This window comes from Gorilla gorilla, chromosome 18 (genome assembly GCF_029281585.2).
Source record: "Gorilla gorilla gorilla isolate KB3781 chromosome 18, NHGRI_mGorGor1-v2.1_pri, whole genome shotgun sequence".
In the NCBI taxonomy this organism is placed as follows: Eukaryota; Metazoa; Chordata; class Mammalia; order Primates; family Hominidae; genus Gorilla; species Gorilla gorilla.
This window is the reverse complement of record NC_073242.2, coordinates 37,374,020-37,518,198: the sequence shown is the minus strand read 5'-3', so window position 1 is coordinate 37,518,198 and position 144,179 is coordinate 37,374,020. Positions and strand designations below refer to the sequence as shown.

The window sequence follows — 144,179 nt, the reverse complement described above, 5'->3', positions numbered from 1 at the left end:
TCTTTTAACACTGTAGGAATTAATCAATTTGGTGGCATATTTAATTAATTCTATCACTAGAGGATTGTAAAATTACATATATGAATACCTCACTTTAGAGGCCACTTAATTTTTTTCCAAGGGGATATTTGACTATATTTCACTTGTGTCTTAATGATTTTATAATTTAAACCCTAAATTATAAATCTAGAATTTAGAAAGTATATTTCCTCACTGGATTACATTTTTGGAAATATTATTTTATATGTGCACAAATATTACAAATTCACTGTAGACACCTGAAAACTATATTATCTTTTAAAGGCAATATTCTACATTAAACTGCTATAACAAAATTGTTTGGTGCATTTTTTCTAGTACATTTTGTATATATTACACGTTTAACCTTTTTTAATCCAGCAAATAATTTTTGAGTATCCACTAAGTGCTACGTTCTGCATTACTAACTGATTTTAAAGAGTGAAATAACAGACATGGTCTCAGACAATAAAAATTAACATTAGGTCACCTATTTATATATTTTTAAATGGTAATTATGAAAACTTTTTGAGATTTTTAACTAGATAACATTATAATAACACACTTGATGTTGTTAATATTTGCCAGTGAGCAAAAAAGAAAATAAAAAGATGGTTTTATTCAATATACACTTTAAAATTGCAGGAAACAGTCAAGTTTCTCTGCTTTGCAGTTGAATGTCTACGTGTTTTTCTCTGCAACTTGGCTTTTGTGGAGTGAGAGAAACAATTATTCTTCCAGCCCAATGAAGGCAGAAGAGTAACAATGAATCTAATATTTTAAATGCTTATCAAAAGATAGTAAATATATTATTTCAGAATACTGAGATCAATAAGTTGACCTAGAAAAAAAGCCAAACTGACAGTATTACTGAATAAGGAAAGGCCCAAAGAGACAAAATACTTATTATTTTGTAACCTCGGTATGACACAACTTACCCTAAGTATAAAGGCCCTAAATTACCAAGATGGGTGCTTATAATATGGAGAGTAAAAAAAGTCATTTCACTTTTAGCTTTTTTATTTCTCTCAGAATAAAAAGTGTATAAGGAGTTGATAAAGAAGTTGATACTATAAGTTAGTACTACAATGACAGCACTTTTCAAGAAAAGACTTTTTTCTCTCTTACAAATATCATGTTAGCAGTATTTGTTTTCTCCAGAAATAATGAGGAAATAAAAACATAAGTATGTGGGTAATTAGTGTAGTTTCTTAAAGAAATGAGTTAGGCAACAGGCTAATAATGTATACTTCGCTGGCTTTTGAATGCCAACAATCATATTCTTTATAAGGCACAGAGAAGATTTTTCTAAAGAACAAGTATGTGAACCTGAAAAGTAATCACCAGTTGGTAGTGACAATCTGGATAGGGTGAAGGGCGTCACCAAGAAGCAATGAAAAGATACATTTGCAGTTAAATTTGAAAACCATGATGTTTAATACATATAGTAATAAAGAATACTTTCTCCTGTTTCAAAATTATTTTACAATTTAAGATAGAAGCTAAAATACCTAGGGATAATGATATGACTATTGAAAATTAAAAATTAAAGGACATTTCGAGTATTAGAAGTTAAGAATGAGAACTTATTACCCAATGAACAGGGGATAATTCATTATGCTCCATATCCATTGAATTAAAAGACAGGCCCATTACCTGGATAATTTGAAAGTTTAATTTTATTTAAAAGTCTTGTTTCATTCATCAAGCTAAAGGATTAGCTCCCAGAAATATTCTAGGATTGCATATCCCCAACTCTGTAGGAAGTATAGAAAGAATGTTATAAGGGCCACCATCTAAACATTATTATGTAAATAATTTAGTACCATTCCATTTGCCTTTGTAGATTTAAAAATGTAAATGGCTTTCTCATATTAGGAAACATCATTTTTCAAAACCCAGATAAACATAGTATATTGCAAGAGAATAATTATTTTCTTTATTCAAAAAGAAATACTGGATGCTAAGTCCAAAAGACATAAATTATTTTATACTAATAACTACCAACATTTTATTCATTAAAATATAAAGGTCAAAGATTTTAAAATGATCTTTAAATGATTAATAACATGTTGATCTTTTTCTTCTTTCTGTAAACCTTTTTGAGTCTTAAAAATACTAAACTATACAAGCAATATTAAATAGTATATAAACTTGGATTAAAATATTCAAATTTACTAGAATGTGGACATTGGAAAGAATGAAAATAAACAGAAGCATAAAGCAGCAGATATAAAATTAAGAAAGCAACTAAGAGTGTTTAAAGTACATATTCATCTGTAGTCTAATGTCTACCACAAACAATGACTCTTCTCAGTAAAACACAAATCATTCATGAAGGGAAAAAGCACGTTGTATTAGAGAATATTCAACATAACTTTTTTAGTACTAACTTGTGCCTGGAGTATTATTGGCTTTTCTATTATGAACTTATGAACTTGATAATTTTTTTCATAAAGATTGTATGTACAACTCCATTCAAAAGCAGTTTTTGGTGGGTTTTTTTTTTTTGAGACAGAGTTTTGCTCTTTTCACCCAGGCTGGAGTGCAATGGTGCGAACTTGGCTCACAGCAACCTAGCAACCTTTGCCTCCCAGGTTCAGGTGATTCTCTTGCCTCAGTCACCTGAGTGGTTAGGACTACAAGCATGTACCACCATGCCTGGCTAATTTTGTGTTTTCAGTAGAGACACGGTTTTGCCATGTTGACCAGGCTGGTCTTGAACTCCTGACCTGAGGTAATCCGCCCACCTTGGCCTCCCAAAGTGCTGGGTATGGGCAAGAGCCACCATACCCGGCCTCAAAAGCAGTTTTTAAAAGCAAACACAATATAACACTAAAGTTGAAAAATCCATGCTCACCCAAGGATGCCAGGTTTAATAAATTATTTATAGAACACTGCATCAAAAATAAGACAATAACCCAAAATATACCATTAAAGATGTATCCACTCCTACAACTAGAGATAATTAATCTATCTGGTAGCAAATGATACTTCAATCAGTTTCAGCATGTCTGAAATCTTTAAGGACAAAAGTGATAAAACATGACTTCATTCTTCATTAGACTCTTAGAACACTTGAAGGAAAATAATTTCTGAAGCACAAAGAGGTAAAGAGGTGTGATCTTTCAAAAAGATATTCAGTGTTCAAAATCCAAGAGTGCAATATCAGGCTGGGTGCGGTGGCTTATGCCTGTAATCCCAGCAATTTGGGAGACCATGGTGGGTGGATCACCTGAGGTCAGGAGTTCGAGACCAGCCTGGACAACAGGGTGAAACTCTGACTGTACTAAAAATACAAAAATTAGCCAGGCATGGTGGTGTGCACCTGTAGTCCTAGCTACTTGGGGGGCTGAGACAGGAGAATCGCTTGAACCTGGGAGGTGGAGGTTGCAGTGAATCGAGATCATGCCACCTCACTCCAGCATCAGTAACAGAATGAGATTCCATCTCAAAAAAAAAAAAAAAAAAAAAGAGCGTAATATCATATCGGTATACACAGATAATATACTGAATGAAACAAATAGAATAATTTGAAGAGGTATCTTGATGAACAAGGAGTCATTAGAAAGGTTGTATTCATGTCTTTGAAGGAACTTTGCAATGTGAGAAATTAATACTTTGACTACTATACTAAAAGTTTATTGCTAACATGTATTGAGTTATTAGCGTGTGTTAGGCAGAGTACCATATAATTTGCAAGTGTTATCTCATTTATTGTAGGTAAAATGTAATTTCGAACTCTGGGAGTATAAACGAATTAGATAGAATACAATTCTATTTAAATTGCTATCAGTAAATCGGTATCTAGGAACAGGGTGATACAGTGCCCACGTTTTCTATTCTTACTAAATGTTGTGTTTCATTTTCAATGTTTTCTTGGATATTGCTCTTTTTTGGCGACTTTGATTTTTTTTATTTTAGAAAACTAATAAATTGACTCTTCTTGGTACTGACTCTTGGGTTTTATAGAAGAAAAAGTAATTAAATTCTGTACATTTACCTTTACCTCATTTTTTCTCTTTTAAATTTACTTTGACATATAATAAATGTACATGTTATGGGGTACAGAGTGATATTTTGATATATTTATGCAATGCATAAAGATCAAGTCACAGTCATTATCATATCCATTACCTAAATCATGTATTATTTCTTTGCAGTGAGAATATTCAAAATCTTTTATTTTAGTTATTTGAAAACACACAATAAATTCCCGTTAACTACAGTCACCCAACAGTGCTGTAGAGAACTAGAACTTCTTCCTTCTCTCCAGCTGTAATTTTGTGTGTATTAACCACATTTTTCTTATACTCTTCTTTCTCCTACTCTTTCCAGGATATGGTAACCAAAACTCTACTATCTACTTCTACGAGATTAAAAATTTTAGCTTCCATACATAAGTGAGAACACGTAGTTATGTGGTGTTTATGTTTCTATGCCAGGCTTATTTCACCTAACATAATGCCCTCCACTTGCATTCTTGTTGCCACAAATAACAGGATTTTGTTCTTTATTATGACTAAATAATATTCCATTATATATGTATGTCACATTTCTTTATCCATTCATCTGTTGATGGACACTTTTGTTGATTCCATATCTTGGCTATTGTGAATAGTGTTGTAATAAACACGCAGGTGCAGGTAACTCTTTGATATACTGATTTTCTTTCCTTTGGATATATATTGAAAACCATATGATCAAATTAATAAACACAATAAAGGCATTTGGCAAAATTAAACATTCTTACATGACAAAAAACCTCTTAACAATTTAGTATAGAAAATATATGCCTTAACACAGAAGGACAAAAAGAACAAATCTACAGCTAAGATCATACTGTGTGTGTGGAAAAGGTGAAAGATTTTACCGTGAACAAGAAAAAGATTTTACTGTAACAAGAAAAGGATGCCTATTTTCACCAATCATATTTCACATAGTGAAAGTCTTAGCCAGGACAATTAGGTGAGAGAAAGAAATAAAGGATATCTGAATTGGAAAGGAGACAGTCAAATTGTCCTTGTTTAAAGACAATGTGATCTTATACATGGAAAAAAAGAAGATGCTACCAAAAGCTTCTTAGGGTGATACATGAAATTAATAAAGTTGCAGGATATAAATCAACATACAAACATCAGTAGCATTTCTATATATTGATAGTAAACCAGCTGAAACAAGAAATTAAGAAAGCAATTCCTTTCACAATAGCTACAAAAATGTACTTAGAAATAAATTTAACCAAGGAAGTAAAAGATTTCTACAACAAAAATGACAAATATTCATGAAAGAAATTAAAGAAAACACAAAAAAGGAAAGACATCCACGTTTATAGATTGAAATAACTAATATTCTTAAAATGACCCACTATCCTATGTGATTTACAAATTTAGTACAATCACTAGCTTGTATTTTTAAAAGCACCTTTGCTGCATATTCTTAAGATATTCAATGACAATGCCTGGATTTAAGTTTGAGGTATTATTATATCTATTTTATACTGGGCACAATATAATGTTATCAGAGGTAACGGTTTTGATTGGTCCTAGGTCATACAGTAATATATACATTGTGATTTATAGATGTTATCTTTTAATACTCAGGCATTTAGAAAATTCATTTAGACAAAGTTATAAAAACTTGCCTTCCTTTCTGCCTATATCACCTAAAAATCCTAATTTGAGAGGTAATAACATTTTTTATTTGATATACAATTTATCAACACAATAAAAATCTAACAATTATCATGTGCAGAGTGTGAAAATCTCAGATTAAGGAACGCAAAGACATCTTTTTCATATTTCGAATGTAAAACTCCTTTGGAAACTTATTTTTAGAAACAGTTAAAAACATTTTTTCATTAGTTTTTCATGTAAAATTGTGACAACCAGCATGAAATAACTGTCATCACAGAAGCATGGTATATTTGATTCCAAAACATATTCTTTGTAAGTTTTAATATATTTATGTATTATTTATACTTAGATTGTAACCCATAATGTAGATATTATTTTTCCTTCAACTCTTAAGAATATTCTTAAATAATAAAATTAAAATGAATTATAATTTTTGTTGGTTGGGAAAAAGAATAGACACACACGTGACAGTGCTTCACCTCACCTCATTTCATCTCATCATTTCATCATTTCATCTCATCATTTCATCTCATTTTATCTCATCTCATCATATCATATCATTTCATCAAATCTCATCTCATTTCCATTTCATTTTCATTATTTCATTTCACCATTTCATTTAATTTCATCTAATTTCATTTATTTCATTATGTCACTTCATATCATCTCATTTCATCTCATTTCATCTCAATTCATTTCATCTCATCATTTCATCTCCTCATCTCATCATTTCCTCCTTTCATTTCAACATTTCTTCTCATCTCATTTCAATTTCATTTCATTATTTCATTTCATCTCATTTCATTATTTCACCTAATTTCATTATTTCATCTCATCTCATCTCAATTCATCTCATCTCATTTCATCTCATCATTTCATCTCATCATTTTCATCTCATCATTTTTCATCTCATTTAATCTCATTTCATTTCATTTTGTCTCATCATTTCAGCTCATCATTTCATCTCACCACATCTCTTCATTTCATCATTTCATTTCAACATTTCATCGTTTCATCTCATCTCATCTTTCAATTTCATTTCAATATCATTTCATTTCATCATTTCATCTCATTTCATTATTTCATTTCATCTCATTTCAATTCATCTCATCATTTCATCTCATTTTTATCTCATCATTTTTCATCTCATCATTTCATCTCATCATCTCATCTCATCATTTCATCATTTCATCTCATTTCTTCTCATCAATTCATCTCATCAGTTTAACTCATTTCGTCTCATCTCAATTTCATTATTTCATTTCATTTCACTTTATTTCATTTCATCTCATCTCATTATTTCATCTCATCTTACCTCATTTCATCTCATCATTTCTTCCAATCTCATATCATCATTTCATCTCATTTCATCTCATTTCATCTCATCTCACCTCATCTCATTTCATCTCATCTCACCATTTCATCTCATCCTTTCATTTCATCTCATCATTTCATCTCCTTTCATCTCATCTCACCTCAGCATGTCATCATTTCATCTCATCATTTCTTATTTCATCTCATTTCATTACGTCTCATTACATCTCAACTCATCTCATCATTTCATCATTTCATCTCATCATTGCATCTCATCATTCATTTCATTTCATCTCATCTCATCATTTCCATTTCATTTCCATTTCATTATTTCATTTCATCATTTAATTTCATCATCTCATTTAATTTCACCTCATTTCATTATTTCATTTCATTTTTTCATTTCATTATGTCATTTCATTTCATCTCATTACATTTCATCTCATTTCATCTAATCTCATCTCATCATTTCATTTCATCTCATCATTTCATCTCATCATTTCTTCTCATCTTTTCATCTCATCATTTCATCTCATCATCTCATCAACTCATTTCATCTTATCATTTCATCATTTCATCTCATCATTTCATCTCATCTCGTATCTTCTCATCACATTTCAATTTCATTATTTCATTTCATTATTTTATGTCATGTCATCTCATCATTTCATCTCATCACATCTCATCATTTCATCATTTTATTTCATCATTTCATCTTATCATTTCATCTCATCTCATTTCAATTTTATTTCAATTTCATTTTATTTCATTATTTCATATCATTTCATCTCATTATTTCATTATTTCATTTCATTTCATCAGTTCATCTCATTTCATCTCATTATTTCATCTCATCATCTCCTCTTATCTCATTTCATCTCATCATTCATCTCATTTCATATCATCATTTCATATCATTTTAGCTCACCATTTCATTTCATCTCGTCTCATCATTTCATCATTACATCTTATTTCATCTCATTTTATGTCATTTCATGTCATTTTATCACATCTCATCTCATCTCATCTTTTCAACTCATCATTTCATCTCATTTCATCTCATCATTTCAACTCATTGCATCTCATCATTTCCATTTCATTATTCCATTTCATCATTTCATTTCATTATTTCACTTCATTATGTCATTTCATCTCATCACATTTCATCTCATCTCATTTCATCTCATCTCATCATTTCATCTCATCATTTCATCTCATTATTTCATCTGATATCATGTCATTATATCATGTCATCATTTCATCTCATTTCATCACATCTCATCTCATCATTTAATCTCATCATTTAATCTGATTTCATCTCATCATTTCATCCCATCATTTAATCTCATTTCATCTCATCATTTCATCTCATCTCATCATTTCATCATTTCATCTCATCATTTCTTATTTCATCTCATTTTATCTCATCATTTCATCTCATCTCAATTCAATTTCCTTTCATTATTTCATTTCATCTCATTCATTTCATCTCATTTCATTACATCTCATCATTACATCTCATCTCATCATTTCATTTCATCTCATCATTGCATCTCATCATTTCATCTCATCTCATCACTTCCATTTCATTTCCATTTCATTATTTCATTTCATCATTTAATTTCATCATCTCATTTAATTTCACCTCATTTCATTATTTCATTTCATTTTTTCATTTCATTATGTCATTTCATTTCATCTCATTACATTTCATCTAATTTCATTTCATCTAATTTCATCTCATCATTTCATCTCATCTTTTCATCTCATCATTTCATCTCATCATCTCATTTCATCTTATCATTTCATTTCATCTCATCATTTCATCTCATCTCGTATCTTCTCATCTCATTTCAATTTCATTTCATTATTTCATTTCATTATTTCATGTCATGTCATCTCATCATTTCATCTCATCACATCTCATCATTTCATCATTTTATTTCATCATTTCATCTTATCATTTCATCTCACCTCATTTCAATTTTATTTCAATTTCATTTTATTTCATTATTTCATATTATTTCATCTCATTATTTCATTATTTCATTTCATTTCATCTCATCAGTTCATGTCATCATTTCATCTCATCATTTCATCTCATCATTCATCTCATTTCATATCATCATTTCATATCATTTTATCTCACCATTTCATTTCATCTCATCTCATTTCATCTCATTTCATCATTACATCTTATTTCATCTCATTTTATGTCATTTCATGTCATCATTTCATCACATCTCGTCTCATCTCATCTTTTCATCTCATTTCATCTCATCATTTCAACTCATTGCATCTCATCTCATCATTTCCATTTCATTATTCCATTTCATCATTTCATTTCATTATTTCATTTCATTATGTCATTTCATCTCATCACATTTCATCTCATCTCATTTCATCTCATCTCATCATTTCATCTGATTTCATGTCATCATATCATGTCATCATTTCACCTTTCATCACATCTCATCATTTAATCTCATCATTTAATCTCATTTCATATCATTTCATCTCATCTCATCATTTCATCATTTCATCTCATCATTTCTTATTTCATCTCATTTTATCTCATCTCATCTCAATTCAATTTCCTTTCATTATTTCATTTCATCTCATTCATTTCATCTCATTTCATTACATCTCATCATTACATCTCATCTCATCATTTCATCATTTCATCTCATCATTGCATCTCATCATCTCATCATTTCATCTCATCTCATCATTTCCATTTCATTTCCATTTCATTATTTCATTTCATCATTTAATTTCATCATCTCATTTAATTTTACCTCATTTCATTATTTCATTTCATCTTTTCATTTCATTATGTCATTTCATTTCATCTCATTACATTTCATCTCATTTCATTTCATCTAATTTCATCTCATCATTTCATTTCATCTCATCATTTCATCTCATCTTTTCATCTCATCATTTCATCTCATCATCTCATCAACTCATTTCATCTTATCATTTCATCGTTTCATCTCATCTCGTATCTTCTCATCTCAATTTCATTTCATTATTTCATTTCATTATTTCATGTCATGTCATCTCATCATTTCATCTCATCACATCTCATCATTTCATTTTATTTCATCATTTCATCTTATCATTTCATCTCATCTCATTTCAAATTCATTTCAATTTCATTTTATTTCATTATTTCATATCATTTCATCTCATTATTTCATTATTTCATTTCATTTCATTTCATCTCATCAGTTCATCTCATCATTTCATCTCATTTCATCTCATCATCTCCTCTTATCTCATCATTTCATCTCATCATTCATCTCATCATTTCATATCACTTTATCTCACCATTTCATCTCATCTCATCATTTCATCTCATTTCATTCATTACATCTTATTTCATCTCATCATTTCATCTCATTTCATTCATTACATCTTATTTCATCTCATTTCATGTCATTTCATGTCATCATTTCATCACATCTCGTCTCATCTCATCTTTTCATCTCATCATTTCATGTCATTTCATCTCATCATTTCAACTCATTGCATCTCATCTCATCATTTCCATTTCATTATTCCATTTCATCATTTCATTTCATTATTTCATTTCATTATGTCATTTCATCTCATCACATTTCATCTCATCTCATTTCATCTCATCTCATCATTTCATCTCATCATTTCATCTCATTTCATCTCATTTCATTTGATTTCATGTCATCATATCATGTCATCATTTCATCTCATTTCATCACATCTCATCTCATCATTTAATTTCATCATTTAATCTCATTTCATCTCATCATTGCATCTCATCTCATCATTTCCTCATTTCATCTCATCATTTCTTCTCACCTCATCATTGCCATTTCATTATTTCATCATTACATTTCATAATTTCCTTTCATTATTTCATTTCATTTCATCTCATTTCATTATTTCATCTCATTTTTCATCTCATCATTTTTCATCTCATTTCATCTCATCATTTCATCTCATCATTTCATCTCATCATCTCATCTTATTTCATCATTTCATCTTATTGTTCATCTCATTTCATCTCATCATTTTATCTCATTATATCATCTCATCTCAATTTCATTATTTCATATCATTTCTTTATTTCATTTCATTTCATCTCATCATTTCTTCTCATCATTTCATCTCGTTTCATCTCATCATTTCATCCATCATCTCATTTCATCTCATCTCATCTTTCAATTTCTTTTCAATTTTGTCATTTTATCTCATCATTTCATCTCATCATTTCTACTCACCATTTCATCTCAAAATTTCATCTCATCATTTCATCATCTCATCATTTCATCTCATCTCAAGTAATCTTATCATTTCATCTAAGTGAAATGATGTAATGGAATCATGAAATGAAATGGATAGGATGCCCTCAGTGATGTTAAATTGAAAAATTGTTTTCATGTATTCATTTTTATATTTATATGTATTTATATTTATATTTACTTATATTTCTTTTTACTTATTTTTATTTATATTTTTACTTATTTATTGGTAGACAAGGTCCTGTTCTGTGGCCTAGGCTGGAATGCAGTGGTGCATTCACAGTTCACTGCAGCCTCGAGCAAACCTCCCACCTTAGCCTCCCAGGTAGCTGGGACCCCAGGTGCGCACCACCACACCTGGTTAATATTTTATTATTTGTAGAGATGGAGTCTTGCTATGCTGCCCAGGCTGGTCTCAAACTCCTGGGCTCAAGCAATCCTCCTGCCTTCGCAACCCAAAATGCTGGGATTACAGATATGAGCCACAGTGCCCATCCTATTTATTTACTTATTTATTTATTTAATAAAGAAAAGGTCTCAATATGTTGCCCAGGCTGGTCAACTCCTGGACTCAAATGATTCTCCAAACTTGGCCTCTCAAAATGTTGGGATTACAGGTATGAGCCACCATGCCTGGCCTAAAAATAGTATTATATTTTTGCATTATATAATTTTCAATTAAGTAATATGAATATTCTGTACAGGAAATATGCCCTTAATTACATAGGAATAAACATTTGTTACACTGAGAAAAATCTAATAGAGCTAGAAATAAAAATTAATTTGGAGAGGTCATTAGATACTCATACATTCTTATGTTTATATATTCTTTCATATATTCATATATTCTTTTAACAGTATCAATGGTTTGGAGTTATGTGTACAAAACCATGACCTACATGTAATACAACTAATAACAAGCACTTACAATTCAAGGCATATTATATACAAAGCTTTCACTTCTCATCTTCAGATTTTGTTTTTTTTCTTTCTGTTTTGGCAGATACTAGGAACACAACATTCAACTCACAGACACTATGGAGCCCTTACTAAGCATAAAGTACTGTGAAAGGCCAGGGCTAGGACAGAACTGAGACAGGGCCAGGGATAGGACAGAACCGGGGCAGGGTCATGGCCAGAGAAAAACCAGGGGCAGGGTCACAGCCAGGGACATAAGAGGACCAAGGCCAGGGCCAGAAGTAGGGCAGAACCAGGGCCATGGCAGGGACATGGCAGGGCCAGGGCCATGGCAGGATCAGGGCCAGCAGAAGGCCAGGGCAGGGCTAGCGTAGCACAGGGCCAAGGCAGGGCAGGGTCAGTGTAGAGCAAGGAATGGGCCAGGGTATGGCAGGGCAGGGACAGGGAGGTCCAGGGCCAGAGTCAGGTCCAGGACATGGACAGGGCAGGGCCAGAAACATGGCAGGACCAGAAAGGGGAAAGGGCAAGGGCAAGGCCAGAGAAGGACCACAGTAAAAACATGGCCAGGGAGGGTCCAGGGCAAGGGCAAGGCCAGGGCAGAACCAGAGCCAGGGCAGGCCAAAGGCAGGGCCAGGTCAGGGCAAGGCCAGGGTAGGGCAGGGTCAGTGTAGGGTGAGGGTAGGGCCAGGGCAAGTTCAGGGCCAGGGCAGGACTAAGATAGCACAGGGCCAAGGCCAAGGCCCTGTACTAAGATAGCACAGGGCCAGGGCAGGGCCAAAGGAGGGGCCAGGGCCAAGCCTGGCCAGTGTGGAGCCTGGGGATTGTCAGGGCCAGGGCCAGGGTCAAGGCTGAGCCAGGAACAGGGCCACAGCAAGGGCAGGGCCAGGGAGAAGGCAGAACCAGAGAGGATCCAGAGAAAGGGCAGGGCCAGGGCAGAACCAGGACCAGGATAAGGCAAAGCCAAGGCCAGGGCAGGGCAAGGCCAGGGCAGGGCAAGACCAGGGAAGGGCAAGGCCAGGGTAGAAATGGCCAGTGTACGGCCAGGCCAGGGTAGGAAAAGGCCACGGTAGGGCCAAGGCCAAGGCGGGGCAGGGCTAGGGTAGCACAGGTCATGGCCAAAAACAGGGCAGGGCCATAGCAGTGGCAGGACTAGCAACAGGGCCAGGGTAAGCGCTGGACCAGAGCATGGTGGGGACAATACAGGGCCAGGACAGATGATGGCAAGGCAGGTCCAGGGTCATTTCATGGACTCGGTAGGCCTGGGGTCAGGCCAGGGCAGGGAAAGGGCAAGGCCAGGGAGAAGGCAGGGCCAGGGCCAAGGCACTGCCAGGGCAGGGCAGGACCAGTGCAGGGTGAGGGAAAGGCCAGGGCATGGAAGGGCAGGGCAGGACAAAGGAAGGGCCAGGAGAGTGCCACGGCAGGGTCAAGGCCAGAACAAGGGTACGGCTGGGGTCAGAAATATGGTAGGGCAAGGGCTGGGCCCAGGCTGGGACATGCAGGGCAGAGCATGGCCTGTGCAAGGCAGGGCCAGAGCCAGGCCATAGAGATGGGAGGGCAACACCAAGGCAGAGTCAGGGTAGATCCAGGGCTGAGCAGAGTCAGGGCAGGTCCAGAGTCGAGGCAGAGCTAGGGCCCAAGCAGGGCCATGGCAGCACCAGGGCAGAAGAGGGCAGGGCAATGCAGGACTGGGCCATGGCAGTGCCAGAAGCCCAACTCTGGGGCAGGGCCAGAAGCAGGACAGGGCCAGGGCCAATGCTCAGACCAGGGACAGGGCATGACAGGAAGTGCCAGAGCAGGGCTGGGCCAACGTTGGGACAGGGAAAATCAGACCAGGACACCTCCAAGTCCAGCTCTGGCCCTGCCTTGGCCCTGGCCCCTTCCTGACCTGACCTTGTCCCTGGCCCTGCCCTATCCATGCCCTGTGTGTTTGACCAGTGTTTTATAACCAGAATCCTACAAGAAACTTCAATCAGCTCTTTTTGTGCATTTTTAGTAGAGATGGGGTTTCACAATGTTGCCCAGGCTGGTTCCAAACTCCTGAGCTCAAGCCATTTGCCTGCCTTGGCCTCCCAAAGTGCTGGGATTACAGGAGTAATCTGGCCAAGTATTTAACTTCTTTATGCCTGTTTCCTACATTTGGAAAATGAGGATGTTTTAAGTACCTAGCACATAGAATTATTGTGAGAATCAATGCCTCACATATTTACATATTGATAAAATTGTACTCATAGAACACTACTGGAAGCAAAGATAGTATTAGTTAAAATTTAGTGATTATTTACTGCAAATATTATTACTATTACAAACAACATAGTATAGACATTATTACCACTACTATAGTTATCTTAAAAATCTAAAATAAAAATTTTATGTAATAGCCTAATGTAATCTCTCCTGCTCTGCCCCGGCTCAGCCCTAGTGCCGGCTCTGCCCCTAGTCCTACCACATCACTGGCCCTGACCCTTCCCTGGTCCTGCCGCTGCCCCAGCCCTTCCCATCTTCAGGCCTTACCATGGCCCTACCCTGGTCCTGACCCTGGCCCTACCCCAGAGAAGGGGTATGGCAGAGCCAGGGAAGGGCCGGGGCAAATAAGGGACAGGACACATCCAAATCCAGGAAAGGGCCAGGGCCATGACAGAGCCAGGGCGAGTCCTTGGCAGGGCCAAGTTCCAGGCCAGGGCCAGGAAAGGGTCATGGCTGGGTCACTGTACGGCCAAGGTCCAGGCCAAAGCCAACGCAGGGGCAGGGTCAGGCCTGCATAAGGGCAGGACCAGAGCCAGTGATACGGCAGGGCCAGGGCTGTGCCAGGACAGAACAAGAGCAGAGCAGGGCAGGACCAGAGCCAGGCCATAGAGAGAGTAGGGCAAATGCCAAGCCAAGGCCAGGGTAGTGCCAGGGCTGAGGCAAGGTCAGGGAAGGTCCAGGGCTGAGTCAAGGCTGGAACCAAGACAGGGGCAAAGGCCAGGGCAGATCTAGGGCACAAGCAGGGCAGGCTAGGGCAGGGCAATGGCAAGACCAGGCCATGGCAGGGCCAGCCCAGGATAGAACAGGGCACAGGCAGGGCGGGGCCAGGGCCACGGCTGGGGCAGGACAAGGACCAGTACCAGGGTCCAGGCCAGGGCAAAGGTATGGCCAGGGCAGAGGTAGGGCCAGAACCAGGGTCTGGGTAGGACCAAGGAGGGTCCATTGCAGGGCCAGGGTTCAGACCAGGGCCAGAACAGGGCTGGGACAGGGCCAGGGCTAGGACCAGGAAAGGGCAATGTCAGGATAAGAGCCATGGCAGGACCAGCAATGGGGCTAGGGCCAGGACAGGGACAGGGACAGGGACAGGGTCAGGGCTAGGGCCAGAATAGCATGCCAGGGTAGAGCCAGGCCAAATTAGGGCCAGGACAGGGTCAGGACCAGGGCTGGGACAGGGTATGGCCTTAAGTAGCAAAGGGCCAGGTCCAGGGTCCATGCCAGTGACAGCGCTGGTCCAGGGCAGAGGCAGGGCCATGGCCAGGTAAAGGACAAGGCTGCGGCAGGGCCAAGGTCTGGGTCAGGGTCAGCACAAGATCAGGACAGAGCCAGGAGAGGGACAGGGCCATGGTAGGGCCAGGTTAAATCAGGGACAAGACACCTGCAAATCCAATTCAGGGCCAGGGTCAGGGCAGGGCCAGTTCAGGGCCAGGGCCAAGACAGGGCCAGGGCCAGGGCTGTCAGGGTCATTGGCAGGGCCAGGGCCATGGCAGGACCAGGGTCAGGAGCAGGGGTCAATGCCAGGCCAACGCCACAGATAGGACCAGGTATGTGCTAGGGCCAGTGTGAGGGCCAAGGCGGGGTCAGGGCAGGGCCAAAGGGAGGGCAGGGCCAGGGCAGGGTGCAGTAGGTCCAGGGTAGCACAGGGTTAAGGTAGGGCACGACCAACCAGGGCAGGTCTATGGCTGGGGCCGGGGCAGGGCCAGGGCCGGGGCAGGGCCAGAGCCAGGGCAGGGCCAAGACAGTGGCAGCTCCAGGGCAGGGCCAGGGTTAGGACCACGGACATGTCCAAGGCCAGTGCCAGGGCAAGGACAAGGGCAGGGGCAGGGCCAGGGTCATCTAAGAACCAGGGACAAAGCCAGGCCCAGAGCAGGGCCAGGACAGGTACCTGGCAGGGCTAGGGTCTGGGGCAGGGCCATGGCAGGGCCAGGGCCACAGCCAGGTCTGTGCTATGGCCAGGTACAACACAGTGCCCAGGTAAGGCTAGGATGAAGGCCAAGGTAGGGCCAGGGCAGGGTCAAAGCCAGGCTAGGGCCAAGGCAGGACCAGGGCCGTCAAGGCAGGGCCAGGAAAGCATAGGGCCAAGGTAGGGCAGGGCCAGGCCAGTGCCAAGACCTGGGCAGGGCCAGGGAACAGCCAGGGGAGGGCCAGGGCCAGGGCCTGGGCAGGACCAGGTTTGGGGCAGGAGCAAAACAAGGGCAAGGACAGTGCAGGATCTTGGCACAGCCAGGGTCCAGGACAGTGTCAGGGCAGGGCCAAGGCAGGGTCTGGGCCATGGTAAGACCAGCAACAGGGCTGGGGCTAGGCCAGTGACAGGACCAGAGTCAGGGCAAGGGCCAGAGCAGTGCAAGGCCACGGTAGGGCCAGGCATTTCAGGGTCAGGGCCAGAGGAGAACCAGGGCAAGGTCTCAAGCAGGGAAGGGCCAGGGCCAGGACAGGTCCAGGGCAGGGCCATGACAGGGCCAGGGGCTGTGTTAGGGCAAGGGCAGGGCCAGAGCAAGGTAAGGGTCAGGGCCAAGGCCAGGGTAGGGACAGGGCAAGAAATATGGCAGGACCAGGGGCAATGCCAAGGCCAAGGCTGGGCCAGGGCTGAGCCAGGGCTGAGTCAGTGCAGGGCAGGGCAGGGCATGGTATGGCCAGTAGAGGACAGGACAAGAGCCAGTCCACAGAGAGAGCAGGACTGATGCTAAGAAAGAGCCAGGCTAGTGCCAAGGCTGAGGCAGTGTCAGAACATGTCCAGGGCAGCGCCGGGGCCAGGGCCAGAACTGAGCCAGGGCACAGCCAAGGCAGGGTAGGGCAGGGAAATAGCATGGCCGGGTCAGTACTGGGACAGGGCAGAGCAGGGCAAGGCAATGGTAGGGGCAGGGCAGGGACAGGCCAATGCAGAGCCATGTTACGCCGGGGCCAGGACACCTCCAAGTCCACTTCAGGGCCAGGGCTATGGCAGGACAAAGACCAGGGCCAGGGTCAGGGCCAGGTCTGTGCTAGCGCCAGCTCCAGAGCAGGGCCTAGCGAAGACTAGGGTGAGGGCCAAGGTAAGGCCAGGGCAGGGTCAAAGGCAGAGTAGGGCCAGGGCAGGGTGATGACACATCCAGAGCACAGTAGGGCAGGGTGATGGCCAGACCAGGGGCAGACCACTGCCAGCTCAGGGCCAGGGAAAGGCCAGTGCAGAGCCAGGAAAGGGTCAGGGCCAGGAACAAGGCAGAGCAGGGCCAGGGCCATGGCAGAGTCAGGGCTGGTCCTTGACAGGACCAGGTTCCAGGCCAGGGCCAGGGCAGCAGCAGGGGCAGGGCCTGGATAAGGGCAGGGCCAGGGATATGGCAGGACCAGGGCTAGGGCCAGGGCCAGGCCGCAGTGAGGGCAGGGCAAAAGTCGAGGCAGGGTCTGGGCAGGTCCAGGGAGTGGCCAGCACCAAGCGGGGCCGAGGCACAACCAGTGCACGGTAAGGCAGGGCAATGGCACCACTGGGCCATGACAGGGCAAGGTCAGTGCCAGGAGAGGGCAGAAAAGGCAGGCCCATGGTAGGGCCAGGGCAGGGATGGGCCAAAGCAAGACCAGGACATGTCCAAGGCCAGGTCAGGGCCAGAACAGGAGTAGGACCATGACCACTGGCAGGGCCAGTGCCATGACATGACCAGGGTCAGGACAAGGGGTAGGGCCAGAGCCAAGGTCAGGCCAGTGCAGGTTCAGGGCAGGGCCAGTGCCGGTTCAGGGCAGGGCCAGTGCCAGGGCAAGACCAGGGCAGGGACAGGGTAGCACAGGGCCAAGACAGGGTCAGGATGGGACCAGAGCAGGACAGGGCCGAGACAGTCCATGTAACAGTAGGGCAGGTACAGGGCAATGCAGGGCAAAGCCAGGCCCATTGCCAATGCACCAGCCTGCCCTACAAGGCTCCTACCACCTGGCCACTGCTGCAGCCCGTCCATCGCTGTAAGCCTGACCCCCAACCCTGGCTGCAGCCGCCTGCCCTCCTAGCGCGGCCGCTCTCCTACCGCTCTGGCGCACTGCAGTCTCTGTCGCTGCCACCCACCCGCAGTGAGGCAAGTCGTGGTGTCGCAGGCTCTAGGTGTCTCCTCCTCCTCCTGGCACGGAGCAGCTGGGTGGGCAAAGCCAGAAAAGCCTAGAGGAAGATGTGAGGGGTGGAAGGGTTAGAGCCTCAACTTGTCATGCTGGCCACTGCGTGGCAGGGGCCAGTTTCAGCAAAGGCACTCACACCCACCCTCCAAAGTCCAGCCTCTCCTTTTGGCCCAAGCTGGCCGGGAACTGGGGTCTGGGGTGGGTGCTGGAGACACCACAGCACCCAGCTCCCCACTCCACAGGAACCATTGGGCCCACCGGGGCTGCACTCCTCGGAGAGCAGGAGAAGCAGAAAAATTCAGACCCAGCCAGCCCTCCGCACCCAGGTGCCAATTCCTGTTCCAGACGCCTCCACACACAGGGCCCTGTCCCCCGTGGTGTCCCCAGGGGTGCCTGGCAGCCTCTGAGGCACAGACCCAGAGTGCACAGGCCCAGGAACCACGGTGGGTGTGGGGGCTCTGCCGTGCTCAGGATTCCCACGCAAATGCTGCGTGCCTGCCGCATTCCAGTATGACCAAGAGTGGGTCGCCCTCTGGAGTGTGGAGTCAGGGAGAGGAGAACCACTCCTTCCTTGGATGCCAACTCTGCTGACCACTGCCAGCAGTGCAGCCCCTGATAGCACCGAACTCGCCCCCGCTCCACGGCTAGTCCTGCCCTCAATAGCGCCCCCCCACCTCCATCCCCCAATGCCGCCAGTAGCGTATACCTGATAGTGCCCTAACCTGTCCTCCTCCATGGGCATTGCAGCCCCAGAAAGTGCCCATAACCCACCCTCCCTGCCATGGGAAGTGCAGCCCTGTACAGTGCTACCAACCAGTACCCCTAATGCAGGCAATGACACCCTGGATAGCACCCCCAACCCACCCCACACTGTGAAAGGTGCAGCCCTGGATAGCCCCTGTCCTACCACTCTGGTCATGCTGCAGTCTCTGTCACCGCCACCACCAACCACAGTGAGGCAAGCCAGTGGGCCACAGGCTCTAGCACCCAGCAGCCAGACATGGAGCAGCTCTCGCCGATGGCCAGCTCCTACCACTCTGACCACACTGCTGTCTCCGTGGCCATCTTCTTTGACTACAAAGGAATAAAACTAGATATAAATAAGGAGAGTAATTTTGGAAACAATACAATCATATGGAAGTTAAACACTACCCTCCTGAATAAATGACTAGCGGGTCAATGAAGATACTAAGAAAGAAATTCAAAAATTTCATGAAACAAAGGGTAACGAAAACACAGGATACCAAAACTTGTTATGCAGAAAGCAGTACAAAGGCAGAGATTTACAGCTATAAGTGCCTACCATCCAAACAAAAGAAAAACTTCAAATAAACAATACATCTTAAATAACTAGTAAAGTAAGAACAAACTAAACCAAAAATAAGAAAAATAAATAAGATCATAGCAGAAATAAAATTGAAAGGAAAAACACACAAGATGAAATGAAAAGTTGGTTTTCTGGAAAGCAAAACAAAATTGACAAACTTTTAACAAGGCTAACTAAGAAAAAAGAGACAAGATTCAAATAAATAAAATCAACAGATTAAAAAAGGGAGACATTACAACTAATACTTCAGAAATTCAAAGGATCATAACTGGCTATTATATGCCAATAAATTGGAAAGCCTAGTAGAAATTGGCAAATTCCTAGATGCATACAACCTACTTAGGTTGAACAATGAAAACATCCAAGACCAGAACAGATTGGTAACAAGTAATGAGATTGAAGCCATCAGAAAAAGTCTCCCAGTAAAGAAAAGCCCAGGAACTGATGTCTTCACTGCTGATGGCTTCACACCAAACAATTTAATGACCTAGTACAAATCCTACTCAAACGATTTTGAAAAACAGGAGGGAATACTTCCAAACTTATTCTATGAGACCATTATTACTGTGATACCAAAATCAGACAAAGGCATCAAAGAAGGAAACTACAGGCCAGTATCTCTAATATTGATGCAAAAATCCTCAGTGAAATACCAGTGAATCAAATTCAGTAAAACATTAAAAAGATAATTCATCATGATCAAGTGGGATGTATCCCTGGGATGCAAGGGTCACTCAACATACAACGTGATACATCACATCAACCACATAAACGACAAAAACAGTATGATCATGTCAACTGAAACTGAAAAAGCATTTGATGAAATTCAACATCCCTTCATGCTATTAATCCTCAAATAAACGGGTACAGAAGAAACATACCACAACATAATAAAAACTACAGGAAAGACACCCACAGCTAGAATCATATGGAGAGAGGTCCAGGCTGCAGTCAGCTGTGATCCCACCACTGCACTCCAGCCTGGGCAACAGAGTGAAAGCCTGTCTCAAAAAAAAAATACATAAAAAGAGGTACGAGCCTCTTTTATAGGTGCAGTGACTCACATCTGTAATGCTAACACTTTCTGGGAGGCTGAGGTGAGAGGATCTCTTGAGGCCAGGAGTTCAAGATCAGCCTGGGCAAAATAGCGAGACTCTTTATCTACAAAAAATGTTTAAATATTTGCCAGGTGTGGTGGCACGTGCCTGTAGTCTTAAACAATTATCATATGACCCAGATAGTGTATTCCTTAGGGATATACCCAAGGGAAATGAAAATATACATCCACACTAAAATTTGTACACAAATGTTCACAGCAGCATTGTGCATAATAGCCAAAAATTGGAAAAAAACTCAAGTGCCTATCAACAGAGGAACTGATAAAATACGGTATATTCATTCAAAAGATTACTCAGCATTAAAAAAGAATGAAGTGTTGATATACGCTACAGCATGGATAAACCTTGAAAACACTGTGCCAAGTGAAATAAGTCAATCACAAAAGACCATATGTAGTAAGATTTCATTCTGTGAAACCTCCAGAACAGCTAAACTCAGAGACAGAAAGTAAGCTAGTTATTGCCAGGGACTAGGGGAAAAGGGAATAAGGATGACTGCTAATGGGTATGGGATTTCTTGTGGACTGATGAAAATGGTCTGAAAGTATCTAGATACCTGTCTTGTTTGTGCGATTCTGTGAACATATTATAAACCACAAAATTCTGCACTCAAGGGGTTGATTTCATGGTAGGTGAATTTATCTCATTTATCTTTATCTCAATAAAGCTTTTTAAAGACACTTTAAAAAGACATATCTGTATAAGCTACAAAAATAACACACTGAGAGACTAAAATGCTTAATTTTTCCATTTTTCTTCTTCAGCGCAATCTCAGGTCCAAAAGTCTTTCCTTCCTATATATGCATATTTTGTCCAGTGAAACAAGAAACTCTATTAACTTTTTTATTAGAAATAAAAAAAAGCCATGTGTGCTGGCTCACAGCTGTGCTTCCAGCTATTCAGAAGGCTGAGGAAGAAGGATCACTTGAGGCCAAGACTGGGAGTTCAAGACCAGCTGAGGCAACATAGCTAGATCCTGTCTTTAAAAATATTTTTTAGGCCAGGCACGGGGGCTCACGCCTGTAATCCCAGCACTTTGGGAGGCCAAGGAGGGCAGATCATTTGAGATCAGGAGTTCAAAACCAGCCTGGACAACATGGTGAAACCCCATCTCTACTAAAAATATAAAAATTAGCCAGGTGTAGTGGTGGGCACCTGTAGTTCCAGCTACTTGGGAGGCTGAGGCAGGAGAATTGCTTGAGCCGGGAGGGTGGAGGCTGCAGTGAGGCCAAGATCATTCCACTGCACTCCAGCCTGGGTGACAGAGCAAGACTCCATCTCAGGAAAAAAAAAAAAATATATATATATATATATATATATATATATATATACACACACATACATATATATGTGTATATGTATATATATATATATACATATTTATGTGTATATGTATATACATATTTTTTAGGTTAAAACCCTACTGAAATGAAACTAATAAAATAAAATTCAACTTAATTAAAAAATAGTTCCTGAAATATTAATTTTCAAACAATTCTATTTTAGCTTTGACTCTGAACAAAATATAAACATCAATTTCAAAATATCACAAAGATTGGCTGGGGGCAGTGGCTCATGCCTGTAATTCCAGCACTTTGGGAGGACGAGGCAGGTGGATCACTAGAGGCCAGGAGTTCCAGAGCAGCCTGGCCAACATAGGGAAACCCAGTCTCTACTAAAAAAATACAACAAAAATTAGCCGGGTCTAGTAACCCCAGCTACTCAGGAGGCTGAGACATTAGAATCGCTGGAATCTGGGAGGTGGAGGTTGCAGTGAGTGGAGATCATGCCACAGCACTCCAACCTGGGCGACAGACTGAGAGTCTGTCTCAAAAAAATAAAAATAAGGCCAGGTGCTGTGGCTCACACCTGTAATCCCAGCACTTTGGGAGGCCAAGGTGGGCAGATCACTTGAGGTCAAGGAGTTTGGGACCAGCCTGGGCAACACAGTGAAACCTCCTCTCTACTAAAAATACATAAATTAGCTGGGCGTGGTGGCACACACTTGTAATGCCAGCTACACCAGAGGCTGAGGCAGGGGAATCGTTTGAATTCGGGAGGTGGAGGTTGTAGTGACCTGAGATTGTGCTACTGCACTCCAGCCTGGATGACAGAGTGAGACTCCATCTCAAAAAAAAAGAAAAAAAAAGAAAATTTAAATTTAAAATTTAAAAAAGTCACAAAGACTACAAATACTCAGGTTTAAGCAAATTCCCACCTTTCTTGAATTAACAGTAATTCATATTTGCTTTGTCAAAAATGTAGATATTTACCTGCCTCAACGGAATGAAATCCTAAAAGCCTAGTGTTCTCAAACGATGAAGACAAAGAAACATGCATATTTGAATTTAGAATTTTGATTCAGAATTAATTTTAACCTAGCTGGAGTATACATAATCATTTATGTATTTATTTACTTATTTAAGAGACTGGGTTTCACTGTGCTATCCAGGATGGAATGCAGTGGCACAACCTTGGCTCACTGCAACTTGTACTTCCTGAGCTCAAGCGATCCTCCCACCTCAGCCTCCAGAGTAGCTGGGACTGCAAGTGCACGTTACCACACCCAGCTAATTTTTGCGGAGAGGAGCCTCGCTATGTTTCCCACACTGGTCTCTAACTCCTTGGCTCACTACAGCCTCAAGCCCCTGGGCTCAAGCAATCTGCCTCCCAAAGTTCTGAGATTACAGGAGTGAGCCACCACAACCGGCCTAGTCGATAGTGTATACTAAGCAACATATACCCTGCTTTTGCCTAGAACATACTGAAAACATGGCATTAAAAACAATCACAAAAGTTGGGAGCTGAGAAAAATATACTGTAAAACAAATGACAGATATTAATCTCAAGAAGCTCCCGAAAATGTCTCAAGAACTCCTATGCTGCACTCTCCCTAATAATTTAGACTTTCTACAGATATTTTCTGATCTACCGTGTGCCAGGCACCATGCCAGGTACCAAGATGCCATGGTGAGGTATACACAAAACCGGCTCCTGCTTGCGGGAAGCCTACTCTCCAAAACAGTGCTTGCCAAGCTCGACTGATCACAACTTGGGAGCTTGTTTAAGTTCCAAATCGGCTTCCCTGCTTAGGTGAGCCACAATCCGTGGCATTTTTATCAGGTGCTCCCAATGATTCCTACGCTCTAACGGGTTTGGGAGGAAAGGGTGGGGGTAAGCTCGAGAGCCCAGACCCATCCCGTCCAGCGGGAGCCCCACCTCTAAAGTCCATGTCGCTCAGCATCCTTCCCCCTGACTAGTGGCCCAAACACAGCACGAAGCTGAGGTGGGTGGAACGCTTTCCAAAACAGCGCTCTGTGATGAGCCACCGACAGACTTGCTCGCCTCCGGGAACGAAGAGCTCACTCCTCACAAACCCCACCAGGGAAAGGTAGCACCTGAGCCTCCCGGGCTGCACGGACACCTGTCTCCCCGCGGGTGCCGCCTACTGCTCCGGTGGACTCCAGTCCCCAAGTTCCGCCCCACGGGGACTGGGGGGAGGGGGGAGTCGCCGCGCGCATTAGGCGCTGACAGTATACCGACCCCCCCTCCGGTGTGCGCAGGCCAACACCCATACACACCCTCACACACCCGCACACACTCCCGTGGAAACTGAGGCAGGCAGGCGGCGGACCAGGTCCCGCCGCCTGACGGCTAGCGGCTGGGATGGAACCCGGACTGCGAGATGCCTTCCGCCTCACAGGCACTCCTCAGCCGCTGAGGCCCGGCCCGGCTCCCACCGCCGGAGTTTCACAAAGAAAGTCTCCCGGCCCGAGCCCCTCACGCACTCACCGGCGCCGACGCCCGCGGCGACTGGGGCTCCCACCTCCTTCAGCTCCTTGCGGGGGTCGGCCCTTGGGTCGGCTTGGGCGCCCGCAGCGGCGACTGCTCCATATCCACCGGGTCCGGGCCGCGTCCGCCTCGAGCCACGGGACCCGCCAGCTAGGCGCGCGCGCCAGTTCCGCGCGCTATGTTCCCGCCGTGCTGCTCGCCGCCGAGGCGACCCTCACTGCCCCCCAGCCGCGCGCGCCCCCGCGGGCCCACACACGAACTGCGCACGCGCGCGTTCGCCGCGCCCCCCTCCCTCCCCGCGCGCCCCGCCTCGCGCCCTCTGGAGCTGGCCGCTGTTCCCAGTGTCTCGCCCACCCCGCCGGGCCCGTCCGACTCCGCAGGTGAGCGCGTGGTTCCCGGCTCCGCACCGCCGCCTGCCTCTCTGCAGACCACCCCGGACCCGACCCCTCGGCCACTTCCCCACACTGCCCCTTTCGCTTCCCCCACCACGCGGGGCCTAGGACGAGGGTCTGGGCCAAGAGGAACTTCCCTGCAAGAAGTGCCGAGCTAAGGACGCTACTAAGGGGGCGGGATCGCCACCGTGGAGGTGTGCGAGCAGGTGCCTGCGTCCCGGAGACAGCCAGACTCAACGGAGAAGCTGAGTTGAAGTCCCACATCTCCACTAACCCTTGCATGTTAGGGTCAGGGCTTCGGGACTTGTTTCTCCTAAATCTTTTTTTTTTTTTTTTTTTTTTTTTGAGACAGTCTCGCTCTGTCACCGAGGCTGGAGTGCTGTGGCGCGACGTCGGCTCACTGCAAGCTCCACCTCCCGGGTTCACGCCATTCTCCTGCCTCAGCCTCCCGAGCAGCTGAGACTACAGGCGCCCGCCACCACCTGCTGATTTTTGTATTTTTAGTAGAGGTGGGGTTTCACCGTGTTAGCCAGGATGGTCTCCATCTCCTGACCTCGTGATCCTCCCGCCTTGGCCTCCCAAAGTGCTGAGATTACAGGCGTGAGCCAGCGCGCTCGGCCTGTTTATCCGAAATCTAAAGACTCAATATCATAATCAAGAGAACGCCTCAGCACCGCGCCTAGCACTTAGTAGGTAGTGATCAAGAGAGAAAACCTCTTAAGTGGTTTTAATGGTTAAGGACCACAGGTTCTCAAGAAAGGGAAATCTCAATTCAAGTCCCACCTCCATCTCTTGGAAACTGAGAAACCTTGAACAAGTCACTCAGAGGAGCCAAAGATCCTTGATTTCTACATGTGCAAAAGGGGAGTGTGGCAGTAGCACTGCACAGGGTTGACTGAGCTTTCAGGGAGATGATGACTGTACGATCATGCCTCTCTTAATCACGGGATGGTTCTGAGAAATGCCTCCTTAGGTGATTGCAGCATTGTGCAAACAGCAAAGTGCATTTACACAAACCTTGTATAGCCTTGTATAGCCTACTAAACACCTAGGCTGTATGGCCTATTGCTCCTAGGCTACACACCTGTACTGCCTGATACTTTACTGAATGTACCATAAGCAGTTGTAACACAATGTAAGTACTTGTGTACCTGAATATAGAGAAGGTACAGTAAGAATAGAGTATAAGAGAATTTAAAATGGTACTCCTGTATAGGGCACTTACCACGAAAGGAGCTTGCAGGACTGGAAGATGCTGTGGATGAGTCAATGAGTGTGAAGGCATAGGACCTTACTGTATACTACTGTAGGCTTTATAAACACCATATGCTTAGGCTACACCAAAATTTTTTAAAGCTTTTCTTCAATAAATTAACCTTAGCTTACTGAAATGTATCTTAAAAATTTTGCCAGTCGTGGTGTCTCACGCCTGTAATCCCAGCACTTTGGGAGGCCGAGGCAGGCAGATCATTTGAGGTCAGGAGTTCAAGACCATCCTGGCCAACGTGGTGAAACCCTCATCTCTACTAAAAATACAAAACTTAGCCAGGCATGGTGGTGTGCACCTGTAATCCCAGCTACTCAGGAGACTGACGCAGGAGAATCACTTGAACCTAGGAGGCGGAGGTTGCAGTGAGCCAAGATCGTGCTACTGCACTCTCGCCTGGGCAATTACATGCATGGAGATGTCATCTCCTGTGATAACAATGCCTTCTTCTTCCAGAATACTTCCTGAAGGACCTGCCTGAGGCCGTTTTATAGTTAACTATTTTTTAATGTAAGTAGAAGACATACATTCTAAAATTATGAAAAACACTAAATACACCAGGGCTGGGCACAGTGTCTCATGTGGGTAATCCCAGCACTTCAGGTGGCTGAGGTGGGCAGACCATTTGAGATCAGGAGTTTGAGACCAGCCTGGGCAGTGTGGTGAAACCCCATCTCTGCTAAAAATACAAAGATTAGCTGGCCGTGGTGGTGGGTGCCTGTATTCCCTGCTACTCAGGAGGCTGAGGCAGAAGAATCGCTTCAACCTGTGAGGCAGAAGTTGCAGTGAGCCAAGATCGCGCCACTGCACTCCAGCCTGTGCGACAGAGCAAGACTCTGTCTCAAAAAAATAAAATAAACCAGTAACATAGTTGTTCATTATCAAGTATTATACATTGTATGTAATTGTACATGCTATGCTTTTATAGAACTGGCAGCACAGATTTGTTTACACCAGCATCACCAGAAACACAGAAATGCATTACCCTAACATTACAATGGCTATGTCACTAAGCAATAGGAATTTTTCAGCTCCATAATCGTCTTATGGTACCACTGACTTACATGTGGTTTGTCATTGACTAAAATGTCATTATACAACACATGACTACATATCCCAGGGCCCAATGCCTGGCACACACAAAGCTGAGTTTCACTGGTGTAATTCTCACCCTATCCATCCAAGAATCCTAAAAGTTTAATGAAAGGGGCTCTGCTCCCAAAACCCTGTGGTATAAGTAGCTGGGAGGAGTTCGCCCAACTTGGGGTTGCAAGGACTCTTCCCACCTCTTTGCTTTCCTTTCTCTCCCCCAAACTTCTCTGAAAACCTTAAAGTTGGCAGAAAAATGGAGAATGTTTTCCCTACTAACAAAAAGAATCTTCAAGAGTCTCTTGGGATTTGTAAATGGTTGCATTTACTAGTCTGGTTTTTTTTTGTTTTGTTTTTTTGTTTTTGTTTTTGTTTTTTTTTTTTTGAGATGGAGTCTTGCTCTGTCACCTAGGCTGGAGTGCAGTGGCACGATCTCGGCTCACTGCAACCTCCGCCTCCCAGATGCAAGCAATTCTCTTGCCTCAGCCTCCTGAGTAGCTGGGATTAAAGGCACGCACCACCACGCCTGGCTAATTTTTTTGTATTTTTAGTAGAGACAGGATTTCACCATGTTGGTCAGGCTGATCTCAAACTCCTGACCTCGTGATCCAGCTGCCTTGGCCTCCCAAAGTACTGGGATTACAGGCGTGAGCCACTGCACCCAGCCTTCTAGTTTGGTATTTTTCTTATTCAAGTAACAAGGAAAAAAAAATAACTCCACCAAGAGTAAAACAGAAAAAAGGAACAAAACTGATAGCATGACTGAAAAGGCCTGGGGTGGTACCTCACCTCAGGCATAGCTGGATACAGGCACTTATACAAGATAAGTCTCTCTAATCTCTCAGTGCTTGCTTCCCTTTGATTACTTCATTCTCATGCAATTCTTTCCACATAGTGGCCTGAGCAGCTCCTAACTCACCTCTGCCCAAGAAAGCAGAGGCTGTTCCCCAATAGTTCCAGCCAAAGTCCCAGGACTGACTTTCACTGGACCCGTTTGGGCCACATGCCCCTGCCTGAGCCAACCACCACATCCAGCCTGGCCAGACCTGGCTTTCATGAAGCCCCTTCAGGAAGCGCTTGGGGTCATCCCCTCCAGAAGGACATGGGGAAAACCAGAAAGTGGGAGGAGGGATGCTTCCTTCTGAAAAATAGGGATGCAATTACCACAGGAGGTATCAGATACAGGGCTGGCACAAACAAGAGCTATCCACGGCACCATCATGTAGGCATGCAGCAGGTCCACCATGAAGCAAACTGGCTGCTCCGCAAAATGGAATCACAGTTAATTCAGTCAATGAGAAATATCCCTCTACTTGGGTTCCCACCATTCACCCCAGGCCTGGCACGTCCCAAATTTCCTTGGTCAAAGGCAAGCAAATTACCCGCCTTTTATGCTGCACAAAAAGCTGAAAAGATTATCTTACTTCTCTGGCTCAAGAACTTTCTATGACTCCCTCTGGCTACTTATGTGGCTCCCCCACCCTTAATGATAGAAGCCAACATTCATGAATCCCCTACCACATGCCAGGTACCTAATGGACCTGCCTCCTCCAAAGAGCATAGAAGAGGTTGGTACTCTTACCGCACCCATTTTATAAATATGGAAACAAAGGCTCAGCAATTTGAGGTAATTTACCAAGAGCCAAAGTTAGGAAGTGCAGAGTTCAGATTAGCACAATATTTTTCCCGCCATTGACATCCCAGCTCCATTTGTTCATGTTTCAAAGTCCTACACCCACCTCTAGCTAGGGGCCAGTGGGAACAGCTCCATGGCAGAAGAAGCCTCTAGGAACCCCTTCAGCTTCTGCAGTGGTGGGGCTGGGGAGTAGGTGCAAAAGATACTTAGCTTTACCATCCTCTCCCATAACATTATTTTTTTTGAGATGGAGTCTCACTCTGTCACACAAGCTGGAGTGCAGTGGTGCGATCTCAGCTCACTGCAACCTCTGCCTCCTAGGTTCAAGCAATTCTCATGCCACAGCCTCTGGAGTAGCTGGGATTACAGGTGCCCACCACCACACCTGGCTAATTTTTGTATTTTTAGTAAAGATGGGGTTTCACTATGTTGTCCAGGCTAGTCTCAAACTCCAGACCTCAAGTGATCCACCCGCCTCAGCCTCCCAAAGTGCTGGGATTGCTAAGCCACCATGCCTGGCCCCATCTCCCATAACTTAATGGGGTAGGGAAAAGAATTCCTCCAAGATAAAATTAAGGTGACTTTAGGAAAGGAAGTAGATGTTTGGTAACCTTCAATCAGCAGCTGATTTCTCCCATTGGTGAGTCAATTAGTTTTCTATGGCTGCTGTAACAAATTACCACGAACTGATTGGCTTACAACAACACAGACTTAATATCTTATTGTTCTATAGTTCAGAAGCCTCAAATCAGTTTCACTTGGCTAAAGTCAAGTTGTAAAGGACTGATTCCTTCAGGAGGTTCTGAAGGGAAAACCCGTTTTCTTGCCTTTTTCTGCTTTTAGTGGTTACCTATATACCCTGGATTGTGGCCCTTTCCTCCATTTTTAAAGCATATCACTCCAATCTCTGCACAGTGCTATGGTTTGAATGTGTCCCCCAAAGTTCATGTGTTGGAAATTTAATCCCCAATGCAACAGTGTTGAGAGGTGGGACCTTTAAGAGGAGATTAGGTCATGAAAGATCTGCCCTCATTAATAGAGTAATGATGTTATCTCAGCAGAGGGTTAATTATCATGGGGATGGGTTCCTAATAAAAGGATTGAGTTCAGCCCCCTTTCTCTCTTGATGTGATACCTTCCATCATGGGATGACACAGCAAGAAGACCCTCACCAGAAGCAGGCCCCTTGATCTTGACCTTCCCAGCCTCCAGAACTCTAAGAAATAAACCTGTTCTTTATAAATTACCCAGCCTCAGATATTGCATAGCAATATAAAAAAGACTAAGACACTCAGTCATCATCATCGCATTGCCATCTCCCCTGACTGCTGAGTCCCTCTTAAAAGAGCACTGTAGGCTGGATGTGGTGGCTCATGCCTGTAATCCCAGCACTTTGGGAGGCCAAGGTGGGCAGATCACGAGGTCAGGAGTTCGAGACTAGCCTGGCCAACATGGTGAAACCCCATCTCTACTGGAAAAACAAAAATTAGCTGGACATGTTGGCGAGCACCTGTAATCCAGCTGCTCGGAAGGCTGAGGCAAGAGAATCGCTTGAACCTTGGGAGGTGGAGTTGCAGTGATCCGAGATTGCATCATTGCACTCCAGCCTGGGCACCAAGAGCAAAAAACTCTGTCTCAAAAAAAAAAAAAAAAAGAAAGCACTGTGATGGGACACTGGGCCCACAGGCAACATAGGATAAGTTCCCATCTCAAGATGCTTAATCACATCTGCAAAGTCCCTTTTGTCATGGAAAGGAACATAGTCACAGATTCCGGGGATTAAGTTGAGGACACTTTGGAGGGGCCATTATTCAGCCTGCCATGGAAGATATCATGAGGGGGAGTTAATACAAAATGCTCTGGAAACAGAGAAGGGCGGCCGGGCATGGTAGCTCATGCCTCTAATCCCAGTACTTTGGGAGGGAGGCGGGCGGATTGCCTGAGGTCAGGGGTTCAAGACCAGCCTGACCAACATGGTGAAACCCCATCTCTACTACAAATACAAAAATTAGCTGGGCATGGTGGCAGGTGGCTGTAATCCCAGCTACCCAGGAGGCTGAGTCAGGAGAATCGCTTGAACCCAGGAGGCGTAGGTTGCAGTGAGCTGAGATCGCACCATTGCACTCCAGCCTGGGTGACTAGCGTAAGACTTCATCTCGATTAAAAAAAAAAAAAAAAGAAAAAAGAAACAAAGAAAAGCTGGCTAACTCTCCACAGTGGGAAAAATGTCCCAGGAAACCACAGCCTCCACATTAAATATTCAAATGAGCTAAAACCCATCTAATTGGCAATCTCAGTCTTATTCCTTTAAACATGCAAACCACCTAAATTCCCAACAAACCCCCTACACCCGGCCAGCCAAGTCTCAGAATGCTTATATACCCTTTAATAGAAATTTTCAACCACCATCCCCATTTCCTAAGGAAATGGCTGTGTGCCCTTGAGCCTGCCTTGACTGAATCACCAGTGGCCTTTGAACCACGGCACTCAATTCATGGCATGGCTAGTGAGCTACAAAGTGTCCTAGCATCGACCAAGCAAAGTTATAAGAGCAGATTCAGTGGACAATAAGGAACATTAGTTTTAGAGTCAAAAAGACCTGGGTTGGGTCCCAGCTCTGCCATTTACCAGCTGCGCGACATCAGAAAAGTTACCTTCATCCTCCAACTTTGGTTTCCTCACCTGTGACATGACAGTGGCTAGAAGACCTCATAGAATCACTGTGAGGACAACAGCAGCCAAGGGTAAGTCTTTGCACAGGGCCTCCCCGGTCATTATTGGGTCATCAAGACATAACCGTGCCTTATTTCCACTTCCAAAACCCAAACAGCTCTCAAAAATGAGTCATTGTAGCTCATTTGGAAGAAAAGACTGATATGAATCAATATGCAACTACCTATAATCTTTCTCTATCCCTCTTACTGTGAATATTTGCTGTGGAAATATTAACGTTTGGTCTCCACTGGGGTAGGACTCCACATGTGTAGGACTCCACTGGGGTGCTACACATACACATAGTAGATATGCCTTACCACCTTCCTAAAATTGGGTAATTAAATTTCACAACTTATCTAGCCCAAAGGTTTCAGAGACTGTAGACCTGTATCTTTATGAGGGCAAGGATGAGAATATAACCTGGCCTGTTATTATGCACCAAGGTACCTGCTGTTCTCATGAAGATGTCAGCAGCCAGCCTCTACAAACTCCTCCCCCAACCTCACTATGCTCCTTTCCCTGGAACTTTCAAAGGGGCCCTTAGAATTTGCATTCAGCTCTCACAGGCTGAGACCAGGGTGACATTCTGGCAAACCTGCCTAGTGATAGCCAAGGTGTAGCTCCAGATGAAAGGCACACAACAACTTTAAATATAAAAAAGCCATTCAGGCTAGGCATAGTGGCTCACGTGTGTAATCCCAGCACTTTAAGAGACCGAGGCAGGCGGATCACCTGAGGTCAGAAGTTCAAGACCAGGCTGGCCAACATGGCAAAACCCTGTCTCTACAAAAAAATATAAAAATTAGCTTGGCATGGTGGCGCATACCTGTAATCCCAGCTACTCAGGAGGCTGAGGCACGAGAATCGCTTGAACCTGGGAAGCAGAGGTTGCAGTGAGCCAAGCTTGCACCACTACACTTCAGGCTGGGCAACAGAGTGAGACTCCATCTCAAATAAATAAATAATAAAGCCATTTAACTAAAGAACCGATTATCAAGCAGAAGCACAAAGCCCAGGTTCCATCAGGTTTTTAATTGTACATCAGTGACTGTGAAAAAGCAATTATTTCCATAATTAATATACAAACTATAAAAAAACAGACTCAAAGAAAAGAAAGATGACAGAGTGAAAGAAGGTACATTTCTTTCATGTTCAAACCACGGAGTTCACAACACAGCAGCACACACAGCCGGGCGCTTTGTGGTCTCGGCACCCTCGGCTTCCCCTTCAGGAGGCCGCTTTCGACTAGTAGAAGGCTGAAAATAAAGGAAAATGGAGAAATGTTCAAAAGAAAATCACTGGCTTCTTTAAGATTATCAAAGTTCCTCAATGTACTTCCAGTAAAGTGGGGGCATTTGATGTGAAATTCTAGTACCAAAAATTACTGGTTTTCATCATTGACAACTGAGTCCTCACCACAGCCCACAACTCAGACATGCTTATCTAATAGATATTTCTCTCCCTTATGGCTTCTGACCTCTGAATGATGTATACTGAAAGCAAGTAGCATAACCAACTTCCTCTTGATCATCCTTTTCTAAATATCAAGTTTAAAAGGACTACAATACCTCTCAGTTGAAGCCCCAAGTCTTGGTCTTTTGCGGGAAGACAACCTTTGTGCCTTAGTTGTTTTCCCATATACAAAATTGGGAGGAAGGCTGGGTGTGGTGACTCACACCTGTAATCCAAGCACTTTGGGAAGCCGAAGTGGGTAGGTCACTTCAGGTCAAAAGTTTGAGACAAGCCTGACCAACATGGCAAAACCCCATCTCACCTAAAAATACAAAAATTAACTGGGCACAGTGGCGGACACCTGTAGTCCCAGATACTCAGGAGACTGAGGCAGGAGAACTGCCTGAACCCAGGAGGCAGAGGTTGCAGTGAGCTGAGATTGCACCACTGCACTCTGGCCTGAGTGACAGACTAAGAGTCTGTCTCAAGAAAATAAAAATTGGGGGGGAGAAAACAGTGCGAAAAAGGACAGCTACCATTCAACAACAACAACAACAAAAAAGCAGGACTGGAATTAACTTATACTCACAAAGAACTTTAAAGAATAAAATTTTAATCAAGGAATCAACTACTGACCCAAATTTTAATTTTCCAACAAATTTATATTTGAGCCTCTAATAGAGTCTTTTGAAATTGCCTTGCAGGTGACCTTTTGGATGACAATCCCTAGCTGTGCTTATCTGTCTATTATGTGTTAGATATTAAACATATCCTGCATTTTTAAATCTAAGGGTGCTAGAGTGAATCAAGTTCAAACAGAGTTTCTACTACATTATAACTGAAACAACGTTAAGCAATTATTACTCAGGAAAATCTTGAATTTCATCTCTTTGCTTATCAGCTCCTTAAGCCTAGACTACATTTAGTGATCATCAGGAATACGAGTACCTGGGCTAGAACCTGGGATAGACCTGTGGATTCATTTTCCTCAGACAGAAGATCTTGAAACTTTCTCTTCATGTCTTCATCCTGTGAGGGAATTAAAAACATAAGTAGCTGTGTCTGAAGGATAATAAACTAGAATGACAGGGCTAGCATGCCCCTGTGGAAAGAGGGAGGAAAAGATGTCCGTCCAAGAATCATCCCCTTGATGAAGCTCCCACAGCGAAAGGCATTATGTGTTGCCCCCTTCTACCTTCCCAGAGGAGTCCAGTTAGTAGTCAATGCTCCATCAATCCTGGCTGACTCACATCCACATGCCTAAAAGCTCTCAGTGGGTCAATCACAGCCTCCGGCAGTCAAGAGTTTCTGAATTAGCATCCCAGATCCTGAGAAAGGTGACAATCAGGGGGCCAGGGGCTGGGCCTGACTCCGTGCAGCTCCTCAAATCCTTCCGGGACCACTCTCCACCTGCTGCCCCTGCCATGAATGAGGCCAGTCACCCAGGCTGTCCTAACAACCAGCCCAGCACCCTAGAAAATTCACCCAGCAGATGCCATACAAATTTTCAGAAGTACTTAAGGCCACAATATCCCAGAGCTCAGGTCTAACGAGAAAGGGAGACAATAAACATAACAAAGCATTACAGCTGTTTCATGCTGCAGGAGTGGGAGATGAGGAGGGCACAGACAGTGTGTATACGAGTAGCTCCCACCTCTCTGGATGCTCACTTCTGCAGGGTTCAAGGATTTGCATTAGGAAACCCTGAGAGGTGGTCTGATGCAGCTCTCCCCACCTTCAGCAAGGTGAAAGGAACATCTCTAACTAGGAATGTGGCCTTTGAGTTCTGGCCAGAAGCCCAGCTCAGCCACTCACAGGTGGCATATGCAGAATACAGACCCAGAGTTATCTGACTCCAATGCCTCATGTACTTTCCCACCCAACTCCAGCCCCTCCTCCCACTGAGCCAAGCATACCACAGTGGGGAAAGAGAGAGGATACAGCAAAGTCCTCCACCATTTGGCAATTTGATGGATATGGAAATTTTACAACACTAGGTTGGGCATGGTGGCTCATGCCTATAATCCCAGCACTTTGGGAGGCCAAGGTGGGAGAATTGCTTGAGGCCAGGAATTTGAGACCAGCCTGGGCAACATACTGGGACTTTGTCACTACAAAAAAATTTAAAAATTAGGCCAGGCACAGAGGCTCACGTCTGTAATCCCAGCACTTTGGGAGGCCAAGGCGGGCGAATCACCTGAGGTCGGAAGTTTGAGATCAGCCTGGCTAACATGGTGAAACCCCGTCTCTACTAAAAATACAAAATTAGCCAGGCGTGGTAGTGCATGCCTGTAATCCCAGCTACTCAGGAGGCTGAGGCAGAAGAATCGCTTGAACTCGAGAGGTGGAGGTTGCAGTAAGACAGGATCACACCACTGCACTCCAGCCTGGGCAAAAGACTACGACTCTGTCTCAAAAAAAAAAAAAAAAAAAATTTAAATTAGCCAGACATGGTGGCATGCACCTGTAGTCTCAGCTACTTGGGAGGCTGGGGCAGGAGGATCACTTGAGCCTGAAAGTCATGGTGCAATGATCATGCCACTGCACTCCAGCCTAGGTGAGACAGCAAGACCCTGAGGAAGGAAGAAAGGAAAGAAGCAAGGAAGGAAAAAGGGGGGGGGGATGAAAGAGGGGAGGGGAAAGGAATGGAGGAGAGGGGAGGGGGAAGGAAGGAGGAAGAAAGAAAGAAGGAAAGAAGGACCAGGCACAGTGGCTCACGCCTGTAATCCCAGCACTTTGGGAGGCCAAGGCAGGGCAGATCACTTGAGGTCACTCTGTTTTGAGTTTCTCAGTGTAGCTCTCCATTGCCATTTGACAGCAGCAAGCTCATCTGGATTCCTCTCCGCACCCTCTCACAGCCTTACTTAGGATCTCAATTATCTTGCAGTGTCACTCTCAAAAGTCCGTCTCTTGGCAGCCCTTCAGTGAAGCCAAACAGAGTGGTCACAAGCCTAATCAGGCTTATATTTAAAACAAGTAATCAGGTCAGGCACAGTGGCTCATGCCTGGAATCCCAGCACTTTGGGAGGCCAAGGTGGGTGGATCACCTGAGGTCAAGAGTTCGAGACTAGTCTGACCAACATGGTGAAACCCCATCTCTACTAAAAATACAAAAATGAGCTGGGCATGTGGCAGGCACCTGTAATCCCAGCCACTTGGGAGTCTGATGCAGGAGAATCACTTGAACTCAGAGGTGGAGGTCGCAGTGAGCTGAGATCACACCATTGCACTCCAGCCTGGTAGACAAAAGTGAGACTCCATCTCAAAAAAGGCAATAAATAAATAAACATTGATTTTCTTCATGATGTCTACAATTATTCCAAAATATTAAATTAGCCAGGAACAGTGGCTCGTGCCTATTATCCAAGCACTTTGTGAGGCTGAGGTGGGAGGATCCCTTAAGTCCAGGAGGTCGAGGCTGCAGTGAGCTGTAATTGCACCAGTGCACTCCAGTTTAGGCAACAGAAGAAGTCCTTGTCTCCAACAATAAATAAAATAAAAATTAAATTATAATATCCCTTGAAAGCAAACAGAAGAAATCCTCTATTTCAGGCAGTAAATACGAGGCAGACAGTAGATGTAAGGGATGCTCCCAAAACTGGGCACTCTGTTAATGACAAAACAGAGACCAGAATCCACATTCCCAACACTCAGTCCAGCGCCAGAACAACAAAACCATTTGGTTTTTGTGAAAACACTGAATTTTCCCAAAATAAAACCCAAACTATCACTAACAGATGTTTTAGATGGTCAGTCTTCATCTTTGTCTTCATTCAACGCTCATTCCTCCTTTTACTGCAAAAACAAAAGGTGGCTAGAAGAGTATTCCAGGGAGATTCTGCAACGGAGTTGAACTTCACCTTCTCCTTGGTTGTTAATAAGTTTTCTTTGAGACAAAGAAGTACAAGAAAAATAGGCTATGCTTGCTCATAAATTTCAGGCAGATGCAAACCCTGTTCCCAGGCTCAACTGGCCAGCTCTGTTTTTTTGCTAGAGATGAACACAGCTCCTGTACCTCTACATTTAGACCCAAGAGTTTCCCTATTAGGACACATGAAAAGAGCCAAAAGACATGTTTCTCTTTTTCATCAAAATTAAAATCCCCACATGCAAAGGCACCCTTTGTTTCCAAACCCCTTTCCTCTAGGGTCCTGCTGTTTCAAATCTGTTGGTCTATTAAATGCTAAATCATCTGACAGATTTCTTCTGGGGAGACTATAGTTTCCAGGGCAACATCCAAAACACATATATCTGTCTTTTTTTTTTCAGTTTTTGTTGTTCTCAACCTGAGCTGGCCTGAGCAAAACTGTTAGGTGTAGAGGATTACAACAGAGAATGGGGACAGTCTTCCCAGAGTCCCAGAAGTACGGGGCTGAGGCTGGATTGCCCAAGGAGTTCCTGGACCAGTAATCCCCAGAGAAACAGCATTTAGCTCAAGTAACAGCCTCTAGCTCAAGCTACCAGTTCTGTCCCCCATCTCCACAGAAAATGGATTGATACAGTTTGGCTTTGTGTCCCTATGCAAATCTCATCTCAAATTGTAATCCCCAGGTGTTGAGAAAGGGACCTGTTGAGAGGTGATTGGCTCATGGGGGCAGTTCCCCCCAGGCTATTCTCGTGATAGTGAGTGAGTTCTCACGAGATCTGACAGTTTCATAAGAGGCTCTTCATCCTTCACTTCCTTCACAAGCTCTCTCACCTGCTGCCATTAAGACATGCCGTCTTCCCCTTCCACCATGATTGTAAGTTTCCTGAGGCCTCCCCAGCCATGTGGAGCTGTGAGTCAGTTAAAGCTCTTTTCTTTATAAATTACCCAGTCTTGGGCAGTTCTTTATAGCAGTGTGAGAACAGACTAATACACAGACCAAAAGAAAATTAATAGAAAGGGGCATGGCTGTGCTGAATGGAACTGCTCGTTACAGAAGACCAGACATCTATCAGAAAAACCTGATCAATGCCGTAGCTAATTCCAAAACTAAAGATTAACCCAGCAAAGCCACAATGTACTTTCAACTCTTGGCAGTTCCAAATGAGGTCAGCATTTAATAATGGCAGCCCCAACCCCTAGCAGGAGCACAGCAGTAACACAGATGAAAGGTGCAGGTGACAGCCTTCACTAAGGACACATTTACTCATCTGAATGAACAAGCAGTGGGACCCTTTATACCCAGTCACTTGGGCTGGAGAAATAGCTGGATTCTCCCCAGGGAGGCTGCCCTCCTCCCCCACTTCCCTGATTTAAGGTTGAAGATGGCTGGAATGCACCCCACCTATGAAGAACAGTGGACATGGCTGGGGGTAGAGCCAGAACAAGCCCTCAAAAGAACACAGGCCAAACTGGAGACTCGGAGCAGCCAGGTGGAACCAGAACAGGACATAAAGTTAGCTTGTACATCCAACAGCCATGAGTAACATCAAAAAGGTTGTAGCCTGGCCAACACGGCGAAACCCCATCTCTACAAAAAATACAAAAAGTAGCTGGGCGTGGTAGCATGCACCTTTAATCCCAGCTACTTGGGAGGCTGAGGCAGGAGAATCACTTGAACCCGGGGGGCAGAGGTTGCAGTGAGCTGAGATTGTGCCACTGCACTCCAGCCAGGGAGACAGAATGAGAAGTTGTCTCAAAAAAGAAAAAAAAAAAACAGGTTGTAACCCATCCGCCAAGATACTCCCCCAATACATTAAAACAATTAAACAGATTCAACAAAGTAAATATGTTTCTGTCCTCTGTCTCATGTCTCTCAGGCAGCAGGGCTTCCCATGTATTTTATGCTAGCAGGCACTGTCCCACACCCACCTGAAACCATGGTGTCTTAAGGCTTCTTCTGTCGTAAAACATGCCTTTGGATGCACTACCAACAACTTCTTGACAAGGTCCAGAGCTAAAGCAACAATTGGGCAAATCACAGTGAAAAGTATAAATATATTATCAGTAACAGTATGCCAGAATTAACAGGCCACCATCCAGAAAGAGCAGAGAGGGTCTGAGATCATCAGGGAGTCAGCAGACAGGGCCCCCTAATCTTCCTCATTCTCTGTATTCAGAGTACTGTGAGAAGACCAGGAATGACAATGACACTCCCTGTCTCCTGCTGCTGGGACATCAGTCACTACCTCTTCGTTGCCTGTTCCCTCTCTTGTTGCTAGACTCAAGGTCAAACTAATTAAAGCTAAACTTCTACCCAATTCTAAGATAACTGGGATGCACAGCAAACTCTCCCTGACATCTACAGATGGATGGGTGACAGTTACTCAGCCAGGGAGAGGCTCCCTGAAACTGCAGACTTGTCAGAAATAAAACTTGACTACTCCAGCAAGCAACAAATGCACGCTGGCCTGTATATTACAACATTATTATTCCTTAAATATTCTGACATTTAACACAATCACCTATGTTATGTTATGTGACATTTAATTTTCTACTTTCTCTTCAGGGAACTAAAGTTGCCAGGATAAATTATAAAATACAAGGTAACTAAAGACATCTAGTTTTTACACGCTTGCTTACTCAAAGGAAACCTTGTAACTAAAAAGTTACAAGTGCATTTATTTTGCTCATTAAAATAGGTACCAGGCACTTGTGTACATTATCCCTAACCCTCAAAAAACCTTTTAAGGTAGGGATTATTGAGGGTCCCTTTACACAGAAAGAAATTGGAGACAGAGGTTAAATAACTTGCCTAAGGCCACACAGCTAAGTAGTAGCAGACCCAGGACCTGAGTGCATGCTCTTAATAATTTCCAGTGCCTCTCAAATGGTGTGAAACTAACGATAGAAAATAAGAACAGAATTGACAGGAGAAAACACCATGGAATTTGGAGAGAAACTCCCACCACAGGACACACACATTTTAGAATACCACAAATTCTTAACCCTTTCATATTCATACCTTTCTCTGAGACTTCTGCCCAGACTTTAGGAATGAAGTTGTGTTTTCCACTGGTGATCTGATCCTTCAGTGACACTTGAGTCCTATGCTCAGAGAAAGGTGGATACCCACTAAGGCTTAATACTGGTAGAGAGAGAAAGGAAAAGAAATCAAGTGGCATTCTCAGTGGCATTCAGATATAAAGATTTCTTTTTCAGCATAATGAAAAGTCTGATTTTTCTTTAAATCAATGGTCAAAAAGTGAGCTAGGCTGGCCACAATGGCTCATGCTTGTAATCCCAGTACTTTGGGAGGCCGAGGCAAGAGGATCACTTGAGCCCAGGAGTTCAAGACCAGCCTTGGCAACATGGCAAAACCCCATCACTACAAAAAATAGAAAAATTAGCTGGGCATGGTGGTGTGCGCATGTAGTCCCAGCTACTCGGGAGGCTGAGGTGGGAGGATCACTTGACCCAGGAGGCAGAGGCTACAGTTAGCCAAGATCAAGCCACTGCATGCCAGCCTGGACAACAGAGCAAGACACATTTGTGACTTCATCTAATCACCTCCTACCAGTCTGTGAAGCAATGAAAATATTTCTTACCAGATAAAAAGAATAAATCCTAAAACCCAGCAGTCCAACAGAAACAAGAACTTCAGGAGCCAAGCAGGTGGGGGTTCCACATAAGGTTCTCACGAGAGAGGTCTCTCCCAAAATCTTGGAGTGCCCAAAATCAGTAATCTAAAATTCAGTACAAAAGGGAATAATGTTGAACTTGTCATAAAATAAAATGATTAACATAGTCTGCCAGTCCAAGAAGACACGTAGGCTAGATCAGTTTCTATTGTACAATTCACACCTGCCATTAATCTGGAATCTACAGATTCATGTCTTTGCAAGTTAAGACATTTAACTTTGCTTAAATTAAAATTCCTGAGCCTAGGAATCTCACTCAACACTTAGGCTTTCCAACTTAACCTATGTCCTCTGTAATCTTACAAAAAGCTTATTACCTTTATCACAGACACTTCAGGATTCTAATTAGTTCTACATGGTTCTTAGACCCCACTGTCTCAAACATGGCTGCGCTATGGAATACCTGGGGAGCTTGGAAAAACATGCTTATACCTGAGTGCCACTCTCAGCTTCTGAGGTAAAGCCTGGGTATCATAAATCCTAACAAGAGATTCTAAAGTGATGCCAGGCTTGATAAACAGGGAAAGGCAGGGCATGTGATTACACTCATTCATTCATTCACCTATTCTGCTCAAAGGGAGGCAGTGTCCCCAAGGTCTGTGCTGAGGAGAAAGCTGCTCTGCCTTCGAGGTGTACCCCGGGTCTGTGCTGAGCAGAACGCAGCTCCGCCCTCGCGGTGCCCCCGGCCCGCCCGGGTCTGTGCTGAGGAAAACACTGCTCCGCCTTCGCTGTATCTCCAAAGTCTGTGCAGATGAGAACTCAGCTCGCCCTCACGACGCAATCTGGGTCCGTGCTGAGGAGAACGCAGCTCCGCCCTCGCAAAGGCGCACAGCGCGGGCGCAGGCGCAGGGAGGCGCACAGCGCGGGCGCAGGCGCAGGGAGGCGCACAGCGCGGGCGCAGGCGCAGGGAGGCGCACAGCGCGGGCGCAGGCGCAGGGAGGCGCACAGCGCGGGCGCAGGCGCAGGGAGGCGCACAGCGCGGGCGCAGGCGCAGGGAGGCGCACAGCGCGGGCGCAGGCGCAGGGAGGCGCACAGCGCGGGCGCAGGCGCAGGGAGGCGCAGAGAGGCGCAGAGAGGCGCACAGGGCGGGCGCAGGCGCAGGCGCTGGCGCAGAGAGGCGCACATTTTATGAATAGCAAATCAATTTCTCCCTGTTCCTCTTACATCGAGGCTGGACACACGTTTACAGGGGATCAGTGTGAAGGGAAGCTGGTGAGGCTGCCTGGGAAGCCCCCTGCCTGCGTCTCCCAGTGGACTCCTTGGGAGCGCCCCCTCCCCCGCTCTGCCCAACAGCGCCTGAACTGTGGCCGCTTGCACTCCTGTTGCCTCCCCAGTGGCTTGAACTCCAGAACTTGCCACCCTTCAGTGGAATTCCTGGAGGAGTGAGGAGCTCTGTGCTATGCTTGGCCACCGAACATGGGCCATCTCTCCTTTATGGTTTGAAATGTACCGTAGTGTCTTGTTTGGTAATTGTATAATAATATGGGGAGACTGTGCGGGTGTCTGCTGGCTTGTCTGCTGGTTCTTACTCATGGTGCCTTCTTCCCTTTCAGACTTGGATATCTTTGTGTGCTTCTTGGGGCCCTTGGAAGGGTGTCTGTGGGGTTTCCGTGAGGCCAAAGACAGAGGTTCCTTCTCACGAGGATGGTGTTTGCTTTCACATGGACAGCCCAGACCACCTGGAACCAAGTGCACAGAAGCCCCACCATCCCCGGGCCTCCCAGGTGTGATGGGTGAGCGGTCCAAGTCCGCAGGAGGCCAGAGGCTCTTTGTGGTTGAATCTGTGAGTTTCCTTTCCTTTTTTCCTCCCACTCCTTTTAATGCTAATGAATTCCTTGTTTTGGGGCAGGGGCCAGGGTTATCTCTTCTTCTGTCTTCACCCAAGGTGAGGCCTTTCAGGCTCCCAGCTTGATATGGGGGTGAATCCCCTATCAGCCTCCTCATACCTTGACCTCTGTCTACCCCCCTACTCCCTCCAAGGTCGAAGCCCAACTTGCCAGGTTGGCAAATGCTCACAGGCAACAATGGCCCCAGCGCTCCTCCCTAGGTTCTTGATTTTCCCCTGAAACTTGGCCTGGAGGTTTCCCACTAGCTTAGCAGCCTTTTGATGCTTTTAACGTAATTTTGTTATTGTTTTATCCAAAATTCTTGCTTGTTTTCAGAGGGAAAGCAGGTCGGCCATTACTGCACAGAAAATCTGGGACAGTTATTATAACCATATAAATTTATTATCCATGTGCTGTCCCATCTTCTTGATGAGACAGATGTTTAACAGCTGGAGAACTGGACCCCGTATTTGTCCCCATCTTGCCTAGCAACAGAAGGTAGTCACTAATCAGGGATTTTCGAGCCCATTGCTTAAGGCCTTCGTTGACCCAAAGGATAGTGGGTCCCTGCTCCTCTTCCTGCGGAGAGGCCCAGGTGCCCAGAGGGCCCTCCTGGCTTGGCTGCCTACAGAGTGGCTGATGAAGTGTCCGCTGTGCGCACAGGACACCCAGCCCCACTCCTCCCCAGGCAGCCCCTCAAACAGCTGTTCCTCTGCCTGCTTGGGCTGTGGACCTGAGGCTGAGAGGCTGAGCCATCGCCCTGAGCCGCATGCAGGGGAGTGGCAGGCCTGGACCCGGTGCCCAGACCTGGCTCACGTGACCTTACTTTTTCCACTGTGCCTGCTTCTCCCTCCCAGGCTCTGTGACCTTGGGCAGCCATGGCCATCCTGTGCCCATTCCCAGCTGTAAAATGAGAGGCTGGGCTGGCTGATCTCCAATGTCCCCTGCCAGCCTGAGATTCTGTGTTGTGTCCTGGGGTGTGACTGTGACATGCCTCCGAAGGCAGCTGCCAGTGCTCATGAGGGAGGCCTTTTTCCTGAGTTAAGGCAGGTGGGGGGACTGGGGTTGAGTTGAGGGACTGGGAGGTGGGGGAAGCACACAGACAGTCCTCCCCAGCTGAGCGCTCGTGGTGAATTACCTTCAGTCCCAGGCTCAGTGCTTTGGAAATGCTCTCAGGCCCAGCACCCAGGCCTGGAACCAGCCTCCAGGCCCCTGGCCCTCCCTTTCTCTACTGGAATCTTCCAGACCAAGGCAGGTCAGCTGAAAGTCACCGACTCTGCCTTCCACAAACTCATAGCTGACAGACCATTCCATGTCCCCTCCCAGCCCCGTCCCAGGAGCGGAACTCACTTTGCCTTCCCACCCTCCAGGCCGACTCACTGTCCGTCACTCTCTGGGTCCCACCCACTGTCCCACCAACTTCATTGGTCTAAAAATATGCTCTGGCATCTTGTTGGAAAGCAGCAGGAATGATGGGCCCTGCTGATAAGGTGAAGAAAGTGACCCGAGGGGGCAAACTTACGGACGGGACATACTTTGGCAAAATAACAAAACAGCGGGACCTGAAGGCTGGCTTCCCAAGCATCCTCAAGGCCTTGTGCCAGGAAGAGGACCCTCGGGCTTAGGAAAGTGAAAACCAGGCTCAGGTCCCTCACCCAGACCCTTCTGCCCGCTTTGGGAGGGAGCCCAAGAAGTCAGCTAGGGAGGGACCTCCCGGTGGGACCTGAGTCCTGATTGGAACTTTCTGGGGGCTTTCTTGGCATTTTACGTGTGTTGTCACAACTCCTTGACGGGAGAATTAAGCATGGTCTGTGGGATTCCACTGGGAGAGGACCCCTAAAAGCCTGGGCCGGGCCTCCTCCCAATTTCACCCCATATGCCTTTCCCTTTGCTCATTATGCTTTGTGTCTTTTGCTGTAGTAAACCGTAGCCATGACTTTTGCAAGTCCTCCTAGATTAACACTGAACTTGGGGGTGGTTTTAGGGACCCTGACGTACCTATGGATGTCAACTTGCTTTAGCACTATTTGTTGAAACAATAATCTTTTCCACATTGAATTGATTTGGCACTTTTGTTCAAAATCAGTTGTAAAGATTTGCTACATGAATGTAAACATTTATTCCTGGACTCTTTTGTTTTTTTTTTCATGAGACGGAGTCTCGCTCTGTCACCCAGGCTGGAGTGCAGTGGTGCGATCTCAGCTCACTGCAAGCTCCGCCTCCTGGATTCACACCATTCTCCTGCCTCAGCCTCCTGAGTAGCTGGGACTACAGGTGCCCACCACCACACCCGCCACCACGCTCTACTAAAAATACAATTTTTTTTTTGTATTTTTAGTAGAGACGGGGTTTCACCATGTCAGCCAGGATGGTCTCGATCTCCTGACCTCGTGATCCATCCGTCTTGGCCTCCCAAAGTCCTGGGATTACAGGCATGAGCTACCACACCTGGCCTATTCCTGGACTCTTATTCTGTTTAATTGCCTATCTTTATGTCAGTACCATGCTATCTTGATGACTATGGCTTCTTAGTAAGTTTATTTTTTATTTTTTATTCTTTTTGGGGATGGAGTTTCTCTCTTGTTGCCCAGGCTGGAGTGCACTGGTGTGATCTTGGCTCACTGCAACCTCTGCCTTCCAGGTTCAAGTGATTCTCCTGCATCAGGCTCGCGAGTAGCTGGGATTATAGGCGTCTGCCACCACACCTGGCTAATTTTTTGTATTTTTAGTAGAGATGGGGTTTCACTGTGTTGACTAGGCTGGTCTCGAACTCCTGACCTCAGGTGATCTACCCGCCTCAGCCTCCCAAAGTGCTAGGATTACAGACGTGAGCCACCATGCCCAGCCCAGCTTCTTAGTAAATTTTAAAATCAATATGTTTTCCAACTCTGTTCTTATTTTTCAAAATTATTTTGCCTGTTGTAGGTTTTTTTTTTTTTTTTTGCATTTCCATTCAGCTTGCCGAGTTTTATTAAAAAGGTTACTGGGATTTTGATTGAGGTTGCATTGAATGAATGTACCAACTAAGGAGGCTTGACATCTTGACAATAATGAGCCTTCCCATCCGTAAACATGGAATAGCTCTTCTTTTAATATATCTCAGCATTGTTTTGTAGTTTTCAGTTTACATGTCTTGTGATTCTTTTGTTTATTCCTGAGTATTTTATTCTTTTTGATGCTATTGTGAATGGAATGGTTTTCTCAGTTTCAAGATTGTTCATTGCTATTATATAGAAATTGAATTGGCCAGGCACAGTGGCTCATGCCTGTAATCTCAGCACTTTGGGAGGCTGAGGCAGGAAGATTGCTTGAGCCCAGGATTTCTGGGCCAGCCTGAGCAACATAGTGAGACTCCATCTCTACAAAAAAAATACAAAAATCAGCCAGCGTGGTGGTGTGCACCTGTAGTTCCAGCTCCTTGGGAGGCTGAGGCTGGAGGATGGCTTCAGCCTGGGAAGTTGAGGCTGTAGTAAGCCATAATGGTGACATTGCACTCCAGCCTAGATGACAGAGTGATACCCTGTCTAGAGAAAAAAAAAAGAATTGATTTTTGTATATTGATTATACCCTGTGACCTTGCTAAATTTATTAGTACTAATATTTATTTTATGGATGCCTTAGGATTTTCTATATATAAGATAATGCCATCTGTAAATAAAGACAGTTTTATTTTTTCATTTCTAATCTGGATGCCTTTAATTTCTTTATTTGCCTCATTGATTAGAAATAGCAAAAGTGGGCATCTTTGCCTTGTTTGTGGTGAGAAGAGGAAAGCAGTCATTCACCACAAAGTGTGATGCTAACTGTGGGTTTTTATAGGTGTCTTTTATCAGATTTCATAAATTCTCTTTTATTCCTACTTTGTTGAGAATTTTTATTATGAATCCGTGATGGATTTTGTCATATAGTTTTTCCAATATCTGTTGAAGTCACCATGTGTTTTTTGTCCTTTATTCTGTTAATATAATATATTATATTGATTTTCAGATGTTAAACCAACCTTGCATTCCTGGGATAAATCCCACTTAGTTATGGTGTATAATCCTATTTATATGTTGCTAGGCTTGGGTTGCTAATACTAGTTTACAGAATGAATTGGGAAGCATTACCTCTTCCTTCATTTTCTCATTCATTTGTTTTATTTTACTATCATATATATATATAATTTCATATTATCTTATTTTAGTTTTTAGAGACAGTGTCTTGCCCTGTCACCCAGGCTGGATTGCGGTGGTGTGATCATAGCTCACTGCAGTATCAACCTCCTGGACTCAAGCGATCCTCCTGCCTGAGACTATAGGCATGCACCACCATGCCCAGCTAATCATCCATTTCTTTCTTTTTTTAAAACAAATTTTATGTTTATTTATTTATTTATTTATTTATTTGGATTTCTCCTACCAAAAGGAATCATTCTTTTTTTTTTTTTTTTTTTTTTTTTTGAGAGGGAGCCTTGCTCTGTTGCCCAGGCTGGAGTGCAGTGGCACAATCTCAGCTCACTGCAACCCCTGTCTCCCAGGTTCAAGCCTCAGCCTTCTGCATAGCTGGAACTACAAGCGTGCGCCACCACACCCAGCTAGTTTTTGTGTTTTTTATTAGAGACAGAGTTTCACTATATGTTGGCTAGGCTGGTCTCGAACTCCTGACCTCAGCTGATCCACCTGCTTCGGCCTCCCAAAGTGCTGGGATTACAGATGTGAACCACCACGCCTGACCGGAATCATTCATTTCTTTTCAAGTGGATATCTTATGGTATTTTAGGGCATGGCTAGGAGCAGTTTTGTTTTCTCAAGACAGAGTTTTTGTAGGATGTCATAGAGTTCATGTCTGCAGCTCACAGTGTCATTGCCTGTGTCCCCAGCTCCACGTACTGGCAGGTGTGCTGCAAGCTGGGCAGGTGCTCTGTGTCCGTGGGATACCTTACCCGACACTCCCGGCCCTCCTCTGCAAGCCGTGCCCTGATCCTCCCTGCAGGGACTGGGGATTGGGTCTGCTCACCCAGAAGCTGGGATACCTGTCTGAGGGCACTTCTCTCCCTCTTCTCTTTGAACAGAGTGGCCGCAAACCCAAAGGTGCGGGAGCAAGTGCGGCTGGAGCTGAGCTTCGTCAACTCAGACCTGCAGATGCTCAAGGAAGAGCTGGAGGGGCTGAACATCTCGGTGGGCGTCTATCAGAACACAGAGTAAGTGGGAGCAGCACACCTTCCAGAAGCCTCTGAGCCAGAGATCCTTCATACATCCAAGGTATGAAGAGGTACATAGGTACGAACCCTATCTGCACAGAGGCTAGATAGGGTTCTAGACTGGGGTGTGGCAGCCTCAACTTTGGGAAGTGAGAGAACCATCAGGTTTGGGGTTGAGTGAGGTGCTAGACTGGAAGGGATGAGCACATTTGTTGGGAAATATCTGCAGTGTTGAACAAAAAGGCATTTGTGAGGCCAGGCACAGTGGCTCACTCCCATAATCCCAACACTTTGGGAGGCTGAGGCATGTGGATCACCTGAGGTCAGGAGTTCGAGACCAGTCTGGCCAACATGGTGAAACCCCGTCTCTACTAAAAATAAAAAAAATAGCCAGACATGGTGGTGCACACTTGTAATCCTGGCTTCTCAGAGGCTGAGGCAGAATTGCTTGAACCCGGGAGCTGGACGTTTCAGTGAGCCGAGATCACACTACTGTACTCCAGCCCAGCTGACAGAGCAAGACTCTGTCTCAAAACAAACAAACAGACAAAAAAAAAAAAAAAATGAAGACAGTATAAAATCTAGTGTAAATATACGTGATGAACCAAGATAAGTTTAAAAGTTAGATGCCTTGGATTTTATAGTTAATTTTCAGTAATTCCGCATAGTCACATTTCATAGACATGCAAACATTAGCAAGATATGTTATTAAATTCAACTGAACAGACATTGAGCAAGGATATTTTAGTGAGTCACCATAATTTTCCTAAGAAACATTAAAGGGACATTGTTAGGACAATACCTTTCCAATGTTGACTAATTATTTTCTCATTTATTTGCCAAGGGACAAAAAGCATACGCAAATACTTCGGGATTAAGGCCAAAGGCCAAAATTGACCCTGTAAGGGGAGGCCACTATGCACACACAGAGATTCTGTGCACTGTACTTACGTTGGACTGCAGTCTGTTTCCTAGCTGGAGGTGACAAACTGAAACAGAAAAATCCAAATTAAAACAAAGTAACACACCAGTCTCCTTTTAAGGTTGTATTTCTTTTTTTTTTTTTTTGACACAGAGTCTCCCTCTCTCACCCAGGTTGGAGTGCAGTGGCGAGATCTCAGCTCACTGCAATCTCCACCTCCTGGGTTCAAGCGATTCTTGTGCCTCAGCCACCTGAGTAGCTGGGATTGCAGGTGTGCACCATCACACTTGACTAATTATTATTATTATTATTATTTTTGTAGAGACAGGGTTTCATCATGTTGGCCAGGCTGGTCTTGAACTCCTGGTCTCAAGTAATCTGCCTGCCTTGGCCTCCCAAAGTGCTGGGATTACAGATGCGAGCCACTGTGCCTGGCTCCTAGGTCAATTTTGAAGGCACTCTATCATATCATTCTCCATAACTCAATTTTGGAATCGATTTCTGCAAGGTGAAAGCCAACAACACCATCCCTCAGAATTGCAATACATCTCCAAAAATGGAGATCTAACTATGAAAGAAATGCCCCTCTTGCCTCATGCCTGTAATCCCAGCTCCTCAGGAGGCTGAGGTGGGGGATCGCTTGAGCCCAGGAGTTCAAGGCCAGCCCGGGCAACTTAGTGAAACCCCATCTCTACAAAAAATAGGAAAATTAGCCGGGCATGGTGGTGCACACCTGTAGTCCCAGCTACTCAGAAGGCTGAGGTGGGAAGATCACTTGAGCCAGGGAGGTCGAGACTGCAGTAATGGCAACAGAAAGAAGTCCTGTCTCAAAAAACACAAAAACAAAACCAAACCCTAAGTGAAATGCTTCTTTTAAGGAGAAATAACTTTGAGACAGTTCAAAGAAGGGTTTACGTGCTTTTTCAGTGTGGGCATGAGACTTCTCAAAAAGTAGGTGGGCCCCAGGGGAAACTCAGTCAGAAAATAGCTCCCTGGATTTGGAAACCTTGAGTCACCTATGGAATGTGTGTTTCCTGGTGCTGGTCCTCCACAGGGCACCGGGGTGGTTTCAGAGCTGGAGGGGAAGCGTCAGAAGTGTCTGTCGTGGATATGCTTTGAAATTTAAAACTTACATCCTCTTTTATTAATAGTGTATTTTTTTCTTAAATCATGTATCCAGTTTAGGTTATGTCTTTGGAAGAATAGCTAAAGTTTTTTCTCTAACATTTTATTATGAAAATTTCCAAACTTTTCAAAAAATTTTAAGAATTTTCTAGCAAACCCCTGTGTACTCACTTCTTCCAAGAACATACTGTCAGCATTGCTTCCTGACATATTTGTCCATCTGTGTATTCTTGTGTCTGTTAGGTTGGTTTGAAGGTAATTGCAGTTTTTGCCATTGAAAGTAATGGCTAAAGGCTGGGCACAGTGGCTCATGCCTGTAATCCCAGCACTTTGGGAGGCTGAAGCAGGTGGATCACTTGAGCTCGGGAGTTGAAGACCAGGTTGGCTAAAATGGTAAAACCCCTGTCTCTACCAAACATACAGAAATTAGCTGGACGTGGTGGTGCACACCTGTAATCCCGGTTACTGGAGAGGCTGAGGCAGGTGAATCGTTCGAACCCGGGAGGTAGAGGTGGAGGTTGCAGGGAGCCAAGATCATGCCACTGCCCTCCAGCCTGTGCGACAGAGCGAGATCCCATCTCAAAAAAAAAAAAATTAGCTGGGCATAGTGGCATTTGCCTGTAATCCCCATTACTCGAGAGGCTGAGGCATGAGAGAGGCGCTTGAACCCAGGAGGCAGAGGATGCAGTGAGCTGAGATTGTGCCACTGCACTCCAGCCTGGGCAACAGTGAAACTGTCTCAAAAAAAAAAAAAAAGAGAATGAAATTAATGGCTAATATCAGTCTGTCTTATTTGTGATGCAATTTCAAAGGAAATCAAAGATGTCAATTCACTCCCATTAAATATTTGAATAACCAGAGTCTTTGCTTGTGTGTCCCCCTGCCACATTCCTGGGTATCTGGACTCCTCTCCCATTTGGCAGATCCTCATAAGCCCACCTGTGCCTGGCACTGTGCTGGGTGCCAGAGGTGCCACAAGCCCTGCCTGCGGGGCCCTTGGGTCAGTGGGGGATTCAAGTGGGAAGTGGAAGGGGTGCTTCAATGGAGAACACAGGAGAGACCATGCCCCGAGGCTGGGGCCAGGAGACCGTCCTGTGCCTGGAAAACCCTCCTCTTCCTTCCCTCTTCAACTCCATCAATTTGAGTTTTTAACCAGTCGCCTCCAAATTCCATCAAGGAAGGGAAAGGGGATGAGGTGCAGGGTGGCCCAAGTTTGCATCATGCAGCCCAGGCATTGGTTATAGGAATTAATCCTAGCATCACGAAAATTGCTTCGAAGAAATATTTTATGTTCTTTTTTTTTCTTTTTCTTTATTATTTTGAGACAGAGTCTCACTGTTTCACCCAGGCTGGCATGCAGTGGCATGATCTTGGCTCACTGCAACCCCTGCCTCCTGGGCTCAGTTGATCCTCCCACTTCAGCCTCCTGAGTAGCTGGTAATACAGGCGTGTGCCACCATGCCTGGCTAATTGTTGCATTTTTCTTTCTTTTTTATTGAGATGGAGTTTAGCTCTTGTTGCCCAGGCTGGAGTGCAATGGCATGATCTCGGCTCACCGCAACCTCCACCTCCTGGGTTCAAGCGATTCTCCTGCCTCAGCCTTCCGAGTAGCTGGGATTACAGGCCTGTGCCACCATGCCTGGCTAATTATGTATTTTTAATAGAGACGGGGTTTCTCCATGTTGGTCAGGTGGGTCTCGAACTCCTGACCTCAGGTGATCCACCTGCCTTAGCCTTCCAAAGTGCTGGGATTATAGGCGTGAGCCATCAAGCCCGGCCAATTTTTGTATTTTTTGTAGAGAGAGAGTTTCCCACTGTTGTGCCCAGGCTGGTCTCAAACTCCTGGGTTCAAGCAGTCCTCCTGCCTCAGCCTCCCAAAGTGCTGGGATTATAGGCATGAGCCACTGTGCCTGGCTTATTTTACTTTCCATGATAATCCTCTTAGTTGGCTCATCTTGGACTACTTTTAGTTTAGAAAAGAAAACATCTTATGACATTTTGACTATTACTTTTTTTTTTCTTTCTTTCTTTCTTTTTTTTTTTTTTTTGAGCTGGAGTTTCACTCTTGTTGCCCAGGCTGGAGGGCAGTGACGGCCATCTCAGCTCACTGCAACCTCCACCTCCCAGGTTCAAGTGATTCTCCTGCCTCAGCCTCCTGAGTAGGTGGGATTACAGGCACCCGCCATCATGCCTGGCTAATTTGTGTTTTTAGTAGAGATGGGGTTTCACTATGTTGGCCAGGCTGGTCTCGTACTCTATCCACCCGCCTCGGCCTCCCAAAGTGCTGGGATTACAGGTGTGAGCCACTGCTCCTGGCCAACTACTACTTTTAAAAGCAATTGGTTAATACTTTGGAAGCACTTGACCTTCATTCTCAGAGACGGTGAGTTGTTTGACATAAATAGAGGCCTTTTTGACTGCTGCCTTGTTTAAATCCTGTGAGTTTGGGGTTTATTTTCGGACTGGAGAAGGGAAGTTGGTATTCTGAGTGTTTCAGGACTCAAGTTTACCGGAAAGTTTATGTTCTGGGTAGAAAGCAATGAAAACAATCCAGGAATTGCAGCTTTATGCCACACTGCCACAGCCTGCCTGAACTTTTACGTGAGACTTATGCCCAGATGCAATGGCTCATGCCTATAATCTTAGCGCTTTGGGAGGCTGAGGCAAGAGGACAGCTTGAGGCCAGGAGCTGGAGACCAGCCTGGGCAACAGAATGAGGCCTTCTCTCTCTCTCTCTCTCTTTTTTTTTTTTTTTTTTGAGACACAGTCTCACTGTGTTGCCCAGGCTGGAGTGCAATGGTGCGATCTCAGCTCACTGTAACCTCCACCTTCTGGGTTCAAGCAATTCTCCTTCCTCAGCCTCCTGAGCAGCTGGGACTACAGGCATGCACCACCATGGCCAACTAATTTTTGTGTGTATATATGTATATTTTTTGAGATGAAGCCTCGCTCTGTCGCCCAGGCTGGAGTACAGTGGCGTGATCTTGGCTCACTGCAAACTCCACCTCCCAGGTTCAAGCAATTCTCTGCCTCAGCCTCCTGAGTAGCTGGGGTTTTTCAGGAACCCACCACCATGCTGGCTAATTTTTGTATTTTTAGTAGAGACAGAGTTTCACCATCCTGGCCAGGCTGGTCTTGAACTCCTGACCTCATGATCCACCTGCCTCGGCCTCTCAGAGTGCTGGGATTAGAGGTGTGAGCCACTGCGCCAGGCTAATTTTTGTATTTTTAGTAGAGACAGGGTTTCACCATCCTGGCCAGGCTGATCTTGAACTCCTGACCTCAGGTGATCTGCCCACCTTGGCCTTCCAGAGTACTGGGATTACAGGCGTCAGCCATCATGCACAGTCATCTCTTTCTCTCTCTCTCTTTTTTTTTTCTTTTTTAAGAGATGGGGTCTCCTCACTATGATGCCCAGGCTGGTCTTCAGCTCCTGGCCACAAGCGATCTTCCTGCTTCCACCTCCAGCAAAAGTGCTGAGATTATAGATGTGAGCCACCACACCCAGCCCCATCTCTATTTTTATTTAAAATATATGTGTGTATATATAAATGCAAAAATAGATGTGACTTGCCACTGGTCTGTGGGACTCAAAACAATCCACCTGTTTGGAAATGTCTGTTGCTGCTATTGTAGAAGTTTCTTTACGATTTAATTTGTCTGTTGCTTGGTGCTGGGCTACAAGAATGTAAGCATTTTTTTTTGAGATGGAGTTTCACTCTTGTTGCCCAGGCTGGAGTCCAATGGCATGATCTCAGCTCACTGCAACCTCTGCCTCCTGGGTTCAAGCGATTCTCCTGCTTCAGTTTCACAAGTAGCTGGGATTACAGGCATGTGCCACCACACCCAGCTAATTTTTATTAGCAAAGACAGGGTTTCACCATGTTGGCCAGGCTGGTCTTGAACTCCTGACCTCAGATGATCCGCCTGCCTCAACCTCCCAAAGTGCTGGGATTACAGACGTGAGCCACTGCATCCGGCCAAGAATGCAAGCATTTCAAAGGAAGAGTCTCTTGGAGAAACTTAGGAATTTTATAGGCATTTTTAAGGATTCAACTGGGTCATGTTCTGAATTCCACATTAAAGCAAATGAAAATATTCACATGTTGTGGACATGGCCAACTGCCATTCGGCACAGGCTTCCAACCATGTCATTTTAGCCTAAAAGAGACTCTACAAATGTCAGTCATATGAAAATGAGAACGTTTGAGGGACTTTCTGTTGTATTTTTTCCCTTCCATATTTGAGAGAAACACAGGTACTGCAGAAGTGGTTCAGCAGACTGAATTAGGGCAATTCCATTTCAAATGTGACTTTTGTGTCCGTGTGATTTTTTTAATAATCAGTGAAGCTTCACAGTGTGATTTTGTTTTATTTTATGTATTTATTTATTTAGAGAGGGAGTCTCGCTCTGAAGCCCAGGCCGGAGTGCAGTGGCACAGTCTTGGCTCACTGCAACCTCTGTCTCCCGGGTTCAAGCGATTCTCCTGCTTCAGCCTCCTGAGTACCTGGGATTACGGGCATCCACCACCACACCCAGCTAATTTTTATATTTTTAGTAGAGACAGGGTTTCACCACGTTGGCCAGGCTGTTCTCAAACTCCTGACCTCAAGTGATCCACCCGCCTCAGCTTCCCAAAGTGTTGGGATTACAGGCGTGAGCCACTGCAGCTGGCTGATTTTGTTTTATTTTGAGGAAATAGGGCCAGGGACAGTGGCTCACACCTTTAGTCCCAGCTACTTAGGAGGCTGAGGTGGCTTGCTTGAGCCCAAGAGGTCGAGGCTGCAGTCAGCTGTGATTGAGCCCCTGCAGTCCATCCTGGAAAACAGAATGATACCTTGTCTCATAAAAAAAAAAAAAAAAAAAAATTCGAATCAATGAAAGAAAATGAAATCACATCTGTTCTTCAGTAAAGTTTAATAGTTTTCTGCTTAATCATATTAATTTTATCCCTAGAAATGTATTTTTGTTGCTATTGTGAAAGGTATTGTTTCTCTGTTAGGTTTTGTTTGTTTGTTTGTTTGTTTGTTTGTTTTTGAGACAGAGTCTCACTGTGTCGCCCAGGCTGGAGTACAGTGGTGCAGTCTTGGCTCACTGCAACCTCTGCCCCCCAGGTCCAAGTGATTCTCCTGCCTCAGCCTCCTGGGTAGCTGGGATTAGAGGCACCTGCCACCATGCCCACCTAATTTTTTGTATTTTTAGTAGAGACAGGGTTTCGCCTTGCTGGCCAGGCTGGTCGCAAACTCCTGACTTCAAATGATCCGCCTACCTCAGCCTTGAAAACTGCTGGGATTACAGATGTGAGCCACCACACCTGGCTGTCTGTTAAGTTTTTCTAATTGGTTATTGCTTGTATAAGATAGGAAAAATATTGACTTTTCTTTTTTACTATTGACTTTCATGTGTTAACTTCTTTGCCACTTTATTGAATTCTTATTAATTTAGTAATGTTTCAGTTGATGCTATTGGGTTTTATAAACATGCTGTTGTGTTGCAAAAAATTATTTTGTTTCTTTCCAAGATTTTATGTCTCTTATTTTTCTTAATGTGTGGGCTAGAGAATGTTTGGAATTAGGCTAAGTAATAACAGTGATGGTAGAAATTCTCGTTTTGTCCCTAATGTTTACAGTGGGTTTCAGTTAGGATTTTTTTTTTTTTTTTAGATGAAGTCTCGCTCTGTCATCCAAGCTGGAGTGCAATGGCTCAATCTCAGCTCACTGCAACCTCCACATCCTGGGCTCAAGCTATTCTCCTGCCTCAGCCTCCTGAGGAGCTGGGATTACAGGCACCTGCCAGCATGCCTGGCTAATTTTTGGATTTTTAGTAGAGATGGGGTTTCACCAAGTTGGCCAGGCTGGTCTCGAACTCCTGGCCTCAAGTGATCCACCTGCCTCGGCCTCCCAAAGTGCTGAGATTACAGAGGTGAGCCACCGTGCCTGGCCAGTTAGATAATTTTTTTTATCCCACTAAGTACATTAATCTACCCTAGTTTACTAAGTTTCAAATTCAGGATCACATATATAATTTAATCAAAATCCTCTTTGACTTTTATGAGGTGAACATAAGATTGGAGTGCAGTGACGTGATCATGGCTCACTGCAGCCGCAACCTCCTGGGCTCAAGTGATCCTCCTCCTGCCTCAGCACGCCTGGCTAATTTTTTTATTATTTGTAGAGATGGGGTTTCACTATGTTGTCCATGCTGGTCTCAAACTCCTGGTCTCAAGTGATTCTCCCACCTTGGCCTCCCAAAGTGCTGGGATCACAGGCATGAGTCACTACACCTGACCCCTTTTAACCACCATGCCCAGCTATTTTATTTTTTTAATTTTTAATGGAGACAGGGTTTCACCATGTTGGCCAGGCTGGTCTGGAACACCTGACCTCAAGTGATCTACCTACCTCAGCCTCCCAAAGCGCTGGGATTACAGGTGTGAGCCACCATACCCAGCCCATGGCCAAGTTTAAAGAAAAGAGGCATAGTCAGCCGAGCACAGTGGCTCATACCTGTAATTCCAACACTTTGGGAAGCTGAGGTGGGAGGATCACCTGAGGCCAGGAGTCCAAGACCAGCCTAGGCAACATAGGAAGACTCTGTCTTTACGAAAAATAACAATATTAGCTGAGTGTGATGGTGCACACCTATAGTCCCCTCTACTGGAGAAGCTGAAGTGGGAGGATGACTTGAGCCCAGGAGTTCAAGGCTGCAGTGAGCTATGATTGCACCATTGCACTCCACCCTGGACGACAGAGCGAGACCCTCATCTCTTAAAAAAAGAAAAAGAAGGCACAGCAAAGTTGTATATTTAGTACAAATCCATTTTTGTAAGACAAGTGTTTGTCTGTGTGTCTGTACGTTGAACACACAAAAACAGGAGGAGCTTTAATGTAGAAGTTGTGTAAAGAGGTTACACAGTCACTTGGGAAGACATAATTGAGCGATCTATGTGATCACCTTTCTTGCAGCTTGGGGGAGCCAGCACTTGTAGGGGCAGCGGTGGGGTGATGGGGCAAAACCCCATCTCTATTAAAAAATACAAAAATGAAATTAGCTTGTGGCATGTGCCTGTGGTCCCAGCTACTTGGGAGGCTGAAGTAGGAGGATTACTTGAGCCCAGAGAAGTCGAGGCTGCGGTGAGCCACGATTGCACCACTGCACTCCAGCCTAGGCAACCACGTGAGACCCTGCCTCAAAGATAAAATAAAATAAAATGCCTTTATAACATGGTTAAGGGTCTTCTTGGCAAAGGAAACCTGTATCTGGGGACTGTTATGACAGTCCTACCCTCAGGGTCTGTGCTGGGAAACTTGTCCGGGTCCTGAGGGAGGCCCAGAATTGCAAGTCTGAGCCCCTGAATATCTGCAGTGTTTGCAGTATGGTTGAATGTATAGTCCATAGACTAGTCTCAAACTCCTGGGCTCAAGTGATTTACCTGCCCTGTCTTCACAAAGTGCTGGAATTACAGATGTGAGCCATGATGCGTAGACACAAAGACATTTTTAAGCAAAAAATTAACTTCAACTCTCACTTTTACTGAAGCAACACAGCATTTAAAAACATAGGCATGGGGTGCAGTGCTCACACCTGTAATCCCAGCACTTTGGGAGGCTGAGGCAGATGGATTGCTTGAGCCCAGGAGTTTGAGACCAGCCTGGGCAATGTGGTGAAACTCCATCTCCACTAAAAATACAAAAATTAGCTGGGCATGGTAGCACATGCCTGTAATCCCAGCTACTTGGGAGGCTGAGGCACAAGACTCACTTGAGCCTGGGAGGTGGAGGTTGCAGTGACCCGAGACTGCAACATTGCATTCTAGCCTGGGCAACAGGAGTGAAACCCTGTTTAAAAAAAAAAAAAAAAATCTATGGCCGGACACGGTGGCTGACATCTGTAATCCCAGCACTTTGGGAGGGTGAGGTGGGTGGATCACCTGAGGTCAGAAGTACAACAATTAGCCAGACGTTGTGGTGGGTGCCTGTAACCCCAGCTGCTTGAGAGGCTGAGGAAGGAGAATTGCGTGAACCTGGGAGGCAGAGGTTGCAGTGAGCCGAGATTGTGCCACTGCACTCCAGCCTGGGCTACAGAGCAAGACTCCATATAAAAAAAACTACATAAATTGAGAAAATAAATTCCCCCACTTTGAAAATCACTGTAAGTTTTTCTTTATTCTGCCTTTTTAGAAACAGGTTCACAATTGACATATTACTGTTATGCACATACATGGTTTTCAATCACATTTTATAGTATCTAACCTCATTTTTCTTTAAGGATTTTATCCTGGAACATTACAGTGAAGATGGCTATTTATATGAAGATGAAATCACAGATCTTATGGATCTGAGACAAGTAAGTTTTTGTGTGCAGCAGAGAGGGGAGGGTAGCTTTTCCAAGTTTTCAGGGAACCCCATTATTGCATGCTTGTGGTCTTAACAGAATCATGGGCAGATTGAGGTGATGGCTGGGGGGTGCTGGAATCATCCATTCCATTTGCTGCCTAAGAAAACTGTAGAAGGAGGCCGGGTGCGGTGGTTCATGCCTATGTAATCCCAGCACTTTGGGAGGCGGAGGCGGGAGAATCACCTGAGATCAGGAGTTCCAGACCATCCTGGCCAACATGGTGAAACCCCGTCTCTACTAAAAATTCAAAAATTAGCTGGGCGTGGTGGTGCATGCTGGTAATTCCAGCACTTTGGGAGGCTGAAGCAGGTGGATCACCTGAGGTCAGAAGTTTGAGACCAGACTGGCTAACACCGCAAAACCCCGTTTCTACTAAAAATACAAAAACAAGCTGGGCATGGTGCTACACGCCTGTAATCCCAGCTACTAGGGAGGCTGAGGCAGGAGAATCACTTGAACCTGGTAGGTGGAAGTTACAGTGAGCCAAGATCGCACCACTGCACTCCAGCTTGGGTGACAGAGCGAGACTCTGTCTCAAAAAAAAAAGGAAAACCATAGAAGGGGAGAGACCTGCCTCCTGGCAGGGCTGGGACTGGATTCCAGGATTTCTGACTTCCTCCCAGATTCTTTCCACCCCTCCTAGAGTTGATGATGCCAGCAGTGAGGTCGTCATACTGCAGAAATAGTTACAGGCATCTGCTGGTATGTGCAGGGCACCTTCCGGGAAGGGCTGTCAGCTGTGTCCTCCTCTGCTCATGCCCTCTGGGGTTCTTTTCCTCGCAGGCTTGTCGGACGCCCAGCCGGGATGAGGCCAGGGTGGAACTGCTGATGACATACTTCATCCAGCTGGGCTTTGTTGAGAATCGATTCTTCCCACCCACACGGCAGATGGGATTCCTGTTCACCTGGTAGGTGCTGGAGGTCTGCGCTGGCGCTTCATGTGTTATGGCAGCCACAGTTTCGGAGCCTCAGCATCACAGACGCCCCTCTGCGGGCACCTCAGCCCCTTTTCCTATCTTGCATTTATCCGGGGTGCACCCCTGTGCACCTCAGCCCCCTTTCCTATCTTGCATTTATCCAGGGAAGTCTAGAAAGGTGTCAATACATTGGTATTTATTTATGAAGGTGATCCGAGGGAGATGGCCCCAACAGACTGTGGCCTCTTGCTTCTTAGAACAAGTGAGCCAAGGAGAGGAGACATTTTTCTTGCTTGTTGTATCACTGGGGAAGCACAGGGCTCTGAAGTGGAATTAGCCAGAAGCAAGATTCTTGTCGCAGATTGGACTGGGGCATGCGTGTGTATGTGTGAGTGAGTGAGAGAGAGAGAGAGAGAGAAAATCAGGTCTTGTCCAGTGAGACAAAAGCACCAAACAGAAATAGATCAGGTTTCTTTTGAAACGGGGTCTCACTGTGTTGCCCAGGCTAGTCTTGAATTCCTGGGCTCAGGTGATATTTCTGCCTCAGCCTCCTGAGTAGCTGGGACTATAGGCATGAGCTACACACTCAGCTTAGATCAGATTTAAAAAATGGAAGCAGAGGATTTGATTCTTCTCCACAATTGGTATTTTCAGACAAGATCAGGCATGTCAGGGTGGTATGGCCATAGACCCAATTGGTGTTTTCAAGGATTAGTATACTTTAAATACTTGGGAGGCTGGGTACAGTGGTTTTCATGCCTATATTGCCAACACTTTGGGAGGCTGAGGCAAGCAGATCACTTGAGCCCAGGAGTTTGAGACCAGCCTGGGCAACGTGGCAAAACCCCATATCTACAAACAATACAAAAATTTGCTGGGTACGATGGTATGCACCTGTAGCCCCAGGTACTCGTGAGGCTGAGGCAGGAGAATCACTTGAGCCCGGGAGGCAGAGGTTGCAGTGAGCCGAGATCACACCACCGCACTGCAGCCTGGGTGATAGGAGTGAAACCCTGTTTCAAAAAAGAGAAAAAAAGGCTGAGTGCGGTGGTTCACACCTGTAATCCCAGCACTTTGGGAGGCCGAGGCAGGTGGATCATGAGGTCAGGAGTTCGAGACCAGCCTGTCCAATATGGTGAAGCCCTGCTTCTACTAAAAAATACAAAAATTAGCTGGACATGGTTGTGCATGCCTGTAGTCCCAGCTACTTGGGAAGCTGAGGCAGGAGAATTTCTTGAACCTGGGAGGCAGAGGTGGCAGTGAGCCAAGATTGCACCACTGAACTCCAGCCTGGGCGACAGAGTGAGAGTCTGTATCAAAAAAAAAAAAAAAAAACAAAAAAACAAAAAACACCAAAAACCTAAAAAAAAAAGTACTTTGGAGATGCTGCACCCCTTCTCTGAGTGTCGTTAGGAGTGTCAGTGAGGAGAATACATCCTAGAAGGTGGGGGCGTATCAGAATTGAATGTTTCTATAGCCGATGGTTGGCTACTGATGCCTTCCTCATGGAAAGCAAAGGAAAGGGGGATGACTTTTCCTAACAACGCACCAGGCTGTCTGCATGGTGAAAGGTGGTTTCTCCTTAGTCATGAATTAGGGAGAAGCTGTCTGCACACCCCTTGGTTCATGAGTAAACTTTAAAACAAGTCCTAGGGCCAGGTGCGGTGGCTCACACCTGTAATCCTAGCACTTTGGGAGGCCGAGGTGGGTGGATCACCTGAGGTTGGGAGTTCGAGACCAGCCTGACCAACATGTCTCTACTAAAAATACAAAAATTAGCCGGGTCTGGTGGCGGGCACCTGTAATCCCAGCTACTCAGGAGGCTGAGGCAGGACCATTGCTTGAACCCGCGAAGCGGAAGCTGCAGTGAGCCGAGATGGCGCCACTGCACTCCAGCCTGGGTGAAAGAGCAAAACTTTGTCTCAAAAAATAAAAATAAAAAATAAATAAATAAATAAAACAAGTCCTAGGCTGGGTGTGGTGGTTCACATCTGGAATCCCAGCATGTTGGGAGGCCAAGGTGGGTGGATCACTTGAGCCCAGGAGTTTGAGACCAGTCTAGGCAACACAGTGAGACCCCATCTCTACAAAACAATTAGAGAAAACATGCCAGGCATGGGTGGCACATGCCTGTAGTCCCATCTACTTGGGAGGCTCAGATGAGAGGATCACTTAAGCCCAGGAGGTTGAGGCTGCAGTGAGTCATGATCATGCCACTGCACTCCAGCCTAGGCAACAGAGTGAGACTTGGTCTGAAAAAATAAAAAAGTAAAACAAATCCTGAGGTTTTAGATTTCAGAAAGAATTATGAGGGGTTAGTAATTGCCATATTTCATTTAGGAGAAGCCATATATATATATATATATATATATATATATATATGCACACACACACACTTTTTTTCTTTTTTGAGACGGAGTCTCACTCTGTCACCCAGGCTGGAGTGTGGTGGTGTGATCTCAGCTCACTTCAACCTCTGCCTCCCAGTATCAAACCCATCTTCCCACCTTAGCCTCCCAAGTAGCTGGGCTTAAAGGCACATGCCACCACCATGTATTTTTGATAGAGAGGGGTTTCACTATGTTGCCCAGGCTGGTCTCAAACTCCTGAGCTCAAGCCAGCCACCTGCCTTGGCCTCTAAAATGCTGGGATTACAGGTGTAAGCCACTGCACCCGGCCTTTTTTTTTTTTTTTTTTTTTTTTTTTTTTTTTTTTTGAGACAGATTCTCGCTCTGTTGCCCAGGCTGGAGGGCAGTGGCGTGATCTCGGCTCACTGCAACCTCCGCCTCCTGGGTTCAAGTGATTCTTCTGCCTCAGCTTCCTGAGTAGCTGGGATTACAGGTGTGCCCCACCACGCCTGGCTAATTTTTGTATTTTTAGTAGAGATGGGGTTTCACCACGTTGGCCAGGCTGGTCTCAGTCCCTGGCCTTGTGATCTGCCTGCCTCGGGCTCCCAAAGTGCTGGGATTACAGGTGTGAGCCATCGCACCCGGCGCATTTTTTTTTTTTAATAATTGAGGAACTTACCTGACACATCATTATCACCCAGAGTCCATAGTTCCCATTAGGGTTCATTCTTGCACTTGTGTATTCTGCGGCTTTTGACCAACGTAGAGTGACAGTGATCCATCTTTGCAGTGTCGTACAGAAGAGTTTCCCTGCTGGAAAAATCCTCCGTGTGCTCTGCCTGTTCCTCCCTCCCTCCCCCTAAGTCCTGGCAACCCCTGATCTTTCTTCTGTCTCCAGGGTTTTTGGCTTTTCAGAATGTTGGACTCACACAGCGTGCTATACAGTAAGTAGCAATGTTCAGGTTGGCTCTTAGTAATGTTTCCTCTGCATCTTTTCAAGGCTTGCTTGAAAAGGCTCCATTTTTAGTACTGAGTAATAGTCCATTGTCTGGATGTCCCATGCTGTGTTTATAAAGTTACCCCATCAGATATTTTTGTGTGTGGCTGTGGTGGTCAGTGTGATTAGTCCTGTCATCTTGCTTGGAAACAAAAGCCTCAGTGCATGTGCATTCTTGAATTTTGTTGAAGAAATGAGTTTGTTGTTGTTGTTATTGTTGCCCAGGCTGGAGCACAGTGGCACAATCTCGGCTCACTGTAATCTCCGCCTTGGGTTCAAGCGATTCTCCCGCCTCAGCCTCCTGAGTAGCTGGGATTACAGGTGCCCGCTACCATGCCTGGCTAATTTTTGTATTTTTAGTGGAGACTGGGTTTCACCATGTTGGCCAGGCTGGTCTCGAACTCCTGACCTCAGGTGATCCACCCGCCTTGGCCTCCCAAAGTGCTGGGATTACAGGTGTGAGCCACTGCACCCAGCCAACCCAGGAGTTTAACAGCAGTTTGGGTAACATAGTGAGACCCCATCTCTACAAAAATTAAAAAAAAAAAAAAACTAGGCAGGTATGGTGGCATGCACCTGTAATCCCAGCTATTCTCATGAGGCTGAGGTGGGAGGATCAATTGAGCCCTAAAGTTGGAGGCTGCAGTAAGCTATGATCACACCACTGCACTCCAGCCTGGGCAACAGAGTGAGATCCTGACTCTTAAAAAAATAATAATAGAGCCAGGCACAGTGGCTCATGCCTGTAATCCCAGCACTTTGGGAGGCTGAGGTGGGCGGATCATGAGGTCAGGAGATCGAGACCATCCTGGCTAAAACGGTGAAACCCTGTCTCTACTAAAAATACAAAAAAATTAGCTGGGCGCGGTGGCAGGTGCCTGTAGTCCCAGCTACTTGGGAAGCTGAGGCAGGAGAATGGCATGAACCTGGGAGGCGGAGCTTGCAGTGAGCTGAGATCGCTCCACTGGACTCCAGCCTGGGCGACAGAGCGAGACTGTATCTCAAAAATAAATAAATAAAATAATAATAATAATAATAATTTTTCCACTTGCATCCAAAAGTAGCATTAACTAGCCAAGTAATCTGTATTCCCTGAATGCATTTGTTTCACATAGGTATGACTCCCTCACTGGGGTTCTGGTCAGCCAGCAGAACCTGCTGCTGGAGAAGGCCAGTGTCCTGTTCAACACTGGGGCCCTCTACACCCAGATTGGGACCCGGCGCTATCGGCAGACGCAGGCTGGGCTGCAGAGTGCCATAGATGCCTTTCAGAGAGCTGCAGGTATGTCTCCTCCAGGGCTGACTGGACAGAGCCTTGGCCCCGCCCGGTGGCACCAGGTGACCCCCCACTGAAGAGGGTCTACAGGTCGTCCCCTGCAAGGGCCAGACCAGTCTGCAGCTCTGGTGTAACTTCCCATTAAGAAACTTGCTCCAGCCGGGCGCAGTGGCTCATGCCTGTAATCCCAGCACTTTGGGAGGCTGAGGCAGGTGGATCACGAAGGTCAGGAGATCGAGACCATCCTGGCTAACATGGTGAAACCCCATCTCTACTAAAAATACATAAAATTAGCTGGGCCTGGTGGCGGGCACCTGTATTCCCAGCTACTTGGGAGGCTGAGGCAGGAGAATGGCATGAACCCGGGAGGCGGAGCTTGCAGCGAGCCGAGATCGCGCCACTGCACTCCAGCCTGGATGACAGAGTCAGACTCCGTCTCAAAAAAAAAAAAAGAAACTTGCTCGGTGGTTCAGACCTCAGTCTGGGATGGCTTGATGTACATGGTGAATCCTGTGGCTGATGATTGATCTTTTCCAGACAAGTGGCCCTGGGATGGCAGTGCATAACTGTTTCTTTCAACACTGTCATGAAGAGCAGAATAACTTTTCCCAAATAGTGAAACCGTAGGCTTCTTTTTCTTGTATTAGGTGTACCCTATCTGTGCGTATTACTCTCCGTGCCTTTATTTATTTATTTATTTATATATGAGATGGAGTTTCGCCCTTGTCGCCCAGGCTGGAGTGCAGTGGCGCAATGTTGGCTCACTGCTTGAAACCTCCCGGTTTCAGGCGATTCTCCTGCCTCAGCCTCCTGAGTAGCTGGGATTACAGGCACCCGCCGCCACGCCCGGCTAATTTTTGTATTTTTAGTAGAGATGGGGTCTCACCATCCTGGCCAGGCTGGTCTCGAATTCCTGACCTCAGGTGTTCCGCCTGCCTCAGCCTCCCAAAATGCTGGGATTACAGGGTGAGCCACCGCGCCCTGCCCCTCCATGCCTTTATGTCACCTGCATTCTGCCAACTTCTCCAGCATGAGGTGGGTGTTCTCAACCCTTTGTCAAGTGATGCATTCAAAGGATGTCTCATAGCTCAGTTCCCTTCTTCTGGGAACTGTCTTTTGTTATTTTATTTTATTTATTTGTTTATTTTGAGATAGAGTCTTGCTCTTGTCACCCAGCCTGGAGTGCAGTGGCACAATCTCTGCTCACTACGACCTCTGCCTGCTGGGTTCAAGCAACTCTTCTGCCTCAGCCTCCCAAGTAGCTGGGATTACAGGCGCCTGCCACCATGCCCGGCTAATTTTTGTATTTTTAGTAGAGATGAGGTTTTGCCCTGTTGGCCAGGCTGGTCTCAAACTCCTGACCTCAGGTGATCTTAGTATGAGAACGAGGTGCGGGGTCGAGGAGAAAAGCAGCCTAGTGCTTACACCTGTAGAGGACCGGGGTCACCAGACCCAGTGCTGTGGGTGAGCCTGGCATGGCTCACCCTTGCCTGCGGGTTCTGCCTTGCTCCCCCATAGCAGGGCCTGTGTCTGGGTCAGACTCCGCGTGGGGATGGATGCAAGAGCAGGGCACAGTGTAGACCACAGTGTGCTCTCCACACTAGCTCTATAGCGTGTTGCCTTCTAGGTTGATCATCGACATTCTGCTTTGGGGTGTGATCGCCTTCCACCCGTGTGGATCATTGTTTGATATCACTTTGCCCTGCAAGCTTGTGAAGAACCAGAGCTTTGCCACTTCAACTCATTGTGAAATTTCTGATGTTACAATGATTGGTCCTAACAGCCTGGGCCACACAGGAAGACCCTGTCTCTACAGAATATTTAAAATTAGCCAAGCGTGGTGGTGTACGCCCATAGTTCCAGCTACTCCAGAGGCTAAGACGGGAGGATCACTTAAGCCCAGGAGTTTGAGGCTGCAGTGAGCTAGGATTGTCAAAAAGAATTTTTTTTTTTTCAATTAAAGAAATAGGCCAGGCATGGTGGCTCATGCCTGTAATCCCAGCACTTTAGGAGGCTGAGGTGGGTGGATTGCTGGAGCTTAGGAATTTGAGATCAGCCTGGGCAACAAGGCAAAATTCCATCTCTACAAAAAGTACCAAAATTAGCTGGGCCTGGTGGTGCATGCCTGTAGTCTCAGCTACTTGGGAGGCTGAGATGGAAGGATCAGCCAAGGTTGTGGTAAGCCAAGATCGTGCCATTGCACTCCAGCCTGGGCGACAGAGCAAGAACCTGTCTCAAAAAATAATTAATTAATTAAAAAAATGAAAGATTGGTCTCTTAGGATGAAGTGATATGCTAAGATTCCAAGTATGAGTTGATTTCTTTTGTTGTAAATCTTTTTTCTGGACTCATCTTTCTGGGGAATCTTAGGCAGGCACTCTGTGTCCTGTCTCTGAGATTATAGCAATGGAGACAAATTATAGATGAAATGAAGCAAGTGGGAGAACAGTGGGGAGTGTGAGGGAACCCCCACGGAGCTCACAGCTCAAAACAGCAGGTGCCATCCCTCCGCAGGGCGGGGATTTTTTTTTTTTTTTTTTTTTGCTCAGCAACAAAACCAGAGGACCCAGTTGGCTGGGATTCATATGAGAGACTCTATTTCAGTTCCAGATTGATTGTCAGTTAGCACTTTGGGCAGTTAATTTTCTAAACTATAAAGAAGTCAGTGGAAGGCTGCAGCATGAAAATTTCCATTGGAGCAGACGGATTGAGGTTTTTTTTTTTTTGAGACGGAATCTCACTCTATCACCCAGGTTGGAGTGCAGTGGTGAGATCTCGGCTCATTGCAGCCGCCACTTCCCGGGTTCAAGTGATTCTCCTACCTCAGCCTCCTGAGTAGCTGGGATTATAGGTGTGTACCATCATGCCTGGCTAATTTTTATAATTTTAGTAGAGGCAAGGTTTTGCCATGTTGGCCAGGCTGGTCTCGAACCTGACCTCAGGTGAACCACCCGCCTCGGCCTCCCAAAGTGCTGGGATTAGAGGCATGAGCCACCGCGCCTGGCCAGAATAGATCTTTCTTGAGGTCCAGGGGAAAAGCGCTGGACTGCTGAATGACTCAGATCTTATGTGTGAGCCTGGCCCCCTGTGAGCCCCTCAGTCCTTCTGCCTGCTCTCTGCTTGCATCTCCATACCTGTCGTGATGGAATTTTGTCCCAGGTGACACAGGAGTTGTGGGGAGCAGGCTGGTTTCTTTACTCAATAGAGATGTAAGTGTTTTGGAAGATAATCCAATTTTTAAAAATTGGGTTAAAAGGCTGGGTGGGGTGGCTCACACCTGTTATCCCAGCACTTTGGGTGGCCGAGGCAGGCAGATCACCTGAGGTCAGGAGTTCAAGACCAGTCTGGCCAACATGGTGAAACCCCGTCTGTAGTAAAAATACAAAAATTAGCTGGGTGTGGTGGTGAGCACCTGTAATCCCTGCTACTTGGGGGGCTGAGGCAGGGGGATCGCTTGAACCTGGGAGGCAGAGGTTTCAGTGAGCTGAAATCATGCCACTGCACTCCAGCCTGGGCATTTATTTATAAATAAATAAATAAATAGTGTTAAAATATACATATATAATCTAAAATGTACTATTTTAACCAGTTTTTTTATTATAGTAAAATAACACAGAACATAAAATTACCATTTTAATGATTATCTTAAATTTTTAAAATTTTAAAATTATCCTGCCAACCAGAAGCACATTTTAACCATTTTGAAGTGTGTAGTTCAATGGCATTAAGTGCATTTGTACATTCATAGTGTTGTGCAGCCATTACCACTAAACATCTCCAGAAGTTAAAAATTTTTTTTGTTGGTTAGGCAAGGTGGCTCACACCTGTAATCTCAGCACTTTGGGAGGCTGAGTCAGGAGGATCACTTGAATCCAAGAGTTGGAGACCAGTCTGGGCAACATAGGCACACCCCATCTGTACAAAAAATTTTAAAATTAGCTGGGTGTGGGGTAGTGCATGTCTGTAGTCCCAGCTCTTCAGGAGACTGAGGTGGGAGGACTGCTTGAGCCCAGGAGTTTAAGGCTGCAGTGAGTCATGATCATGCCACTGCACTCCAGTCTGGGCAACAGAGTGTGATCTTGTCTCAAAAATAAATAAAATAAATACATTTTTTAAAAGTATATATTTTTTAAGAGACAGGGGTCTCAGTATGTTGCCCAGGCTGGTCTTGAACTCTTAATATCAAGCAACCCTCCCACCTCAGCCTCCCTTGTAGCTGGGATTACAGGCAGCAGCCTCTGTGCCCAGCTATCTCCGGAACTTTTTCATCTGGATGATGGATAAGCAAAGCTCTGTACTCAGTTAAGCAATAACTTCCCATTGCCCCCTTTCCCAGCCCCAGCTAACCTCTATTCTCCTTTCTGTTTCTGTGAATTTGACTATTCTGGGTACCTTATCTAAATGGAATCCTACAATATTGGTCCTTTTGTGACTGGCTTGTTTCACTTAGCATAATGCCCTTATTTACACTGTACCATGTGTCAGAATTTCATTCCTTTTTAAGGCTGAAAAATATTCCATTGTATGGATAGGCCACATTGTGTTTAATCCTTCATCTGCTCATGGATGTCTGGGTGGTTTCCACTTTTCAGCTCTTGTAAATAATGTTGCTATTAACACGGGTGTTCAAGTATCATTTAAGCCCCCACTTTCAATTGTTTGGGGATATATATCATAGGAGTGGAATTGCTGGACCATATAATTGAGAATCAAACTTTTTAATGTGTTGTAGGACACCGGTTCTTTTTTTTTTCCTATCTTTCCTTTTTTTTTTTTTTTTTTTTTTTTTTTTTGAGACGGAGTCTTGCTCTGTCACCCAGGCTGGAGTGCAGTGGTGAGATCTCAGCTCACTGCAACCTCTGCCTCCTGGGCTCAAGCAATCCTCCTGCCTCAGCCTCCAGAGGAGCTGAGACTATAAGTGCATGCCATCACACCCAGCTAATTTTTGTATTTTTTGTAGAGACAGGGTTTCACCATGTTGCCCACACTGGTCTTAAATTCCTGACGCAAGTGATCTGCTCGCTTTGACCTCCCAATGTGTTGGGATTATGGGCATGAGCCACCACACCTGGCCTCCTATCTTTCTCTACAGCAATGTGATGAAGTAAATATAAACCCGAACTAATGGACAAAACATTTTCCACTTTTAGGGGTTTTAAACTACCTGAAAGAGACATTTACCCATACTCCAAGTTACGATATGATCCCTGCCATGCTCAGCGTGCTTGTCAAAATGATGCTTGCACAAACCCAAGAAAGCGTGTTTGAGAAAATCAGCCTTCCTGGGATCTGGAATGAATTCTTCATGCTGGTGAAGGTGGCTCAGGAGGCTGCCAAGGTAAGACTCCCTGGTTCCTGTGACTTTGGGGAGTGGGCAGGAAATGCTGGCACAGGAGCACTGGAAGTAGTGGGGCCTTCCCACGGGAGCTTGCCTGTGACCTGGGCATTGTGCCCGCTCCGGCCAGTACTGCTGGCTTGAGTTTTCTTGGCAAGTGTTGGTGTTTCAGATACAGATCACTGATTCCATCTGCAGCTTAACCTAAAAGCCAGCATAATGACAGCAGCCTGATCCCCCTGTTAACTGTGACAATGACAGAACGAGGGGTTGCTTGGAGTTGCTCCCAGATTCTGGAGCAGTCCCTGGCAGGGGCTGTTGCATGAGAAGAAGAAAGGGCTCTTTCTCTGCAAATGGGTTCATGAGGGCCCTTGTGCCGGGCTGCCCCTTCCCAATGCCCCTTCTATTTCAGGTGGGAGAGGTCTGCCAACAGCTGCACGCAGCCATGAGCCAGGCGCCGGTGAAAGAGAACATCCTCTACTCCTGGGCCAGCTTGGCCTGCGTAAAGGCCCACCACTACGCGGCCCTGGCCCACTACTTCACTGCCATCCTCCTCATCGACCACCAGGGTAAGGCCTGTGGGGTTCGGGGGTTTGGCCAGGGCTGTGGTCCAGCTGCCCCAGGGGCGATTCTGAGCTGAGTGAGAGCTAACTGCCTTCCCTGGAGATGCTCACAGGCTGAAGGCAGAGGATGAGAATGACCCATGACTGAGGCAGCTGCTGCACAGGCCATGGTGGGGTTAGGGGTTATAAGCTTCTTTAGAGGGAGGAAGAGGAGGCACCTTTAATTCTGCCTGTGTGCAAGAGGATGAATTTTCACCTGGAATCTAGAATCTAAGGGAATGCCAAAAATGCTGGCATCAAGATAAGTAGCATTTTAAGGTAATATTTTAAAAGAATCAAAATTAATGCAGGCCGGGTACAGTGGCTCAAGCCTGTAATCCCAGCACTTTGGAAGGCCAAAGCAGGCAGATCATTTGAGGTCAGGAGTTTGAGACCAGCCTGGCGTACATGGTGAAACCCTGTCTCTCCTGAAAATACAAAAATTAGCGGGGCATGGCGCGTGCCTCTAATCCCAGCTACTCCGGTGACTGAGGCAGGAGAATGGCTTGGGCCGGGGAGGTGGAGGTTGCAGTGAGCCGAGATTGTGCCACCACACTCCAGCCTGGGCAGCAGAGCAAGACTCCATCTCAAAAAAACTAATAATAATAAAATAAAAATTAATGCAAAAAAAATCTGTGATGATCGGAATTTAATTTAATTTTATTTTATTTTATTTTATTTATTTTTAGAGATGGGGCTGGAGTGCAGTGGTATGATCATGGCTCACTGCCTTCTTGAACTCCTGGGCTCAAGCAATCCTCCCACTTCAGCCTCCTGAATACCTGGGACTACAGGCACATGCCACTACACCAGTTAATTGAAAAAAATTTTTTTCGTAGAGATGGAGTCTCACTATGTTGCCTAGGTTGGTTTCAAATTGCTGGCGTCAAGCAATTGTCCTGCCTTGGCCTCCCCAAAGTGTTGGGATTACAGGCATGAGCCATGGTGCCTGGCCAGGGATTTTTGATCTAATAAGTACTAATCCAGGCAGCCTCCCGAGGAATTAAAAAGACAGCCTCTGGAGCCAGACTTCCTGGGTTCATATCTCAGCTCTGCCATGAATGAGCTGTATTACCTTGGGCAAGTTACTTAGCTGTCCTCTGCCTTGATTTTCTCATCTGTAAAATGGGTACATGGAGAGAATCTACCTCACAGGCTGTCATGAAAATGAAGGGCCTGTATGCAAAGCTCAATAATGCTTTATATGCTGTAGGTTCTCTGAAAGTGTGAGCCACCACTCCTAGTACTATATAGTCTATTAGGCGAGACAAGATGTTGAAACAAATAGAAATACCATATAGTGCCTTGGTGATTGCTGCAGAGACACAAATGCAGCAGCAGGTGGACTCCATGGTGCAGTCATTGATGGCTTCTCAGAGGCAGTGACATTTGAGTTCAACTTTTCCATCTGCACAGGAGGGAAGGGTCAGCCTAGAGGGAGTAAAGTGTCTTAGCACAGGAACAGAGGCCGAGGGTGCTGGGGAAGTGGAGAGTGGTTGTGTGAGGTTTGAGAGCAGGATACGCACCAGGGAGGGTGTGGTTGAAGCAGGAAGGGGCTCTGCTGTAGGTGTGCAGGCCTGCAGGGGGGTGCAGGCCAGGCATGACAGGGTCTGGGCTGTGCTAGGAGGTTCTGTGTGGTGGGTGAGTCAGAGGAGGTAGCGTGTGGGGGCTCAGGGTCAAATTATGAACCTCACCGGGTGTGGTGGTTCACGCCTACAATCCCAGCACTTTGGGAGGCCGAGATGGGTGGATCATGAGGTCAGGAGTTCGAGACCAGCCTGGCTAAGATGCTGAAACCCCGTCTCTACTAAAAATAGAAAAATTAGCTGGGCATGGTGGCACATGCCTGTAATCCCAGCTACTCGGGAGGCTGAGGCAGGAGAATCACTTAAACCCGGGAGGTGGAGGTTGCAGTGAGCCAAGATCACACCACTGCACCCGAGCGTGGGCGACAGAGCGAAACTCCATCTCAAAAAAAAAAAAAAAAAATTCTGAACCTCTGAACCTCTGGAGCATGACTGGTTCCAGTGAGCAAGAGCTTCGGGGTAGCCAGGCATGGTGGCTCACACATTTGATCCCAGCACTTTGGGAGGCTAAGGCAGGAGGATCGTTTGAACCCAGGGGTTTGAGACCAGCCTGGGCAATGTAGCAAGACCTTATCTTTAGAAAAAAATTTAAAAATTAGCCTGGCATGTGGTGGTGCATGTCTGTAGTCCTAACTACTCAGGAGGCTGAGGTGGGAGGATCACTTGAGCCCAGGAGTTCAAGGCTGCAGTGAAATATGATTGTGCCATTGCACTCCAGCCTGGTGACAGAGTGAGACCACACTCTAACCTGAGTGACAGAGTGAGACCGTCTCAAAGAAAAAAAAAGCTTGAGGGTCAGACTGCCTGGGGTGTGTCCAGGGGCAGAAAGGAGAGCCATGATCCCAAATGCCTTGTGAAACTGCAGAAGAAAGGAAACTAGAGACATGGTAGAAAGAGAAATCTCTATGTGGGTCTGTGGCCAGGTCCATGAGAGGGGATTTAACCTGTGGTTCTCTTTGCAGTGAAGCCAGGCACGGATCTGGACCACCAGGAGAAGTGCCTGTCCCAGCTCTACGACCACATGCCAGAGGGGCTGACACCCTTGGCCACACTGAAGAATGATCAGCAGCGCCGACAGCTGGGTGCATGTCCCTCTGCACCCAGATGTGGGTCCCACTTGGTGCCCAGCTGGTCCTGCTCACAGACAGCCACAGAGAGGTCCCTGAAGAGGGCCCGGGAGAGGGGGGTGTTCCAAGTCATCGTGGCCACTTTGGGTTCGGAAGTCATGAGGCACAGTCCTGAGCCTCAGAGGGCTTCCCAGGCTGTGTTCTCATGGGTTCCATAGCACCCAGGCCTCCCCCTGTGGAGCCAGGACTTTAACCATCTCCCTTGGGGTCCACAGGGTGGCCTGTATCATGCTAACAGGGAAGGAGACGTTTGTTGATTTCCTTATGCATGGCTGAATTCCCAAGAACACCTAATGACTGGTAATGAAGTGTCCTGGTTTGGTCTCTGCCATGTCTCAGTGTGAATATCTCTTCCCATGTGCAGACCTCACCTCCACCACCCTAATCTGCCCCCACGCACACATACGCAGCTTCCCCGTCTCAGTGATGGCAACTCCCACCCCTCTAGGTGCTCAGGCCAGAAACCTTGGACTCACTCTCCACTCTTCTTTTCTTTCCTCCTCTTTCCCCTCCCCTCCCCTCTGCTCCCCTCTCCTCTCTTCCCCTCTGCTCCCCTCCCCTCCTCTCCCGTTCTCTCCCCTCCTCTTCCCTCCCCTCTGTTACCCTCCCCTCCGTTACCCTCCCCTCCTCTCCCTTTCTCTCCCCTCCTCTCTTCTCCCCTCCCCTCCTCTCTCTGCCTTCCTCCCTCTCCTCTCTCCTCTGTCCTCCCTCCCCTCCCCTCCTCCCTCTCCTCCCTTCCCCTCCTCCCTCTCCTCCCCTCCCTTCCCTTTCTCCCCTCCCCTCCCTTCCCATCCTTCCCCTCCTCTCCTCTCCTCCCCTCTCCCACCTCCCCTTCACTCCCCTTTCTCCTCCTCTCCCCTCCCCTCTCCTCTCATCCTTCCTCCTCTCCCCTCACCCTTCCCCTCTCCCCTCTCCCCTCCCCTCTCCTCTCCTTTTCTTTTTCCTTGTTGCTTTCCTTTTCTTTCCCTTTCCTTTCCTCTCTCTCTTTTATTCTTTCTTTCTTTCCTTTCTGTCTTTCTCTCCTCCCCATCTACCCTTCCTCCCTCCTTTCCTCTTTCCTTTTCTTTCATTTGCTTTCTTTGACAGTGTCTTGCTGTCCCCCAGGCTGCAGTGCAGTAGTGCAATCACAGCTCAGTGCAGCCTCAAACTCCTGGCTTCAAGTGATCCTCCTGCCTCAGCCTGCTGAGTAGCTGGGACTATAGGCATGCACCACCATGCCCGGCTAATATTATAAAAAGGTTTTTTTAGAGATGCGGTCTCACTATGTTGCCCGGGCTGGTTTTGAACTACTGGCCTCCAGCGATCCTCCTTCCTCTGTCTCCCAAAGTGCTGGGATTACAGGCACAAGCCACCACACCTAACCTCTTGTCTTACTTTCTCACCCTACATTTGATTAGCAAATCCCCTTGGCTGTACCTAGAAGACACACTCAAATCTGGCCACTTTAACCCTGCTGCCCTGGTGGAAGCCACATGTGTACAGTGCTTATGTAAGAAACATTTACTCACTTAAACCCCACACAACACTATGAGGTGGGTCTCATGGCATCCCCATTTTACAGCTGAGGAAACTGAGACCCAGAGCGGTCACGTGGCTTGCCCTGCTCATAGCTGGTTTTCTTGCTGCCCCTTCAGAGTCTGCTCATGCAGGCCAGATCACATCAGTCCCCTGCTCACACCCCAGTGGGCTCCCATCTCACACAGAACAGGAGTGAGAGCCCTCATCTCGCACGCATGAGATCCGCCATGATCTAGCCTTGTTCCTTCCCTGCACTCATTCTCTCCCGCCTTCAGGCACACCTTAGCTCCTCCTTGCCCTGGAACACCTGTGCGTGCCGCTGCTCCAGGGCCCTCGCACCTGCTGCTCTTTCACATCCATCAGGGCTCTGCTCAAAAAGGACCATATCACAAAGCCTTCCTTGGCTGGGTGTGGTGGCTCATGCCTGCAATCCCAGCACTTTGGGAGGCTGAGGTGGGAGGATGGCTTGAAGTCAGGAGTTTGAGACCAGTCTGGGCAACATGGAGAAACCCCGTCTCTACCAAAAATACAAAAACTTAGCCAGATGTGGTGGTGTGTGCCTGTAGTCCCAGCTACTTGGGAGGCTGAGGTGGGAGAATTGCTTGAACCTGGGAGGCAGAGGTTGCAGTGAGCCGAGATCATGCCACTGCATTCCAGCCTGGGTGACAGAGTGAGACTCCGTCTCAAGAAAAAAAAAAAAAAGCCTTTCTTGGTCACTCATGATAGGACAACCCCATTCTCAGTCTTCTCTTACCATCTCTGCTTACCATGCTTTATTTTTCTCTATAACCTCATCACCACCCCATCCATTACATGTTTCTAGTCTTGTTAGTTATCTGTCTTCAACCACTACATGTAAACTCCATGAATGTGGGGGCAGTTTGTTTACTCGTTGCTTTATCTCTAGTGCCCAGCACATTTGGTAAATATTTGTTGAGTGAACATCTTAGGGACACAAGTGAGCTTATTACATATGCATTTAAGGGAGGCTTGGGCTGGGCGCGGTGACTCACGCCTGTCATCCCAGCACTCTGGGAGGCTAAGGCAGGCAGATTGCTTGAGGCCAGGAGTTTGAGACCAGCCTGGGCAACATAGCAATGATAATGAAATGATAATGATAATGAAAACATTATCCAAGTGTGGTGGTGCATGCCTGTGGTCCCAGCTACTCAAGAGTCAGAAGCGGGAATTTCAGTTGAGCCCAGGAGTTTGAGGCTACGGTAAGCCATGATTGCACCACTGTACTCCAGCATGCGAAACAAAGTGAGACCCTGTCTCTAAATATAAAATATAAAATGAAATAAAATAATATTTTAATAAAAGGCTTGTTGTAACCAAGTGAATTGTAGAGAAACACCACACTTTGAGACTAATTCAGGAGTCGTTTATTAGCCGGTGACCGAGAGACGGATAATGCTCGAAATTGTCTCGGGCCTGAAGAAGGGGCTAGATTTTCTTTTATACTGTGGTCTAAATAGGGGAGGGGGGTTTAACTGAAGCAATTTTACAGAAGCAGAATAGGCAAAAAGTTAAAAAAAGTAATTGGTTATAGAAGCAGTTACAAAAAATAAACAGTTCCAGGTGCAGGTGCTTAAACTATCACTAAGAGATAAATGCAGGGGCTTTAGGTACCTGCCACTGAGCACATCCCTAGGAGCTGCTGGTACAGCCTGCCTCAGTATCTTATCAGCAGTTTGCATTCCTGGGTGTGCTTGGAGTCAGCTTACACTAATTATTCCCTTAAGGGGGATAAAGGGGGCTGCAAGTGAAGAAACTAAAATGTAGTCTGTCCGTCTCTCTCTGCTAGGAGAGAGTCACTCAGGTTAAAACAAGGTAGGGTATCACGGGCTCTAGCTATCCAGGCAGATCCTTTAGAAAAGAGAACGCCCAACCTCTTGGGCTGCCCTTTGGGCCCTTATGCTCTGTTTGGTGGATCTCCAAGTCACGTGGGTGCTGGCTTCCGTCTGCAGGGAAGTCCCACCTGCGCAGAGCCATGGCTCATCACGAGGAGTCAGTGCAGGAGGCCAGCCTCTGCAAGAAGCTGCGGAGCATTGAGGTGCTACAGAAGGTGCTGTGTGCAGCACAGGAACGCTCCCGGCTCACGTACGCCCAGCACCAGGAGGATGATGACCTGCTGAACCTGATCGACGCCCCCAGTGTTGTTGGTGAGTAACCTAGACTGTGTTCCCTCTGTGGGGGTGCCTGTGCTGCGGAAAGAGTACGCCTGGCCTGTGGGGGTTGAGCAAGCCCTTGCTGTGTGCTTGGCACAAGGAGGGCTGCACAGGGCAGGGACCGAGGTGCTTATTTTGCCCTGGAGTTCTCTTTTCTTTTTGAGATGGAGTCTCGCTCTGTTGCCCAGGCTGGAGTGCAGTGGCATAATCTCGGCTCACTGCAACCTCTGCTTCCCGGGTTCAAGTGATTCTTCTGCCTCATCCTCCCGAGGAGCTGGGATTACAAGCACCCACCACCACACCCAGCTAATTTTTGGATTTTTAGTAGAGATGGGGTTTCACCATGTTGGCCAGGCTGGTCTCGAACTCCTGACCTCAAGTGATCCACCTGCCTTGGCCTCCCAAAGTGCTGGGATTACCAGAGTAAGCCACCACACCTGGCCTAGATACACTTTTTATGCTGTTTGTAGAATCAGCCTGCCCTGGGATCCTTTGTTAGAAATTGACCAGCCTTATGTTAAGGGTAGTCCGAGCCTGCTGTGAAGATGCTGGTAGGGGTATGTAGCTGTCAATGGTTATGACTTGCCAAACCTCCTTTTCACTGGGAAATCCTCATACCACATTAATAATGAAAAGGTCAAGCACGGTGGCCCAAAACTCTAATCTCAGCACTTTGGGAGGCCGAGGCAGGAGGATTACTTGAGCTCAGGAGTTTGAGACCAGCCTGGGCAACATAGTGAGACCCCATCTCTACAAAAAATTTAAAAAAAATTCATCAGGTATGGTGGTGCATACCTATAGTTCCAGCTACTCGGGAGGCTGAGGCAGGAGAATCATTTGAGTCCAGGAGGTCAAGCTGCAAGAGAGCTGTGATCGCACCACTGCACTCCAGCTTGGGCGACAGAGCGACACCCTGTCTCAAAATAATAATAATGTTGAAAACAGAAAGCTCAGTATCCCAGGACTGTGTCCAGTGAGGCATGGAACTTCCATAACAATAACACTTGAAACATAGATGACTTCTCAATAGGTTTTTTGTTTGTTTGTTTTTGAGAGGTCGTTTCACTCTTGTCACCCAGGCTGGAGTGCAGTGGTGTGATCTCAGCTCACTGCAAACTCTGCCTCCCTGGTTCAAGCCTCAGCCTCCCAAGTAGCTGGGACTACAGGCGCATGCCACCACGCCTGGCTAATTTTTTGTATTTTTAGTAGAGATGGGGTTTCATCATGTTGGCCAGGCTGGTCTTGAACTCTTGACCTCAGATGATCCTCCTACCGCGGCCTCCCAAAGTGCTGGGATTACAAGCATTAGCCACCATGCCCAGCCTCCTCATTAGGGTTTTATGAGTGCCAGAGAAGCCCACTAAGCCCCTTAAATATCAGGAAACCCCATGGGAATGTGTCTGGTTATCACTCCTTAGTCCCAGCTCAGGAATGAGTTATACCTCCTATGGCTCACATGAGGTACCCAAATGGAAGGTAGAGTTCAACCTAGGTCAGGGTTTGAGCTGTGCTCCATCTTCTTGTACTACTTGTCTAAACCGAGGGGAAGGATGTGTGACTAAGAGAAAGTTCTGTACTGTCTCATTCCCAAGGATCACTTTCTTTTTTTTCCCCCCCCTGGAGTCTTACTCTGTCACCAGGCTGGAGTGCAGTGGCAAGACTTCAACTCACTGCAACCTCTGCCTCCTGGGTTCAAGTGATTCTCCTGCCTCAGCCTCCCAAGTAACTCAGATTACAGTCGCCTACCACCATACCTGGCTAATTTTTGTATTTTTAATAGAGACGGGGTTTCACCATGCTGGCCAGACTGGTCTTGAACTTCTGGCCTCATTGATCCACCTGCCTCGGCCTCCCAAAGTGCTGGGATTACAGGCGAGAGCCACAACACCGGGCTATAAGGATCACTTTCAATTACAGAAACATTTATCCTCCCATTTCTCATCCTCTATTCTAGCTAAAACTGAGCAAGAGGTTGACATTATATTACCCCAGTTCTCCAAGCTGACAGTCACGGACGACTTCTAGAAGCTGGTATGTTGAAAGCTCTCTACATAAATGACCGAAGGGGACAGCTCTTCACTTTGGCGAGTATGGTGTCCTAGTCCATGTGGGCTGCTATAACAAAATGCCTCAAACTGGGTGGCTTATGAACAGCAGAAATATATTTCTCAGTTTTGGAGGCTGGGAAGTCCAAGACCAAGGTATGGGCAGATTTGGTATCTGCTGAAGGCCCATGTTCTGGTTTATAGGTAGGGCCTTCTACCTGTGTCCTCATGGCAGAAAAGGTGATGCGCTCCCTTGGGCCTGTTTTAAAAGCATGTATCCCATTCTTGAGGGCTCAACCCCAAGACTGAATCACCTCTCAAGAGGCCCCACTTCCTAATAATTACATTGATGATTTTAATATACATTTTAAATTTTAATAATAAAATTTTAATATTTTAATATACAAACTTTGGGAGGGTACAAACATTCAGACCATAGCATATTTTATTTTATGCACTTATTTTTATTTATTTGTTTTTTGAGACAGAGTCTCACTCTGTTGCCCAGGCTGGAGTGCAGTGGTGCGATCTCAACTCAGTGCAGCCTCCACCTCCCAGGTTCAAGTGATTCTCCAGCTTCAGCCTCCCGAGTAGTCGAGATTACAGGCCTTTGCCACTATGCTCAGCTAATTTTGTATTTTTAGTAGAGACAGGGTTTCACCATGTTGGCCAGGCTGATCTTGAACTCCTGGGCTCCAGTGATTCCCTCACCTCAGCCTCCCAAAGTGCTGGGATTATAGGCCTGAGCCACTGTGCCCGGCCCCATAGCATATTTTAAAAGTAGTTTTTAGGTATTGTCTATTTAAAACTTTTTAAAATATTTTTTAATTTTTTTTAAGAGATGTGGTCTCACTGCGTCACCTAGGCTGGATTACAGTGGCATGATCATAGGTCACTGCAGCCTGAACCTTCTGGGCTCAAGTGATCCTCCTGCCTTAGCTACCCTAGTAGATGGGACTACAGGCACACACCACCACGTCCAACTAATTTTTATTTCTTGTAGAGATGGGGTATTGCTATGTTGCCTAGGCTGGTCTCAAACCCTGGGTTCCAACCATCCTCCTGCCTAGGCATCCCAGAGTGCTGGGATTACAGGTATGAGCCACTATGCCTGACCTGAGATTTTTTTTCCTTTTTTTTTTTTTTTTTTAAGGCAGGGTCTAACTCTGTTTTCACCCAGGCTGGAGTGCAGTGGCACAATCAGTTCACTGCAGTCTCGAACTGCTGGGCTCAAGAAGTCCTCCTGCCTCAGCAGCCTGAGTAGATGGAACCATAGGCGTGCACCACCATGCCTGGCTAATTCTTTTATGTTTTTAGTAGAGAATGGTTCCCGCTATGTTGCCCAGGCTGGTCTCAAACCCCTGGCCTCAAGCAATCCTTCTGCCTTGGTCACACAAAGTTCTTAGGATTACAGGCAAGACATGTCTGGTCTTAAATTGTTTATATTAGAGATTTTATTTAAGATAATTTTGGCTGGGTGCGGTGGCTCACGCCTTTAATCCCAGCACTTTGGGAGGCTGAGGCAGGCGGATCACCTGAGGTCAGGAGTTTGAGACCAGCCTGGCCAACATGGTGAAACCCCATCTCTGCTAAAAATACAAAAATTAGCCAGGCGTGGTGGTTCGCACCTGTAATTCCAGCTACTCAGGAGAATTGCTTGAACCCGGGAGGCAGAGGCTGCAGTGAGCCAAGATTACACCACCACACTCTAGCCTGGGCGATAGAGCGAGACAATGTCTCAAAAAAAAAAAAGAAAAAGATAATTAATACAATGTCTAAAAGATAATTTTATTGTAAATATATTGGGTATGTTTGAGAAGATGGCTTTCCAGGTTCTCGCATGACTGCTGTAGCGTGTATGCCCCCAGATGTGTCATTTGTCCCTGAACAAGGCCAAGTGAGATCTTCAAGGACAGCAGGCAAAATTCCCTTTAGCTTTCAAGTGTCTGATCCAGCCTTCAAATCCTACACCTAATGATGCTCTCTTCCAAAGGGCCCCTTATCTGTGTTTTTGGCTAACAAGCAGTGGACGCCTCCTCAAAGCATCCACTTCACTGCAGAAGAAGGGGACTTGGGGTTCACCTTAAGAGGGAATGCCCCCGTTGAGGTTCACTTCCTGGATCCTTACTGCTCTGCCTCGGTAAGCACATGCTTTTCTTGGTTGGCAGCAAACACAGATATCTGGGTGATTGAATTTAGGGCGGGTTCACCCATGTCAAAGGCCTGACTTGATGTGAAAGGCCTCATGGGTGCTACAGTCCCTAAAAGAAAAGGATTAATTTTTACTGTCTTTTTTTTGTTTTTAGTTTTTTTTAGACGTTGGGAGGTGGAGGCTGCAGTGAGTCATGATCGTGCAGTGGCACGATCTCAGGGCTCAGTGCAGCTTCTGCTTCCTGGGTTCTAGTGATTCTCCTGTCTCAGCTTCCTGAGTAGCTGGGATTACGGGCACGTGCCACCACACTCAGCTAATTTTAGTTTTAGTTTTTGTTTTTTGAGACACATTTTTGCTCTGTCGCCCAGGCTGGAGTGCAGTGGCGCGATCTTGGTTCACTGCAACCTCCACCTCCTGGGTTCAAGTAATTCTTCTGCCTCCGCCTGCTGAGTAGCTGGGATTACAGGTGTGTGCCACCATGCCCGGCTAATTTTTTGTGTGTTTTTAGTAGAGACGGGGTTTCACCGTGTTAGCCAGGATGGTCTTGATCTCCTGATCTTGTGATCTGCCCACCTTGGCCTCCCAAAGTGCTGGGATTACAAGTGTGAGCTACCTGGCCCGGCCTAATTTTTGTATTTTTAGTAGAAACGGGGTTTTGCCATGTTGGCCAGGCTGGTCTCGAACTCCTGGCCTCAAATATTCTGTCTGCCTTGGCCTCCCAGAGTGCCAGGATTATAGGCGTGAGCCACTGTGCCTGGCCAATTTTGACTTTTTTTTTTTAATTGCACCCAGGCTGGAGGGCAGTGGCACGATCTCGGCTTACTGCAATGTCTGCCTCCCGGGTTCAAGCAATTCTCCTGCCTCAGCCTCCCAGGTAGCTAGGACTACAGGTGCCCACCACCACACCTGGCTGATTATTGTATTTTTAGTAGAGATGGGTTTCGCCATGTTGTTCAGGCTGGTCTTGAACTACTGACCTCAAGTGATCTACCCGTCTCAGCCACCCAACGTGAATTTTTGCTTTCTTGATGTGAACTTACGCAAATACCTATTTTGTTAATGGGGACTGATTCAAGGATTTGAGTGAACAAAACGTTGACTTATTTTCAACAATACTTTTTCAGGTGGGAGGAGCCCGGGAAGGAGATTATATTGTCTCCATTCAGCTTGAGAATTTTAAGTGGCTGACAGTGAGTGAGGTTATGAAGCTGCTGAAGAGCTTTGGCGAGGACAAGATCGAGATGAAAGCCGTGAGCCTCCTGGACTCCACATCATCCGTGGTGAGCACTGACACCTCCCTGGGCAGTCAGTAGTGGTGTGGAGTGAAATCTACATGAGTTCAGCCCCAGGGGTGTTTACCAGACCCTCTGTCTCCTGCCTGTGTAACATGGTACAAATGACTGGACTCCCAGGCTTGTAATCACTGTAATGTGCTCACCTTGGGTCAAAGAGAAAATTGGCAAACTTTTTCTTTTTAAAGACAGGGTCTTGCCCTATTGCCCAGGCTGGTTTGCAGTGAGTGGTATGATCATGGCTTACTGCAGCCTCTATCTCCTCGGTTTAAGTGATCCTCCCACTTCAGCCACACAAGCAGCTGGAATTATAGGCACCCACTACCACCCCTGGCTCATTATTTATTTATTTATTTATTCATTTTTTTTTTTTTTTTTTGAGACGGAGTCTCGCACTGTCGCCCAGGCTGGAGTGCAGTTGTGCAATCTTGGCTCACTGCAAGCTCTGCCTCCCAGGTTCACGCCATTCTTCTGCCTCAGCCTCCCAAGTAGCTGGGACTACAGGTGCCTGCCAACGCGCCTGGCTAATTTTTTGTATTTTTAGTAGAGATGGGGTCTCACCGTGTTAGCCAGGATGGTCTCGATCTCCTGACCTCGTGATCCACCCACCTCGGCCTCCCAGAGTGCCGGGATTACAGGTGTGAGCCACCATGCCCAGCCCATTCTTTATTTTTTGTAGAGACAGGTTCTCGCTGTGTTGCCAAGACTGGTCTTGAACTCCTGGGCTCAAGCCATCCTCTGACCTTGGCCTCCCAAAGTGCTGGGATTACAGGTGTGAGCCACTGCACCCTGCTAGCAAACTTTTAAAAATATCCTGTGGATAAAATAATCAACTGATCTATTTTTCTGATCAAATTGTTTAATTACAAAAGTAATACATACTCATAGTGAAAAAAACAAAAAACAAAAAAAAATTCTAATGGTACAGAAGAGCTTAAGACGACCTGTGAAAGTTAAGACAATCCCTCTGTATGCCCTAGAGGCAGTGTCAGCCATGTTCTGGGAGATTTGGGAAGCATTTGAGTCTCTCAAGTTCACCTGCACAGTTACCACCTTTAATTTTCCCCACGTGAGGCCGGGCACGGTGCTCATGTTTGTAATCTGAGTACTTTTGGAGGCTGAGGTGTGTGGATTGCTTGAAGTCAGGAGTTCAAGACCAGCCTGACCAACAAGGCAAACCCTGTCTCTACTGAAAATATAAAAATTAGCTGGGCATGGTGGTGCACGCCTGTAACCCCAGCTACTCAGGAGGCTGAGGCAGGAGAATAGTTTGGGAGGTGGAGGTTGCAGTGAGTGGAGATTGCGCCATTGCACTCCAGCCTGGGCAACAGAGTGAGACTCTGTCTGCAAAAAAACCCTAAAATTTTCCCCAAGTGCTAGGGTTCATGCCACACTTAATGACGTTCTCCTCTGCACTTTGCCACACTTAATGACGTACCCTCGACCTTCCCTCTGTAACAACACTCATTTATTCATTCAACAAATATTGATTGAGGATCAGTTGGGTGCCAGACACTCTCTTAGGTGTCAGAGCTCCAGTTTACATTACACAGGTAAGGTCCCTGCCCCTCCCCACGAAGCTGGCACTAAGTCAGTAAATAAATAGTCAGGATTTTGATAAGTGTTGTAAAGGAAAAAAGACCTGTAATGGGGTGGAATGACTGGAGAGGAGGCGAGGCTCTATCTAGGCAGGGCTGGAACAGACATGAGAGTGACCAGGAGGTTCGAGCCAGTTGCAGAGAGACAAGAAAGGCCTTCTGGGTAGGGGCACCTACAGGTACAGGGCCCCTGCAGCAGAATAAGCTTCTCCTACCAGAGAGGCAAAAGGAAGGCCTTTTGGCAAGAGCACCAGGACAAGGAAGGGAGCCGTGGGAAGTGAGGTAGGAAGGAGGCCTTGGCGGCAGTGGTGTGAGCTTGGAAGCCACGGGGCATTTTCAGAAGGGGAACGGCGTGGTGTGATGTTTGTTTTATAAGGGCGTCTGCTGCCGGAGACTGGCCATGGCAGTTGTCCAGGCTGGTGACGTTAGTGGCTGAGGTGATGGGGGTGGCTGTAGAGTTGGAGAGACGTGAGTGTCCCTGGGACATAGTTTGGAGGTAGAGCTGATGGGGGATTTGTGGATGATTTGTGTAAAGGAGACAGTGAACAGGGAGGTGAGGCCTCAGTTTTTGGCTTGATCAATCTCATGGGTAGTGGTTATTTTTCTACCTTTAATTTCGTTTTTCTCTTGTTGTTTTTTTGTTTGTTTTTTGTTTTGTTTTGTTTTTGAGACAGGGTCTCACTCTGTTGCTTGGCTGGAATGCAGTGGTGCAATCATAGCTCACTATAGCTTTGACTTCCTGGGCTGAGGCAATCCTTTTGCCTCAGCCTCCCGAGTAGCTGGAACTACAGGTGTGTACCACTATGCCTGGCTAATTTGTTTATTTACCTATTGTAATTTTTTTTTTGGTAGAGATGGGGCCTTGATATATTGCCAAGGTTGGCCTCAAACTCCTGGCCTTAAGCGATCCTTCCACCTCCGCCTCCCAAAGTGTTGGGATTACAGGCATTAGCCACCATGCGCGGCCTGGTTATTTTTCATAATGATGGGTAATGGGTGTGAGGGAGGTGAAGGAGAGAGAAATCAAGAGTCATGTTTTGAATGTTTCAGATGCTATTAGCAGTCAGACATAAGCATAAAGGAGGAGACTGGATGTGAAGTCTTCAGTTCGAGGAAGAAATCAGAGCTAGAAATAAATATTTGAGAATCATTGCACACGGATGATATTTGAGGCTGTGAGACAAAATGCAGCTCCCTGCAAGGGGGCTAGGGCTGAGGGCTAAACATTAAGAGGTCGGTTGGAAGAGAAGCAAGTGCAAAGAAAATGCAGGAGAGTTCAGAGATGTCAGAGGAAAGGAGCTTCTCAAATTAAGAGGAGAAAGCTCTTCAGGAGAGAGTGATGGGTTGCATTGAATGCAGTTGAGAGGTGGAGAATGAGGTTGGCTTAGCTGTACCTATTGTATTTGGCAGCAGGATGAAAAGACACTTTGGTGGAAAGGTGGCAACAGAAGTCAGTTGAGAGAGGGCCAGAGAGCCAATGGATTTTGAGTCCGTGGATATGAAATGCTCAGCATAGGCAAATCCAGAGACAGAAAGTAGATGGTGCTGGGGCTGGGCAATGGGAGTGGGGAGGGACTGCTGAAGGGTCATAAGGTAGAAGGTTTCTTTTTGGGGGGATGGAAATATTCTGAAATTAGGTAGTAGTGATGGTCACCTAACTTTGTGAATATACTAAAAAATCACTGATGTTTTGGCATACTGGCTCACACCTGTAATTCCAGCACTTTGAGAGGCTGAGGCAGTATGTTCGCTTGAGCCCAGGAGTTCGAGACCAGCCCGGGCAACATGGCGAGACCGTGTCTCTACAAAAAATAAAAAAAATTAGCATGGCATGGTGGCACACACCTGTAGTCCCACCTGCTTGGGGGGCTGAGGCCGGAGGATCACTTGAGCCCAGGGAGGTTGGGGCTGCAGGGAGCTATGATTGTACCACTGCACTCCAGCCTGGGTGTCAGAGCAAGACCCTGTCTCAAAAATAATAAATAAAAGCCACAGAAGGGTATTAAAATGGTGAATTTTATGCATGTATGTGAATTATATCTCAAAAAAAAATTTTTTTTTTTGAGACGGAGTCTCACACTATCGCCCAGGCTGGAGTGCAGTGGCGTGATCTTGGCTCACTGCAACCTCTGCCTCCAGGATTCAAGTGAATCTCCTGCCTCAGCTTCCCGAGTGGCTGGGATTATAGGCGGGCACCGCTATGCCTGGCTAATTTTTGTATTTTTAGTGGAGACAGGGTTTCGCCATATTGGTCAGGCTGGTCTCGAACTCCTGACCTCATGATCCATCTACCTCGGCCTCCCGAAGTACTGGGATTATAGGCGTGAGCCACCGCACCTGATATACTTCAAATTTTAAAAGAAGATAAAGTCAAGGGACGCAGAGCATCTTGGGAGAAGGGATCATAAGAAATTATATTTTTAGGGACAAAATGCATGGAGTTTATGGACAAGTGATTAAGGTCTGCAGCAGAAACAGAAAAGAAGTTTGTCCAAAAGGAGGTTAGAGAAAAGAGCCGAGCCACATACTGAAGGTTGGAGTAGGGACCCCGACAGCAGAGGCCTGAGTTTATGGGGCATGCCCTGCCCCCTGTGAGAGGTGCAAAGGCTTGACTTTCAAGCCTGTGACATCTTTACACCAGGCCAAGGAAGGGGCTGCTGTAGTAGCTGAAAGCAAGGGTTCTGCACTGAGACAGTCTAGATGTGTATCCTGGCTTTCCACCACCGTTGCGTCGCCTTCAGCAAGTCAGTGAATAGCTGTGAGCCTCAGGATAAACTGAGTTTACATAAAGCCCTTCCAAGAGGGCCAAACATGAGCTACATTTCAGTTCACAATAGGCGTTATAATGATGATAACCATGATCATGACGTTTATTCTTTTCACCCAGCAGGATGTCTTTAATTTTTTAAAAAATAATGTTTTTAGGCCGGGTGCAGTGGCTCACGCCTGTAATCCCAGCACTTTGGGAGGCTGAGACGGGTGGATCACGAGGTCAGGAGATCAAAACCATCCTAGCTAACACGGCTTACGCCCAGGAGGCGGAGATTGCAGTGAGCCGAGATTGCACCACTGCACTCCAGCCTGGGCAACTCAGCGAGACTCTGTCTCAAGAAAAAAAAAAAAAAAAAAAAAAAAGCCAAACCTGCTGGATTACTTTGCGAGGGGGCTGGGCACTCTTGGTCACAAGATGTTTATGGTTGAGACGCTGAGTTAATGATGTTAATCAACTAAATAAGAACTCAAAACTTAAGAAAATGTCCCAGTACTTAAGAAAAAGCATTATTAGTTTAAGTATGTTTTGCTTTAAAAATAGTACTCATAAATTCTTGCTGAAATCAATAGTAACATAGAAAAGTAACAATACTAATAGCCTGTCATAAGCTGATTAGAATCCTCTGTAATAATCTGTAATAAAGTATACCATTCTTAATAACCTATATAACCATTTGAAATGGGTGCATTTCTCCCCTTGCTTTCTGAGGAAGGCCTACTCTAACAGAGGAGCTTTCAATAAACTATCTCTTCTCATTGCAAGGCATTCCTCTTCCTGCTTTCTGAGGATGCCCTACTCTGTAACTGAGTAGTCTCTAATAAACTTTACTACACTCTGCAACTCACCAAGAATTCTTTCCTGTGTGAGATTCAAGAACCCACTCTTGGGGTCTGGGACAAGATCATCACATCTCTTCTAGTGACTCTGCCAGGACTTCAATGAGGTGAAGTCCCAACTCAAAGGAATGAGGTCCCAACCCAAAGGAAACAGACTCTGCAGCACCAATGGGCTGACGCAAACTCTAGTTGTAAATTTTTGACAAATAAACCCTTACGACCTTCACCTAGTTTAGAAACAGAACATTTTCATCATCTTCAGAAAATTCACTCGTGTTTTGTCCCAGGCACCTATCTTTTCTTCCTCAGCCAGAGGCTATCAATGTGTTTATTTCACCATAGGTTTATTTTGCCTGAAATAATACAATACATAAATATACAAAACACAATTTTATGTCTACCTTTTTTCACTTACGAGGTCTATGAGATTCATATAGGGTGTGAGCTTTAGGCTGAGTTGTATTCTGTTATATGAATGCTATGCAATTAATTCAAACCACTGCTTTAACCCAACATCTTTTGGTGAACTACTTACAAACTGGCTCTCAAATGAATGTAAAACATTTGCTGCTAAGTTGTGGCCTTTCAATCTTACCTGCCTTATCTAATCATTATCAAGATAGTCACTATGAGAAAACTATTCTCCAAATTATTGAAAGTTTAAGTCCTCCAGCAAAAGGAATATTAGGGAAGACATTTCACTGTTAACCCATAGTATATTATTTCCATCTGTTAACCACAATCTTAGATAAGATGGAATAGTTTAACACTGGTGTCAGTACATTTCATTCATTGTACATCAGTGTTAAAACATGAAAAACCAACTCATTTTATTAAAAGAAATTAAGTTCACCCATAGTCTACAGCATTTTAAAATCCACTATATTCTTCCTGGTCAAAATACAGTTACAAGTACTCAAGAAGCATTCTTTTTTTCCAATATACTAATCTTGCAGTTCTGTTTTCTATGTTTGTTTAAAGTGAGGCTAATTATTTAGTGAATGTTGATAGGAATTATCTTCACATTTCCCTGATACAGGTGAAGATGTTATTCTCATCACATCAAATACTCAACTTTTTCACTATGTATTCTATCACATCAAATAATACTAAAGACTCCTACTTTATTCTGTTTTAAAGATATGTTAGTACTTCAACTCAGTGGTCCTAACCTTTTTGGCACCAGGGATTGGTTTCATGGAAGACAATTTTTCTACAAACTGGCAAGGAGAGAGATGGTTTTGGGATGAAAATGTTCTGCCTCAGGTCATCAGGCATTAGTTGGAGTCTCCTAAGGAGCACACAACCTAGATCCCTCACATGCATAGTTCACAATAGGGTTTATGAAAATCTAATGCCACCACTCATCTGAGAGGAGGCAGAGCTCAGGTGGTAATGCTTGCTCACCCACCACTCATGTCCTGCTGGTGCAGCTCAGTTTCTAACAGGCCACAGACCAGTAACCGGTCTACAGCCTGGGAATGGGGACCTCTGCTTTAAATGAAGTCTTTTTTTTTTTTTTTTTTAACTTATGGAGGAATTGAAGTAATTTCAAAAATTCAGAATATCCCTCTTTAATATAGAAAAGTGCTCTAAACACGTATATGTTTACATGCATTACTACTTTATTCAAACACAAAAAGCATATTTCTAAAAATTTTCATGTGTTTTACATTTGGCATTAAACTTCCATGAAAAATGCTGATATTAATGATATTAACGTAGAATGACCTCACATTGTTCTGATGCAGAAAAAAAAACAGAACACATATTTTCACATGAATGCCACGGATTAAGGAAAAGCAGCAACAGATTTGAAAGCTGAATTATATAAATAATATTTGCTTTCCAAAAACCTCAAATACTGTAAATACAAATGAAGTATCTATGAAATATACCTGTCAAAACATCAATGTTCTTGCCACTTTAAAACATATAAGCAAATAAATTATCTAATTATTTTGCCTTTAGATTATTCTGTATAAAAAATACTCATTTAGTATAAAGGCTGAAAGTGTCTGTGCTTTAGTCCTTTCTCACATAAATTCTCTGACACATTTAGACTTCATTTTTTATTAAATACTTCCTCACATTTATTGCATCTGCAAACTTCCTTTTTCTATGAACCCCTAGGTGACTCATAAGTTTGATATTTTGATTAAAACTTTTCACATTTTTACATCTATAGTGTTTCTCTAGTATGGATTATCTTGAGTAAGGGTTGAGCACAGTTTAAAATAATTTGCCACATTTTTAATATTTGTATGGATTTTTTCAGTTTATATTCTCTGCTATTGTGTAAGGCTTGAAAATAGTTAAAGGTTATGCCACATTCTTAACATTTGTAGGGTTTCACTCCCATATAAATTATCTGATGCACAATAAGACATGGGTAACAAGTAAAAAATCTGCTCCACGTTTTACATTTTTAAAGTTTTTCTCTAGTATGACTTCTCTGATGTGTAATGAGGTATGACCTAGAGTTAAAGGCTTTGCCACATTCTTCACATTTGTAGGGTCTCTCTCCACTATGACTTCTCCGATGTGTAGTGAGGTATGACCTATAGCTGAAGGCTTTACCACATTCATCACATTTGTAGGGTCTCTCTCCAGTATGACTTCTCCGATGCGTAGTGAGGTATGACCTAGAGTTGAAGGCTTTGCCACATTCTTCACATTTGTAGGGTCTCTCTCCAGTATGACTTCTCTGATGTGTAGTGAGGTATGACCTATAGTTGAAGGCTTTGCCACATTCTTCACATTTGTAGGGTCTCTGGCCAGTATGAATTCTCCGATGCTGAATAACATCTGAACTATAACTAAAGGCTTTGCCACATTCTTTACATGTATAGGGTTTCTCTCCAGTATGAGTTCGCCGATGCACAGTAAGACCTGAGGAGTCACTAAAAGATTTGCTACATGCTTTACATTTGTATGGTTTTTCTCCAGTATGAATTCGATGATGTCGAATAAGGTGTGAACTATAAGGAAAGGCTTTGCCACATTCTTTACATTTATAGGGTTTCTCTCCAGTATGAATTCTCTCATGCACAATAAGATTTGAGAAACAAGTAAAAGGTTTAGCACATACTTTGCATTTGTAAAGATTTTCTCCAGTATGAATTTTCCGATGTTGAGTAAGGCAAGAACTACGGCTAAAGACTTTGCCACATTCTTTACATTTATAAGGCTTCTCTCCAGTATGAACTCTCTGATGCATAATAAGATTTGAAGAACGAGCATAAGATTTGCTACATACTTTACATTTGTAAAGTTTTTCTCCTGTATGAGTTGTCTGATGTTGAGTAAGGCATGAACTACGGTTAAAAGCTTTTCCACATTCTTTACATTTATAAGGTTTCTCTCCAGTATGAATTCGCTTATGTTTAGTAAGGTATGAACTACAGCGAAAGGCTTTGCCACATTCTTTACATTTGTATGGTTTCTCTCCAGTGTGAATTCTCTGATGCACAATAAGATTGGAGGAACGAGTAAAAGATTTGCTACATGCTTTACATTTGTAAAGGTTTTCTCCAGTATCAATTTGCTGCTGTTTAGTAAGGTATAAACTACAGTTAAGGTTAAAGACCTTGCCACATTCTTTCCATTTATAAGGTTTCTCTTTGGTAGGAATGATCTGATGTTGAGTAAGGTGCAAACTATGGTTAAACCTATCCCCACATTTTTCACATTTGTATGGTTTCTCTTCATTATGGATTATCTGCCTTCTAAGATTTGATGACTGACTAAGGTCTTTATCATATTTGTTATATCTATATGAGTTTTCTCTGATATGGATGGTCTGATGTTGAGTATGTTTTAATGACTGGGTACAAACTTCTACACATTTATTACATTTGTAAGACTGTTCTTGTTTCTCTTGCCCATGCATACTCTGAAGAAAGACTTTCTCAAATTCTTTACATTTGTATTGGTTTTCTAGAAAATAATTTTCCTGATGATTTTTAGGGCTTGAGCTTTGGTTCAAGGTTTTTTCAGAATTATTGCAATGATAATTTTTCTCTCCAATAAAAACATTTCGGTAACTATTTAGAGTAGAGACCTGCCTAAATAACACTGAAGTTTTATCATATATGTGATGTTTTCCCCAAATATCTATTTCCTCTTGTTGATTAAGCAATGATGAATGAGTAAAGACATTCCTATATTGATCAAAGTTATAGCTTTTGGCACAAGAAGAAAGTATTTGCTGGTGAAACAAACTTTCAACAGAGGACTCATCAAATTGATCATATTTAAAAGTCTTTTCATCATAACATCCATTGTGCCCTTCACACTCCTCCCTTTTCCACCTTTTTCTTAAATGTAAATTCTCAAGATCACAGCTCCCATGTCTCCTCGATATCACTTTTTGGAATGAAGCTTCTGTGCAGTGCTCTGTCAACAGGTCCTTGTTATAATGCGAAAACACATCTGAAGGATATAAAAATATTAAGAATTCCAATTACTAGATTCAGGTACATATATTTTACAAATCTAATATACAAAATTATGCTAAGTTGAGAATACAACAACAGTTGAGTGAAAAACCTGAGGCCATATTTTCTCAATTGATATACAAACTTTACTACAATAAAGTGGCACGTGAACTACTAAGACACCAACAGTGAAGGAAAGGGAGTGCTTGTGCCACCTTGCCCTTGCCCCTCAGCAGCATCTGCATGGCGGGGAGAAATCTGTTCATTTGGGAGACAAATTTGGGATTTGGGATTGAAAATCTGTTCATTTGAGTGACTAGGGGACTACAATGAACCCAGTGCTGCCCTATCACAGCAGAGACCTGGCAGGATTCATCATCACCTTCTGACTTAGGAGCTGCTGGTCTCTGAATAACCAACAGTGGTACCCCAATAACACATCATGAACATTGGACTCGGAGATATGCTGGCTTCAGGTGTGACCCAGAACATTTCCCACTGTGGTGGGTATAGTGAAAGACACCTTCTGTTTGAGCAAAGCAGAGGAAAAAGTAAATTGGATTCTGTCTTGCACCTGAGGTACCAGCTTGGCCACAGTGAGGTAGAGCACCAAGCAGACTCTTAGGGTCCCTGAGTCAGCATTTCTGGACCTGCCCTGCACCAAAGAGTAAGTCCCAGTTGTGGAAGCAGTCATCATAAGCTGACTGAAGAGTGCTTGGGTGTTGAGTGAACATCAGTGATAGCCCAGTGGAAACCCCTGTGGGCTGGTGGTAGTGGCAGACACATTGTGAGGCTCCTCTGCCTGCAGAAAGGGGAGGGAGGAGTGGTAAGGATGTTGTCTTATAATTTGAATGCCAGCTTAGCTGCAGTAGAATAGAACACGAGATAAATAAGGCTTCTGACTTCAATACCTGGCTCCCACACAATATCTCTGGACCTACCTGGGGCCAAAGGGAACTCACTGCCCTGAGGAGACACAAACCTGGCTGGTTACCACCTGCTGATTGTAGAGGCCTAAGGTCTTGAGTAAACTTAGGTGGTAGCCAGGCAGTAATTACACTGGGCCTTGGGTGACATCCAGTGCTGTGCTCACTTCAGGTCTAAATTAGCACAGTCCCAGTGGTGGGGGCAACAGGGAAGCTTGTGTCATCCCACCCCAGCTCCAGGTAGCTCAGCATAGAGAAAGAAATTCCATTCATCTGGAAGAAACTAAGGGAAGAGAACAAGAGTCTCTGCTTGGTAATCCAGATAATTCATCGATTTTAACCAAGACCAACCACATGGTACCTCTATGAGTCTGCAAGAACGTTATTGAGTTTGAGATCCAAGTACCTTTCAAATTCTGGAAAGCCTTCCCAACAAGGGTGGACACAAAGCCCAGACTGCGAAGGCTACAATAAATGCCTAACTCTTCAATGCCAAGACACAGATGAACATCTACACATTAAGACCATCCAGTAAAATATGGCCTCACCTAACAAACTGAATAAGGCACAAGAGGCCAATCCTGGAGAAACAAAATAAGTAACTTTTCAGACAGATGATTCAACATAGTTGTGTTGAGGAAGCAAATTCAAGATAAAATAGAGAAGGAATTCAGATTCTATCAGATAAATCAAACAAAGAGGTTGAAATAATTAAAAGGAATCAAGCAGAAATTGAAGTTAAAAAAGCAATTGGCATACTGAAGAATGCATCAGTCTCTTAATAGCAAAACTGATCAGGCAAAAGAAAAAATTATTGAGCTTGAACACAGGCAATTTTAAAATATGTAGAGAAGACAAAAAAGAATGAAGTATGCCTACAAGATTTAGAAAACACCCTGAAAAGGGCAAATCTAAGAGTTGTTAGCCTTAAAGAGAGAAAGAGAAAGGGGTAGAAAGTTTCAAGAATACGATCAGAGAACTTCCCAAATCTATAAAGATATCAATATCCAAGTACAACCAAGTTACAGAACACAAAGCAGATTGAACGCAAAGACGACTACCTCAAGACATTTAATAACCAAACTCCCAAAAATTAAGAATAAAGGATCCTAAAAGCAGCAAGAAAAAAGAAACAGCATACAATGAAACTCCAGTATGTCTGGCAGCAGATTTTCAGTGGAAATCTTACAGGCCAGGAGAGAACAGCATGACATATTTAAAGTGCTGAAGTAGCAAAGCTTTTACACTAGAGTAGTGTATCCCGTGAAAATATTCCATAGCCATGAAGGAGAAAAAAATGACCTTCCCAGACAAACACTGAGAGATTTCATTAAAACCAGACCTGTCCTACAAGTAATACTAAGGGGCATTCTCTTCCATCTGTAAGAAAAGAATGTTAATGAACAATAAGAAGTCATCTGAAGGTACAGAACTCATTGGTAATAGCACAGAGAAAAACTGAGTATATAAATATGGTAATTGTGGTGTGTAAAATACTCAAGTAGAAATACTCAATGATGACTCAATACAACTACAACGTTTCAAGACAAAGACAGTACAATAAGACATAAAGAGAACCAACAAAAAGTTGAAAAATGGGGAAGCAAAGTTAAAGGTAGAGTTTTTACTAGTTTTCTTATTGCTTATTTGTTCACTTAGGCAATCAGTGTGAAGTTGTCAGCAGTTAAAACAATAGGTTATAAGATAGTATTTGTAAGTTTCATGGTAACCTCAAATAAAAAAACATACAACAGACACAGAAACCAAAAAGCAAGAAATTAAATCATACCACGAAGAAAAATCATGTTCACTAAAATGAAGACAGGAAGGAAGGACAAAAGAAAGAGAAGATGCAAAAACAAATAACAAAATGGCAGGAGTGAACACATACTTATCAATAATAACGCTGAATGGAAATGCACTAAACACTCCAATTAGATGACATAGAATGGGTGAAAAAAAGAAAAAGGAAGACCCAATTATCTGCTGCCCACAAGAAATACACTTCACCTATAAAGATACACATAGACTGAAAAATAGAAGAATGGAAAAATGTTCCATGCCAATGAAAACAAAAAAAAAGAACCAAAGTAGCTATACTTATATCAGATAAAATATATTTCAAGATAAAAACTGTGAAGACAGAACAAATGTCATTTTATGATAAAGGGATCAATTCAGTCAGAGAATATAACAATTTTAAATATCCATGCACCCTACACTAAAGCACTGAGACATAGAGTATTAGAGCTAAAGAGAGAGGCCCCAATACAATAATAATTGAGACTTCAACACACCACTTTCAGCATTGTACAGATCTTACAGATAGAAAATCATGAAAGAAACATCAGACTTAATCTGTGCTATAAACCAAATATACCAATAAATATTTGCAGAACATTTTATCTAATGGCTACAGAACACACATTCTTCTCAGCACATAGATAATTTTCAGATACACAACGTTTTAGGTTACAAAACAAGTCTTAAAACATTCAGAAAAGTGAAATAATATCAAACATATCTGCCCACAATGGAATATAACTAGAAATCAGTAACAAGAATTTTGGAAACTATACAAACAAATGTAAATTAAACAATACGCTGCTCAATGAAAATTGGATCAGTAAAGAAATGAAGAACGAAATTGAAAAATTTCTTCAAACAAATAATGAAAAAACACATACCAAAACCTATGGGATACAGCAAAAGCAGTACTGAGTGAGAACTGTATAGATATATGTGCTTACATCAAAAAAGAAAAAAAATCATATAACCTAATGTTGCATCTTAAAGAAAAAACAGCAAAACAAAACAAAAATTATAATAAACACAGCAGAAATAAAATTCAAATAGAAAATACAAAAAAAATCAATGAAATGAAAAGTTGACTTTTTAAGCAGATAAATAAAATTTACAAACCTTTAGCTTGACTAAGAAAAAAAGAAGACCCACATAAAATCAGAGATGAAAAAGGAGACATTATAACCGATACTGCAGAAATTCAAAAGATTATTAGTGGCTATTATTAACAACTGTATGCCAACTAATTGGAAAATCTAACAAAAATGGGTAACTTCCCAGATATATACAGCTTACCAAGATTAAACAAGGAAGAAATCCAAAACATGAACAGACCAATAAGAAGTAACAAGTTCAAAGCCATAATAAAAAGTCTCCCAGTAAAGAAAAGCCCAGGACCTGATGGCTTCACCGCTAAATTCTACCAAACATTTAAAGATCTAATACCAGCCCTACTCAAAAACTTCCAAAACACAGGTGGAAGGAATACTTCCCAACTTTGAGGCCAGTATTACCATAATACCCAAATCAGAAAAAGATACATCAAAAGATGAAAACTGTATGCCAATATCTATAATAAATATTTATGTAAAAATAACAAAGTGTTAGCAAACAGAAGTCAACAACACATTAAAAGACTGTTCATTATGACAAAGTGGGATTTATCCCAGGGATGCAAGAATGGTTCATCATATGCAATCAATCAATATGATACATCAACAGAATGAAGGACAAAATCATATGATCATTTCAACTGCTGCTGAAAAAAGGATTTAATAAAATTCAACATCCTTTGATAATAAAAACCCTCAAACAGCTGGGTATAGAAAGAACATACCTCAAAATAATAAAAACCATATATGACAGATCCACAGCTAGTATCATCCTGAATGGAGGAAAAAAATCTGAAAGTCTTTTCTCTAAGATCTGGAACATAACAAGGATGTCCACTTTCACCACTGTTATTCAACATAGTACTGGAAGTGCTAGCTACAGCAGCAGTAAAACGAGAAAAAACTAAATGGCATCCAAATTGGAAAGGAAGTCGTCAAATTATTCTTGTTTGCAGATGGTACAGTCTTATATTTAGAAAAATCTAAAGACTCCACCAAAAAACAATAAGAACTGATAAAGTTGCAGGATATAAAATGAACATACAAACATCAGTAGCATTTCTATATGCCAACAGAGAATCTAAAAAAAGAGATTAGAAAGTAATTCCATTTACAGTAGCCACAAATAAAATTAAATACCTAGACATTAACTTAACCAAAGAAGTGAAAGATCTGTACAATGAAAACTATAAAACATGAATGAAAGACATTGAAGAGCATGGCTGGGTGCAGTGGCTCACACCTGTAATCCCAGCACCCTAGGAGGCCGAGGTGGGCAGATCACTTGAGGTCAGGAGTTTGAGACCAGCATAGCCAACATGGTGAAACTCCGTCTCTACTAAAAATACAAAAAATTAGCCAGGCACAGTGGCGCATGCCTGGAGTCCCAGCTACTTGGGAGGCTGCGGCAGGAGAATCACTTGAACCTGGGAGGCGGAGGTTGCAGTGAGCCGAGCCGAGATAGCGCTACTGCACTCCAGCCTGGGCGACAAGAGGGAGACACGTTAAAAAAAAAAAAAAAAAAATAGAAGAGGACACACACAAACACACACACACACACACATGAAAAATATCCCATGTCAATGGATTGGAAGAATCAATATTGTTAAAATATCCATACTACTCAAAACAATCTACAGATTCAATGCAATCCCTATCAAAATACTAATGACATTCTTCACAGAATTAGAAAAAACAATCTAAAATATATATGGAACCACAAAAGACTCAGAATAGCAAAGCTATCCTAAGCTAAAAGAACAAAACTTAAGGAGTCACATTATCTGATTTCACATTACACTAAAGAGCTGTAGTAATCAAAATGGCATGGTACTGGCATAAAAACAGACACACAGACCAATGCAACAGAATAGAGAACCCAAAAACAACTCCAGACACCTTGAGTGGACTCGTTTTTAACAAAGATGTTAAGAACATACACTAGAGAAGGGACAGTTTTTTTCAATAACCAGTGCTAAAAAAAAAACTGGATATCCATATATATGAAGACAAGCTATTCATTAAAAACAGAAACTAGACCCCTATCTCTCACCATATACAAAAATCAAATCAGAATGGATTAAGGACTTAAAGATTTCAAACTATGAAACTACTACAAGAAAACATTGGGGAAACTCTCCAGGACAATGGTTGGTGTAAAAATTTCTTAAGTAATGTATTAAAGCACAGGGAAACAAAGCAAAAATGGACACATGGGATCATGTCAAGTTAAAAAGCACCTGGACAACAAAGGAAATACTCAATAAAGTGAAGAAACAACCCACAGAATGGGAGAAAATATTCACAAACTACCCATCTGACAAAGGATCAATAATCAGAATATGTAAGGAGCTCAAACAACTCTTTAAGAAACAATCTAATAATCCAATCAAAAATGGGCACAAGATTTGAAGGGACATTTCTCAAAAAAAACCCAAATTAGGGAGCAGTGGCACAATCACCGCTCACTGCAGGCATAAATTTCTGAAGTTAACTGATTCTCCTGCCTCAGCTTCCTCAGTACCTAAAACTACAGGCATGCACCATCACACCTAGTGTATTTATTATTAGTTTTTTTTTTTTTTTTTTGAGACAGAGTCTTGCGTTGTCGCCCAGGCTGCAGTGCAGTGGCGCTATCTTGGTTCACTGCAAGTTCCGCCTCCCGGGTTCAGGCCATTCTCCTGCCTCAGCCTCCTGAGTAGCTGGGACTACAGGCGCCCGACACCACACCCAGCTAATTTTTTTTTTTCTATTTTTAGTAGAGACGGGGTTTCATCATGTTAGCCAGGACGGTCTCGATCTCCTGACCTCGTGATCCGCCCGCCTTGGCCTCCCAAATTGCTGGGATTATAGGCATGAGCCACTGCGCCCAGCCATATTTATTATTTTTTATAGACACAGGGTCTCAATATATTGCTCAGGCAGGTCTCAAACTCCTGGCCTCAAATGATCCTCCAACTTCAACCTCCAAAGTAGCTGGGATAACAGGCATGAGCCACATAACTAGCTAAAATATTTATATTAAAAATGTTCAAACAACTAAAGGAGAACACAACTAAACTAAAAGAGAAAATGGATGATGAAAATGAACAGAGATTACACCTATAAAAACACAAAGTGTGGAGGTAAAAAATAAAAACTAAATTTAAAGATTCACTAGACGAGGTCTACAGCAGACCTGATGTAGCAGGTAAAAAATCTCCAGCACACTTGATAACAGGTCATTTGAAATTTTAAAGTCAGGAAGGCAAACAGGATTTAAAAATGAAGGAAAAAAGAGCCTAGTAAACCTATGGGATACTATCAAGTAGGCCAACATACTCATGAGAATTCTAAACTGAAAAAGAGCAGAAAATTTATTTGAAGTAATAATGACTAAGAATTTTCCAAATTTGATGGAGAAAATGGCCTAAAATTTAAAGTTCAACCAACTCTAGCAGCAACACAAAGAGACTCACATGAGACATTATAATCAGAAATTCAAAAGTGACAAAGAGAATCTTGAAGTCAGAAAGAAAAAGATGACTTGGCACGTACAAGGCCACTCTTATAAAATGATCAACAGATGTCTCAGCAAAACATCTCTCAAGCCAGAAGATGGCAGGATGATATATTGAAAGTGATGAAAAAATGACAACTACCTACTATGAACACTACATCTGCCCAAACTATACTTTAAAAATGAATTAGAAAAAAAGAACTTTGGGGGGAGGAGCCAAGATGGCCGAATAGGAACAGCTCCAGTCTACAGCTCCCAGCCTGAGCCACGCAGAAGACGGGTGATTTCTGCATTTCCAACTGAGGCACTGGCTTCATCTCACTGGGGAGTGCCAGACAGTGGATACAGGACAGTGGGTGCAGCCCACCGTGCGTGAGCCGAAGCAGGGTGAGGCATTGCTTCACCTGGGAAGTGCAATGGGTCAGGGAATTCCCTCTCCTAGTCAAAGAAAGGGGTGACAGACGGCACCTGGAAAATCGGGTCACTCCCACCCTAATACAGCGCTTTTCCAATAGGCTTAACAAACGGCACACCAGGAGATTATATCCCGCACATGGCTCGGAGGTTCCTATGCCCACGGAGTCTCACTGATTGCTAGCACAGCAGTCTGAGATCAAACTGCAAGGTGGCAGCCAGGCTGGGGGAGGGGTGCCCACCATTGCCCAGGCTTGAGTAGGTAAACAAAGCGGTCGGGAAGCTCCAACTGGGTGGAGCCCACCACAGCTCAAGGAGGCCTGCCTGCCTCTGTAGGCTCCACCTCTGGGGGCAGGACACAGACAAACAAAAGGCAGCAGTAACATCTGCAGACTTAAATGTCCCTGTCCGACAGCTTTGAAGAGAGTAGTGGTTCTCCCAGCACACAGCTTGAGATCTGAGAATGGGCAGACTGCCTCCTCAAGTGGGTCCCTGACTAGCCTATCTGGGAGGCACCCCCCAGTAGGAGCTGACTGACACCTTACACGGCCGGGTACTCCTCTGAGACAAAACTTCCAGAGGAATGATCAGGCAGCAGCATTTGCGGTTCACCAATATCCGCTGTTCAGCAGCCACCACTGCTGATACTCAGGCATACAGGGTCTGGAGTGGACCTCCAGCAAACTCAAACAGACCTGCAGCTGAGGGTCCTGACTGTTAGAAGGAAAACTAACAAACGGAAAGGACAACCACACCAAAAACCCATCTGTACATCACCATCATCAAAGACCAAAAGTACATAAAACCACAAAGATGGGGAAAAAAACAGCAGAAACACTGGAAACTCTAAAAATCAGAGTGCCTCTCCTCCTCCAAAGGAACGCAGCTCCTCAAAATCAATGGAACAAAGCTGGACGGAGAATGACTTTGACGAGTTGAGAGAAGAAGGCGTCAGACGATCAAACTACTCTGAGCTAAATGAGGAAGTTCGAACCCATGGCAAAGAAGTTAAAAACCTTGAAAAAAAAATTAGACGAATGGCTAACTAGAATAACCAATGCAGAGAAGTCCTTAAAGGACCTGATGGAGCAGAAAACCAAGGCACGCAAACTACGTGACGAATGCACAAGCCTCAGTAGCCGATTCGATCAACTGGAAGAAAGGGTACCAATGATGGAAGACGAAATGAATGAAATGAAGCGAAAAGAGAAGTTTAGAGAAAAAAGAATAAAAAGAAACGAACAAAGCCTCCAAGAAATATGGGATTATGTGAAAAGACCAAATCTACGTCTCATTGGTGTACCTGAAAGTGACGAGGAGAATGGAACCAAGTTGGAAAACACTCTGCAGGATATTATCCAGGAGAACTTCCCCAATCTAGCAAGGCAGGCCAACATTCAAATTCAGGAAATACAGAGAATGCCACAAAGATACTCCTCCAGAAGAGCAACTCCAAGACACATAATTGTCAGATTCACCAAAGTTGAAATGAAGGAAAAAATGTTAAGGGCAGCCAGAGAGAAAGGTCAGGTTACCCACAAAGGGAAGCCCATCAGACTAACAGCTGATCTCTTGGCAGAAACTCTACAAGCCAGAAGAGAGTGGGGGCCAATATTCAACATTCTTAAAGAAAAGAATTTTCAACCCAGAATTTCATATCCAGCCAAACTAAGCTTCATAAGTGAAGGAGAAATAAAATCCTTTACAGACAAGCAAATGCTGAGAGATTTTGTCACCACCAGGCCTGCCCTACAAGAGCTCCTGAAGGAAGCACTAAACATGGAAAGGAACAACCGGTACCAGCCACTGCAAAAACATGCCAAATTGTAAAGACCATCAAGGCTAGGAAGAAACTACATCAACTAATGAGCAAAATAACCAGCTAACATCATAATGACAGGATCAAATTCACACATAACAATATTAACCTTAAATGTAAACGGGCTAAATGCTCCAATTAAAAGGCACAGACTGGCAAATTGGATAAAGAGTCAAGACCCATCAGTGTGCTGTATTCAGGAAACCCATCTCATGTGCAGAGACACATATAGGCTCAAAATAAAGGGATGGAGGAAGATCTACCAAGCAAATGGAAAACAAAAAAAGGCAGGGTGGCAATCCTAGTCCCTGATAAAACAGACTTTAAACCAACAAAGATCAAAAGAGACAAAGAAGGCCATTACATAATGGTAAAGGGATCAATTCAACACGAAGAGCTAACTATCCTAAATATACATGTACCCCATACAGGAGCACCCAGATTCATAAAGCAAGTCCGTAGTGTCCTACAAAGAGACTTAGACTCCCACACAATAATAATGGGAGATTTAACACCCCACTGTCAACATTAGACAGATCAACAGGACAGAAAGTTAACAAGGATATCCAGGAATTGAACTCAGCTCTGCACCAAGCAGACCTAATAGACATCTACAGAACTCTCCACCCCAAATCAACAGAATATACATTCTTTTCAGCACTACACCACACCTATTCCAAAATTGACCACATAGTTGGAAGTAAAGCACTCCTCAGCAAATGTAAAAGAACAGAAATGATAACAAACTGTTTCTCAGACCACAGTGCAATCCAACTAGAACTCAGGATTAAGAAACTCACTCAAAACTGCTCAACTACATGGAAACTGAACAACCTGCTCCTGAATGACTACTGGATACATAACGAAATGAAGACATAAATAAAGATGTTCTTTGAAACCAACAAGAACAAAGACACAACATACCAGAATCTCTGGGACACATTCAAAGCAGTGTGCAGAGGGAAATTTATAGCACTAAATGCCCACAAGAGAAAGCAGGAAAGATCTAAAATTGACACCCTAACATCACAATTAAAAGAACTAGAGAAGCAAGAGCAAACACATTCAAAAGCTAGCAGAAGGCAAGAAATAACTAAGATCAGAGCAGAACTGAAGGAAACAGAGAAACAAAAAACCCTTCAAAAAATCAATGAATCCAGGAGCTGGTTTTTTGAAAAGATCAACAAAATTCATAGACCCCTAGCAAGACTAATAAAGAAGAAAAGAGAGAAGAATCAAATAGACGCAATAAAAAAATGACAAAGGGGATATCACCACCGATCCCCCAGAAATACAAACTACCATCAGAGAATACTATAAACACCTCTACGCAAATAAACTAGAAAATCTAGAAGAAATGGATAAGTTCCTCAACACATACACTCTCCCAAGACTAAACCAGGAAGAAGTTGAGTCTCTAAACAGACCAATAACAGGTTCTGAAATTGAGGCAATAATTAATAGCTTACCAACCAAAAAAAGTCCAGGACCAGATGGATTCACAGCCGAATTCTACCAGAGGTACAAGGAGGAGCTGGTACCATTCCTTCTGAAACAATTCCAATCAATAGAAAAAGAGGGAATCCCTCCCTAACTCATTTTATGAGGCCAGCATCATCCCGAGACCAAAGCCTGGCAGACACACAACAAAAAAAGAGAATTTTAGACCAATATCCTTGATGAACATTGATGCAAAAATCCTCAATAAAATACTGGTAAAACGAATCCAGCAACACATCAAAAACCTCATCCACCATGATCAAGTGGACTTCATCCCTGGGATGCAAGGCTGGTTCAAAATACGAAAATCAATAAACATAATCCAGCATATAAACAGAACCAAAGACAAAAACCACATGATTATCTCAATAGATGCAGAAAAGGCCTTTGACAAAATTCAACAACCCTTCATGCTAAAAACTCAATAAATTAGGTATTCACAGGACGTCATAGATAAGAGCTATCTATGATAAACCCACAGCCAATATCACACTGAATGGACAACTGGAAGCATTCCCTTTGAAAACTGGCACATGACACGGATGCCCTCTCTCACCACTCCTATTCAACATAGTGTTGGAAGTTCTGGCCAGGGCAATCAGGCAGGAGAAGGAAAGAAAGGGCATTCAATTAGGAAAAGAGGAAGTCAAGTTATCCCTGTTTGCAGATGACATGACTGTATATCTAGAAAACCCCATCGTCTCAGCCCAAAATCTCCTTAAGCTGATAAGCAACTTCAGCAGTCTCAGGATACAAAATCAATGTGCAAAAATCACAAGCATTCTTATACACCAATAACAGACAAACAGAGAGCCAAATCATGAGTGAACTCCCATTCACAATTGCTTCAAAGAGAATAAAATACCTAGGAATCCAACTTACAAGGGATGTGAAGGACCTCTTCAAGGAGAACTACAAACCACTGTTCAATGAAATAAAAGAGGATACAAAGAAACGGAAGAACATTCCATGCTCATGGGTAGGAAGAATCAATGTTGTGAAAATGGCCATACTGCCCAAGGTAATTTACAGATTCAATGCCATCCCCATCAAGCTACCAATGACTTTCTCACAGAATTGGAAAAAACTACTTTAAAGTTCATATGGAACCAAAAAAGAGCCTGCATCGCCAAGACAATCCTAAGCCAAAAGAACAAAGCTGGAGGCATCACGCTACCTGACTTCAAACTATACTACCAGGCTACAGTAACCAAAACAGCACGGTACTGGTACAAAAACAGAGATATAGACCAGTGGAACAGAACAGAGCCCTCAGAAATAATGCCGCATATCTACAACCATCCGATCTTTGACAAACCTGACAAAAACAAGCAATGGGGAAAGGATTCCCTATTTAATAAATGGTGCTGGGAAAACTGGCTAGCCATATGTAGAAAGCTGAAAATGGATCCCTTCCTTACACCTTATACAAAAATTAATTCAAGATGGATTAAAGACTTACATATTAGACCTAAAACCTAAGAACCCTAGAAGAAAACCTAGGTAATACCATTCAGGACATAGACATGGGCAAGGACTTCATGTCTAAAACACCAAAAGCAATGGCAACAAAAGCCAAAATTGACAAATGGGATCTAATTAAATGAAAGAGCTTCTGCACAGCAAAGGAAACCACCATCAGAGTGAACAGGCAACCTACTGAATGGGAGAAAATTTTTGCAACCTACTCATCTGACAAAGGGCTAATATCCAGAATCTACAATGAACTCAAACAAATTTACAAGAAAACAACCCCATCAACAAGTGGGTGAAGGATATGAACAGACACTTCTCAAAAGAAGACATTTATGCAGCCAAAAGACACATGAAAAAATGCTCATCATCACTGGCCATCAGAGAAATGCAAATCAAAACCACAATGAGATACCATCTCACACCAGTTAGAATGGTGATCATTAAAAAGTCAGGAAACAAGTGCTGGAGAGGATGTGGAGAAATAGGAACACTTTTACACTGTTGGTGGGACTGTAAACTAGTTCAACCATTGTGGAAGTCAGTGTGGCGATTCCTCAGGGATCTAGAACTAGAAATACCATTTGACCCAGCCATCCCATTACTGGGTATATACCCAAAGGATTATAAATCATGCTGCTCTAAAGACACATGCACATGTATGTTTACTGCGGCACTATTCACAATAGCAAAGACTTGGAACCAAGCCAAATGTCCAAAAATGATAGACTGGATTAAGAAAATGTGGCACATATACACCATGGAATACTATGCAGCCATAAAAAATGATGAGTTCATGTCCTTTGTAGGGACATGGATGAAGCTGGAAACCATCATTCTCAGCAAACTATCGCAAGGACAAAAAACCAAACACCGCATGTTCTCACTCATAGGTGGGAATTGAACAAAGAGAACACATGGACACAGGAAGGGGAACATCACACACTGGGGCCCGTTGTGGAGTGGGGGGAGAGGAGAGGGATAGCATTAGGAGATATATCTAATGCTAAATGACGAGTTAATGGGTGCAGCACACCAACATGGCACATGTATACAAATGTAACAAATCTGCACGTTGTGCACATGTACCCTAAAACTTAAAGTATAATAATAATAAAATAAATAAAAAATAAAAATAAGTAAAAAATAAAAAAAAAAGAAATAAAGAATTCTTGGGGCCGGGCACAGTGACTCATGCTTGTAATCCCAGCACTTTGGGAGGCCAAGACGGGCGGATCACGAGGTCAGGAGATCGAGACCATCCTAGCTAATGCAGTGAAACCCCATCTCTACTAAAAATACAAAAAAATAGCTGGGCATGGTGGCAGGCACCTGTAGTCCCAGCTACTCAGGAGGCTGAGGCAGGAGAATGGGGTGAACCCAGGACGCGGAGCTTGCAGTGAGCCAAGATCTCGCCACCGCACTCCAGCCTGGGCAGCAGAGCGAGACTCCGTTTCAGGAAAAAAAATAAAGAAATAAAGAATTCTTAATAAAAGCTAAATGAATTTATATCCATTAGACCTGTCATACAAGAAATGCTAAAGGAGTCAGTTCTTTATATTGAAAAATAACATGATGGTAGGGAGGAACACAAAATCATGTAACAGTATAAAGTTTTCTGGTTAAGGTAATAATGTACACAAATAAAGTATTCGGTATTATTGTAATAATAGTATATAGAATACTTTTAATTCTGCTATACATTTGAAAAGACAAACACTTTCTCGTGTGTGTGACTGTATGGCTCTCTTTTTTTTAATTTACCTGATACAATTCTGTATTATTAATAATTACATGGAAATATAGGATACAAAGACGACACAAAATTTTCAGTATCTTGTGGAAATGAATACACTACACACACACGGTTTATATATATATATAAATAAACACATTGTGTGTGTGTATGTGTGTGTGTGTGTATATATATATGGATGACACCAAGGGTTCAATTAAAATGCAATTGGCAGCTAGATTAATTTCTAAAAAGGTAATTAAGAAGTCCTAATTGCAATTTACTTTTTGATTCATTTTTGTTTTATATTACAATCTAGATTATTAGAAAATACACTCAAATGAGTATATCATTTATAATATGCTTATAAAGTATTTTAAATAAAAATACTGAGTGGCATTATGCAATCTGTATAACCAATAACTAGGCATTAGAGAGCCTGTTAACTTTGAAATACATACAGGTATGTAGACTTCCTGTTCCTAAACACCACAGTTAGGCACATCTCTCACATCTTCCTTTCACTATGTAATTTTAAGATTTTTTTCCTCTTGCTTCTCTAGTTCTTTTAATCGTGATGTTAGGGTGTCGCTTTTAGATCTCTCCGGCTTTCTCTTGTGGGCATCTAGTGCTATAAATTTCCACCTACACACTGCTTTAAATTGTCCCAGAGATTCTGGTATGTTGTGTCTTTGTTCTCATTGGTTTCAAAGAACATCTTTATTTCTGCCTTCATTTGGTTATTTACCCAGTAGTCATTCAGGAGCAGGTTGTTCAGTTTCCATGTAGCTGTGCAGTTTTGAGTGAGAGTCTTAACCCTGAGTTCTAATTTGATTGCACTGTGGTCTGAGAGACAGTTTGTTGTGATTTCTGTTCTTTTACATTTGCTGAAGAGTGTTTTACTTCCAATTATGTGGTCAATTTTAGAATAAGTGCAATGTGGTGCTAAGAAGAATGTATATTCTGTTGACTTGGGTTGGAGAGTTCTGTAGATGTCTATTAGGTCTGCTTGGTCCAGAGCTGACTTCAAGTCCTAGATATCCTTGTTAATTTTCTGTCTCCTTGATCTAATATTGACAGTGGGGTGTTAAAGTCTCCCATTATTATTGTGTGGGAGTCTAAGTCTCTTTGTAGGTCTCTAAGAACTTGCTTTATGAATCTGAGTGCTCCTGTATTGGGTGCATATATATTTAGGATAGTTAGCTCTTCTTGCGGAATTGATCCCTTTACCATTATGTAATGGCCTTGTCTCTTTTGACCTTTGTTGGTTTAAAGTCTGTTTTATCAGAGACCAGGACTGCAACCCCTGCTTTTTTTGCTTTCCATTTGCTTGGTAGATCTTCCACCATCCCTTTATTTTGAGCCTATGTGTGTGAAAAGACAACACTTAAAAATAACCGTAAATCTGTGTTAATGGATTCACAATAAAAAGCATATAATATGTGACCTCAATAAAATACAATAAGGGGACATAGAGAGGCAGGATTTTTGTATGCTACTAAAGTTATCAGGTTAATACAAATTGTTAATAATTTTAAGATGTTTTGTGTAATATCTATGGTAACCACAAAAATACCTATAGTAGATACACAAAATGAAATGAGAAAGGAATCAAAATATGCCACTATAAAAAAAAAATCAATAAAACACCAAGGAAGACAGCAAGAGGAAAACAGAAACAAAAAAGCTACAAGATCTAAAATAAAAAACAAAAAGCAATGTCATTCCCTTTCAGTAATTACTTTGTATATAAAAAAATTAAATCATTCACAAGACAAAATTTGGCTGAAATTCAATAAACAAGATCCGACTCTATGCTTTCAATAAAAGACCCACTTTAGATACAAAAACACACATGGGCTGAACATGAAAGCATGGAAGAAAGAAATTAAATGCAAAGTAAAATACTATCAGACAAAATATACATTACATCAAAAACTGTCACAAAATACAAGAAAGGGCATTATATAATAATAATAATAGTGTCCACTGACCAGAAAGCTATAACAAGCATTAGCATATATGCACCTAATGTCATAGCTCCCATATATACACTGTGACCTTTCACAGAATTGAAGCAAGTAGCTAGCAGCACAATAATAGTAGAAGACTTCCATACTCCACTTTCAGTAATGCAAAAATGAACAAAACCAAAAACAGAAAGAAGATCAATAAGGAAACAGAAGACTTGAACACTAAAGACAATTAGACTTAACATATATACATAACTTTTCACCCAACAACAGCAAAATACACAATGTCTTTAATCACATATGGTACATTATTCCAGATAGACAACTTTTTAAGCCATAAAATGTCTTAACAAATTTAAACAGATGGAAATCACACAAAGTATTATTTTTGACTACAACAGAATAGCTTTAAGTTAAAAATGAAAAGAAAACTGGCAGGTCTACAAATATGTAGAAATTAAACAGTCTCAAACACACAAACTTGTTTAAGAGTTTGAAGACTCAATATTCTTAAGATGTCAATACTATCCAAGGTGATTTACAGATTCAATGTACTCTCTATCAAAATACCAATAGATCTCTTTGCAGAAGTATTAAAATATTCTAAAATATCTATGGAATTTCAAGAAATCAGAAATAGCCAAACAATCTTGGGGGGAAAAAAAGGAGACATCTACTTTCTGATTTTAAAACATATTACAAAGCTATAGTAATCAAAACAGTGTGGTACTCAAAGACAGACAAGTATTATAGATGATGTAAATATTAGAGAGCCCATAAATCCTCATGTATATAGTAAATTTATCTTCAACAAGGGTTCTAAGAACACACAATGAGGAAAGAACAGTCTCCTCGCCAAAGAATGTTAGAAATACTAGAAATTTGCATGGGAAAGAATAAAGTTGGACCTCACTTTGTACCATATACAAACATGAACTTTAAATGAACTGACTTTCTTTTTGTAGCTATTGTGAATGGAATTATGAAATTTTATATCCTGCAACTTTAATGAATTTATTACTCCTAACAGTTTTGTTGTTTCTGGGTTTTTTTTTGTTTGTTTTTTTTTTTTTTGGTGTTTGGTGTTGTGTTCAGGTTTTGTAAATGTAAGATCTTTTTGTCTCTAACAGGAACCATTTAACTTCCTCATTTCCAATTTAGACGTAAAAGACATCTACTACTAAGTACTAAAATTAAGATACCTAGCAATGAACGTAACTAAGAAGATGAAATATTCCTACATTAAAACTACAAAGCATGGATGAAAAAAATAAAATATATGTGAATAAATGAAAAGATATCTTGTGTTCATAGATTGAAAAGATATAATTAAAATGGCCATACTACCCCAAATGATCTATGGATTTAATGCAACTCTGATCAAAAAGTCACCAGCATTCTTCACAGAAATAGAAAAAAAAAATTCTAAATTTATATGGAACCACAAGGGACCCTGAATAGCCAAAACAATCCTGAGCAAAAAGAATAAATCTGGAGACAATACAATACCTTACGTCAAAATTTACGACAAAGCTACAGTAAACTAAACAGTATTGTACTGGCACCAAACAGACATATAGACCAATATGCCTGCTAAGCCAAAAAATGCATTCATGCATGTAAAGCAAACTGATTTTCAAATGTGCCAAGAACACACTTTGGGGAAAAGACAGTTTCCTCAATAAATGATGCAGGAAAAATTGAATATCCATATGCAGAAGAAGGAGACTACACCCCTACCACTCACCACATACCAAAAAAATCAAGTCAAACTGGATTAAAGAATGAAATGTAATCAGCCCAAACTATTTCATAGTTTGCATAGGGCATTTGCATAGGGCAAATGCTTTACTACAGACTTGGAAAATATTTTTCAAATAAGACTTCAAAAGCATGGCCAGTTGCAGTGGCTCGCTCATGCCTGTAATCCCAATGCTTTGGGACGCCAAGGTGGGAGAATCATTTGAGGTCAGGAGTTTGAGGGCATCCTGGGCCACATAGTGAGATCCTGTCCCTAAAAAAAAATGTTTTAAATTAGCTGGGTGTGGTGGCACGTGTCTATAGTCAACCTACTCAAGTGGATGAGACAGGAGCATCACTTGAGCCCAGGAAATCAAGCCTGCAGTGAGCTATGATCATGCTACTTCACTCTAACCTGGGTGACAGAGACCCTGTTTCTTAAAAATAAAGACTTGAAAAGCACAGATAACAAAAGAAAAAGCAAATATAATTACATCCTACTAAAAAGAGTTTAAATACAAAATGAAAATACTGAGTGAAAAGACAACCTAAACAATGTGAGAAAATATTTGCAAACTATACATATGAAAAGGTGTTAATATCTAGATCATATAAGAAGCTTTAAGATTTCAAGATAATACAAACATATAACTGAATTTTAAAATGTGTGGAAGACCTTACTAGACATTCTCAAAAGAAGAAATACAAATGGCCAACAGGTACATAAAAAATGCTCAAAATCATTAATCACACAGGAAATGCAAATCCAAACCCAGTGGGACCCCCTCACTCCAGTTTCAATGGGTATAATCAAAAAGACAAAACATAATTAACAAAAATGTGTTGGTGAGGAGGTGAAGAATAGGAATGCATAAACACTGTTGGTGGAATTATAAATTAGTATAGCCACTATAGAAAATGGTATGAAGATTCCTCAAAAAATCATCAAACATAGAGGTACCATACGATCCAGCAATTCCACTACTGGGTATATATCCCCAAAGAAAGGAAATCAGAGTTTGACAAAGATACCTGCATTCCCATGTTTATTGCAGCACTATTTATAATAGCCAAGATATAAAACCAATTCAAGTGTACAGCAGCAGATAAATAATGAAAATGTGCTGTACGTACATACTACTAAATACTTTTCGGCCATTAAAAAAGAATAAAATCCTGTCATTTGAAACAACATGGATGGACTTGGAGAATCTCATGTTAAGTGAAATAAGCCATATGTAGAAAAGCAAATACTTTGTCTACCAATGTCTGGCCGCGGGCTGCCTTCGTCAGCTCCCGAGCTCACCCAGAGCTCGCACCCACCTGCTAGACACTGCAGAGCCTCCTCATCGGCTCCCATGGCAAGCAAGATGATATGAGAGGTGATGTCGGCCATCAGCGAAGCAGAAGGCCCCCTGGGAGGAAGTGGGAGCCATGGGTCCGGCTCCCCTTCACAGCCAGACGCAGATTCATATTTTGAACAGTTGATGGTCTGCATGCTAGAAGAAAGAGGCTGTCTTCTTAACACACTGAGATTCCAGAAATGCTGGCACTAACCCAGGGGAAATCACACGAGGTTGGTCATGAAAGAGATTCCTTGCAGAGACAGCTCAACACTCCACCTCCACAGGAGTTCACGGCACTTACTAAAGAAGTCAATGTATGCAGGGAACAGCTCCTTGAAAGGAAAGAAGAAACTGCTGAAAAATGAAAGCAGAAAGGAACACCACCAGGCTACTATTAGAGCATTTGGAATGCCCTGTCTCCAGGCATGAGCAGTATCTCAGGATGACAGTGGTGAAGAAACAAGTGCAGTCTCCAGCAGGCATGTCCAGCGAAGCTGAAGTGCTGAAAGCACTGAAGTCATTATCTGAACAGCACAAAGCTCTGGATGAAAAGGTGAGAGTGCGATTATGAGCAGCACTTGAAAGATGTAGTTTGTTAGAAGAAGAATTAGGTGTCACACACAAAGAGCTAATGATTCTTAAAGAACAGAATAGTCAGAAAAAAAAAACACTAACAGGTGGAGTGCTTAACATAAACCATGAACAAGAAAATACATCAAACATGAATGGAAAGAGATCTTCTGATGGTTCTTTAAGCTATGAGGAAGACCTTGCTAAAGTAAGTGTGGTCCAAGAAATCATAAACAGTCAAGGGAGCACAGCCAAATGAAAGAGCACCTGGCTGCCCTCTCCAGTCATGTGACAGAGCTGGAAGAGGATCTGAAAGATTTTCATCAAATCTAGAAAAGATTGCATCAAATTTGAAGAAATGAACTCCAAATTGCAAGAAGATGTCCATAAAGCCATGGCCCAAAAGGAAGACATGAAGAGAGAATCACTACTCTTGAAAAATGTGACCTTGCTGGTCGACCTTAGACATTGCCCTTGGCCAAGTGGCAGGCTTGCTGATCATGGTCCTGGCTACTGAACAAAACTTGCCACATCCCACTGTAGACTTAGCTATAACCCACTTGGCCTTTGTCCTGTCACTAGGACCATCTGCCAAGAACAGAGGACAACTTATACCCACCTAAGTCTTAGGTGACATACATGCAGAATTTGGTCCTGTCTGTGACACATGAATCAGGCAAAACCCACCTTCTTCACCTCTCACCCATGGTCTGGAAAAAAAGTCCTGCCCACACAGAGATTCTCAGGGGAAAAAATCTATCTGTGGTTCTATATATAGGACCATCAACAATTATCTGAATGTGGACCTGAAGTGGCACTGTAACCTGGCTCCAGCTGCATGCAGCCACAGTTCAGGAGCAGTTATGCTTAACCTGAGACATCCCTGAAGGCACACACATCTGTGTCCATAAAGGCATGACTGCTAACATTAGTCTCATTGTGAATCTTAAAGCAGCTCTGTAACCTAGGTGACTTGGGTGCTGCTAAAGGTATTCAGTTTTATAAGGGAAGCAAACCATAAAAGTTCAGAAAATCTGCAGCCTAACAATGCGATAGAAAAGAAAATACCATTTTCTGAGAAGAAATTCAGGCCAGCTGCAGATATTTCCATAAGTAACGAAGAGCCGAATGTTAATCACCAAGATAATGGGGAAAATGTCTCCAGGGCATGTCAGAAGTCTTCATGGCAGCCCCTCCCATCACAGGCCCAGAGGTGTAGGAGGAAAAGGTGGTTTCCTGGGTCAGGCCCAGGGTCCCCATGCTGCCTGCAGCCTAGGGACTTGGTGCTCTGCATCCCAGCGGCTCCAGCAGTGGCTGAAAGGAGCCAATACAGAGCTTAGGCTGTGACTTCAGAGGGTGCAAGCCCCAAGCCTTGGCAGCTTTCACGTGGTGTTGAGCCTGTGAGTGTACAGAAGTCAAGGATTGGGGTTTGGGAACTCCCGTTTAGATTTCAGAGGATACACAGAAATGCCTGGATGCCCAGGCAGAAGTTTGCTGCAGGGGCAGGGCCCACAGGGAGAACCTCTGCTAGGGCAGTGCAGAAGGGAAATGTGGAGTTGGAGCCCCCACACAGAGTCCCTACTTGGGCACAGCCTAGTGGAGCTGTGAGAAGAGGGCCACTGTCCTCCAGACCCCAGAATGGTAGATAAACCGACAGCTTGCACTGGACACCTGAAAAAGCTGCAGACACTCAATGCCAGCCAGTGAAAGCGGCCAGGAGGGTGGCTATAACCTGAAAGCCACAGGGGCAGAGGTGCCCAAGGCTGTAAGAGCCCACCTCTTGCATCAGCATGACCTGGATGTGAGACATGGAGTCAAAGGAGATCATCTTGGAGCTTTAAGATTTGACTGCCCTGCTGGATTTCGGACTTGCATGGGGCTTATAGCCCCTTTGTTTTGGCCAATTTCTCCCATTTGAAATGGCTACCCAATGCCTGCACCCCCAATGTATCTAGGAAGTAACCAACTTGCTTTTGATTTTACAGGCTCACAGGCAGAAGGGACTTGCCTTGTCTCAGATGAGACTCTGGACTGTGGACATTTGAGTTAATGCTGAAATTAGTTAGGACTTTGGGGGACTATTGGGAAGGCATGATTGTGTTTTGAAATGTGAGGACATGAGATTTGGGAGAGGCCAGGGGCGGAATGATATGGTTTGGCTGTGTCCCCACCCAAATCTTATCTTGAATTCCCATGTGTTGTGGGAGGGACCTGGTCGGAGGTAACTGAATCATGGGGGCAGGTCTTTCCTGTGCTAATCTTGTGACAATGAATAAGTCTCAGGAGATCTGATGGTTTTATAAAGGGGAGTTTATCTGCACAAGCTCCCTCTCTTTTTGCCTGCTGCCATCCATGTAAGACGTGACTTGCTCCTCCTCGCCTTCCACTGTGATTGTGAGGCCTCCCCAGCCATGTGGAACTGTAAATCCATTAAACCTCTTTCTTTTGTAAATTACCCAGTCTTGGGTATGTCTTTATCAGCAGTGTGAGAACAGACTAATACACCATCCAAGACCACCTCAGCCTGGATTTTGTTGTCCGTATCATTATCAGCATTTTGGTCAAAACCATTCAACAAGTCTCTAGGGAGTTCCAAACTTTCCCACATTTTCCTGTCTTCTTCTGAGCCCTCCAAACTGTTCCAATCTCTGCCTGCTACCCAGTTCCAAAGTTGCTTCCATATTTTCAGGTATCTATCTTTTCAGCAGCACCTCACTCTACTGGTACCAATTTACTGTATTACTCCGTTTTCATAACTGCTGATAAAGACACAGCCAAGACTGGGCAATTTACAAAAGAAAGAGGTTTAGTGGACTCACAGTTCCACATGGCTGAGGAGGCCTCACAATCATGGTGGAAGGTGAAAGGCACATCTCACATGGCAGCAAACAAGAGAAGAGAGCTTGTGCAGGGAAACTCTCCTTTATAAAACCATCAGATCTCGTGAGACTTATTCACTATCACAAGAATAGCACAGGAAAGACCCGCCCCATCATTCAATTACCTCCCACTGGGTCCCTCCCACAGCATGTGGGAATTGTGGAAGCTACAATTCAAGATGAGATTTGGGTGGGGACACAGCCAAACCATATCAAATGCTAACGAAAAACACACAAAAAATTAAAAGTATAAATGTCACTGGAAATGGTAAATACATAGTGAAATTCAGAATACACTAATACCATAACGTTAGTGTACAAATCACTTTTAACTCTAGTATAAAAGCTACAAAATAAAAGCATTAAAATAAGTATACCTACAATAATTTGTTAATGAATACACAGTATAAAAAGTTATAAAGTATAACATATACAGTAATAAAATGTGTGAAAGGGAGAAAAACTGTGTTTTTTTTTTCCTATGGATAGATGTTAAATTGTTATCATCTTAAACTAGACTTTTACAAATATAAGATATTTTATCTAAGTCTCCTGATAACCTCTAGGAAAAAACCGTAGTAGATACACAAATGGAAAAAGCCATCAAAACATAAAAACAACAAAAACAAATCCAAAAATTAACAGAAGACAGCATGAGAAAAAAAGAAACTATAAAACAGAAAACAATAAAACTGTAATAGTAAATCCTTATGTATCAGTAATTACTTTACATATAAAGAGATTAAATTATCCAATAAACAGATACTGGTATAGACTGAATGTCACCTCCAAAATTTAGGATAAAATTTAATAGCCATTGTGATGGAATTAAGAGGTGGGATCTTTAAGAAGTGGTTAGGCCATTGGGACTCTGCCCTCATGAATTAATGTCCTTATGGGAGTGTGTTAGTTATCACAAAAGTGAGTCTGTTATAAAAGGGAGCTCTCTTCTCCCTCAGGCCTTTGGCCATGTTACTATGCAGCAAAAAGGCCTTCACCAGATAACAATGTCATTTTCTTTGCCTTCCAAGCTCCTGGAATCATGAGCCAAATAAACTTCCTCTGTTTATAAATTAGCCAATCTGTGGTATTCTATTATAGAAAACAAAACAGACTAGAATAAACACAGAGTGGCTAAATGAATTTTTTTAAACTAACAGTATGCTGCTTACAAGAGACTCACTTTTGATTTAAGGACAAACATAAACTTAAAGAATAGAAACCATAGTGCATGCAAACAACAACCAAGAATCAGGAGTGGTTGTTGGTTATATTAGACAAAACAGACTTCCATGCAAAAATCTGTCACAAGAGGAAAGGAGTTCACTACATGATGATAAAGAAGTTAATTTGTTAAGAGGATATAGAAATTAAAACTATGTATGCACCCAACACTGGAGCACCCAAATATATAAAGCACACATTAACATATCTGTGGTGAGAAAATGAAATGCAATAACAGGGAACTTCAATGTCCTATTTAGAACAAAGCATGGAATATTTAGAGAGAAAACTAATAAAAAAAAGAGTTCACCTGTATAACACCATAAACTAAATAGACAATATTTTATCAAACAGTATGAGAATACACATTCTTCTCAAGAATACATGGAATATTCTCCAGGATAGATCATATGTTAAACCAAAAATAGAAAACAAGTCTTTTTAAATTTAGGATTAAAATTATATCAAGTTTTTGATCATAATGGTGTAAAACTAGAAAATCAACAGCAGGAGGAAAACTAGAAAGCTCACAAATGTGTGTGATACAGTGTGGATGTTTAGTCTCCCACCACAAAACTCATGTTGAAAAGTAATCCCCAATCTTGAAGGTGGAACCTAATATGGGGTGTTTGAATAATAGGGGCAGATCCCTCAAGAATTCTTTGGTGCTGTCCTTGATAGTGAGATGTTATGAGAGCTGGTTGTTTAAAAGTGTGTAGTACCTCCCAACTTAGTCTGGTGCTCCTGCTCTTGCCATGTGACTGCCTGTTCTCCCTTTACCAATTCCCCTGATTGCAAACTTACTGAGGCCCTCGCCAGAAGCCAAGCAGATGCTGGTGCCATGCTTCTGTACAGACTGCAGAACTGTAGACCAGTTAAATCTCTTTTCTTTATAGACTAGACTAATACAGTGTTGACATTAAACAACATGCTTCTGAACAACCATGAAATCAAAAGGGAAATAAAAAATTGTCTTGATACAAATGAAATTGGAAACACAAGAAACCAAAACTTCTGAGATGTAACAAAAGCAGTTCTAAGACAGAAGTATAAAATGATAAAGTTCTACAATAAGGAAAACAAAGATCTCAAATAAACAATCTAACTGTAATCCTCAAGGAGCTTCATCAAGAAGAACAAAATAATCCCAATGTTGGCATAATTATGGAAATAATAAAAATTAGAGCAAAAAGAGAAAGAGACTAGAAAAATAAAAAATATCAAAAAACTAAGAGTCTTTAAAAAAAAACAAAATGAACAAACTTTTCCTAGATTATCCAAGGGAAAAAAAAGAGACAGGACTCAAAAAGTTATTAATGAAAAAGCAGTCATTCCAGCTGATATCATAGAAAGAAAAAAAATAAGAAACTATTATGAACAATTACATAACAAAAAAAGATAACTTAGAAGAAATTGATTCTTAGAAAGAACACCACACTGTGAAGAAACAGAAATACCCAAAAGACTAATAATGAGAAAGAAGACAGAAGTACTCAGAAATCTTCCAATTTAAAAAAAATCCCATGACCAAATGACTTCATGGGTAAACTGTATCAAGCATTTAAAAAAGCAATGTCAACACTTTTCAAACTCTTCCAAAAAACTAAAAGAAAAAAGCACTTTCAAACTCATTTTATGAGACCACCAACATCTCATACTGAAGCCAGATAAGGACACTACAAAAAAGGAACAAAACAATATTCCTTATAAAGATACAAGCAAAAATTATCAACAAAATACTAGATACCAAATTCAAAAACACATTAAAAGGATCAGACATCATTATCAAGTAGGATTTATCCCTGAGATGCAAGAATGTTTTAACATACACAATTTAAATGATATACCACAATAACAAAAAGATGAAAATCATATAATCCTCTCAAAAAATTTATTAAAAGCCTATAACAGAAGTAAATATATTTTCATAATAAAAACTCCAAACAACATACATACAAAAGTATCCATCTCAACAGAGTAAACAGTGAAATGCTGAAAGTTTCCTCTAGTATCAGAAACAAGACAGGGGTGCCCAATCTCAACACTTCTATTCAACATAGTAGTGAGAAATCAAGCCAGAACAATTAGGTAAGAAAAAGAAACAAAAAGGCATTCAAATCAGGAATAAAGAAGTAAAATTCTCACTGTTTACAGACGAAGTGATTTGAAGATACAGAAAACAATAAAGACTATACCAAACAAACAAAAAATAGAGCTAATATATCCATTCAGTAAAGTTGAGGCCACAAAAATATACAAAAATTAGTTGCATTTCCATATACTAACAATAAACTGAGAAAAAAGTTACAAAAAAATCTGATTTATAATAGTATCAAAATTTTTTTTTAATTTTATAACTTCATTTAACAAAAGAAGTGAAAGATCTGTCCAGTAAAATCTATAAAACACTGATGAAAGTAATTGAAAAAAACACAAATGGAAAAATATCCTTTCTTCATGGATTGGAAAAAATATTGCTAAAATGTCCATACTTCACAAAATGATTCACAGATCCAATGAAATCTGTATTGGCATTTTAATGGCATTTTTCACAGAAATAGAAAAAATTATAAAACTTCAATGGAATCACAAATAACTCCAAATAGCCCATGCAATCTTGAAAAAGAAGAATAAAGCTAGAGGCATCACACTTCTTCATTTCAAACTATCACACAGCTATACTAATCAAGAGTATGGTAGTGACGTAAAAACAGACACACAGACCAATGGAATAGAATACAAAAACCAGGAAGAAACCCATGTGCATACAGTCAACTATTACTTTGACAAGGGCACCAAGATACACAAAGGGGAAGTATAGTCTCTTCAACAAATAATGCTGAAAGAAAGTAGTCATCTGCAAAAGAATAAAATTTACTTATACTATGTACAAAAATTAACTCAAAAGAATTAACACTTAAATGCAAAACCAGAAACTGTATAACTTCTAGAACAAAGCATAAGGAACAATCTCTTTGACACTGGCCTTGGCAATAATTTTTCTGGCTATCACATCAAAAAATCACAAGCAACAAAAAGCAAAAAATAAAAACAAGTAGCATTAAATGAAACAAAAAAGTGTGTGTACAGCAAACACAGAACATGAAAAAGCGACCCAGGGACTGGGAGAAAATAGATCTGATAAGAGTTTTATATCCAAAAGATTAAGAATCTCACACAATTCGATAGAAAAAAAAAAAAAAAGTAAATCTGACAAAAATTTGCAAAGGACTCAAGTAGACATTTCTCAAAATATGACATGGAAGTGGCAAACAAGTTTATAAAAAGGTTCTCAATGTTATTATTCATCAGGAAAATGCAAGTAAAACCTTATTGAGATATCATCTCACACTTGTTAGTATAACTGCTGTCAAAGAGTCAATAAATAAATATTCACACTTGTTAGAATGACTGCTGTCAGAGTCAAGAAATATTAAGAGTCAGAGTGTGGAGAAAAGAAAACCCTTGTACGCTGTCAGTGGAAATGTAAATTGATTCAGCCATTATGAAAAATGGCATGAAGGCACCTCAAAAAAAATTAAAAATAGTATTATATGAACCTTCAATGCTACTTCTAATTGTATAACCAAAGGAAATAAAATTATATGTCAAAGATATATCTGTACCCCTATGTTCTAGCCAATTATTCACAATATATAGAATATTATTCAGACATAATGAAGAAGGTACTGCAATTTCTGACAACATGGATGAATAAACAAGGTAGACATTATGGTAACAAGTACAAACTTTCATTTACAAGATAAATTCTGAATATCTAATGTACAGCATTGTAAATATAGTTAATGATACTCTACGGTAGCAGTACCCAACCTTTTCAGCAGCAGGGACCAGTTTTATGGAAGACAATTTTTCCATGGATGGAGGTCGAGTCGGGGGTGGTTTTGGGATGAAGCTGTTTTACCTCAGATCATCAGGCATTAGATAGATTCTCATAAAAAGCACACAACCTAGATCTTTTGCATGCACAGTTCACAAAAGGGTTCACACTCCTATGAGAATCAAATGCTGCTGCTGATCTGAGAGGAGGCAGCGATCAGGCAGTAATGCTTGCTGGCCCAATGGTCACACCTCCTGCTGTGTGATCGGATTCCTCACAGGCCACAGACCACTACTATAGACCCCCGCACTATAGTATACTTGAGATTTGTTAACAGTGTGCATCTTAAGAGTTCTCACCACACACACAAAAATTGGCATCTAATGTGAGATGACTGATGTGGTAATTAACTTTGCTGTGTTAGTCATTACACAATGTGTATGTATATCAAATCATCAAGATGTAACCTTTAAATAGATAATATTTATATTGTGGAAAGAATCATATGTCTAGAAAGAAAAAAAAGGAACTAAAGGACACATTCTCAGTAAGCTTCATACTGAACCAGACAAAATTATAGAATGATAGTTATTAAGATACAAGGCAACAGTTTAGAGTTTATTATATACTGGACAATGTTCTAAGCTCCCCATAGACAAAAATTTAGATAAGAAGTCTACATAATAAGTAATACACATTAAACTATTTTACATTTGTGGAATTTGTGCCTATAGAGTTTAAATTTCTCATCTTAGTTCAGGTGAGGAAAAATGATAAGTTGAAGTGAAACATAAGATTAGATTTTCTTAGATTTGGGAAGATGCCTTGTATTTTCATAAAATTACTGCATCTTAATTTCTACAGGATCACCTCGGAAACCACAATACGATTAAAAATTAATGTATCAGAAAATATGTGACATCTATCCACAGAATTCCTGAGACTTCTGAAAAAAATTCCACTGTCCATCACTCTCCTCACACACTTCTGACATGAGGCAAAACCAGAACTTTAGAAGTGGTTTCACATAGAGGTAGAAACATGCACAGACTTTCCCAGAGCCCCCAAATCAATGGAAGAACAGTCAGATCACGCAGGCCCTCACAGGCCAAGGGGAGCACTTTGGCTGTCACTGTGAATATGATGGCGGATCACAGAAGAGGAAGGAGAATCATCAGATAATTCAAGAGCATGGGACAGAAGATGTCCCTCTTTGACAGCAAGGGAAAGAAATAATGCCAGGTGTCTCAAAAATCATTTCCATTGGAGAACTTCCCAATCCACACTTCAAGGTCTGGTTCTTTCTTGACTTCTGGACCTCTCGCCCATGTCATCTACTTCATTCGCTCCCACCTACCTGGCTGGATGGCTACTGTCTCCTCACTCTTCACATTCCAAGGCTCTTTCCTTTGTTCCAAAAAGGTGATCAGGTCCGGCTTAGAGACAACAAGACCTGTTTTATTGGAAAAATTCACATGACTCTTAATGAGGGTTCTTTTTATTTTTTATTTTTATACTTTTTTTTGGCCCCACAGGACAGGATTAATTTCTAACTTAGTACTGTGCTCAGTAGAAAAAATAAGACATTATAGAAGATTCTTGAAAAGTATTTCTCAAAATACTGTTTCCTACTAGCTTCTTTAGAATATTTAGGAAGCATTTTAAATCTGGGGATCCTGAGCTTCTCCTGCAAATCTGACTGAATCAAAAACAAACAAAAAAAATTGGATTTTAAAGTGTAAGCAACAATAGTTTATGTCAACCAATTTCTAGAATCACGACTAGAGTGAAACTTGTACATCACCTCAAATAAAAAGGCAAATGTCAAAATCAAACATTATGAAATTTTTTCTACTTCAACAAAACCCCTATTTTTTTCCTGAAAACAAGAATCTAAAACTAACTCATACAAAGCACAAGATCCCAAGGGACACTCTGAAAAGAAAAGAAAGAAAACTCTTAGTTATTAGATATTCCGAAGGCAAGTTATCCTCACCCAGAGAGACCAGGTTTCTGTAGTTTTCTAACATCACATCCTGATACAAATTCTTCTGAGCTGGTTCCAGGTGTTCCCACTCCTCCAAAGAGAATTCTACGGCCACATCCCTGAATGTCAACAGTCCCTGAAATAAAAATAAAGAATACAATGACCATGTGGCCATGGCAGAGTTCTTCATTTGTCCCAAGATGAAATGACAGTTATTGGTTCTGACCTATATGAGTGACCTGAATTATTCAGTAAGATCATTTTTAACACAGTAATATTTTCTAATGTAGTCTCAAACTCTGTGGAAAGAAAATAACATAAAATCCACAAAACTAGTGTAGATATTTATATCAAATGTAAAATATAAAACTAAGGCATCAACACAGGAATATACATTTTTGGGTGCTATATTTACATCATCCAGAATCAGCTGTGTATAATTCTCAGGTGCAAAAGTCATGGTGACTTAGAGGCATACTTCTCAAATTGTATAGTATACAACAATAAACTGGAGATCTTCAAAGGCAGAGTCTGATTCAGGAGATCTGGATTTTGAGTTTCTACATTTCCTTATTTTTTAATTTTTAATTTTGACACAGGGTCTCGCTCTGCCACCCAGGCTGGAGTGCAGTGGTTGAATCTTGGCTCACTGCAGCCTCAACCTCCTGGGCTCAGGCGATCCTCCTGTTTCAGCCTCCTGAGTAGCTAAGGCTACAGGCATGAGCCACCATGGCTGGCTGAGTATCTGCATGTCTAACAAGTTCACCAGTAGTGTTAATGCTTCAGGCCCCAAAGCCACTTTTGAATAGCAGAGAGGTCGAACACTGAGGAAAGAATTCAGGCATGATGTGAAACTGAGAGTTTTATGAAATTTACAAGTTATAACAGCTAGAATGGTAGTAATCCTTTTTGAACATGCACAATATATCAGATATCATCCTAAAAGTTGTTTACATATATAAAACCCAATAAATAATCTATGAGAAAAATTATATTCTTCCTCTTATATAAAAATTATTTTCCAAATATTTGCTACATAGTAGTTTGTATTTTGCCTCAGTTTATCGGATTTAGAATTTATCTCAAAGGGACATACCGGCCAATATACAGAGACAACCTTAACAGAATGTTCAGAGAAGATTTCGTAACTGAGTAATGAAAACAAGTTAAGAAAGCAGCCACACAATAGTGATCGAATAATGCTTTCATTTTATGTGCATATGTGCACATAATGGTAACTATATACACACTAAAAGTAAGAGAATATTTCTGTGTAAATAAGATTTAAAAATACTTTAAATTGTATAAAAACTATAAAACTCTTTGTGGGTGATGCCTTTTTTGTGATGCCTTTATAAAGACCAATACACACAATGAAATAAAGTAAAGGCTCTTGTTTCTGAGTCTGGTATTTTTTTTTTCAAGTTTTTGTTATGTTTATTCTATGTGCTATTATATATTTTAGAATTTTAAGACAGACATATTTGTTATATGTTAATTCTTGTTCTTTCTCTGAAAATATAGAGAATAAATAAGCATATGCTTGTGACATGAGATGAAATAAAATGGAAACCTACAGAACTGAGACCTGCTTCAGAACTTCCAGTCTTAAAAGCTGTTATCTCCTGTCAACAAATGTGAGAGCCTTTACTCTGCAAAGAAAGCTACAAGCAAAGGGAAACCAAAAAGAAATGAGAGTCTCTGGATTAAATGTGATGGTTTATAGACATCACTCAGTAAATCCTCCCTCCTAGATACTCATTACAAAGAGAAAAATGATTAACTTCATAGCGAAGGAATCTGACAGAGAGCACCTGCACCAAGTGAATGAAGTTAGCATCGTCTGTAATAAGACAAATTGGTATCAGTGCTAATGCACAGATGGGCCCATAATCATTGCTGTGATATGGGCGGAGGGGAACAGTAAATCATAATCTTAATATAATCATAAAAAAAAATCTGTGGGGGAAGATACAGGTGACCATAGATCTTCAAACTGGTTATGTGACCCTACTTAGAAGCCTGGGCTGAGAATCACTTAGCTAAGCATTGCCTCTCAAGGTTCAATACGCATACATATCATTTGGTATTCTGGGCCCCCTCTAAGTAATGTGATTCTGCAGGTTTGGAAAGTTTCCATGAACTGGCTTCTTTAACAAGTCCCTTGTCAATGCTGATGTTGCTCCTCCTAGACCCATTATCAATAGCACTCAGCTAGAGGAAGCAGACACAGCACACAGAGTCCCTTACAACCAATACTTTAATCACAACAAAAATACTTTTCGTTCACAGCGAGGACCACCAACCACTGTCCTGAAAGATCACACCCTTTGCCAGCCATTTAAAGTCTACAGATACAGAGACTGGAGAAGACAGTTATGTCTAAGTCAGCATTTGGAAAACAGCATGGATACATGCATTAAAGCAGTGTTTATTGAGCTTGTACTATGTGCTCACAGTATGCACTGTGCTGGGAACATCACATGGTGTGAGTTAAGCCATATAATCCCCTGGGATGTGGGTCCTAAGTATTCCATAATTCCCAGCAGGATTTAGATAATGGCTCAGCCTTTCTATTTCTTCTTGTTTCCCTATCACTATAATAGCTAACTATAGACAGATGGGAGGGATACAGAAAGGAAGGAGTCAAGTTTAGTTCACAAGAATTTCTCCACTGGGCACGGTGGCTCACGCCTGTAATCCCAGCACTTTGGGAGGCCAAGATGGGTGTTATCACTTGAGGTCAGGAGTTCAAGATCAGCCTGGTCAACATTGTGAAACCCTGTCTCTACTAAAAATACAAAAATCAGCTGTGCATGGTGGCACACCTATAATCCCAGCTACTCGGGAGGCTGAGGCAGGAGAATCATCTGAACCGGGAAGGCAGAGGTTGTGTGAGCCGAGATGACACTATTCCAGCCTAGGCAACAGAGTGAGATTCGGTCTCAAAAAAAAAAAAAAAAGAAGAAGAAAAAGAATTTCTCATTATTCTCTTTATATCTTTATACTGACTTTGTTACAACTTGTGAAGCAACTACTGGATCTGCAGAAATGAAAAAGAAGTTGCCAGGTGGAATGTTTCTAAAGGTACTGGTTTCAATAAGAAAAAAATTTAATTTTCAAATAATTTTGAAAAAGTGAGTCCTGTGCTCCCATTTACCTGCTTTTGGGTTTGGGGAAATTGTGAGCACCACCTCTGAAGAGATGGCAGCAGCGGCCACCCAGAAGTCTGATCTCCTCTAGTCAGTTCTATGAGGGGAGGCTCCAGGGTAGGGACAGACCTGGACCAGGCTCAGAAGAGGCTGGATTTGGGCAGAGCTGGGGCAGGGGCTGGGCTAGGCTTCTCATCTCTACATTGCTGCTTTATTTTCAGCTGTCTTTCCTAAGCCTGACCAACAAGAACTTGACTCCCATGGTTTGCCTTGTTTAAATAGTTTAAGCTTCATCCTATTTTGTAACATGCAACAACAAGCAATTTAACCAAAACACGTAGGGCTTTCTACGAAAATTATATTAGTAGCTACATAATTATCTTTAACAAGAAAAAAGCAATATAAATAATAATTATAATAACAACTCTTTTGTCCACAGGTGGCCCTTCAGGTGGTGACATCAGAATTCACAACGTCAACATAAGGGCAGTGTCCCAAATCAAGCCCAAGTTCCCTGTACACCTCCATTCTTGCTCCTGACCACATGATGTTGAATTCAACCATTATCCGTCTGCTTTAGACTGAAAGTTCCTGGATGGTAGGGACTATGGCTGCTGCATCTGTTTTCCTAGTGGCCATATGAAATGGAAGCAATTGGTTTACCTATCAGTATGAGTCTCCAGGCCTCCTCCTTGTATTTCACCCACACATTAGAAAACTGGAGCAACTCCCACTTGGATACCAAATAAGGAGATTCCTTCTGTTAAAAAAGAAACAAACCCTGATGACTCATTCTTCTCCCTCTGAGACGGAAGCAAGATTAGCCCGTTGTCAGCCTGTCCCCTGCCTGCACAGGATATATAACCAAGTGTCCCCTAGGTGCTGGTGAGAGAGTCCCTGGTAACTGTGTGATGAAAACCCAATAGTGATTCAGGCAGGAAAGACTCAAGTTGTCCTTGTGGAACCAGAATAGAAAATTGAGTTGTCATAGTAGGGCCACAGATCCAGGATCCAGATATGTTATTACCCATACCTGATCAGCTGACTCTTGGGTACAAGAAAGGACAAGATTACCCTACTCCAGTAATACAGCTCACAGGTAGGCATAGCTTTACTCATGGCTCTGGACAGTGGTGGCCCCACCCTCCCTCTGCTAAGGTGCTGCTTTACACTTACAGATTCTGCCACGAGATTCTGTTTATAAAAAGGAACCACTCACAGAACTGCTGTAGCTCACTGGACAAGGTCTTGAAAACTCTGAGGGCCTCACTCCAAAAGTAGGGCTTTACAAAGTCCACGTTGATCTCTCACAATGCAGAAAATGTCCCCTGGATTTTCTATATATCCTGAGTCCAAAGTCTGGCCCTGTCTTGTGGATCCCAGGTGGAGATCAGCCTTTATGTGCAGACCCCAGGTGGAATCAATTCTTGTGATTGCTGTGCTCTGCAATTCTTGTGTATTGCTGTGAAGAAAACTAGAGGAGACAGCCCTTCAGGAAGGCTGCTCTCACACATCCTGGAGAACCTCAGGACCTGGGTTCAGAATTCACAGCTGCAGATTTAGGTGCTGGTGGCGCAGGGAAGTGGCATGCACCTTCTGCACATTCATGGGCATTTGGGCAAGAGGATGAGGGGAATGTTGAGATTCTCAGGCCTGCTCAATGTATGTGTGTGCCTGGTTGGTTTCCAGCCCCCATGGTCTCTGAATCAGTTTCAGGTCTGAAGATGCCAGGGGCATGGAAAGACAGAGCTGGAATGGCTAACTGATGCCCTGTAAACTTATTTTTATAGAAATCTAGTCAAACTGTTCTAGAAGCGACTGAAGATCCCAAGTAAGCAGAAAGACCATTCTGCCTGCAGATTTTAGGGGCAATGGGCACTTTGCTGCACAAATGTGGGTTGTGAACAGAAATCAAAGAGGGAAAGGACCCACTGGAGTGAAGTCTTACAGGCATCGTACAGGTTTATATTCTGTGTAGTAATTCTGGGCAATGTTTGAAAAATATAATGAAGAAGAAAATCATAAAATCATCTCCAACCCCAGAAAAACTATCCATAGTGGTAGAAAAGAAAGAAAACTGTTTTATGACATAATTAGCCCAGAATGTAAAGGAATGATAGGCAACCTGCTAAGAGATTAGAAAAATACCCACTGGTGAAAAGTCACCATAATTAGTCCTCAATAGAAGACCTGACAGCACCATTTGTCAGATAGAGTTCATCCTAAATTCACCTGGGAATTGGGAGCCCATCTGTGTTTTTTAATTGGCTATAGTCAAAGGAAAAATAAACTTCATGTCTTTATGACAGGCAGATTTGCAACTTGGAGCCAGGTGCCTGCCCTCCTAGAGAAACTGTAGGATATGGATTTATCTTCTTTGCTATTTACATTTTATATCAATGATTCCCAGTTCCTAGAGAAAGGCAGTACTGAGTCAAAAAGACTGGCAAATGGCCTATTTAGCTGTTAGAGTGATTTAGACAGGTTGTAAAACAGAAAAATAATTTACATATGAAAGTTTTCCAAAGTAAATGCTTTAAGAAAAAAAAAGAAAAATTTCTTTCCTTATTTTCAAGAAGGATTAAGTCTTGTATTTCTAATTTGTATTTGCTCTTACAACAGCCAGATCTAGGGCCATGGTCTTGAGCTCACAGACATCTGAGTTCCAATAGGTGCTGGATTCAGGCACCTGTGGGGTGACCTTGGGAACACTGTGTACACATAAAGAAGGGGCTTGTGGGGAAGTAAAAGGCAGAAGAGAGGAAGGTGCTATTGAGCCATGAGCAGGGGGCAGTACCAAGTTGGTGGAAGGACTGGTTTGTGCTACAGATACTGGCCCAGGTGGGGCTATGCTCTGACATATTCCTGGGTCCACGCAGGCAGATAAGATTATGATTGGATGGTCCACAAGCCTAGGTTGATGGAGAAACTAGGCTGCTGCTACGGATTCAGTGTCTGGGATTACAACAAGCCAGGAGTCCTCAGGCACTTGTGTGGGTTTTTGGCAGGAAACTTGAAGCAAAGGTGCTGTGGCTGCAATTCCTGACAGTCAAGCCTTCTCCTGGGATGGACGGGGACATGTCAATGCCTAGTTGGTATGTTCAGGAGTGGGTGGGAATCATGTGGTGGCAGCTGGGTCAGGGAGGGGGTCTCTTCTCAGAACTCCTTTCCTCTCAGTGTTCAGTCCCTTCTCACCCTAGCAGGAGACCTGGAATCAAAGGACAACGCACAGTGGGGCAGCCTGTGTGCAGAACACAGCCTCTCTTCCCACAGACACTTGGGAGTCTCTCTCCAGCCCAGGCCTCTGTGAGGTCTGTCTTCTGACATCAAATGTGTAGAGTTTGCTGAACACCAACCAATCCTCCAACATCAACTGGGTGCCAAAAACTTAATTCTGACACCACGCAGAGTCAGCGCAGGCCCCACAAGTTCTCGGCTCAGTCCCACAACACTGCCCCCACTTCAGATGCCAGTCACAATGCCTGGGGCCCTATCTATACTTCCAAGCTACTGCCTGTAAATCGAGGGCACCCATAACCCTATCCTTAAGTTCAATCATTTCAAAGATCTACTCAAATAACTCAGCAAATCACTTTACTTATGTTTATCAGGTTACCATAAGGATATAGTTCAGAACAGCCAAATGAGATAAATACGTATAGGGCAAAAAAAAAGTAGTGGGAAAAAATAGGAATAGTAACCTGGTAAATAGCTGTGATTAAAGAAATCCCCCATCTTTTGTGTTTTCCAAGAACAGCTTACTGCAAAAAACAACCCTATTATGACTTCGATGATGCTCCCTGATTTAGTCATCACAAAGCCACAGACTCTCCAAATTCCCCTTCTGACTCAGCTGAACAGTTCTGTCTTCAGTGTTCAGAATAAACTACTTAACAAAACTTTGTATTTTTCTCCAGGTTGCTGGACTTTGACACACTCACAGCCTGGTCAACATTCAACCCCTCCCTAAGCCCCTCCTAAGAACAGGCTGACATCAGAGTGAAACATTCTCTGATCTCGAATCTGATTTTGGCACCTTAATCCTGCCGTTCCCCTCCTACCTTCTGAGCTTGTTTGCTCCTCCCTGTGAAAGAAAGTCTTTGTCTGCCTAACCTTTGAGATCCACAAAGATCTTACAGCTGTTGCTTTCCCCCTGTTGCAATACTCCTTTAGAATTAAGGAACTTCTTACCTAAACCTGAATTTGTTCTATTTGACAAAATCAAATAAAATGTGGGGAAGGAACTGGAAACTTAATATTTTACCGCAAGCCTCAGTTAGTCTGGGGGAACACAGTGGTAGATTTGAGACTCTGCGTGCCACACATTAGGAAAACACAGGGGGAAAACCAGTTGTCGGGGCGGCGGGGGAGTGTTAAAATGATTAATGAGTAGGCGATTATATGGAAGTGGTTGTAGTGCCCTGGGTTTCTGGGAAGAAAAACCAAAATCAGGACAATAACAATTTCTACCCTCAGAAAGAGCCTCCCAACCCTCCTTCCATCCCAACCCCAAATGCCTCTTTCTGTGGATTTTCAGCTTTCAGCTTTCCAGGGCTCTGTAGCTTCTCAGTATAAAGGGCTCCTTCCATGGATGGGGTGAGCAGGCTGGGAAACCTGCAGGGGAAACTCCCCTGGAAGAACTAACTGGGCTTCAGTGACCTCTTCTTGCAGGCTCAAGACCAGGTTAGTTTGCACTCACTGAGCTCAGGCTTCTGCTTCCCAGTCAGGGTTATTCAATTAGTATTCAATGAGAATGCCCAGTGTTTGAAGAAAGCAAAACTACTCAAACAGTGTTTATAGAATAAAGGAAAGTGAAACGCCTTTATAATTTATACCTCAACAGAAAACACTAAAGTATCTATCCCTTTCAGACAATAAATAGGCCACTTACTTATTTCCATGATAACAGATCATTTAGTAAATAATCATATATAAACAATTCTAGCCAGTGCTACGTTCGGCATTAAAGCCATACATCCAAGGCCAGGCATGGTGGCTCATGCCTGTTATCCCAGCACTTTGGGAGGCCAAGGCGGGAGGATCACTTGAGCCCAGGAGTTTGAGACCACTCTGGGGGCAACACAGTGAGACCCACATCTTTACAAAAAGAAAAAACAAAATAGCCAGCCATGGCGCAGCACCCCTGTAAGTCCCATCTACTTGGAAGGCTGAGGTGGGAGGATCACTTGAGCCCAGGAGGTTGAGTGAGCTGTGATCACACCACTGCACTTCAGTCTGGGTGACAGAGGAGAGATCCTGTCTCCAAAAACAAAAAATAAAAAATAAACTCAACATCCAGACAAGAGGATAAAGAACAAAGATATCCACTGTCATAACTTCTTCACCCTACAAAAAAAAGAAACTGATGTTTTGATGAAACTATGCAATTCACCAATTTACCACACGTTGTTGTGAAAATGTATTCACTTTCTACAGCCAATAATGAAAGATTTTCTCTGTTTCTTTTCCCTGGCAGCATTTCCAAAAGGTGAGCCCCGAGATTCTGTTTTAAATTACTCCCAAAAAAAGAACAAATCTGAGAAACTTACTACACTCATTCTGCTGAAAAAAAAAGATAGTAAGAATTTTTAACAATGAAGTATGACTTGATATTTTAATTTTCTGAAATCCACCTTTCATGGCCTTGGAAATGTTTTTTATCTTTCAAGCTCTACTGATGAAATTTACACTAACTGAAAAACTGAAGTAGAAATAAATGAACAATCTAAGGCAGCAAACTCAGGCAGTGGTAATGCTGTTGGAATACAGACATATCTGGCTCAAGTGTCAAGTCAGGTCACGGTATCATTTGAGACATTCTCCTACCCCAATACTGCTCATTAAAATGCTCAGGGACCATCCTCCCAGGAGATCCTGCACTGTGCCCCATGGACACCGCAGCCGAGTTTGCACCACCTCACTGGGGTGGGGTTTTTGTTTTTTGGTCCTTTGGGAGTTTTTCTCCCTTCACAAATCTGAATGAATCTAGGGGGCAGGAATCATTTTTGACTGTTTCCTCTCAATACCAGCAAACGATTGGCTGACCAGCAATGTGTCTCCAAGGGATGAAAACTAGCTTTGAAGAAATAAAATCCTTATGTCCCAAGGGGTTATCTTTTTAGGTTAAGGGTGTCCCAGGAGATTTCTCTCAGCCCCAGGGCATCCAGCTGCTCCCCTGAGGGGCTACATTTCCATACCTTGGGCGGTCCTCTAACAGGAGGTGACCTGGGGCTGACAGTCACTAAACACTCCAGGAGACATGGCCACTGTGGGCATCTTGAGTCACCCCAGACAGTTCTGAAATTCAGGAACAGGAAAAGACTGGATAGAGGGTGGCTATACAGGGCCCTGTAAAGTTTCCAAAGCAAAACCTCAAGTCAAAAGACATTCTTTCTGATAACGTGTCTGTGCCTGGGGAAGACGAATGAAAAAGAGGCACAGTTTTTTTTGCAGTGGAGTGTCAGGGATTTTTTATTCTCTGCTTTCCTCTCACGTGAAATGTATACGAAAAAAACACAAATCTTTAAAAAAGTGTCATCCACTGCTCTGCGAAATCATGATTAATGAGTAAAATACTGTCTGAAATGTACAATAAATGACCAATAGTTAATAATGTGAACTGGAGAGGGGAAGTTAGCCTTTGGAAATGTCGGGAAGGAACTGGAAATTTAATATTTTATTGCAAGCCCAGTTAGACTGGGGGAACACAGTGGTGGACTTGAGACTCTGCGTGCTACACGTTAGGAAAGCGCAGGGGGAAAACCAGTTCCCCTGGGCAGTGTTAAGATGATTAATGAGCAGGCGATTATACGGAAGTGGTTATAGTGCCCCAGGTTTCTAGGGAGAAAAACCAAAACCAAACTCAAATGCTTTTCTTGTAAATTACAACTTTAGGGGAAAACAAAATTCAGACTTAACGAACCACAAAGCTCCAATTCACCTCCACCTGCATAGTCTAAATAAGGCAACTACAAACTGTACCCATCGGTTAATTTGGTCCGCTTCCTCATGCACCTTATAAAAACCTTTCCTTCAAGCCCCTCTGGGGATCTCCGAACCACAAACCAGGACTGCAGGCTTCCCATGTCACAAATCGCTATTTGCTCAAATTCTTCAACATTTTAACAGTGACTCCCTTTAATTCTGAAGAGGAGAAAGTAGTGACTGAGGACCCCACAGGGCACGGTTTCTTCCCCACACACCGAACCTGGGTCTCCCCTGAGACGCTCCCGTCCTCACCGCACAATCTGGGGGAGTCGCGGGGCTGCGACGCGGAGCTGCCCAGAGAGGGCTCCGGCCAGGGACGAGGTCGCTCTGCGGGGTCGGGATGGGACAGGACACGCGGGGTCCCGGCTGCCGGCCTGGCCGCCATCTTGCAGCGGAGGGGACCGAGGGCCGAGCTGCACCAGTTGGGACTCGGGGCCCAGACCCCGAAGCTGACTGCGGGGAGGCCCGGGTGCCCCTACAGCGGGTTCCCGCCGCTTCCGACCACCGCCCTCCCTCCCTCTGGGGACCCCCGACCCCGCACACTCACCATTTCCCAGCTTCCGGGATGCCCTGGCGTCTTAGCTACGAATCTCCCAGTGCCTGCAAGTCGCAGAGCAACAGAGGTTCTGTTTATTCTCAGAACGCGAAGCCGCCTGGGCCTCCCAGAACGAAAGACTCGGAGATGTGGCGATGAGACCCGAGCTCTAACTGGAGCCGACGAAGGCCCCCGCCAAATCCCGGAAGCCGCCCCTGCTCTCCGGCTTCACTCCTGATTGGACGGTTTCCACTCCAGCGCCCCTGATTGGATAAAGCTCCATGCCCCGCCCCCTCATTATTAGTGCCTTTTTTTTTTTTTTTTTTTTTTTTTTTTTTGAAAGGGAGACTGGCTCATTGAAGTGGGGCCGCCTGCTGCGGGTATTACGGCTAATTAAGGGGTGAGCTGCGACTTGAAATGCACTTGCTCTTTCCCTTACCTGGTTCTGCTTGTATAAGACATCTTATTAGCTAATTAAGTTTAAGAAGAAGTATATTTAGACACCTTTAAAGCAAGAAAGACCCTCATCCCGTCCCTTAGCACCTCTCTTACCGCACTGTACCCCACTGCTAACGCCACCGTGGGAGGGGGCCCCTCAGCTGGGAACAGAAGGCCGTACACTTCATTCACGTATTTTCAATTAGGCCCTCGCATGATACGTAGACTGAACCAGTGCAAAAGCATCTTATAGGGGCATGCAGGATGGGGTCCCAGGAGGATGTTGCGGGCCGTGGTGGAACGTGGAAGAGGGGCTGGCCTATTCTTCTAATCTACAATTCTGCCCGCATCTCCTGGAGTCTGCATCACTGGTAACGGGGCCGCTGACTGTCCGTCTGTCTCTCCTTCTCAATCCCTTCAAGCTCAGGGAAGAAGGGTCCTTGGCAGCGACAGGGCTGGGAGCTCAGTTCCTCTGGGCCGTGCTGGCTCAGGCTCTGTGGCCACGGACTCCTCAGCCCTACCTCTGGTTTTTGTTTTTGTTTTGAGACAGGGTCTCACTCTATTGCCCAGGCTGGTGCAGTGGTGCAGTCATGGCTCACTGCAGCCTCCGGGGCTCAAGCAATCTTCCCACCTCAGCCTCCTGAGTAGCTGGGACTACAGGCACATGCCACCATGCCCGGCTGATTTTTGTATTTTTTGTAGAGATGAGGTTTCACCATGTTGCCCAGGCTGGTCTCGATCTCCTGAGCTCAAGCGATCCTCCCACCTTAGCCTCCCAAGTAACTGGGGCTACAGGTTAGTAGTCAGTTCGCCAACTCCTGAGCTCAAGTATTCTGTCTGCTTTGACCTGCCAGAATGCCCTATTCCTGTTTTTCTGGAGTCTTGGAGCTAGTGGTGCTGCAGCACCTCGTAGTCTTCTGGCTGAGTAGATTCTCCTAGTCTTCTGGCTGAGTAGAAGGTGGGAGAGGAGGTGGGTGTCAAACTGGGCCAGGGCCCTCGGCCGCCATCTAGCTTGGTTAAACTCCCACTTGGGACAGATCAGGCTCTGTGCCTTATTCAGTGAGACGTGTGGAACAAATGCTTCCCTCCCCAAAGCAGAAACATCCCTGATTGCTGACAGTCAGGATTCCATGCACTTGACTTGGCCTGGGGCATGGCTGCCTCTCACCCTCTCACCCAGTTCTAGTCGCTGCACTCTGTGGCCTCCCTGCCACCAGATTAGGTGTAGACAACGGGTGTGGGACAGGGCTGCTGACACCACTGGCTGACCAAACCCCTTTCCCACACTTAAGGGAGAAAAGACAGGAGGTTAGGGGCTCCCAAAGGCAGCACTGCTTGTGACAGCACCACGGGAGTCCTTAGGGCCTACTAAGGGGCTGGGCTGGAACTCAGGATCAACTCTGCCTGACTCCAAAGCCCATGCACCTCCATGGACCTCACAACTCAAGCAGCTTCCCTAGGCCTTTGAAATCCTGGAGATTGACTCTTTTGCGATAGAAGAAAGATTCCTTTTGATTCTCATCCTTCTAGTACTCTTCACAATTGGAAATAATCCCCACCAGAGAATGCTTCTGAAATGTCTTGGAAACATGTAGAATAATTTGGGAAAATGGCTGAAGGCTGAGTTTAAGAAATCAAGGCCTAACATTCTATTTTTCATTTCTTATAGGAGAGATTTGAAAGCACTTATAATGGACTCAATGTGTCTGCAAATTATTTTTGTCCCCTTTCAGTATTTGTAAGCTGTTGATGATTTTCAATACAGATTAACTCAAACTACTGTGACTGAAACAATCTTTTACTCTGAAAGCAAGAGATACAAAGGTATATCTGCTGAGAAGACATTTTTTTTCTGCCACAATTTAGCCAAACAGCTGAGTACGTCTTAAAGTCAGCCTTTGATTTCTAACAAGTCAAGCTATTTGCCAAGACCACAGTCAGACCATATGACTGCTTAAACTACTTCATTGTCCCAGAATGTTGACCAGACAGATCGAAGCTCTGGGGGTGGAGTGGTGAGAGGACCCACACTAGCAGGTGGGCAGCCATGGGTCCATATGTGAGAATCACTCATTAGGTGGGGTGTTTTGAGGTCCTGATATTTATGACACAATTAATGTGTATATTACTAAAAGTAAATTATAGAACATTACAAATAATAAATCTATATATAAACTAAACATGTCAGCAATTACAACTACTGTTATTTATCATTATTCTAAGTGTGATCATCATTATTACCACAATTAGAAATAGTAGTTGTGGATGCTGCTGCTGCTGCTGTTGCTGGAGGGATGGTGATAAAAACACCGAGTAAGGCTCTGCTGCCTCCTCCACCTGCGGCATCGGGAGCTGCTGGCTCGCTAGTTTGGTGCACACTCTGGACCTCTTTGGTGAGGCTGCAGCTGAAGAGCCTTCAGGCTCCGCTATGGCAGAATTTGAAGGTGGCAGGTAGGATGGTCCCAGGATGCAGTTGATGTTGAAGAGGTGCACACCACTTAGTGAATGAGTGGAAGCCTTTGGTGAAAGGCAGAGTTTCTACATGACACAGATCAGATTCCACTTTGATTGGGGCCAATCAGTGAAACAGACACATCTGCAGAACTGGAAATGGAGGACAAAGATTCAGTTGATGTGTTCCAGAAGCAGACAGGAGGGTCTACTGAGAACATACTCACTGCTTTACTCCAGAACTCTGTTCCTACAGACCAAGCAGACATTCTCACGTAGAAAATTGCAATATGTTTCCATCACATCTACTGGTCCAGCATCCCTTTCTCTCTTCTTCACTTTCCTGTTCCTCATTCCTTTATTGTACATAAATTATTGGGCGTAGCTGTACAAGCATATTGATAATTTTTGTTTGCTTGTTTGTTTGTACTGAATGAACAACGATCATTGATTTCCAATGGCCATTGAGTCATTGGTTTTGAGTGATTTCCAATGAAGACAGCTGAGGGAAAACACTGTTTCTGTGAAAAAGACTCTCTTTCTCCACCAGGGACTGCTCACTCACTGTTTATCTCTATATTCCAGGACTTTAACAACAACAATATAAAAATTATAGTGATCCTTTAGGTTTGTTGGGAGCAGGAAAAAAAAGGGGGAATAACCTTTGCATACATTGTTCAATTAGAAAATTTTATTTTTAAAAATATATCATTGTAACGCTAAGGACAATTTTATAACTTTTTAAATGTAGCTGTTACACATAGAACAAATCTGTCCTCACACAGGACTAAGTGACAATTAAAAGAACAGAACAGATTCCAGATATGTTCTTCTTCAAATCCAGGATCTGGTTGTTTAAATACACATCTTGTGTAAAATGAAAAGAAAACATTTAATATATAAATAAAAACAGGAAGTAAAGTTTCTCTAGCCACCAAGTGTGTTGGTTGGACTGAAAATGAGGAAGAAGGGGTTTCCGTCTGCAATAAGTTTGAAGTCCCCCCAGGAGCCAGGGAACTGCCCACACCCTCTAAGGCTGCCCCCTCCTCTTCTGCCTGGAGCAGGGTGCCTGTGAGATTTCCATGCCCTGACCCAGGAGGTACATGGAGGGTGAGAGGTTGTCTGTCTCACACCCAGGCAGACATCCCTGGTCCAGGGCCCTCTGGAAGATATTGCCAGGGTCTCCGAAGGCTGCCAGGGTCACACCCTTCCAGAAAAGTTATATAGGTAAATTGACCCAAGAAGGGGTCAGTCCATGGGTGATACCAAGCCACATTGCACCCTGGATAGAGGGCAACACATCTCATGCAACTGCAAACTACAGTAAAGCTCTATCTGCTGACAAAATCTGAGAGGAAGGAAATGAGACATCCTCCTTATGCTTTGAAGGAAAAAACAACAGGCTAGAAGTGGTTGACTCACGTGTTCATGACTGTCATTGTCAGGGTAAGCTGAGAAGTGCATGAGCTCAGAAAAGGACTGTGCCACATGACAAGCTGGAGGGGGTGTGACAGGAGAGAGAGGAAGATGACAAATAGACTATGGGAGGCAAAATGGAAGTTCCGCTTCATGGAAACATAGTACATTCTTTCCTCACAATGAAGAAAAAAGGAAGAAGAAAGAAACTTGACTACAGGCTTTATTTTAAAAAGAAAAAATATATTCTATAACAAAGTCCTAATTCGTCTGTGGGTGGTGTATCTGCTTTCATGCAATGATTGGATGAAACCTGCTACCAGCACATCAATCCAATTGGCAACAGCATTCCAAAAAAATAAGAAAAAAAATAACAGGGTGTGTACTCTCGCCAAAGACACCTGAGAAACTCAATTTCCATGCATTACCATGAGAAGAAAAAAAAAGTACCCAGATTGAATCGGGGACAGGACTAATCACTCCTGGGATGAAATACATGCAAATAGATTAAAATGGTGCTTGTGGTGCATGCGTATGTGCATGTGTATGTACTGTGGTGTGTTTGCCACTGAGTATGAGAAACGTTGCCTGCTTGAACTAAAGGAAATGCTTAGTCCTGTGGAATCCAGAATCCTCCCACCTAGTAGGTGGCTCTTCAACCTCAGGTTTCAGTCTCAGCTCCTTTGAGAGCAGCCACACAGCAGACCAATTGCCATGAGTGGGGGACTTCGTGGAGGATGCCAAAGGTTTTGTTGGGGGCTAGGCCCTAATTTGGGAGAATTCTGTGAAAGAATACATTCCCACCCACATCCAGGAGCTAAGTCCTCATTTGGGCTCCAGAGGCAAAGTGGCCACTTCATTTCTCACCCCTCTGCTTTCTTCCTCACTCTGAAGTTGGCCACCAGGTGGCGGCGGAAGATCAAAGATAATATCACTAGAACCAGAGCAGGCTGACGGTCTTTTCTTTTTTACTGACAAATAATAATTTTATATATTTATGGGATACAATGTGATCATTTTGATATACGTATACATTATGGAACGATTCCATCAAGCTAATTAACGTATCCATCCACTCACCAATTTATCTTTTTTTGTAGTGAGAACATTAAAAATTTAATTTTGCAATTTTGAAATGTACAATACATTATTCACTGTGCTCACCGTGCAGTGCAATAGATCGCTTATTCCTCCAGTCTAACTAAAGCTTTGTATCCTTCCATAAATTACTTCTTTTTCCCTATCCCACCCTTCCCCCTGACACAGCCTCTGGTAACTACCTTTCTAGTCTCTATTCTTTGTTTCTGTGAGATCAATATTTTTAATTCCACAGCTAGGTGAGATCATACAGTATATGTCTTCCTGTTCCTGGTTTATTTAACTTAGCATAATACCCTCTAGTTCAATCCAAGTTATCACAAATGACATAATTTCCTTCTTTATAAAGGCTAAATAGTACTCCATTGTGTATATACACGTCTTTATTCATTCATCTGTTGAAGGACACTTAAATTTCTTCTATATCTTGACTATTGTCAATAATGCCAAAGTAAACACAGGAGGGCAGATCCCTCTTCAATAGCCTAATTTGAATTCTTTTGGATATATACCCAAAAGTGGAATTGCTGGATCATAGGATAGTTTTTTTTCTTCAATTTTACTTTAACTTCCAGGGTGCGTGTGGGGCATGTGCAGGTTTGTTACATAGGTAAACATGTGTCATGGTAGTTTGCTGCACAGATAAACACATCACATAGGTATTAAGCCCAGCATGCATTAGCTATTCTCCCTGATGCTCTCCCTCCCCCATCCCCCAACAGGCCCCAGTGTGTGTTGTTCCCCACCATGTGTCCATATGTTTTCATTGTTCAGCTCCCACTTAGATGCAAGAATATGCAGTATTTGGTTTTCTGTTCCTGTGTTAGTTTGCTGGAAATAATGGCTTCCAACTCCTTCCATGTCCCTGCAAAGGACATGATCTCATTCCTTTTTATGGCTTCATAGTATTCCATGGTGTATATGCACCACATTTTCTTTACATGGGATACTTTTATTTCTAGGTTTTTGAAGAACTTCCATACCATTTTTAGAATGGCTGTACTACTTTACATTCCCACCAATAGGGTACAAGGGTTTCCTTTTCTCCACATTCTTGCCAACACTTGCCTTCATTGGTTTTTTTGATAAGAGACATTCTAACAGGCCTGGGGTTACAGAGATTATTCTCTTCTATTCTCATTTAAGTGGTCAGAATGGTTTATTTAAAGTCTTTAAATGACCTCGAATTCTCCCATTGAAAACGGTTTCTCATGGTATTAGCATAATTTCAAACTACTCATCAGAATGATAACGTGCCATGTGAGATGACATGGGGTGGGGAGAGCAACTGAGAGAGCTGCAGCCAGAACACAGACAAAGGAGGAGAAGGGCTGGGATGCCTGTGGAGCTTGTGGTGAAACTTAACAGACAGAGAGGAACAGGGTAGAATCAGAAAATGAAGCCAGCAGAATTCTTGCACCACAGATCAGTGCTGCAGCCTGGGAGCAGGTATCCTCTCTCCACATGTAGAAGCATCACCTGGATGTTGCAGTCTTTTGCCTGCAGATACAATCTCACTCTAATAGGACCATTTCTTAGCCCCACCGCAACCTCTGAGGAGGCAGAGAGGCTGAAAGTTAAGTTAATCACCAATAACCAATGATTTAATCAATCATGCTTATTTAGTAAAGCTTGCAGGAAAGCCCAAAATGAAGGGGTTCCTAGAGCTTCTGGATAGCTGGATACATGGCAGTTCCTGGAAGGTAGGGTGCCCACACCAAGAGAGGGCCCTGAAGCTCCAGGTAGACGTTGTCAGAATCCAGTTGAATTGTACAACACCCAGCCAGCGTCTGCTGCAGAACTGGCTGTTGATATAGAGAAATCTCCATAAGTTTTGGTGACCAGAGGTCACAGAAGTATTCTGTATTGGTTGTTGAGTGAGGAAAAGGAAATACACTTCGGCTGATTTATTTTTTCTTTTTTGAGATGGAGTCTTTCTCTGTCTCCTAGGCTGGAGTGCAGTGGCGTGATCTCGGCTCACTGTAAGCTCCGTCTCCCAGGTTCACGCCATTCTCCTGCCTCAGCCTCCCGAGTAGCTGGGACTACAGGCACCCGTCACCACGCCTGGCTAAGTTTTTGTATTTTTAGTAGATACGAGGTTTCACTGTGTTAGCCAGGATGGGCTGGATCTCCTGACCTCATGATCCGCCTGCCTCGGCCTCCCAAGGTGCTGGGATTACAGGCATGAGCTACTGCGCCTGGCCTCGATTTATTTTTTCTATATCTCTCTGAGTTCGAAAAGTGAAAAATAAGGTGGGAGTGTGTATATATTAATGACAAAACTTGTTCAAGAGAAAGATGTGTCAAACTGGCATCTACAAAGAAGTAAAATGGTTTTGATAAACTCATCCCAAGAAATGCAAAGAAACAGGTCTAAGAAACATGTTCTGTTGGAGCAGGCCATCGCGTTTGTGAAAATCTCCCTATGTAATATTCACATGCAGCCTGGGTTGACATCCATAGCCTTAGAAGAACAGAATTCTCTTTGTCATGAGCTGCTCTAAGGGCAGGCGAGACCTTTGTCTTTCCTCATCTTAATGTACCACAGGGAGGCGAGGACTTCAGTAAGTGGGATTCACAGCAAGGTGCAGATTAGAACTCCCTACAGAGGGTTTCACCATCCTGTGAGGTCCCATCCCAGAGATTCTGATGGGATGACCCAGTTTAGGGCCCAGGCATCAGCAGGCCTGAAGCCCCCAGGGGGCTCTGATGCACCACCAGGGCTGGGAAGCTGACCCCCGGAGGGTCCAATGCCCAGGGAACTTTTTCCCCTGAGATAATGAGGAGAGCTTCATGGACGTCTTGGGGCCTGGGGCAGAGGACTAGTGTGTGACTGAGGAGCTCTTCTTAAGATAGACTCTGGAGGGGTGCATGGGTTCTATACTAATGTGTTTTTCAAATGTGTTTCAGGCTATTTCTCTTCTTGATGATATGTCAGGAAATGCTTGTGTTTAGCTTTCGAGCTTAGGGAAACTCCTCAAACCTAATGAAAATTGTTTCCATAATTTTCATGTAAATAAAAATGATTTCTAATTTCATGATAGAATGCTCCATGAAGTCTGTTTTCATCTGGCTGATAGAAGTAAAAAGACATTCTATTTTGTTTTTTTTTTTGTTTTTTTTGTTTTTTTTGGTGTATATGGAAGTAAAACTACTACTCAGATTTCTTTGGTGATACGTGAAGGAAAAGACAGGAAAGAAAAGATCTGGGCTGTGATGGGAAGTGGTTTCTACCTGTTTTTCTGAGGGTGTGACTTCAAAAGAGTTAAATCACACACACCACTACAACAATTAGTACTAGTGATCCTTTTTTAAGGTAATAAAATGGAAAATACCCCATGGACACAAACATGTTCAAAAGGTTTTTTTTTTCCCCTCAGGTCTATTTCCACAGTCATAAAAAGAGACAAAATGATTATATGATTGGGCTGCTAACTCCATTGGACATTCTATAACTCACTCAGCCACTCATCCCCCATAGAGGTGAGAGGAACAGGCAGTAGGTTTAATTAGTCATGTTACAGTCATAGTAAACAGATGTTTTAATGACAGCTTATTTGAGCTCCATTGATCCTTTGAATCCATATGAAAAAGCATGCCCATATGTGACCACATTCAGGTGCACTGGGAACCACAAAGAAAGAAAAAAATATTTCCTCCAATGTTCATTAATTGAGATTTTAAAGTGATGCTTCTTCCATAGAGCCTGAGGGTGGTGAAAATGTGACAGGGGCTGCTGTGGTTTCCAGAACGAGCTCCCATCCTCTGGGGGTCCTGAGATGGATTGATCCTGGAGTCCAACACAGGATCCAACACAATGGATTGATCCTAGAGTCCTCTCGAAAGGAAGGCAATGGTCCCATTGGATGGAACATGGGTGGCTGAAATCCTGGGGGGAGCAGCAGGACACGCCAGGGGCTGGTGGCCAGGCAATGCTCACCACAGCTGGAGGAGCACGTGGGGGTGTGTTGCTGTGGTTGGCAGATACATCTGCTGCTGCTGCAGGAGGAGGAAGAGTTCCTGTTCCTGGCAGTGCTGGAATAGGCGTTAGCTGGATCCCAGCCTGTGGTTCTGTCCTTTTTCTTTCCCTCTGGCTGCTTGGGATCCTCTCTGTTTTCTACTGAGTCTGCAGCCCTTGACAATCAACTTATTAAAGGATTTCTCAGCAGCCACTTCTGCAGCCTGCCCTGTGGAAACCTGGATGGAAAGCACTCTACTGTCTGCACAACAGTGATCATTCAGATCGTCATATAATTAGAAATGATTATTTAGATCTGTCTCAGTAATGGCATCACCGAGATCACCAACACAGAGTGTGGTGATAACCTTGTCCTCTGGTGGATCCAGACAAGGTATGGTGAAGCCTGCTTTAGAGGCTTATCTGCTCCGGGGTCATTGATTCCATAATATTGGATTCAGTCTTTAATATTCTTATCAGCAAGGGGATCATCTGGATCTGTAGGCTTCTCATGTCTGTATGGACCCTCCTCTTCTCCCTCACATTCTCCTTTCACTCAGAAGGAGCAAATGTGCGTATTCCTTTGGTAGCAGCATGTGGTCTGCGCCAGTTTGAGCAGCATGTCACTGGTATATGTGACTCTCTGCAGCAGGCCACCTGACCATGTTCCATCAGAGTCCAAACTTGCTCGTCTATATTCTGCATGTAGTACTCTTCATTGATGTCTGACTGTGGCAAGTCATCTTTTAAAGACAATTCTGTATCATGAACCTGAACGGACAGGCCATAGTCTAGGACTAAGACATTCACTCTTCATTGTCCTGCAGGCCTGGCACACTTCAGTCTTCTAGAAATGCATGTGGATCCCAGGATACCAGCAAAACACTGTGAATAGCCTAGAATAGATTTTCAATTTTTTCTCATACTTTTCTTTGATTATTCATATATGGGTTTTCCCTAAGACATGTCTGACACAGAATGGAGAAGTTTGCATCCTCCCAACTTTGCCTATTTTAGGATTGGAATCAGGAAATGTTGCCATCCTGAGAGGGTCTAGAGGCAGTGGTAGCTTTTTGGATGGAGACAGGACCACCACCATTGTGTCAGCCCAGCTTTTCCTTCTGCCCCTGGTTCTTGAGATCTTGAGATCATGAGAAATTTCCTTTGAAAGTATGTGATTCCTCTTTCTTGATTCAAGGTGAAACTCTCTTCCAAGGAATCCCCATTCTTGTAGGAAACTCTGGATTTCCTAGTCTCTCCAAGGACTGGCCTACAAGGGACAGAGAAAAGTGAATACACCTTGAAACTACTCAGAGTGTATATTTGAGTGACTTTCAGAGACCCTCCCTCTATGCCACCAAGGCCTAAGCATGACCTTGTGTCTGTTGGTGGGAGATGATAAAACCTTACTTGGCAAGTTTGAAAACGAGGATTGCTGGGTGAAGTAATGTCCAATCTTTAAATTCATGGATATATCAGGAAGCATCTGTGCATCTGGATATTTATGATGCTCAATAATGGATAAAGACACCTGAAAAGTGAGTGAACAAAAGAATTTTCAGGCTAAATATTCCTTCTCCTGAAGGGTTCTTCCTTTGTTTCAGGCATAGCGATCTGGCCTGAGAAGGGGCCTTGGGTCACCTTGTGGTCACCAGGACTTGCTTGCAAGAGCTCCATGTATAACAGGCCATAGACTCATCATCTATGGAGCCACTCCTGTTGCCCAGAATAAGAATTCATGGCTGCCAAAAGTGCCTGTGGTTAGAACAGAAAGATTGCGAGTTGGTGGGGGAAGAGAGCTAATCCAAAAATTAAAGAAAAGGGTATTCAAACATGAGATAATCTCTTTATCATGCCTTTCCTATAAGTTGATTAAATATGGGAAATCACAGTACTGAAAATAATAATCTAAAATTCTAACTACTAAACTTTGAGCTACGATATATGTGTCACTATAAACTAATAGAGAATTTATCTCAGTCCAAAATTAATAACAAAGAATTTCAAAATCAGTTTAGAGCTTTGCCTTCTATGTATGTGAAAGAACAAGATCCAGACTCCCTCCAGCATCAAACAAGTAGAAAGCCAGATCCGCTATGTGACCTAAATGTGTCCAGATGCTAGAAAGTATCTGATAGGGGCACAGGACAGTGGCCTGGAGGCTGAATCCAAGGGAGGGGACCCCCTGGCTGCCCCAGCTCAGAGCCTGCAGAGAGCATCCAGGAGGCAGTGCAGTGAGGCAGGATCCCGATAGAGCATGGAAATCCCTGAGTTAAGGAAACAGGATTGATGATATAAGGAGAAAGGTGGCTGGAAGACACAGGGCTGAGTACCAGAGAGTAGGAGGGAGTGCCTGAACTGAGGTAAGACTGGAGAGTAGAAGATGGGGGGTCACTGAACCATTGGCAGATACAAGGGTAATCACCAATTAAACAAATTTGTCCCAGTGAAAGAGGAAAAAGGAACCCTGCCTTTTTCTTTCAGAGCATTTTTAAAAGAAAATTGGTCCCTATGAGTTTCTTCTCTGTCCCCTTGTGATGTATGGAAGTCTCCAAAAGTTAAGTAAGCCGCTTACCAACGTCCAACCAGGACTGTCTTTCTCAAGGGCCTGGGAGCCATCTCTCTGAAATGGAATCATTAAGGGAGAGAGTTCCCATGAGAGGGTAGGAGCCCAGCTTCCGCCAGTGCCTGGCTCTAACTTACTAACCTACTCCTGCCATAAACTATGAGACACTGGTCTTTTCTTGTCATAAATGCGATTAGTGAACACAGTGGGTACCCTTGAGGGACATGTAAAAACAGTGCTGTCAAGTCCCTTCCTTGAGGACTGGTTACTGTTTATCTCGGGAACATGCATGCACTGGTTGTAGCTGCCTGGCTATGCACGAGGGTGAGATTTCCTTCTTTCTTGCAATGTGCTAGGTTATTCTCTGTTTTGTGCATCACAATGCGGTTTAATGATTCTTCAATGAAACTGTTTTCTTTCTCTTCTATCTT

The 144,179-nt window shown here is 43.5% G+C and overlaps 2 protein-coding genes, 1 long non-coding RNA gene and 1 pseudogene across 5 annotated transcripts; 1 reads left to right on the top strand and 3 right to left on the bottom strand.

The window, feature by feature from the left end:
- Positions 1-11,302: 11,302 nt before the first annotated feature.
- On the bottom strand, positions 11,303-13,743 carry LOC134757471 (uncharacterized; annotated as a pseudogene).
- A 19,092-nt stretch (positions 13,744-32,835) lies between these two features.
- LOC129527660 (uncharacterized) lies at positions 32,836-41,727 on the bottom strand. Of its 2 annotated transcripts, XR_008672676.2 has the most exons (7): positions 41,404-41,701; positions 40,749-40,886; positions 40,166-40,288; positions 39,073-39,157; positions 34,471-34,694; positions 34,224-34,304; positions 32,836-33,079 (listed from the first exon to the last, which is right to left on the bottom strand). It is a non-coding gene; the product is annotated as an uncharacterized lncRNA (long non-coding RNA). The 2 variants fall into 2 exon arrangements; XR_008672675.1 differs by lacking the exon at positions 34,471-34,694 and having other exon boundaries at positions 41,404-41,727.
- A 195-nt stretch (positions 41,728-41,922) lies between these two features.
- On the top strand, positions 41,923-85,363 carry LOC115931074 (rhophilin-2-like). The gene is given in 13 exon segments (XM_063700170.1): positions 41,923-42,053; positions 42,395-42,624; positions 47,721-47,849; positions 58,166-58,243; positions 59,078-59,202; positions 63,672-63,838; positions 68,983-69,170; positions 69,580-69,736; positions 72,318-72,437; positions 75,971-76,165; positions 78,126-78,202; positions 80,210-80,356; positions 81,493-85,363. Coding segments are annotated over 12 exon segments (1,626 nt in total). The 5' UTR covers positions 41,923-42,053; positions 42,395-42,570; the 3' UTR covers positions 81,682-85,363.
- Positions 85,364-88,472: 3,109 nt separating this feature from the next.
- On the bottom strand, positions 88,473-132,070 carry ZNF267 (zinc finger protein 267). 2 transcript variants are annotated; one of them, XM_063700169.1, is made up of 5 exons: positions 131,834-132,016; positions 124,963-125,059; positions 121,157-121,283; positions 120,518-120,613; positions 88,473-91,301 (listed from the first exon to the last, which is right to left on the bottom strand). In XM_063700169.1, exons 3-5 carry the CDS (start codon positions 121,188-121,190, stop codon positions 89,296-89,298), a joined length of 2,136 nt encoding a protein of 711 aa, XP_063556239.1. In that variant the 5' UTR covers positions 121,191-121,283; positions 124,963-125,059; positions 131,834-132,016; the 3' UTR covers positions 88,473-89,295. The 2 variants fall into 2 exon arrangements, with proteins under 2 accessions (XP_063556239.1, XP_018868180.1); XM_019012635.3 differs by lacking the exon at positions 124,963-125,059 and having other exon boundaries at positions 131,834-132,070.
- Positions 132,071-144,179: the final 12,109 nt, after the last annotated feature.

Excerpts from the sequence above, each read along its gene's own strand:
- ZNF267 (XM_019012635.3), bottom strand. Across the intron at positions 120,614-121,156 it reads CAGAAACCTGGTCTCTCTGG|GTCTTGTTGTCTCTAAGCCG; the intron begins GTGAGGATAACT and ends CCAATAAAACAG. Across the intron at positions 91,302-120,517 it reads GACAGTAGCCATCCAGCCAG|ATGTGTTTTCGCATTATAAC; the intron begins GTAGGTGGGAGC and ends TATATCCTTCAG.